Source organism: Hemitrygon akajei, chromosome 31 (genome assembly GCF_048418815.1).
Source record: "Hemitrygon akajei chromosome 31, sHemAka1.3, whole genome shotgun sequence".
Lineage (NCBI taxonomy): Eukaryota > Metazoa > Chordata > Chondrichthyes > Myliobatiformes > Dasyatidae > Hemitrygon > Hemitrygon akajei.
The window spans coordinates 5,993,194-6,137,372 of record NC_133154.1 but is presented as its reverse complement, the minus strand read 5'-3'; the positions used below and the strand labels follow the sequence as shown (position 1 = coordinate 6,137,372).

At 45.6% G+C, this 144,179-nt stretch overlaps 2 protein-coding genes across 3 annotated transcripts in view; one reads left to right on the top strand and one right to left on the bottom strand.

Moving 5' to 3' along the window:
- LOC140719369 (glutamate receptor ionotropic, NMDA 2B-like) overlaps positions 1–260 on the top strand; it is a 515,361-nt gene extending 515,101 nt beyond the window's left edge. Inside the window, exon 15 of the mRNA XM_073033963.1 lies at positions 1–260. This exon is cut by the window's left edge and continues 8,965 nt beyond it. The gene's annotated coding sequence lies outside the window, so the exon portion shown is untranslated.
- A 56,560-nt stretch (positions 261–56,820) lies between these two features.
- On the bottom strand, positions 56,821–92,705 carry LOC140719308 (peripheral myelin protein 22-like). Of its 2 annotated transcripts, none has more exons than XM_073033848.1 (5): positions 92,559–92,705; positions 71,778–71,903; positions 65,037–65,133; positions 61,635–61,775; positions 56,821–58,830 (listed from the first exon to the last, which is right to left on the bottom strand). In XM_073033848.1, exons 2-5 carry the CDS (start codon positions 71,853–71,855, stop codon positions 58,673–58,675), a joined length of 474 nt encoding a protein of 157 aa, XP_072889949.1. In that variant the 5' UTR covers positions 71,856–71,903; positions 92,559–92,705; the 3' UTR covers positions 56,821–58,672. The 2 variants fall into 2 exon arrangements, with proteins under 2 accessions (XP_072889949.1, XP_072889950.1); XM_073033849.1 differs by lacking the exon at positions 92,559–92,705 and adding an exon at positions 92,125–92,146.
- Between the last annotated feature and the right edge of the window lie 51,474 nt (positions 92,706–144,179).

Below are 144,179 nucleotides of genomic sequence, written 5' to 3'. Positions count from 1 at the left end.
TACTGCTCAGGATTGGGGCACTGATTATTTTTTGATAAGAGATAATTGACCTGAAGATTTAATTCTCTTTCTTTCCACAGATGCTGCCTTACTTGTTGACTTCTCCTTGCATTTTCGGTTTTTATTTCTCTAACTTTGCACTCTTACACTGTCTAGATTTACACTTGCTATTGGCTGGCACCCATTGGCCAAGTCTGGCCCCACTGACTGTGTCACGAATAGTGGGTAGGTTGTATCAACATGTACAAAAGCTGGATGAACTCAGCAGGTCGGGCAGCATCCGCTGAAAGGAGCAGTCAACGTTTTGGGCTGAGACCCTTCGCCCGAAACGTTGACTGCTCCTTTCAACGGATGCTGCCCGCCCTGCTGAGTTCATCCAGCTTTTTTACGTGTTGATTTGACCACAGCATCTGCAGTGTACTTTGTGGGTAGGTTGTAGACAGAATGTGGCCAGCATCGAGCCTACCTTCGAATAGAGCTTCCAATTGTCCAGGTGCCCTCCAATCACAAGAAGGCAGTGATAAGTATTTCTATCTAAGACCTAAAGTGGACTCATACAGCTCAGTCAAAGAATATGCACTCGGTGGCCACCTTATTAAGTGCAGGACTGGAACTCGATGTGGTCTTCAGCTCCTGTAGCTCATCCACTTCAAGGTTCAACGTGTTGTGCATTCAACGATGCTCTTCAGCACACCGCTTTGGTTACTCATGGCTCCTTGAGTTAATGCCACCTTCCTGTCCGCTTCAAACAATCTGGCCGTTCTCCTCTGACCGCTCTCATTAACAAGGCATTTTTCCCCACAGAATTCTTTGGACACACTGGATTTTTTTTGTAGAGACTGTTCTGCATGAAAATCCCAGGAGATCAGCAGTTTCTGAGATACTCAAACCATCCCGTCTGGCACCAGCAATCATTCCATAGTCAAAGTCACTCAGATCACATTTCTTCCCCATTTTGATGTTTGGCCTGAACAACAACTGAACCTCTTGACCACGTCAGCATGCTTTTATGCATTGAGTTGCTGCTATATGAATGACTGATTAGATATTTGCATTAATGAGTATAGAAGTACCTAATGAAGTGGCCACTGAGCGTAGTTATGTAATGATTAAGGAATTAGACTGATAGTGTAGTAGATGGTGATTGAAAGGTTTCCATAGCAACTAGATTGTTAAAGCAGCTGAAACCATAAATCCAGCTGATTCATTAATTTTCTCCATTGAAGGAGACTTGGCACACTTTGTTGGCCCTGGGAGCTCATGTCCCACACAAGGCAATGACATTTTCTTTTCCTTCTGTCTGGAGGGAAAACAAGTCATGGGTAGGAGATGCACCACTTGTGAGTGGATAATAATTTCACTGAGACTGGGTGCAACAATACTCTATACATTGCATGAAGAAATTGAATGTGTTGCCATAGGCATCTCTGATGTTCAGGGTTGAAAGACTTATCATATGAGGAGTGTTTGGTGGCTCTGGGCCTAAACTCGATGTAACTCGGAAGAATGAGGGTGGAACCTCATTGAAGCCTATTCAATGTTGAAAGGCCTTGTTGGAGTGGATGTGAAGAGGATGTTTCCAATGGTGGGGGAATCTAAGACCAGTGGACACAGCTGCAGAACAGAGAGGCATACTTTTAGAACGGAGTTGAGAAGGAATATCTTTAGCTACAGAGTGGTTAATCTGTGGAATTTGGTGATGCAGGCGGCTGTGGAGGCCAAGTCATTGGGTAGATAAAAGGCAGAGGTTGATAGATTTGTGATTAGTCGGGGAATGAGGAGATATGGGGAGAAGGCAGGAGATTACCTTATTACCCCCTACCCCTTCTCTTTTCCTCACCTGCCTATCACTTCCCTCTGGTGCCTCTCCTCCTTCCCTTTTTACCGTGGTCCACTCTCCTCTCCTATAAGATTCCATTTTCTTCATCCGTTTATCCTTGCCAATTATCACCTCCCGGCTTCGCATGTCATCCTCTTCTCCTCACCCACCTACTTTCTGCTTCATCTGGCTTCACTTATCACCTACCAGCTTTTACACCTTCTCCCCCTCCCCAGCTTCTTATTCTGGTTTCTTCCCCCTTCCTTTCCAGTCGTGACGAAGGGTCTCAACCCAAAACAGCAAGTGTTTGTTTCTCCTCATAGATGCCGCCAGGCCTGCTGAGTTCCTCCAGCATTTTGCGTGCGTTGCTCTCCATTTCCAGCATTGGGCTCTGGGCTGAATGGTTCTCCTTACAAAGTGTGTCTGGTCTCTTTCTCCAGCAACGGTTGCTTACTGAGCAAATATCCTTAAGTGCAAGCATTCTCAAAAAGCCTTGCTGTGGTTTCATGCTGCAGAATTTCGCCAGATCTTCCTCGTCATTACGTTCACCCCATGCGCCCACGTCAGACTCTCCCCTGCGGAAAGGCAAGGAGCCTGCTGTTTGCTTTCTTTCAGTGGCTTCTCCGCACGCGGGATACCGCTGCAAGTAATAATAGCAGTGCATCACCATAGCCTGGTGGTTAGCTCCAACACGACTACAACTTGAAGCTTCGGAGTTCAGAGTTCAATTCTACCGCTGTCTGGATGGCGTTTGTATGCCCTCCCCATAAACGTGCGTGTTTCCTCCGGGTGCTCTGGTTTCCTCCCACATTCCAAAGATGTACCGGTTGGTAGATTAAACTGCCATTGTAAATTGTCCCGTGAAAAAGAATTTCAGGATGTGTATTGTATACATTTCTCTGAAATTAAGTGTACCTAATGAACCCTAGGGTTAAATAACAACACACACAAAATGCTGGTAGAACACAGCGGGCCAGGCAGCATCTATAGGGAGAAGCGATGTCGACGTTTCGGGCCGAGACCCTCCGTCAGGACTCGGCCCGAAACGTCGACATCGCTTCTCCCTATAGATGCTGCCTGGCCTGCTGTGTTCTACCAGCATTTTGTGTGTGTTGTTGTTTGAATTTCCAGCATCTGCAGATTTTCTCGTGTTTGCTAGGGTTAAATAGGTGGGTTGCTGGGGGGGTGTGGTGCAGCTCGTAGAGCCGGAAGGGCCTAGACTGCTCTTTATCTCTGAAACATAAGAAATAAATGTAATATAATAAAATAAATGAAACCCTTGGGTTTTATCAACCTATCTTAGGGATTCTGGAAGGAGATGTGCAAACCACTCTCTACCTGTTGACATCAGCTACCATGCCAACTTCAGTGGTAACCCTGACCTGAGCTCAGGACTTGCTAATGAATTTCTGGGACACTTATCACGTTTGTTTATTGGACTTTCAAGAACTTCACCTTAGTTCTGCTTTTCTTTTCCCCAGCTCAACTTTGGTCGCCAGGAGTGGCTCAGCAAAGAAGGTTGGCCTACTGATGTTAGCACTGTTAGATGTTTTGGCAGTAGCCATCAGATCTTACCCAGATTTCTGTTTTGCTAGTTTAACTTGGCCCTACAAATGACAAGTGACAAATAATTATTGGTATCTTTTAGATTCATAGAAATGTACTGCACAGAATCAGGCCCTTCAGCCCATCTAGTCCATGCTGAGTCATTTAAACTCCCTACTCCCATCAACCTGCACTGGGACCATAGCCCTCCATACCCTTACCATCTATGTGTCTATCCAAACTTCTCTTAAACGTTAAAGAAGTTTTAAGTAATTTTTCACTCGGGTTACTCATGTATATTTGTAATCCTCAGCTGAACAATTTCAAGCCAGAACAGGCCAAGAGTTATATTTAAGAGTAGATGAGATTGACGAGATCAGAAAATTATGAATATCACATACTATGTGAAGCGTACTGCAAACAGTGTAGTCTGTGGGACTGGGACCATATATTGGGGAACTGCTGCCAAAATACAATAGAGTTCTTCAAGATTCAAAGTTTTATTTCTCACAGGTACATCGAAACATACAGTGAAATGCATTGTTTGCATCAATAGCCAACACACCGGAGGGCGGATTGGGGTCGGCCCACAAACGTCGCCAAACATTCTGGCACCAGAATAGCATGCCCACAGTCCTCAGCAGAACTACACAGAACCCAACAAGCAATAAAATAACAACAGCAAAAACAAGCACCTTGATTTTCATTGAAAGATTTTTTAAAAAATGGTCGAAATATCACACATGGTATATGCAGGATGCCTGTCTATGTATCACCATGCTTACAGGGTTTAGACTGAAAAATAATGTACGTTTCCTATTAGAGTGCCATGCTGGTGTAGGGGTTAGCGTGATGCTATTACAGCTCGGGGGTCAGAGATCGGAGTTCAATCACAGCGTCCTCTGTAAAGGAGTCATAATGTTTTCCCCGAGGAATGCGTGGGTTTCCTCCGGGTGCTCCGGTTTCCTCCCACAGTCCAAAGATGTACCGGTTAGTAGGTTAATTGGTCATTGTAAATTGTCCAGTGATTAGGTTAGTGTTAAATCTGGGGGGTGTCAGAGGTTGCGTGGCTCATGGGGTGGGAAGGGGCCTATTCAGCACTGTATTGCTAAATAAAATAATACATGGGTTATATCTAATTGGAGGTTTCTTCAACATGCATGGTTGAAAGTGTGTGTGTGTGTGTGTGTGTGTGTGTGTGTGTGTGTGTGTGTGTGTGTGTGTGTGTGTGTGTGTGTGTGTGTGTGTGTGTGTGTGTGTGTGTGCGTGCGTGCGTGCGTGCGTGCGTGCGTGCGTGTGCTGTAAGTAAGTGTGTGAATAAGGAATACTCTATGTACAAGCTATATGCAGTAGACTAAAATAAAGACTGGAATATATCCCTCAGAATGTAGAGGACACCTTTTGTAACTTCTTCAGGGAGGTGTGGATTACATTGATTAGCCTTCACTGGCTATCCTGCAAAGCTTGTATCTGAACTTCTTTTGGACCATGAGTACTTGTGGTAATGGTTGGCACTTATTAGTATAATGTGGGGATTTCACTTTTACTTTAGAGCGAAGAAGCAAAGGCAATATATTTCCATGCAGAGGTGCTGCCTGATTTGAAGGTAATAGTGGGGTTTTTTTTGCCTTCGTTTTTAGCAGTATAGTCTGGCACTGAAATCACTTGGACTGACAGAGTCAATTGGATAAACATTTGGAAGGTGATGAAAGGAAAACACGTTAAAAGTTGGCTTATGTCATGTAGTTACATATCAAATCTCTAGCCAACTTAGAGTTAAAATGCTGATTAGTGTGAATCCACTATACAATTCCTATAAATGCGGATAGTTTTGTCGGGGTGCCATATTTTTGGAGCCATATTTTTCCAAACACAATGTATTTTCAAGTAAAGTAATTGTGCAGACCTGGGCATTGCTCTGGCAACGCTGGCTTTGATTTGCCCATCCTCGGTTGCTCTGGAGGAGACAGCGTTGAGCACCAGTGTAAACTGCTACAGTCCATTCGACGAAAGATGCTGCCGCAGTGCTGGTTGATAGTGGGTTGACAAATGTGAGTGTTTGACTGGCAGAGGATGAGGCCAATAATTACCTGTGTAAAGCCAATAATTATAGGAGTATCAAGATGCCAGGAATGATATTAGTAGTTGTCATATTATGTACATAGGACTTGTGGTGGGAGCCTTAATGTAACAACAACCTCTTCATCAATAGTTTTCTTTTTGGATTTTGCTCTTTTTGTAAATTATTAAATTTAGGAATAGATTTCAATTAAGACTTTTAATAAAACAATATGGGGTGTACTGAATATATTCTTTAAAGGTTGTGTTATGAGTTGTTTACACTTTTGAACAATGAGCAAAGAGGGACCTCTCTCTCTCTGGTCGTTAACTTTCCAAGTATATGTGAGATTTCAAAAAAAGATGTACAACAGGCAGGCTTCATTACCTGAGCCACTGAAATACATTTGTGAAATTTACTTGAAATTGATAATGTATATTGTGTGATTTTTAAAATTGAGAAAGGTTGGCTGTAAGACACTTAAGAATGTCAAAGTTGACTGAAGGACCCCAATGATCTGCCATATTGGACCGTGCAGTGATTGGCTTCCATCATTGCTTTTACTGATCACTTGATTTCTCATTTTGAAATGCATGGTTCCTTTAAAAGAAATCTTTCCTGATATCCATAAATAGCCTCATTCTAAATGTATTTTAATAGTGTTTGGTCACTATCTTGTGAGTGCTCTTGTGTTGTGCTGTGTCTATCAGCATCACGTACTTGTGCACTTCAATGTGGCAGCTGAGGCGTCCATATTTTTGCCTGAAAATAACTGTCCATAAGAAGGGGTCGAAACTCAGCAGACCTACCAAGAATTAGTCAAGCTCAGAACCTGAGGAGGACATGAATGGGCTGTTGACATATGGTGCAGTATGTGGCTGGATGTTCTTGAAAAGAGAAATGTACTCCTATCTAAAAATAATTCAATAAGCTACATCTGCAATATTCCCTCCTAGCTTTGAACATACTGTATCAGCCATTGTTCTTGAGAACCTTTAATAAAGATGATTTGAGAGTTCTCACTCTGTAGGTACCAGCATCTTACATGCTTCATTCTTGCCTGCTGACAACAATAGTGTTTGTCCCAGATTGTATTTTGTCCAGAGATTGCAAAAATTCTGATACTGTCAATAGACCATAAACTTGTACTGAACAATTATGCACTTTATTTGGTGGGTCTCACTGAAGTTGTGTGCATGCAGGCAAGAAGGAAGGTGATCATTTGGACTCCTCTAACATACAGAAGCATAAATTTCAGAACCTTGGACAGAGTCACCAGTCTGACCTGTGTCCCCAGTTGTAAGACTGACTTCTTTAGTTTGGGCCAGGCAGTTTTAATATCATGCTAGTTTCTTCCTGAACTAGATGACATGCTTCTATTAGACCCACTGGAGGGGGGGTGGGGTTCGTCTAGCCCTATTGGTTGAATGCAGCCTTGTCTGACAGTCTCGACCTCTGACTATGAGAGCGAACCTTGTGTTCTGAAAATTCAGTTCCTGCACTATGTAATGTAAACATTTTCTACAGGATGAACATGGTGTGCTCTCTCCAGCCTTTGAGCAATTTGTGGCAGCATCTTTTCCATTCCAGAGTCCTGTCAGAGTCGGCCATGTTGCATCTTCCTCTCTCTTCCTTTCACTTCTCTGCCTGCTTATCCCTTTTCTGGTCAGTTGTGACCCGGTGAACCCCAACAAGCAGCAAGTGTGTCTTCTCTCACTCAGCCATGTTTCCCACTGCACCGAGACCCACTTCAATGTAAAAAACGCCGTCTCCTTGAGGGTATAGTGTACATTTGCATATATGAATGAGATATGTATGACGGTACGCATGCTGATGAGTACCTATCTGTGTATATGTGTGCATCTACATACAAGTATGGTATACATGTGTAAAGGAGTACCAGTGTGTGTCTACAAATGCATATACACATGCCTGGATTGTAAGTTAATGTCTCATGCTAATAGATACCTCTTGGTATATATGTATGTTGTCTGTGGTCAAGCCAGAGGTGGAGGCCCTCTTCTTCTGATTCTGGGCTTGTCTCTAACTATCCATTTTATGGTTTGCTCTTGACCTGCCCATAACTAAGTGAACAGATTTAGCGGGATTTGAGAAGGTGGGGGGGGGGGGGGTGCGGCTTCTGCCTGTGATGGACAGGGCAGCCAGCCCTTAGTGCTCTGAACCTACCCTGTGCCACCAAGGCACAGTGGGCCTGACTTTCAAACAGTCGCCCTTTGCTTTGTGCATGCCGAGATTGAGCTCTGCAAATTCTCTTGTTTTAACAGAATAAATTTCTCTTGGTCAGCCTGTTGAGCTGATGGTGTGCTTTGCTTCAATGATCCAGTAGAAGTCATCTGGTTGACACAACCATACGTGACCTCTCCCCCTCCTAAGCCCACGGCAGGCTGATCAAGACAGGGGATTAATTTTTGATGTGCAACGTTTAAAGGGCATTTATTTAAATCCCTCCCCAAGTGCCCCGTCTCCACATCCGGCTCGGCCGATCCTGTCGTACAGAGGGGCTGGCCGCACGTTTCGGGCGAGGGTTATATCGAAGGCCGCTCTTTGCTTCTCCTCCCGGCCTGCGGAGGGATTGTCCGTGCCAACCGTTCCCTGTGTGTCTGCTCTGTCCCTCCCTATCACCGCACTACATTGCTCCAAACGAATAGCACAAGGCAGAGAGCTTTAAAAGAAAACAATAAAAAAAAACAGCCATCCAGGCAACACCACAGCAGCATTTTGAAAATGGAGCCCAAAGCCATTTTAGTTTAAGGAAGAAGCATTTTATTAAGTCAAACTTTTTAAACAAGGAATATACAGTTCATGGGGGGGTATCAATATCAGTGTTAGGTAGCTTTATAGTTCGGTGTTTACTTTGTTGCTTGTATATACATATATCAGGAATTTAGATAGCTGAGAACGTTTTTTTTAAATTACAGCTCCAATATGCTTATTGACTGGAGGAGGGTGGGTGGAACTATCAAGGGTTGTGAGGGACACTGCCCCAGGGCAAAAGGGCTTGTGCCCAAAATTTGGCCTTGGTTTTTCGAATAGTCCAGCCCTCCTCCTACAGTTGTTGAGGTTTTAAATCAGGTACAGAGATGAACTATGCTGTGTGTGTTATGTGAGATCACTTTAGAAATAACCTTTTCCTTCGCTGAGTTTGTGATGGCATTTTATTTGCATTTCTGGTGTTTATTTTCTATGCTGAGATGTTTAGGGGCTTTTGAAGTGGAAGCTTTCCTTTCAATCCATTGCAAAGAACAGTAACACACTACCCTCAACAAAATTTGAATTAACTATTGGAAGCTCCGGTCAGTGACAGTCCATCTCTGCTGAAGGTCTTTGGGTTTCCTTCTCATTCCAATCTGCTCCAGCCCCAGGCCTTCACACGTAACTTTCTTTCATCTCAGCAGCTACGATTTGTGAAGTCTAATCCAATGCAATGTCAAGTGCATTGTGCATTAAGGGTTAAGTTATCTTAGACTTCAGGCTTCATAGCTTCAGAGATGCATAGTGCTGGAGTTAGGTCACAGTTTCATTCAGAAGATGGTCTCTGAAATTTACTGTCTAAAATAATTCTGAAGATTATCGGGACCTCCCACGGGTCAGGATGATAATTTTAACTGGGTCCTCTCTTGCCCTTTGGCCTCACACCCAGTGCCATTCTGTAATCCAGTGAGGAAGAGGTGTACTGTCGCTGAAGTCAACGCTAAAACTTATCCCTCTATCTGCCCTCAGCAACGATGCTAACCTAATAGGTAGGACCACAAAGTGGGTGTCCTATCCTGGTCACTCGAGGGCTTTGGGTCAGGAGACACGTTCCACGTGCGGTGCTTTGCAGCCGCTTTGAACCCTATTGTTTTAAATAGGCACGTGACCTGGGAGTGTGTTACGCAAATATCTGTTAATCGGAGTTTACCAGCCATCAGTTAGTTGGGTAAGGGACAAGCAGAAAGCACTTGGAGGAACTATTTGACATAACAATCCCAAAGACGGCTGAAGGCTGAGCAAACTCACATTATGATATCTATTGTTGCATTGCTCTTGAAGTTCCCTTATCTGTTATTTTTAGAGAGACTAGCACCTTTGATTAAATAGACGCTTAATGAGATTGTGTTACTGGTATCATATTGTTTCCTTAAAGGAGTCAATATGGATAGAAGAAAGACTATTCTTAGTTCAGTTGGGAAGGGGACAGAAAAGGGAGCTCGGAGATTGTGGAGAGGATGTTTTTATGGCGTTTTACTGGGCAGCAATTGTTCTGAGAATGCCCTTTGGCTCAAAAAAGCAGATTACGTTTCAATCCTCTCACATTTGAATTTGATGTACGTTAAACTCTAGGTGCCCGGGGAGGGGGGGCAGGTGAGGGTGAGGGGTTCCACGTGTCAACCTGTTCAGAGCAGGCGGGGAAACCCTCTGCTCGACTTCCTCCCGAAAGTCATATATTCCACCTCTGTCACTTTATTTGGAAACAGAAAACGGGGGTAATCCCCCCACCCAAAAATTACAAAGAATGGGAAGCGAGAGACTAATTGTTGGATCTTTTTTCCACGATGTTTTCCTCTGTATATAAATATGGTGCGGATGTTTTAAAAATACACAGGACATTGCTATGTAAAAATCTGTACATAGAGAAAGATTCTTTTTTCTATTGGAAATCATTTCTTGTTACTTTATATTCAAAAAATAAAGTCTACAACACTTCAAAATGCTAACATGTCTTTCTTTGAATATGTGAGTTTGGTCATAAAGCCATCCATCCAAAGCAAATCTTATGCTTCTCCAAGCATCTGAGTATTCCATGGATTCAGGACGTCCCTCCGCCCACCCTTTGTGGAAAATGTTAGATTAACTTTATTTGTCACATGTGCATTGACACATACAGTGAAATGCGTCATTTTCCGCTGGCCAACTATTTTAATTCCTATGCCCATTCCCATTCCGACATGTCAGCCATCTCTTTCACCACAATGAGGCCACTCTCAGGGTGGTGGAGCAATACTTAATATTCTGCCTATGTAGCCACCAACCTGATGGCATGAACGTTGATCTCTCCTTCTTGTAATTTTTCCCCGTCCCCCTTCCCTCTTCTTCTATTCCCCAATCTGGCCTCTTACCTCTTCTCCTCACCTGCCTACCACCTCCCCCGATTCCCTTCCTTCTTCTATTCCCCACTCTGGCTTCTAACATCTTCTCCTCACCTGTCTATCATCTCCCCCTGGTGCCCCTCCTTCTTCCCTTTCTCCAATGGCCCACTCTCTTCTCCTATCAGATTCCTTCCTCTCTAGTGCTTGACCTTTCCCACCCACCTGGCTTCGCCTATCTCCTTATAGCTTGTCCTCCTTCCCCTCCCCCCAACTTTTTATTCTAGCATCCTTTCCAGTCCTGAAGAAGGTTCTCAGCCTGAAAAGTCAACTGTTTATTCACTTCCACAGATGCTGCCTGACCTGCTGAGTTCCTGCAACATTTTATGCGTGTTGCTCTGGGTTTCCGGCATCTGCAGACGCTCGTGTGTTTATTATGCAGTGAAATGCATCATTTGTGTCAAATCAGATCAGCAAGCATCGTGCTGGGGGGCAACCTGCAAATATCGGCACTCTTCCAGCGCCAATATAGCATGCCCACAACTCACTGACCCTAACCATACGTCTTTGGAATGTGGGAGGAACACAGAACGCCTATGGGGTAAACGTACGATCTCCTTACAGACAGTGGCAGGAACTGAACCCTGATCTTTCAGTGGTGCTGTAAAAGTGTTACGCTAACCACTACTGTGCCATACTTACAAGTATTAGTCAATATTCTGTGTTCTTCAACATCCAAGCCTGAATCCAATTTGAATCGGTACTTCCCTTGAATTATTATCATGTTATGTACTTTTATTTAGTTATTTAGAGAGATAGTATGGAACAGGCCCTTCTGGCCCAATGAACTGCACCATCCAGCACCCCACCTACTTAACCCTAGCCTATTCATAGAACAATTTACAGTGACCAAATAGCCTCCATCTTTGGACTGTGAGAGGAAACGGGAGCACCCGGGGGAAACCCAGACATTCCACAGGGAGGACGTACAAACTCCATACAAACAGTGGCGGCATTGACCTCCGAACTCCGACACTGTGAGCTGTAATAGCGTTGCGCTGACTGCTACGCTACCGCGGCGCCCCAACTGGTTCAGACCTGATGTCTGCATCAGTCTCTGTCTGATGTATGATACTACAACAGCGTTTAATTAAAAGTGTGTTAAAGTTAATTAGCATATTAGAGAATCATTGTAAACTGAAATCTTTCCCATGTTAGAGATGGAGACGTGTCAATGAGATCACAGCTGTTCTGTACAGTGCTGAATTACTGGACTAGTAATCCAGAAACTGCAAGATCAAACTGACTGAAAAATCAGTTAATTAATTAAGTTCGGTCATTTAAATAAAAATATTCAACTGCCAGGTTGTGGTTCAAACAGAAACAAAATTGCTGCAAAAACACAGTGTAATCGATTACACTGAAAGGTTAACTGAGTTTCCCTCTCGTCAGATGCTGCCTGACCTATAGAGAACTTGATTCTATCTTGTTTTTCCATCATCTGCAGGATTTTGCTTTTGAGTCCTGTGCTTTGGGGAAGAATTTTCGCCTCCTTGCAGGTGCCCTTGGTCTGGTATAGAGCAAGGTCAATCTGCCTGGCTCTTAACTGCCCCCATTAAGTCCCAGCTCCAAGGCAAATAGGAATAGCTGTTAGTGTTTGGTTTTGATTTTGATGAATTTCTGTGTAACTGAGTCAAAAAAATTACACAATTAATTATTCTCAAACCTCCAAAGATTAAATTATCCCTTTGTTTTCACTGCAACAGCCAGGAAACTTACTTACTTACTTTAGGGCAGCACTGAAGGTCCTCCGCCTCTGTCCTTGGTGATACCGTCACACTCGGATATAGAAGGAGTCTTCATTGTTGTTTCCAAAGCAGTTTTGTTTGACCAGTCAGGGTTGTTAGCCCCGTGCTGAACTCTTGAACCTGGTGGTCTGGTGGACCACTCCGAGTCTGATCTCTAACCTTTGACCTGTTTGACCCTACCAAAAGCCAAAGCATAAAGCTTGTCTCCAGTCAGCATAGCTCTCCGGGCTGTTGAGGCACGCAAGCCTCCAAACCCTACGGCAAGGTGGAGGTCCTCTTGGAGGAATAGAGAAGAAAGTTTTTGGTCAATTATTCTCATCGGAGCGTGACCTTTTAATATTTTATTTGTTTAGAGATACAACACAGAGTAGGCCCCTCCAGTCCTTTGAGCCGTGCTACCCCTGACAATCCCGACTTAACCCTTACCCAATTATGGGACGGTTCACAATGACATCTTTGGATTGTGAGAGGAAACTGGAGAACCGGCACAGACCCATGCATCCCACAGGGATGTCGTACAGACTCCTTACAGAGGACGCCGGGGATGATCCCCAAACTCCGACTCCCTGCTACCATGGCACTCGAATATTATTAGCACTTCAAATTATTACTAGAATTTAAAAGAATTCCAATAATATTCTGATGTATTTTTTCTCTTCTCCACCCAGAGCCCACATAATACAAGGTACAGTACAGTGTCCAGCCTGTTTGCATTCCTCTCGATATGACCTCTTTCGAAACAATAGAAAGTTTCAGGGGTCTTGGTGAAGAGGTGAGGCTATCAAGATCATTAAGGACGAGGGGATCCCTGGAGTGATGGCACGGAGCGTTTGAGCCTTAACTCCTAATTCCCAGGGACAAGGCATGGTTCATTACTCGGGGCAAGTTCGGTACAAGGGCAGACTACCTTTGACAGCTGCTTGGGGAAGGGAAAAAAATATCATTTGCAATATCAGGTGCACGGGAGAAGGAAGTGTATGATCCTGAGGGCAAACTCTGTTCTTTGAGAGAAAGAATAGAAACCATAGTCAGTGCCTTGTTGACACAGACAGGCCATCAGTGTGAAACCAAGACCCTGGTTGCTGTGCGAGTTCCCCAGGGCTGGAAATAGAGCAATGATGCCTGACTTTCCTCATCTTCTCAGTGTCAGCGGAATGACACAGAACCCACATGATAAGCAAATAAAGAACAGGGTAGTACATCTTGGAATTGGGAGCCAGTGCCTATATTTCTCACAGCATAGACCCCTTCCGACCTTTCCATAAAACCATAAGATATAGGAGCAGACAGGCCATCCAGCCCATCAGATCTAATCTAGTCATAGCTGAGTACATTTTTAAATCCCATTCTCTTGCCTTCTCCCCATACCAGTCAAGAACCTATCAACCTCTGCCTTAGATTCCCCCAGGGACCTGGTCTCCGTAGCCCACAAGATTCGTCAACTTCTGGCTGAAGAAATTCCTCCTCGTCTGAGTTTCTCAGTTTTAAAGGGATATCCCTTTACTACAAGGTCGTGTCTTTGGATCATAGAATCTCTTATTTATTAAAGGTATAGAACATAAAATAGTGCAGCACAGTACAAGCTTCAGCTTTCTACTCTGTCCTGTTCCACCTAGAAAACGATGCCTCAGAGGCCAGTGGAAAAACTGTCCTCATTGGGACTGTTTCTTGACTTCTCCAGTGCGTTCAACACCATCCGCCCTGCTCTGCCGGGTGAGAAGCTGACAGTGATGCAGGTGGATGCTTCCCTGGTGTCATGGATTATTGATTACCTGACTGGCAGACCACAGTACGTGCGCTTGCAACACTGTGTGTCAGACAGAGTGGTCAGCAGCACTGGGGCTCCACAGGGGACTGTCCTGTCTCCCTTTCTCTTCACCATCTACACCTCGGACTTCAACTACAACACAGAGTCTTGCCATCTTCAGAAGTTTTCTGATGACTCTGCCATAGTTGGATGCATCAGCAAGGGAGATGAGGCTGAGTACAAGGCTACGGTGGGAAACTTTGTCACATGGTGCGAGCAGAATCATCTGCAGCTTAATGTGAAAAAGACTAAGGAGCTGGTGGTGGACCTGAGGAGGGCTAAGGCACTGGTGACCCCTGTTTCCATCCCAAGGGTCAGTGTGGACATGGTGGAGGATTACAAATACCTGGGGATACAAATAGACAATAAACTGGACTGGTCAAAGAACACTGAGGCTGTCTACAAGGAGGGTCAGAGCCGTCTCTATTTCCTGAGGAGACTGAGGTCTTTTAACATCTGCCGGATGATGCTGAGGATGTTCTACGAGTCTGTGGTGGCCAGTGCTATCATGTTTGTTGTTGTGTGCTGGGGCAGCAGGCTGAGGGTAGCAGACACCAACAGAATCAACAAACTCATTCGTAAGGCCAGTGATATTGTGGGGGTGGAACTGGACTCTCTGATGATAGTGTCTGAAAAGAGGATGCTGTCCAAGTTGCATGCCATCTTGGACAATGACTCCCATCCACTCCATAATGTACTGGTTAGGCACAGGAGTACATTCAGCCAGAAACTCATTCCACCGAACTGTAACACTGAGCGTCATAGGAAGTCATAGCTGTAAGGAAACCCAATTTCCCTCGGGATCAATAAAGTATGTCTGTCTGTCTGTCTGTCAACACCCCTCTCTATAACCGGATCTTGGACTTCTTGACAGAAGGACCCCAGTCAGTCCGAGTTGGTAGCAACATCTCAAGCTCCATCACGCTGAGCACTGGTGCCCCCCAGGGCTGTGTGTTCAACCCACTGCTAACTCATTCATCGGTGATTGTTAGTGGGACTGGCCCACAGTTTTCTGATTTCTGTCTCACTTACTTGAATAGAATATTTGGATCTCCCAGTGCCTCCGTGACATCTCCAGAATCCAAGGAATTTTGGTAAGTTCCAAACAATGGATCCATCACTTCCAGAGCCACTTCCTATAAGATCCTAGATGCAGGTTGTCAAGGCCAACAATGTCACCTTTTAGTCACTTTAGTCTGCCTTGTACTTTTGTCTCATGAAATTCTCTCACCACAGCCATTGATTAAATATTCTAATTACAATGATTTTCATGTCTTCCAGTGTGACGATCGATCCAAAAACAAGTGTTCATAACCTCTGCCATTTCTCCACTTCCCATGATTAATTCCTCTATCTCGGCCTCTTAGGAACCAGCATTTACGTAGGCTACTTTTTTCTTAAAAACCTGTGGAAGCTCTTAAATGGTTCAGCATAGACTAGATGGGCTGAAGGGCCTATTTCACTGCTGTGCTTTTCTATGGCTCAATGACTCAGAGAATGCAGCCCAACTTATCCATGGCAACCAAAATATCCACCTGAGCTAGTTCTATTTTTCCATGTTTGGCCCATATCTTTCTAAGTCTCTCCTTTTCATGCACCTGTCCAGGTGTGCTTTATGTGTTATTATTTCACCTGCACCAATCACATCCTCTGGCAGCTCATTCCATATATGCACCACCTCCCGTCTGAAGATTTTGTCCCTAATGTCTCTCACAGCTTTCCCCTCTCACCTTAAACCTGCATCCTCTAAACATACATCTTTTCCCACTGGAGGTTGTGGGTTTAAGATGAAAGGTGCAAAGTTTAAAGGGAACATGAATGGGAACTTCTTCACTCAGAGGGTGGACTGAACTGCCAGCGGATGCAGTGGATGTGGGTTCGATTCCAACACTTAGGAGAATTTTGGATAGGCAAATGGATGGGACAAGTATAGAGATTTAGGTGCAGGTAGTTGGGACTAGGCAGAATAATAGTTTAGTATGGATTAGATGGACTGAAGGGCCTGTTTTTAGCGCTATAGTGTTCTATGACTCTATAATTGTGGACCTTCTCTTGCTGACCAGACAGTTCTTGCACATCACAAGAGGACACTGCACCAAACCAGAATGTGACGGCTGATGTGAGGATGCTCGCTATGATGGCAGTGGAGAATTGCACCGGTGTGTTTGCGGTGGACATTTTCTTTGTTTTAGTTACTAATCAAAGCTTGAATTAACACTGACATGAGACAACTCTGCAAGGGTGAGGCAGCCACTTTAATGTTTGAAACACAATGAAGAGATGCCGGAAGGAAAGGAACAGCACCTGAGGAGGCAAAGGATGTAAGATGAGGCCTCAAGCCGAGACCCCGCGTCAGGACTTGCTGAGTTGTTTCGGTGTTCTGTCTTTGCAGTCCAGCTTCCTTTGTCTTCACGCTCTGTGGCATTTCAGCCTTCCTGAGGTGACTGAAGCCAGAGTCAGAGACGTGGAATCCCTCACCACAGAAGCAGAACCTTCCACCCAACTGGTCCACGCTGACCAAGTTTTCCCATCTAAGCTCATCCAAATTTCCCACATTTGGATCAAATCCAACTCTGCCATGGACTACGAAAAGAGGAGATTTGGGCATGGGGCTAGCAACCCCATTCCGTAAAAGCCCAGAGCTATGAAAACGGCAACAGAAGCCCTGGAAACATTATCCCTGGAAGAGGAGGGGTTTTCGCGGAGGGGCTACACCTGAGGCAACTTGAGGGACTGGCCAGGACTGAGAAATCTGGCGAGCTGCTGTCGGCGACTTATACTCCAATCGAGGTGATGGGCTTAAGTTAAGTAAGTGGCCCACATGCCTTTCAACCTCACTGTAGCTGCCCAAGTACCTTATAAATGTTGTTAATGTACCTGACCCAACAACTTGCTCTGGCAGAGCATTCCATAAATGAAAAACTTACCCCTCGGGTTCCTGTCCAATCTCTCCTCTCCCACCTTAAACAAATTAGGCCCTTTAGTTCCTCATTCCACAGTCCTAGGAGAAAAAGACTGCATACATTCACCATATTGATGGCCCTTATGATTTTATGGATTCTGTGCTCTTTCATTATTCTGTTATGGTTATTAAAATCCATTATGGATTTATAGAATATGCCCACAAGAAAATGAATCGCTGGATGACATATATGTACTTTGATAATGAATTTACTTTGAACTTTGGATCAAGGATCAATTTTATTCACCATATGCATTTATAGATTTGGCAATGTCATCAAGGACCCCCACCATCCATTGCAAGCTCTCTGCTCACTGCTGCCATTGGGAAGGAGCTACAGGAGCCTTTGGTCCCACACCACCAAGTTCAGGAACAGTTATTGCCCCTCAGCCACCAGGCTCCTGAACCAGAGTGGATAACGTTACTCACCCTGACACTGAACTGATTCCACAACCGATGGACTCACTTTCAAAGATTCTACAACTTATATTCTACATATTATTTATTTATTTATTTATTTATTCATTCATTCATTCATTCATTCATTCATTCATCCACCCATTTTTGATTGATTGATTGATTGTATTTGCACGGTTTGTTTTCCAAGTAAATTTATTATCAGAGTACATATATGTCACCATACACAACCCTGAAATTTATTTTCCTTCTGTAGATTTACTCAGTAAATCTATAGAATAGTAACTCTAAGAGGATCAATGAAAGATCAACCAGAGTGCAGAAGACAACAAACTGTGCAAATGCAAATATAAATAAATACATGTAGCAATAAATAATGAGAACATGAGATAATGAGATAAAGAGTCCTTAAAGTGAGATCACTGGTTGTGGGAACGTCTCAATGGATGGGCAAGTGAGCGTAGTTATCCCCTTTTGTTCAAGCACCTGATGGTTGAGGGGTTGTAACAGTTCCTGAACCTGGTGGTGTGAGTCCTGAGGCCCTTACGCATTGGTTGTTGGTCAGAGCTTGTGTGTAGTTTTTCATTGATTCTATTGTATTTCTTTGTTCTACTGTGAATGCCCACAAGGAATTGAATTCCATGGTAGTATATGGTGACATGTATGTACTCTGATAATAAATTAACTTGGAACTTTGAATTCCATGAACTGGGAAGTCCTTGTGGTACGTTGGCACTACACGCAACAAAAATACACAGAATAAATAGTTATATAAAAATAAAGTTTGATGTACAGATATGGAATAATGTGTATATTAACAATTATTCAACTGTAAAATTACAGTTACCTCTATAAAAGGAAGGATGTATTGTTGAAACTTTATAAAGCACTGGTGAAGTCTCACTTGGAGTATTGGGAGCAGTTTAGCACCCGTTATCTAAGAAAGGATGTGCTGACATTGGAGAGGGTTCAAAGGAGGTTCATGAAAATGATTCCAGGATTGAAAGGCTTGTCATATGAGGAGCGTTTGATGGTTCTGGGCCTCTATTCACTGGAATTCAGAAGAATGAGGGGTGACCTCACTGAATCCTATCGCATGTTGATAGAGTGGATGTGGAGAGGATGTTTCCTGTGGTGGGGGAAGCCTAAGACCAGAGGACACAGCCTCAGAATAGAGGGGCGTCCTTTTAGAACGAAGTTGAGGAGGGATTTCTTTAACCTGTGGAATATGTTGCCACAAGTCACTGTGGAGGCCAAGTCATTTAAGGCAGATTGTTGATTAGTCAGGGTAGGAAGAGATAGGGGGTGAAGGCAGGAGACTGGGGCTGAGAGGGAAAATGAATCAGCCATGATGAAATGCAGAGCAGATTCAATGGGTCAGATGACCTAATTCTGTTCCTATATCTTATGGTCTTATAAGATTGTCTCTCAGTCTCATAAACTCCAAGAAATAAAGTCTCAGCTATGACTCCAGCCCCTCATGCCCTGGCAACAAGTTGAGGACCTTGTTTCAGTGTTTGCCACGAGCTGAAAGACTGGGCCAACATGTTTCCCACTCTGCTCATCACCTCTCAGTGCACAGAAGTCCTATAAAATGCCATGGGATGACTCTGCTAACGCAAGGACAGGGTTCACTGCTCTCCAGAGCCGTGGCTGTCTGTTACTGCTTCTCCCCGTGGCATGTTATCCCTTCTTAGAATCTCTAAACCTCTCACTATTCCCTGCCTGCAAGCTAACGCTGTCAGAGTGAAGAAGGGAAAGCAGGCAAAGGTCTCTGCCCACAGGAGCTGGTTCACATTGAATTTCTCAGTATGATATATTTACTTTCTTTGTGTTTGCACAGTTCGTCTCCTTCTGCACGTTGCTTGTTTGTCAGTCTTTGTTGGTGTGTACTTTTCCATTGATTCTATTGTATTTCATTGTTCTGCTATGAATGATTGCAAGAAAGTGAATCCCAAGGCAGTATATGGTAACATATTATTATTCCTCTCTGCACCTTGTTATTCCTCATTGGGCGAAAACCTTGCCGGGTTTTTTTTTAGCATTTTCTCTGTTATTTTACAAGGCTGAGTCGCTAGCTCGATGCTCGACCCAGCACGGATGGGAAGTGTGCAAGGAGCGGGCCAGATTTGAACCGGGGACCACTCGCCTTGAGGTCCAGTGCTGCTACCACTACACCACCGGCCGGCGTATACGGCAACATATGTGTATGCTGATAATAGATGTACTTTGAATAATCCCCAACACAGCTGCAGCAGAATTAGCAAAGGCCGGGAGATTTACTGGGCATTTTAACACTTTGGACCACAAATACAACAGGAAAAGATATCTCTCTTTAACATAAATGAGGTGTGCGTAAGATGGAACTGTGACCTTTGACGGACTCTTGCACAGAATGCCTGAATGTGTTCACCCTGTGCATTAGCATTCAGCAGAACTGCTCTCTGTTTCAACGTCCAAATTTACTATCAAAGCACGGATTTTTTTTTAGACATCTACAGCACATTACAGGTCCTTCAGCGCACAATGCTGTGCTGATCACGTTGCCTACTCTGTCTAGAATTTTCCTACTCTCTATTTTCCTAAGCTCCATGTACCTTTGACCCTACTGTATCCGCCTCCACCCCGGTTGCTGGCAGTGCATTCCACGCGCACACCACTCTCTGTGTGGAAAAACTTACCCCTGACATCCCCTCAGACCTTCTTCCAAGCACCTTAAAACTATGCCCCCTCGTGTTAGCCATTTCAGGAAAAAAACCTCTGACTATCCACATGATCAATGCCTGTCATCGTCTTATACACCTCTCTCAGGTCACCTCTCATCCTCCGTCGCTCCAAGGAGAAAAGGCCGAGTTCACTCAACCTATTCTCATAAGGTACGCCCTCCAATCCAGGCAAAATCCTTGTAAATCTCTGCACAGCTAACGGATGGTTGCACTGACGGGACGTGTCACCATATACCACCCTGAGATTCATTTTCCTGCAGGCATTCGTGGGCAAACAGGGAATCAATGGAAAACTACACCCAAAGACTGACAAGTAACCAACACACAAAAGAAGACAGATTGTGCACACTAAAGCACAAACAAAAATACAGAGAACATGAGTTTGTAGAGTCCTTGGTCGTGAGTCCACAGTTTGTGGAATCACTTGAGTGTTGAGGTGAGTGAAGTTGTTCACACTGGTTCAGGAGCCTGATGGTCTGCCTTCCTCAGTAGCACGCATCTTTGTTTTTTTTTTAAAGTTTAGGAACAGATTGCTTAGTCCAGGGAAGAAGAGGAAGCCCTTTAACACCTTGACCCTGATGACCGGTTAGCTCACCGTGCCTTCATCAGTAGAGAGTCCAAACCCCAGAAAACTGCCCCCGACCACAATGGTGTTGTCACCGAGATACAGTGAAAGGCTTGTCTTACACACTGTTCATACAGATCAGATTGTTACACCGTGAGGTAGAACAAAGGAAAACGGTATCGATGCAGAACAGAGTGTAACAGCTGTCGGGAAAGGGCAGTGCAGGGAAACAACAAAGTGCAAGATCACAACGAGGTAGATTGTGGGGTCACAAATCCACCTTATCGTACAAGAGATCCATTCAGAGTCTGATAACAGTGGGGTAGAGGCTGTTTTTGAGCCTGGTGGTACCTGCTTTCAGACTTTTGAATCTTCCTTCTGATAGGAGGGGGGAGAAGAGAGAATGTCTGGGGTGGGTGGGGGGGACCGAGGCAGCGAGGAGTGTAGATAGAGTCATGGAGGGAAGGGCTGCACCGACATTCGAGACAGTTGCACAGAACACAAGCAGACCTTCTGGCCAAACACGGCCATTCTGACCAGAATGTCCAAGCTGCCTTTGGCTACTGGAAATCTGGGGTTCCCAACCTGGGGTCCACGAACCCTTTGCTTGATGGTACTTGCCCATGGCATAAAAAGAAAGGTTGAACCTCCTGCACCAAATCTTTCTGATCCATATAGAACACAGAACAGTACAGCAGGCCCTCCAGCCTACAACGTTGTGCTGAAACAGCTAAAAAGTAAATCAAATCCTCCAAAAAAAACAAATCCCTCCTACCTCCACAATGTCCAAATCCATCCATCTTCCTCGCAGTCCTATCTAAACGCCTCTTAAAAGCCTCGAATATATCTGCCTCTACCACCATACCAGTCAGTGCATTCCAGGCATCCACCACTCTGAGTGAAAAACCTACCCCCTCTCACCCTCAGTGCATGCCCTCTAGAACCCTGGGAGAACGATCCTCCCTGTCTTTGCCTCTCATAACCTTATTAACCTCTATCAGATCTCTCCTCAGCCTCTGCCATTCCCAAGAAAACAGCCCAGGTTTGTCCAGACTCTCATGATAGCACATCCCCTCTAAACCAGGCAGCATCCCGGTAAACCTCTTCTGCGCCCTCTCCAAAGCCTCAAATCCTTCCTACAGTGGGGCAACCAGAACTGTGTGCAATACTCCAGACCTGGCCGAACCAGAGTTCTGTAAAGTTGCAACCTAACCTCCTGACTTTTGAACTCAGTAGCTCACAATGTACCTGTCCAATATCTTTTTAAACATTGCAATTGTACCCACATCTCCAGCTTCCTTTGGGAACTGAGAAAGGGTAAATCGGGATGGCCCAGTAGTGTAACGGTAAGCATACGGTTATTAGAGTGAGGGCCTTTAAGATTAGGGCTTAAATTCAGCCGCTGCCTGTGAGGAGTTTGTATGTTCTCCCTGTGACTCCTTGGGTTTCCTCAACATGCTCTGGTTTCATATATTCCATAGATGAACAGTTATGGTTAGTGAGTTGTGGGCATACTATGTTGGTGCTTAAGCCTGGAGTCAATTGCAGGCTACCTAGCATAATCCTTGCTGATTTGATATGACACAAATGACTCATTTTGTTGCATGTTTTGATGTGCATGTGATAAAAAAGGTTAATTTTATCTGAAGCTAACCTTATCCTCTGGCAGCCCTGGGTTCATTTGTTGTAGCCGACCAGGAGAGGAGACACTGAAGTGGTGTGGGAGAACCTCTGTCGGCCATGCTGGGATCCATAGTGGCTTGGGGACTGGCCCTCCCATTGCTGTTGCCCTCTAGTGTTCGCTCAGTGCTGCCCTCTGGTGTTCACTTAGTGCTGCTCTCCAGTGTTCGCTCAGTGCTGCCCTCTGGTGTTCACTTGGTGCTGCTCTCCAGTGTTTGCTCAGTGCTGCCCTCTGGTGTTCTCTTGGTGCTGCTCTCCAGTGTTTGCTCAGTGCTGCCCTCGGGTGTTCACTTGGTGCTGCTCTCCAGTGTTTGCTCAGTGCTGCCCTCTGGTGTTCACTTGGTGCTGCTCTCCAGTGTTTGCTCAGTGCTGCCCTCTGGTGTTCACTTGGTGCTGCTCTCCAGTGTTTGCTCAGTGCTGCCCTCTGGTGTTCTCTTGGTGCTGCTCTCCAGTGTTTGCTCAGTGCTGCCCTCTGGTGTTCACTTGGTGCTGCTCTCCAGTGTTCGCTCAGTGCTGCCCTCTGGTGTTCACTTGGTGCTGCTCTCCAGTGTTCGCTCAGTGCTGCCCTCTGGTGTTCACTTGGTGCTGCTCTCCAGTGTTCGCTCAGTGCTGCCCTCTGGTGTTCACTTGGTGCTGCTCTCCAGTGTTCGTTCAGTGCTGCCCTCTGGTGTTCACTTGGTGCTGCTCTCCAGTGTTGACTTTGGCGGAAGAACAAGCTGGACCAGTCCAACTTACCATAAATCTAGAGTCATGTCACTTAGGGACTTGGGCTACATTATAATTTTCTTTGTGACTATATGCTTTTCTGAAATCGAAACCATATGTGCCATTTGTGCTATGTGCTGTGCTGTTGGTAATGTGTTTTGAATAATTAAACTTGAAAAGAACTTTAAGGCCGGCCTTCAGCCTCCTTGCCTCCAGGCTAAACAGTCCCAGCCATCTTACTTATTCTTCCCTTATATGTATGTTAGAGACCCTGTTCTCTTCAAGCTACCAGGATTTGAATTCTCTGGAATATATACAAGGTTTGCTACTCTGTTCAATGCTCACAAGGTCGTTATTCGTTGAATTATACAGGACTAAGGCTCCAGCACCTTCCCAAGGGTAATCAAGGGTGACAAGGATTAACTGCTAGACTTGCCAGAGATGCCTATCTCCTTGAAATGAATAAAACAAAAATCGATTTTCTTCGACAGAGGAAATGCAGCCTCCTGAATGCCCTGCACCATGGGTTGACCAGCCAGCGAGTGGACTCCCCTGGGACGTTTCCGATCAGCCCAGTCATAAAGCAGCTATAGCCAACTCCAGAGACGTGTTCTCAGAATCAGAATCAGTTTTATTGCCTTATGTCGTTTGTTTGGTGCAGCTCTACTGTGCAATACATGAAAGAGTTACTATAATTTACAATAAGAATATAAAAAATGAACAAGCAATGCAAAAAGAAAGAGAATAAGAGTGAGGTGGTGCTCATGGGTTCATTGTTCAGAAATTTGACAGCAGAGGGGAAGAAGCTGTTCCTAAAAACCCTGAGTGTGTGTCTTCAGGGTCCTACACCTTCTCCACGATGGCACCAATGAGAAGAGGGCATGCCCTGGATGGTTAGGGTCCTTGAATGAAGACTGCAGCCTTTTTGACGCATCGCCTTCTCAAAATGTCCTCGATGATGGGGAGGCTCGTGCCCCTGATGGAGCTGGCTGAGTTTACAACTTTTCCCATCCTGTGCGTACCAGATGGGGGGTACAACTAGTTAGACCACAACACATCTGTAGCAGTTCACTCAAGTCTTTGGTGATCTATCAAATCTCAAGTGCTACCGACATGTACCTGCTGGCACGTCTTCTCAGTAATTGAATCAATATATTGGCCCAAGGATAGATCTTCAGAGATGTTGATGCTCAAAGCTGCTGACCCCTCAATAAGGACTGGTGTCTGTTCTCCTGAATTCCACAGTTAATTCTTTAGTCTCACCGACACTGAGTGCAAGGTTGTTGTGGTGACACCACTCAGCCAGCTGATCTACCTTATTCCTCCTCATCACCATCTGAGATTCTGGCCAACAACAATTGTGTCTGTGGCAGATTTATAGATAGCGTTTGAGCTGTGCCTGGCCACACAGTCATCAATAGAGCAATGGAAGTAAGTTGGCGAAGTGGAAGGAAGGAGCCTGTGGTTTGAAGGAATGTTGATAGTCCGGAAATGATGCCTTTCTCTGTTACACCCTCACCTCCACACAGACACAGAGATGATGTCAATTTCTCAGTTCCCCAATGGGTGCTCTTGTAAGCACTATCTCTGTCCAATATTCCCAGCCACCCGCCGTGACCAGGCTCACGAGCTGTGCTATTATGTCCTTGATCTCCTCTACCTTTCAGCTGCTGCCCCACCCCCTCATCATGGGAAGGATGTGGAAGCTTTAGAGAGGATGAAGAGGAGGTTAACCTGGATGGTGCCTGGATTAGAGAGCGTGGCACACAAGGATAGGATGAGAGAGCTAGCACTTTTCTCTTTGGAGTGAAGGAGGCGGAGAGGAGAATAGATAGGGGTGTGTAAGATGATAACAGGAGTAACTGGAGAGGAAAGCCAGAGAAGTTTTCCCAGAGCAGAAATGGGTAATACAAAGGGAGAAAATTTTAAGGTGATTGGAAGAAAGCATAGGGGTGGGGTGGGATGTTGTCAACCTGAAATTATTAACCTGCTCAGTTGAGGAAAAACACCAGAGACACGAAATTACCTCTGAAACGGTTTTTATTCAGAGAGGAGTTCGGAGCCCCACACACATCAGGCGTAAGGTAGCCAACTCCCAATTTGTTGGTTTACAAAGGTCGTACTTATACCCAAAAGCAGGGTACTACATTCGCAAATATGGTTACCGATTCAAATTCATCAATTGATTGGCTATTGCATAGCTAAGCACGCAAAATACTCGGAATAAGCATAGACACAAGCGTAATACTTGGAATGGGTATGGACGCACGCAAAACACTCGAAATAGGTATATAGCTCAAAATACTTTGCCGAACACATTGTCTTGTGGTCGCAAGGTTCCTTTTCTTTGTGGTTGCCACATGCTGTCTGGAACCTTATTTTAGCAACCTCTTCCCTGTCCTACTACACTTCCCCAATGACGTATCCTCTCCCTGGTCCTGTCTACATATTTTGCTACACTTACCCCTCACCCACCCTTTCTACATGTACCCCTTACCCTCTTCACATTCTCAATGTCAGAAGTAGGTTTTTTTTCACCCAGAATAGTAGGTGATGGAATGTGCTGGTAGAGGCAGATAAATTATGGACATTTAAGAGATTCTTAGACAGACATATGGGTGAAAGAAAAATGGAAAGTTATGTGGGATGGAAGTGTTGGATTGACCTTAGAATAGGCTAAAGGGTTGGCACAACATTGCGGGCTGAATGGCCTGTATACTGCTCTATCGTCTATGTTCTTACACCTTCTTTCATTCAGTTCTTAAATCTGACCTCATTCCTGTTTCAATATCCCCTCCTTCTTTCCAATCTTCAAAGTTTAAAAGTTCAAAGTAAGTTTACTATCAAAGAACATTTATGCCACCATCTACAACCCTGAGATTCATTTTTTGTGGGTATTCAGAATAGAACAAAGAAATACAACAGAATTAATGAAAACTACACACAAAGACTGGCAAAAAAAAACTAAGGTGCAGAAGAAGACCAACTGCGCAAATACAAATAAAAATAATAATAATTCGGTAGCGTATGGTTAGCACAACGCTTTCCAGTACCAGCGACCCAGGTCCATTTCCTGGAACTGCCTGTAAGGAGTTTGTATGTTCTCTCCATGACCATGTGAGTTTCCTCAGGGTGCTCCAGTTTCCTCCCACAGTCCAAAGAAGTACTGATTAATAGGTTAATTCGTCATTGTAAATTGTCTTGTGATTCGGCTAGGGTTAAATCAGGGGGTTGCTGGGTGGGGTATCTTGAAGGGCTGGAAAGACCTAGTTGGCACTGTATCTCGATAATTATAGACAATAGACAATAGACAATAGGTGCAGAAGTAGACCATTCGGCCCTTCGAGCCTGCACCGCCATTTTGAGATCATGGCTGATCAATTCCTATCAATACCCGGTTCCTGCCTTGTCCCCATATCCCTTGATTCCCCTATCCATAAGATACCTATCTAGCTCCTTCTTGAAAGCATCCAGAGAATTGGCCTCCACTACCTTCCGAGGCAGTGCATTCCAGACCCCCACAACTCTCTGGGAGAAGAAGTTTTTCCTTAACTCTGTCCTAAATGACCTACCCCTTATTCTCAAACCATGCCCTCTGGTACTGGACTCTCCCAGCATCTGGAACATATTTCCTGCCTCTATCTTGTCCAATCCCTTAATAATCTTATATGTTTCAATCAGATCCCCTCTCAATCTCCTTAATTCCAGCGTGTACAAGCCCAGTCTCTCTAACTTCTCTGCGTAAGACAGTCCAGACATCCCAGGAATTAACCTCGTGAATCTACGCTGCACTTCCTCTACAGTCCTTCCTTAACCCTGGAGACCAAAACTGTACACAATACTCCAGGTGTGGTCTCACTAGGGCTCTGTACAAATGCAAGAGGATTTCCTTGCTCTTGTACTCAGTTCCCTTTGTAATAAAGGTCAACATTCCATTAGCCTTCTTCACTGCCTGCTGCACTTGCTCATTCACCTTCAGTGACTGATGAACAAGGACTCCTAGATCTCTTTGTATTTCTCCCTTACCTAACTCTACACCGTTCAGATAATAATCTGCCTTCCTGTTCTTACTCCCAAAGTGGATAACCTCACACTTATTCACATTAAATGCCATCTGCCAAGTATCTGCCCACTCATGCAGCCTATCCAAGTCACCCTGAATTCTCCTAACATCCTCATCACATGTCACACTGCCACCCAGCTTAGTTATCATCAGCAAATTTGCTGATGTTATTTTCAATGCCTTCATCCAAATCGTTGACATAAATTGTAAACAGCTGTGGTCCCAATACCGAGCCCTGTGGCACCCCACTAGTCACCACCTGCCATTCCGAGAAACACCCATTCACCGCTACCCTTTGCTTTCTATCTGCCAACCAGTTTTCTATCCATGTCAATGTCTTCCCCCCGATGCCCTGAGCTTTGATTTTACCCACCAATCTCCTATGTGGGACCTTATCAAATGCCTTCTGAAAATCGAGGTACACTACATCCACTGGATCTCCCCCATCTAACTTCCTGGTTACATTCTCGAAAAACTCCAACAGATTAGTCAAGCGTGATTTACCCTTGGTAAATCCATGCTGGCTCGGCCCAATCCTATCACTGCTATCTAGATATGCCACTATTTCATCCTTAATAATGGACTCTAGCATCTTCTCCACCACCGATGTCAGGCTGACAGGTCGATAGTTCTCTGTTTTTTCCCACCCTCCTTTCTTAAAAAGTGGGGTTACTTTAGCCATTCTCCAATCCTCAGGAACTGATCCTGAATCTAAGGAACACTGGAAAATGATTACCAATGCATCTGCAATTTCCAGAGCCACCTCCTTTAGTACCCTAGAATGCAGACCATCTGGACCTGGGGATTTGTCAGCCTTCAGTCCCATCAGTCTTCTCATCACCATTTCCTTCCTAACGTCAATCTGTTTCATTTCCTCTGTTACCCTATGTCCTTGGCCCATCCATACATCTGGGAGATTGCTTGTGTCTTCCTTAGTGAAAACAGATCTAAAGTACTCATTAAATTCTTCTGCCATTTCTCTGTTTCCCATAACAATTTCACCCAATTCATTCTTCAAGGGCCCAACATTGTTCTTAACTATCTTCTTTCTCTTCACATACCTAAAAAAGCTTTTGTTATTTTCCTTTATATTCCTGGCTAGCTTGCGTTCGTACCTCATTTTTTCTCCCCGTATTGTCTTTTTAGTTAAGTTCTGTTGTTCCTTAAAAACTTCCCAATCATCTGTCCTCGCACTCACCTTAGCTCTGTCATACTTCCTTTTTTTTAATGCTATGCAATCTCTGACTTCCTTTGTCAACCACTGTGGCCCCTTTCCCCCCTTTGAATTCTTCCTTCTCCGGGGGATGAACTGATTTTGCACCTTGTGCATTATTCCCAAGAATACCTGCCATTGCTGTTCCACTGTCTTTTCTGCTAGGCTATCCGTCCAGTTAACTTTGGCCAGCTCCTCCCTCATGGCTCCATAGTTTCCCCTGTTCAACTGCAACACTGACACCTCCGAGCTGCCCATATCCTTCTCAAATTGCAGATAAAAACTTATCATATTATGATCACTACCTCCTAATGGCTCCCTTACTGCAAGATCGATTATCAAATCCTGTTCATTACATAACACTAAATCCAGAATAGTCTTGTCCCTGGTCGGCTCTCGTACAAGCTGTTCCAAGAATGCATCCCGTAGGCACTCTACAAACTCCCTATCCTGTGGTCCAGCACCAACCTGATTCTCCCAGTTCACCTGCACGTTGAAATCCCCCATAACTACTGTGACATTACCTTTGCCACATGCCAATGTTAACTCCCTATTCAACTTGCACCCAATATCCATGCTACTGTTTGGTGGCCTGTAGACAACACCCATTTGGGTCCTTTTGCCCTTACTGTTCCTCAATTCTATCCACACAGACTCTACTTCTCCTGACCCTATGTCCCCCTTTGCAAAGGACTGAATCTCATTCCTTACCAACTTACCAACCCCTTGCAGCCATGTCTCCGTTATCCCAACAACTTCATAGTTACCCATTCGCACCTGGGCTTCAAGCTGATCCGCCTTATTTCTGACACCGTGCATTTAGATATAGAATTTTTAGCCCATTTATCTATATACTACTAAAAGTCTCACGCTCTGTCTATCTGTCTGTGACCTCCAATTAGCGCAAACGGTGCATTATAGCGGCACTTTTTTTGGCTAAATCGACTTCAAATTTGGTAACTTCCAGAATGCAGGCAAAGTTCAGGGTTATATATTCGTATAAAATTGCTCATTCGCAAAAATCAACAGGCTGGCTTTCACCCAAGCGCTGATCCGCCATCATGGAAATCGTGACGCGACACCACGACACATATGCACGGCCAGCCTCAGCAGCGCCACCAACTGGAGCAAAAGGGCAGCGCAGCTCTATTTCAAGCGGTCACATATCACCATCAGCATGTGCAGGATTGGGACAGATCTAACTGCCACCGATCAATAAGAGATCATTAAATCTTACTGTAATGACGTACTTCCCTTTCAATATTTTTATTAGTTTCTGCATAAAGGAATACCAGAAGATATATATTATAAGTCCAAAAAAAAGTACCAAATACATGGTATTAAAAATACAGTTACAATCACAAAACCCTGTATTCATAAAAATTAAATGAAATTGTAATATTGAAATATAATAATTTTATTACACAGAAAAAAAAATCTAAACCCACTACCAAAGTCAGAACTGTTAGGAAAAGCAAAAAAGGAAAAAAAAACCCTTATCATATAATAAAATATATTATTAGCCACCATATGTACTTTTACAACAAATCAAAATTTTTAAAAATAACTCAAAAATGGTCCCCACAATGTGTAAAAGTCTTCACTAGATTCAAAAACTGAACATCGGATCTTCTCTAAATTTAAGCATGACATAACATCCCATAACCCGTAATGACGTACTTTGAGACACCCATAAAACCCTTTGCTGCAGTCGAAGGACAGCGCTGACTATATCACGTCCATTTAGGAGAGCGCCAACCACATCATCAAGAATAATCAGCTTCCTTTGGCATTACTGCTTCGTATCTTCCATCCAGCATTAGGGTAAAAATATATGGTCAGCCTAATTATGCCACGTGGAAAGAGAAGGGGGACATTATGGTCAAACGATGACATCAAACGTTGTTGGGAAGCGGCAAGGAGAGGGAGAGAACAAGAATCGGATGAGGCCAGGGCCACACGACTGCAGGATCAAAGTGTCAGGACAAAAAGGATGAGAGAAGAAGAGACAGAGGAGGAGAGGCATGCACGTCTCCAGAATGACAACAACGGGCACAGGAGGAGGAGAGAGGAAGAGACAAAGGAGCTGAGAAATGCACGTCTCCAAGATCAGAGACAAAGAACGAACAGCAGAAGAGATGAAGAGACGGCGCATGAAAGGACTGCACATCTCCAGAATGACAATGAGAGGCACAAGGGTGGCAGATCAACCAGAAATGTTGCCATCAGAAGTGTCCTTCGTTAAACGAGGAGGAGCTGTATTTGCCTTGCTACGCATCTTCTTTCTTTAATAAACTGGTTTTTCTTCAATTTCCAAAACAAAGCAATACCAATAGCATTAAGGAAAATTTAATGTTCATTCTGGTCACATTAGACTTCACTACCTTTCTCTCAAAGGGTGCCCCAACAGGTCACCCCGTTGTCTAGTAAATAAATAATGCTCAGGACATGAGTTGTCAAGTCCTTGAAAGTGAGTCCATAGTTTGTGGAGTCAATTCAGTGTTGGGGTGAGTGAAGTTATCCACGCCGGTTCAGGATCCTGATGGTTGTAATGTAATCTTGTCTGGGCACCAAGGATTTCACCAGGATTTTACTCATCTGTAAACTGCGACGGACGGACAGAACAAGAACGGCAACAAAGTACAGCTTTTATTAGAAGTTTTTATTGAGTGATGTCAGCCGCGGTGCATGCTGGGAAACTTCCAGCGTGGGTTCGATGTACTGGGCCCGCTGAGACATAAGCATGCTCATTTGGAACTTTGCGCAAAATGAGAGAACCTTCTTTCCCTTGGAGGCCCAGTCGATCCACTGTGAGATCCACAAACACACATACCACATTTTTGCAATCAGTCTTATATAATTCATTAACTAGGGATTCCTAACCTGTGGTTCACGGACCCCTCAGTTATTAATAGGGGTCCATGGCACCATAAAGGTTGGGAACCGCTGATCCATATTTATAGAACTGCAAATGTTCAGTTCTCTATCTGTTAGAATCCACAGTTTCTAAGAGGACTGCACAGTATAGGCCCTTCTGCCCACTATGTTCTGTCAACCCTTTAACCCTTTAAGATCAATCTAACCCTTCCCAGTTTTCTTTCATTCATTTCTTTCATTTATCTGAGAGTTAAGGGTTCAGGAATCCAAGCATCTAAATGAACCCAGCATTGTTGAAGATGCTATATTTTTAGAGAGCATATTAAACCAAACTCCACTCTACTCTAAAAAAATGAAACTATTTTGATGATGAAAATCAAGCCTCCTCCATTTTCTTAGTCCTGCATTGCAACTGATCTCTCTCACCGCAGTGTTTGGTGATTGATGGATACTGGTGTCTACACCGAGGATCGAGGCCCAGAGGTCAAATTGGAAATCTGGAATTCCATGCACTGGGCCCCTGGGTCTGTGAATCTCTATGAGTCCACTGGGGGAGTTGAAGAGCCAATACCTGTGTGTACGAGGAAAGCGGACTGTCTTGGGGGTTGGAAGACTGTGTATGTGCGTAGATGGGAGAGAGGAACAAGGCTTGTTTTGCTGCTGTTGCTCTGTGTTGTTCTGCCAAGAATTGTGGGCATGTTTGGTGACACTTACGGGCTGCCCCCCAGCGGACGCTTAGGTTGCGTTGGTTGTTAACGCAAACAGTGCATTTCACTCAAAATCGGAAAGAATTCCTTCAGCCTGCACGTGAGCAAGCTCAGAGGCTACTTTATCACAGATGGCACAAAGAACCAGACGGACTTTTTAACACTATCTTACCCTTGCGTTCTCCAATGCCGTCCTTGAACACTGCTGTGGCATCATCCAGCACCTTCCTTAATGCCCTTTCTATTGCAGAGAATGTGGCATGCAAGTGGTGGATGGATCTCCAATCAGGTTGCAGTTGTCTCTGCCAATCACGACCCACCAGTCCACAAGCCAGTGTGGTTTGTTTACTTCCTTAGGTCAATTACTGTGGGCTTCAGTTCAGTATTTTTGAAATCCCATTCAAACTCATTTTGTGTAATGATGGGAACAGCCAAGCCGGTGTCCAATTCCATGTTAATCAATTTGCTGCTCACTTCTGATGTAAGCCATATTGCTCCTCTATTGTTAGTTTTCACATAACAAATCTCAAGGCTACTCAGACATGTTGTTTGTCACTCTCATCATTATCCGTTTTTTTCAACAGCAGTAAGATTAGATCCCCTTATGAAACTGCAACTTGCCTTTTTATCTTTCTCTCTTCCTTGTGCAGTCCTTTTATTGACTTCTGCTTGACGTGCTCTTTGTATGTGTCCTACTTTTTTGCATTTTCTGCGCCTGTAAACCTGCATTGGTCTGGTGTATCTGAGTCCCTGCCGCAACGGTAACACAATCTGTTCGGCCAGGCTGGTTCCTGTTTAGACATCGTAATTTTGTTCACATTCACTTTCATTCCCGACTGCAACTCAGTTGTGCTTCTGGCTACTATTTCCATTGATACAGCGATTTCAACTGCTCTTTTACATGTGAGTTGTGCTTCAGTTAGGAACCATTTTTGAATACTTTTTTGTAAGATTCCATGAATTAAATGATCTCTCAGTGCATCATTAAGCTCTTAGCTGAACTGGCAATGCTTGGATGGATTCCCCCTTCCTTTTGATTCTGCTTATGAAACCTGAAGTATTCTGCAGTCAGTAATGGTTTGGGTTCTAAATGTTCCTAGATTATGCTCACAATATCAGCAAGGCTCATTTTGGCTCATTTGGTTAGAGCTTCAAAGCAAAGTGTTTTCTTTCCCACCTATTACACTCAACAACTCTGGCATTCGTTCCTCATCAGTTGCTTTAAAATACTGTTCAATTGGTTCGGTATACCTCATCCAGTTATCTGTTGTGCAATTGAATGCGTCTATCTTTCTGATGTAGCCAGCCACTTACACTTTCTTGTTTATTATTGTTATCACCTGGTACTCACTAATTATGAAATGGCTGTACTTATTGTGTGCTAATTTCATTTGTTTTCTGTCTTATTTTAATTTGCATGTCTCTCTCCCCGCCAAAGAAAAATATGCTACGCTTCAATGGGTAGGTAGTCATCTCAAGTTCAGGTTCATTTTAAAACTTCCTCATCACCACTGTTATGTTTTGTAACTTAATAGAAGGAAACCAAGGGGGGGGGGCAAATGGGAACTTATTTACTTAACTTTTACTTTAGTGAGGCACTCTCATATGGTATGGTGGCCTAATAACGTATGCCATTCACATACTTCTTACATATAACACACAATGGATTATGTAAACAAAGAGTGCTCAATCCAAACAATATACTTACAATAATACTCAAATATTAAACATACTACACCTCCTTCTTCTTCAGTTCTTTACTTTCTCCCCATCACCTCCCAGCTTCTGGCTTCATTCCCCCCCTGGTTCTCCGCCCACCTACCTCCTGCCCTCACCTGTTTCACCTAAACCTGCCAGCCTGTACTCCTTCCTCTCCTCCCCACCTTCTCATTCTTGCTTCTTCCCCCTTCCTTCCAGTCCTCTCTCCCCAAGACGTCAACTGTTTATCCCCGACCATAGGTGCAGCCTGACCTGCCGAGCTCCTCCAGCATTTTCTGCCTGCAATTCAAAGCTTCTGCTGCATTACCTGAATGACTAATTGTCCCTAAACTATAGGCTCCACAATGGCAATAGTGAGCAATGTACTCAAAACTCTTCTGCTAACAGATCACTGTAGACCTGTTTCAATCTCTGTTTAGGCCTTGGCTTAATATAATGAGACATAATATTCATTAAAACCATACTCTGCCTAGCCAAATCCAATTAAAATCTACTGCTGATACTTAATGAAAATTAATTTCTCACAGTTAGAGATAGCTCTGCCAGATACTGGTGATTGGAATGTTTATTTATTTATTTGAAGATAAAACGTAGAATAGGTCCTCCCGGCCCATCAAGACGCACTGCCCAGCAGCCCCCGATTTAACCCTAATCTAATCAAGGGACAACTTACAGTGTCCCATTAACCTACTAACTAATACGACTTTGGACTGTGGGAGGAAACTGGAGCACCCGGAGGAAACCCACACGTTCCATGGGGAGGACGTACAGACCCCTTACAGATGACGTTGGACTTGAACTCCAGCTGTAATAGTGTCCCGCTAACCATTATGCTATTACTTTAAGAAAGACCATAAGACCATAAGATATAGGAGCAGAATTGGGCTATTCAGCCCATCAAGTCTACTCCACCTTTCATCACGGCTAATCCGTTTTCCCCCTCAACCCCTTTCTTCTGCCTTCTCCCCGTAACCTTTCATGTCCTGACTGTTCAAGAACCTAGGAACCTCTGCCGTGTGTAAACCCAACGACTTGGCCTACTCACCTGCCTGTGGCAATGAATTCCACAGATTTAATACCCTTGGGCTAAAGAAATACTCCTCAACTCCTTTCTAAATGGATGTCCCTCTATTCTGAGGCTTTGCTCAGATTTACTGAGTATGCTCGCAAGACAATGAACCTCAAGGTTGTATATGGTGACATTATGTACTTTGATAACAAATTTACTTTGAACTTTGAAGAGGGCACCTAATAATGGAAATGCTGGTGGATTGTCTCATTTACTGTTGGAAAAGGAAACACCTGAAAAATTTACAGAAGAGGGCACTCCTCTTGACATATTCTCCATAATACAAATCAAAAGTTTCCCTATTATAGAACATAGAACATAGCACAGCACACTCCAGGCCCTTCGGCCCACAATGCTGTGCTGACCCTCAAACCCTGCCTCACATATAACCCCCCCACCTTAAATTCCTCCATATACCTGTCTAGTAGTCTCTTAAATTTCACTATGGCAGAGATGATCCAGAGGGAGGAACCAGAAATGATCCCACACTATCTCAGATCCACATGGCAACCCATAATGGCTGGAATGTGCAGCAGAAATTCCAGATCCCCATTTCTACCGGTGCAGGGATGGACTTGCCCCTGACTGGGTTTGCCTTGGGTGGGGATTGAGAGTTGTTGCACTGACCAAGCTGAGAGCTGAAGTGTTGGAGCAGCTACATCCCGTTCACCTTGGTGTGGTCAAAATGAAGGCATTGGCTCGAAGCCTCCTCTGGTGGCTGGGATAGATCAGAAGATCGAGCAGCTTTCCTCGCACTATTCGAGCTGCCGTCATGTCCAGAGGGAGCTTAGAGCAGCACCCCTCCTCCAAGTCAATCAAGTCAATTCACTTCTATTGTCATTTCGACCATAACTGCTGGTACAGTACATAGTAAAAATGAGACAACGTTTTTCAGGACCATGGTGTTACATGACACAGTACAAAAAACTAGACTGAACTACGTAAAAAAAAACACAGAGAAAGCTACACTAGACTACAGACCTACACTGGACTGCATAAAGTGCACAAAAACAGTGCAGGCATTACACTAAATAATAAACAGGACAGTAGGGCAGTAAGGTGTCAGTCCAGGCTTCGGGTATTGAGGAGTCTGATAGCTTGGGGGAAGAAACTGTTACATAGTCTGGCCGTGAGAGGCCGAATACTTCCGAGCCTTTTCCCAGACTGCAGGAGGGAGAAGAGTTTATATGAGGAGTGCATGGGATCCTTCATAATGCTGTTTGCTTTGCGGGTGCAGTGTGTAGTGTAAATGTCCGTGATGGCGGGAAGAGAGACCCCGATGATCTTCTCAGCTGACCTCACTATCTGCCGCAGGGTCTTGCGATCCGAGGTGGTGTAATTTCCGAACCAGGCAGTGATGCAGCTGCTCGGGATGCTCTCAATACAACCCCTGTACAATGTGATGAGGATGGGGGGGGTGGGGGGAGATGGACTTTCCTCAGCCTTTGCAGAAAGTAGAGATGCTGCTGGGCTTTCTTTGCTATGAAGCTGGTGTTGAGGGACCAGGTGAGATCCTCCACCAGGTGAACACCAAGAAATTTGGTGCTCTTTACGATCTCTACCGACGAGTCGTCGATGTCCTTGCCCGGGAATGGGCATGTGGATTTTGCCAATCCATCGATGGGCACAAATCTCTTGGTAGTAGTGGATGCAGCTACAAAGAAGCCTGAAATGTTCCCAATAGACTGCGCGACAACCTTGCACACTGGTGATGTCTTTAGAAGGCTTTTCTCAAGGACTGGTGTTCCAGAACACTTCGTCAGCGACAATGGATCACAGTTTGCTGCGGGGCTGTTTCAATCATTCCTGAAAATAAATGGAATATGACATATTACATCTGCACCATAGCACCCAGCTACAAATGGCTTGGCAGAGAGGTCTGGCAAGGCTTAAAGAACACACTGCAAGCAATGCCAGCAGAACCCACTACACGAACACTGAATCGGAAGCTCGCCAACTTCCTCCTTGCTTACCACAATACCACACTCCACAACCAGCAACTCACCGGCTATGCTGCCCCTGGGTTGACCCTCGCACACTTACGCTTGGACCTGCTCAAACACAGTCTCAGGGCTTCTCAAACAAGGAAGTTCAAAGAAAAAGGATTTCGCTCTTTCCTGGCATATGTGATGAGTAAACTCTTCTTGGGCTTCCAGCCGGGTACAGGTAAGTATTTTAACAGACACTTCGATGTCATCTTCATCAGGGAGGACGCTGGGCATGTCTAGCCCAGTGGTATTTATACCCCCTGTCATCCATCCCTCCTGATTGGTTAGTCCTCATCCAATCAGGTTTCCGCTGTCCCACCTTGTTTACAATCAAATTCCAGTTCTTACTAAGAGTGAGATCTTTGCTGTTGTTAAAATTCTTTTTCTCCAGTTTTATTTCAAAGGCTTCCTTTACCAGGCGGTTCCAAAAGCCATTGGCACAGCACAGTAGTTTTGTGCCGTCGAAGTCAATCCTATCGCCATTGCGATCAGTTCTCAACCTGCCTCTCTTCTTGATTGGCCAGATCCTCAGTGACATCAGCAATTTGTGAAGTGAAAGGCTCTTTTCAGCAGTGAAAGTATCGGTCAGGTTTATTATCACCAACATATGTCATAAGGTTTGTTGTTTTGCAGTAGCAGTACATAAAAAGTTATTATTAGTTCCAAAAATGAATAAATCATACAAAAAAACGCAAGAAACAAAGTACTGCTTGCGGGTTCAGGGACTGTGAATGATGGAGGGGAAAGATGCTGTTCCTAATATGTTATGTGTGGGTCTTCAAGCTTACGTTCCTCCCCAATGGTAGTAACGAGAAAAGGACATATCTTAAGACTATAAGACATAGCAGCAGAATTAGGCCATTCAGCCCATTGAGTCTTCTGTCATTCCACCATGGCTGATTTATTATCTCTCAACCCCATTCTCCTGCCTTCTGCCCGTAACTTTTGACACTCTTACTAATCAAGAACCAATATACCCAATGACATGGCTTCCACGGCCGACTGTGGCAAAGAATTTCACAGATTCACCACCCTCTGGCTGAAGAAATTCCTCCTCATCTCTGTTCTAAAGGGGCCTCTTTGTTTCCTGAGGTTGTATAGGAAACATCCCAGAGAGTGAGGGCCTTTAGTGAGGGACTCTACCTTGTAGAGTCACTGCCTCTTAAAGATATTCTCAATGGTGGAGAGGGTTGTACCCATGCTGGACCTAGCTCAGTATACTAACATGCCTTGTCCTATACCAGTAACTCCTTTCCTTTTGCCATAATTGCTGCCTTACCTTCTGAGTAGTTCCAGCAATCTATTTTTGCTTATTGAGCGTAAGGGTTTGCTCTGTTGTAAGCAGCAGGAAATATTTCTACCACGAGTCCTCTTCGGGATGATTTTAATAACAGGCTCTCTTTGGGATGGTGGTGAATGTTGGTAGCTCGTGTCGAGGCGTTTGATGCTGTGGTGTTCGCTGAGCTTGGCAATTATCTTGCAGACGTTTCCTCACCAGTCAACGTGACACCCTCATCCTCATCCTCATCCTCATCCTCATCCTCATCCTCATCCTTGTGTTTTTCTGTATGATTTATTCATATCGAAATTGATGCCTTCTATGAACCCCTAAGGGCCAATAGAATTCAAAGGCCAGCTGAAGGAGTAGCCAATCAGGACCAAGCAAGTGAATGAAGTGTGGGGGGGTGGGGTGGAGGACTATACAAACATGAGCCCTCCCAGAGAGAAACACCAACAACTGCGCACTGAGGATGTCACCTCGACTGGTGACGAAACGTCTGCAAGTTAATTGCCAAGCTCAGGGAACACCACCGCATCATTGGCTCTCTTGTCTCGAACACTGAGGCTGGGTGAGGGCAGGGCTGATGAAAATAATAAACCCATTTGGAACTGAACAAGGGTGATGACCCTGCCACTTCTCACTGGTCAGAGATCAGACTTCTTGCAGGGTTCCCTCTCTCTCTTTTACACCAGCAGCTTATCATTCACACTAACAGTTTACTTGCTTCTGGTCTGTTTGTCCCACGAAGCAGCCACACCAGGACCACCAGACTCCAAAACAGTTCCTTTCCCAAAGCAGTAAGGCTGATCAACACCTCACCCACCCCTCCACCACTACTTTATCATTTCCTGTTAATCATCTTATGTACAGCCTAGCGTCATTTTATAGACATAAAATAAAGCTATGTATAAAAGCTATCTTATATATTAATCGATTTTTAAAAATTATTATTGTGTTCTTCATCTTTTGTGTGTTTTTTTGTGTTGCATCGGATCTGTAGTAACAACTATTTTGTTCCCCTTTACAATTGTGAGACCCGATGTTGATTGGGGGATTGATTCATCGAGCACCTTCACTCCGTCTTCCACAACAGGCACGATTTCAAGATAGCCACCAATTTTAATTCCACTTCCCATTCCCATTCTGACATGTCAGACCATGGCCTCCTCTACTTCCACGACGAGGGAAAGAGAAACTCCTCATATTCCATCCGCCAACCTGACACCATGAATATTGAATCTCCAACTTACCGTAATTTCTAAACCCTCCCATTCTCTTTTTTTCCATTCCCTATACTGTCTCCCCTCTTACCCCTTCTTTTCTCATCACCTCCCTCTGGTGCCCCTTCTCCATCCCTGTCTTTCATGGTCCACTCTCCTCTCCTATCAGATTCCTTCTTCTTCAGCCCTATACTGAATGGCCGTTGAACCCATGAACACTACCCCACTATTTTTTCCTCTCTTTTTTTTTAAAAAACAATACAGTGTTCAAGTCCTAGCTATATATAGAGAGACTTTTGCACAGTACTCTATATGTGAACGATGAGCGGAGAGTGAGGTTGTAAATCTGGCGGGAGCAAAGGATGTTGGGAATGGTGAGGGTGGAGCACCATGGGACGGGATGGGACAGATGGCAGAGGAGTGTCAGGAGTTAGGGGAGCAGTGGGGTGGCACAAGTACAGAAACTACCAGTCCTGAGACACAAGGAGAGGTCATTTGATTCCAAATAGTTGGCTTATCGATTATTACCGAATGTCTCTCTGGTACTTCCCACTCCTCCCCTCTCCCTTCCCCTTTTCCCAACCATGATTCCCCTCTCCTTGCCCCCTTCCCACTCTCAGTCCACAATAGAGACCCAGATCAGAATCAGGTTTATCATCACTCACATAGCTCATGAATTTTTTTTTAATGCAGCAGCATTTCGGTGCGATACATAACGTCAATCCGTTACCGTGCAAAAGTCTTAGGCACCCGAGCTGTATATATGTACTTCTTATTGCAATTTATAGTTTTTATATTATATTTTGCAATGTTCTGCTGTGGCAAGATGACAAATCACGACATACGCCAGTGATATTAAACCTGAGTGACTCTTATTCTCTGGTGAAGGGAGGGTGTGTGTTAGGATTTGAAGGAGTGGTGACACATTTCCCAAGCTAGTTTGATGTGCGTTTCATGAGTAACGTGTTAGTCGAGGAGCCTAAATTTTAACACAAAGGGAGAACTCCAGTTTCATTTTCATTTGGGCAGGCTAAAGAACTTGGAAGCCTCGGTTAGAATGAATGCCTTGTGCAGTGACTTAGCTGGCCACCAGGGGGAGATGGTGAGTTCAGCAAGCAGCCATGGCTGAAAACAGGGCTAGGACAGGTGAGTGAAGTGAAAATCATAAAATGTATTTGGTAAAGACCGTGGATGGGGTAGTATGGAGAATGTACGTTAAAGGTGTAATTAACATACTTTTATTTTCCTTCAAACCAATAAACTGCAAGTAACACGAGTGAATCTGCAGATGCTGGAAATAAATAAAAACACAAAATGCTGGCAGAACTCAGCAGGCCAGACAGCATCTATGGGAGGAGGTAGTAACGACGTTTCGGGCCGAAACCCTTCATCATAACAGTCTGCTGGAAGAAATCAGTGGGTCGAAAAACATTATGTTTCTTTAGCCAGAGGATGGTGAATGTGTGAACTCATTACCGCAGACGGCTGTGTACCATTGGGTATATTTAAAGTGGAGGTTGATAGACTCTGAATTAAACAGGGTGTCAAAGGTTATGAGGAGAAGGCAAGAGAATGGGTTGAGACAGATAATAACTCATCCATGATGGAATGGCGGAGCAGACTCAATGGGCTGAATAGCCTGATTCTGCTCCTATATCTTATGGTCTTAGCAGGATTGAAAGTGGAGCGGTGAAGTGGCCAGCACAGAGAAGAGAAAGAAGTCCGAGGCGATCTGTGGGACTGGGGAGGGGTGGCCCGCTATCGTAGCGGTCAGCGCAACACTTTACAGTCCAGGTGACCGGAGATCAATTCCTGCTGCTGCCTGTAAGGAGTTTGTACGCTCTCCCCGTGACCACGTGGGTTTCCTCCGGCTGCTCCAATCTCCTCCCACAGTCCAAAGGCGTACCGATTGGTAGGTTAATTGGCCACTGTAAGTAGTCCCGTGATTGGGCTAGGATTAAATCAGGGGATTGCTGGGCGGCGTGGCTCGCAGTGTTGGCAAGACCGATTCTGCGCTGTGTCTCAATAAATAAATAAGGGCTAGTAGTTAGTGATAAATTCTTGGTTGGATGGTTTACTATTGTCACATGTACCAAGATACAGTGATAAATCTTGCTTGTATGCTAGCCAGATAGATCATTCATAAATACATGGAGGTAGTGCCAAAGGAAGGTAAAAACATACAGAATGCAGAATATACTCTCAGTGAACGCGTTATTACTACCTCCTGTACCGAATGAAGTGGCTACTGAGGGTATGCTCATAGACTTCTGCTTCTGTAGCCTATCCATTTCAAGGTTCGACACGTTGTATGTTCAGCAACGCTCTTCTGCACTCTATTATTGTAACGTGTGGTTATCTGAGTTACTGTCGTCTTCCCGTCAGCTTAAACCAGTCTGGCCGTTCTCCTCTGATCTCCCGCATTAACGAGGCGTTTTCACCCACAGAGCTGCCGCTCACTGGATGAGTTCATGTTTTTTTTCTCTCTTGGATCTCCTGGCCACGTCGGCATGCTTTTATACATTGAATTGCTGCCTCGTGATTGGCTGATTAGATACTTGCATCAATGAGCAGGTGTACCGCTGTACCTAATAAAGATGGTGCCAGCAACTTTTGCAGATACGGGTGACTGCTTCCAGTTCATCCACGAAACAGCTTGTTCTTCTTCTTTTATGTCATTCTTTTCTTTTCAAGAGTTCTGTCTGAGTCCGTGATCTGCAGAACAAACTATGGTTCTTCACTTGCAGAGTGTCTTCAGACCGGCTGCGTGGCCTGACGTTTCGCTCTCTCTAGAAATAGCCTGGAAGACGTGTGCCTTGGTGAGCATAGACAACACAATTCCTCACTGGTCTCTCCGACCGAAGAGCCGTGGGAGACTGTACCAGCGGGACAGCAGACGGTGTGTGCGGTTGCCAGGAGAAAGCCCTGTCCCTCTGTCTCTCAATAGAGGCTGAAGGACCGTCAGTCCTTGAGTTAGGGGGCTTGGAAAAGCGACGTGGAAGTTTGTAACATTGGAACAGTGAGCTACTGATCTGCACTCTCGTTGTTGAAGGGGTGACCTCTCTCTCCCTCTCTGGCGTGAGAGAGAGAGCCTGTCTGAGATACCAAGGTGCTGAGATGGACTGTAGGTTTTGACGTCTCTTTTCAGGGTCTCTTTAGGGGCTTTTCTACTGCTTGCATGGTGGGGGTTGGAGGGGCCGGCACTTTTGCTGGAGCAAGTCAGGGGAGGGGTGGCTCAATACTTCTGCTGCTGCTTGTGTATGGAAGTGAGAGGGGGTTTTGAGGTTCTGACATTTCTGTCATTCATTCTTTCGGTTTTTTTCTACTGTTTTGCAGATGTCTGTGGAGAATACAAATTTCAGGTAGTATACTTTAAATGTTCTCTGATATTAAATGGAACCACTGAACCATTGACAACTTTCCATAAGACCATAAAATATAGGAGCAGAAGTAGGCCATTCAGCCCATCGAGTCTGCCTTGCCATTCAATCATGGGCTGATCCAATCATGCACCATTATTTTGAAATTGTCTATATTTGTTATTCAAAAACAAAATAATACCCGGTATGCCACAGGCGTTTAGGGCAGCAATGAAGGTCCTCCATTTCTGGCAGCGTTCAGGGCTTCCTTCATCGTGTCAGTAGCTTCCTCTCGGGTTTCACTGCTGTCAGTGATACAAGTCTCGGCTGGCGACTCAGGAATACCATCACACTCAGATGTAGAAAGATTCTCCATTGCTGTTTCCATAACAGTTTTGTTTTACCAGTCAGGGTCGTTAGCCCTGAGCTGAACCCCAAACCTGGAAGACCAGTAGATCATACTTTGTCTGAACTCTACCCTTTGACCTGTTTGGCGTGGGTGACCCGACCAAGAGCCAAAGCGTAAAGAGGAGATACTGAGGGACCAGGTGAGGTCATCCATACTGTGAACTCTCAGGAACTTGTATCCGTTTAAAGGTTCTTGGTTTCCTTCTCTTTCCACAGATACTCACTGCCCTGGTGAATATTCACAGTATTTTATGTTTTTGATCCAGTTAGCTTATCGGGGCAGATTCAATAGGTTGAATGGCCTGTTCCTGATCTAACTCAGTATGTTGTTACGGGAAAATAGAGTTGAGAGATGGTTGAAGGGCAGTAATGCGGAGGGCACCTCCACTTCATCCAGCAAACGTTTTAACTCCAATTCTCTTTCCTATTCTGACATGTCGGTCCCTGGCCTCTTCTTGTGCCAGGATGGGGCCACCCGAGGAGAAACACCTTATATTCCATCTGGGTAGTCTCCAACCTGATGGCATGAACATCAATTTATCCTTCCAGTCGTTTCTTTCACTCCCCATCCCCTCTTCCTCTATTCCCCACTCTGGCCTTTTATCTCTTCTCACCTGCCTATCACTTCCCCCTGGGTCCCCTCCTCCTCCCCTTTCCCCCATCGTCCACTCTCCTCTCCTGTCAGATTTCTTCTTCTCCAGCCCTTGTCCTTCCCCACACACCTGGGTTCACCCATCACCTTCCAGCTAGTCGACTTCCCCTCCCCGTACCTTTTTACATTGCCGTCTTCCTCCTTCATTCGCAGTCCCGAAGCAGGGTCTCGGCTTGAAACGCCGACTGTTTATTCATTTCCACGGACGCTATCTGGCCTGCTGAGTTCTTCCAGCATTTTGCCTGTGTTGCTTCGGATTTCCAGCATCTGCAGAGTTTCTCGTGTTTATGATGTGCCGAAGAATCCTGGTCTCCTTTTGCTATTTGTAAGTTTAGTTTACATACAGGGTTATTGGGTCTGTAGGGTACAGCGTAATTGTTAGAGGTCCACTGGTGACACAGTCGGGCTGTCAGAGTGACAGATTCGGAAATGACTAGGCCCCAAGGGACCTATTTGTGCTTGGGTAATCAGGGAGGAAAAGCTGATTGAAGTAAAAACACAGAGAAATGGAAATTCAGATGAAAGATCTTCAATCTGAAACATTATCTCTGCTTCTTTCCTCAGATGTTATCTGAGCTGCCAAGTATAGACACAGACATAGAAGAGTACGGCACAGGGACAGGCCATTCGGCCCACAATGTCATGCCAGTCCAACTAAAAAGCAAATCCCCTAATTCCTCCTATCGACACCAGGTCACTCCATCTTCCTTACATCCATGAGCCTATTCAAACATCTCTTAAAAGCCAGACCCAGCAACACATTCCAGGCATCCATGACTCTCTGAGTAAAAGATATACCCCTCACATCCCCCTTTGAACCTAACCTGGGAGGGAGGGCACGATGTGAGCCTATAGAGGCAGAGTGCAGAGGTTTTGCTGGCTGCTCGCTGTGCAGAACCTACTCTCACCACGACAAAATGGGGGCTGCAAAGAGAAGAGCCATCAGGACCACCACAGAGGCTGCTGAGCGAGCCTCTGGATGGCTGTGGATCAAGAGGTGTGACCCATGGACCATTGCTGCTGGGACACAAGCCGGGGTCTGATCAACCCCGGCCGTTCACCTGGGTGAGGGTGTCTGATGGCGAAAGACCCGAAACGCCCGAAGACCCCAAGTTACATCACTGGCGATGTGTCCCAGCGCATCCTAGGCTGTGTCTCAACAGCACGTTAAGTACAGTGCTGAATGGGATATCTTCCTACACACTCATAAATATTGGAAAATTGTTAGTGAATAAGTGTGTAATAATAATGAGATTGTTTTCAGCATACAGATGCATCAAATCACGTCCTGTCAAGATTCAAGATTAAAGATTCAAGATTGTTTATTCTCATTCTTCAGCACACAAGTGTACAAGAGGATGAAACGATTGCTACTCCGGATCTGATGCAGCATAAAAAACACAATAAGTATAAATATAAAAGCGATCTTATAACATGCAATGCACAAATAACCGTTGACTGTGGCCATGTATACATCAGATTAGCTTATAGACATGGATTGATTTTATGTAAATAAAGTGACACTACGTCAGGAGTATCTGTATGTAAGGTGACTCTGGTAGGAAATGATCAGGTGACAAAGGTATTTGGCAAGAGGAACTCTCCAAGGTACTGCAGAGGGGATCTGAAACATGGGGTGGTGGGGTAGGTTAATGGGTGGAGGTGTTGATCAGCTTGATGGCTTGGGGGGGCGTAACATTCTGGTGTGGATGTTGCTTAGCCTTTTCCCTGATGGGAGTGGGACAAACAGTCCACGAGCAGGGTGCTTCCAATGCCCATCAGAGGCCAACTCCTGACCTGCTTTCACACAGTTGCGATTTTAGGCTGAGAGTGTTTTTTTTCTTAAATTAGTTCTACTGGCAAGTGAGGGTGGATAAATTCCCAGGACCTCAGACCCTGTGGGAGGCAAGTGTAGAAATGGGGCCGGACCCTAGCAGAGATAATTAAAACACCATTAGCTTCGGGTGGGGTGCGGGAGAGTTGGAGGGTAGCTAATGTTGTCTTGCTGTTTAAGAAAGGCTTTAAGAATAAGGCAGGAAATGATAGGGCGTTGAGCCTGACATCAGTAATGCCAAAGTTATTGGAAGGGACTGGATATACATGTGTTTGGATAGACAGAGACTGATTAGGGATAGTCAACCTGGTTTTGCGCGTGGTAAGTCGCGTCTAACAAACGTCATAGAATCTTTTTAGGAAGTGACGAGGAAGGTGGATGAAGGCAAGGCAGTGGATGTTGTCTACATGGACCTCAGCAGGGTCCTTGACAAGGTCTCGCATGGGAGGTTGGTCAAGAAGCTGCAGTCGCTTGGTATTCAAGATGAGGTCATAAATTGGATTAGACGTTGTCTTTGCAGAGGAAGCCAGAGAGTGGTTGTAGATGGTTGTCTCTCTGACGGGAGGCCAGTGACCAGCTGTGTGCCACAGGAATCAGTGCTGGGTCCGTTGTTGCTTGTCATCTGTACCTTTGATCTGGATGATAATTTGGTTAACTGGATCAGCAAAGGTGACACCAAGACTAAGGGTGTAGTGGACAAAGAGGAAGACTATCAAAGCTTGCAGCAGGATCTGGACCAGCTGGAAAAATGGGCTGAAAAATGGCAGATGGAATTTAATCCAGGTAAGTGCGAGATGATGTACTTTGGTAAACTGACTGGAGTAGGTCTTACATAGTGAACAGTATGGCACCAAGGAGTGTGACAGGACAGAGGGATCTGGGAATACAGGTCCATAATTCATTGAACATGGTGTCACAGGTAGATGTGGTTGTAGAGAAAGCTTTTGGCACATTGACCTTCATAAATCAACATGTTGAGTACAGGAGATGGGATGTTATGTTAAAATTGTGTAAGATGTTAGTAAGGCCTAATTTCGAGTATTGAGTCCAGTTGGGGTCACCTACCTACAGGAAAGGTGTAAGCAGACAGAGAAAATTTACAAGGATGGTGCTGAGTTATAAGAAAAGATTGAATGGGTTAGGACTGTATTCCTTTGAGTTCCATCAAGTCATTTACAGTTTCCACGTTTCAGTTTCAGTTCTGTAATTGGTTCATCTCCATGTTCAACAGGGTCTGGGTGTTGGGGTGTTTTTGCCATTACATAGAGTCTTTGTTAAGAAGACCTAAAGCTTGTTTGAAAACACAGGAGGTTGCAAATACTGGTATCTGGAGCAAAAGGTGAACTGCTGGAAGAAAGTCAGTGGGCCAGGCAGCTTCTAAGGAGGCAAAGGATCAGCTGACACTTCAGATTGAGGTCCTGAAACAAGATCCTGAGACCAGCTGTGACCTTCCAGTTGTCTACACTCTGTGACCTTCATTAGGCACACCCAGGCACCTGCTCGTTAATGCAATTATCTAATCAGCCAATCATGTGGCTGCAACTCAAGGCCTTTGAAAAGCTTGGACAGAGTGGATTTGGAGAGGATGTGTCCTATAGTGGGGGAGTCTTGGACCAGAGGGCACAACCTTAGAACAGAGAGATGTGCATTTAGAACAAAGATAAGGAGGAATTTCTTTAGCCAGAGGGTGGTGAATCTGTGGAATTCATTGCCACAGATGGCTGTAGTGGCCAAGTCATTCAGTATGTTTAAAGCTGAGGTTAATAGGTTCTTCTGATTGTGTTGGCGAGTGGCCTAGTGGATAAGGCGTTGGTCTAGTAATCTGAAGATCACTGGTTTGAACCTCAGCTGAGGCAGCGTGATGTGTCCTTGAGCAAGACACTTAACAACACATTGCTCTGCGACGTCACCGGTGCCAAGCTGCTTGGGTCCTAGTGCCCTTCCCTTGGACAACATCGGTGGCGTGGAGAGGGGAAGGCTTGCAGCTTGGGCAGCTGCTGGTCTCCCATACAACCCTGCCCAGGCCTGCACCCTGGAAACCTTCCAAGGCGCAAATCCATAGTCTCATGAGACTAACGGATGCCTAATAGGTTCTTGGTTAGTCAGGACATCAAAGGTTACAGGGAGTAGGCAGGAAAATGGGATTGACAGGGACAACAAGTCAACCGTGATCTGCTGGCCAAGTAGCCTAATTCTGTTCCTATGTCCTGTGGTCTTGTTCAGACCAAACTCAGAATGGGGGAAGAAATGTGAATTGGGCTACATCAGCAAATGACCATGAACGTACACGCAGTAGCATTTTATTAGGTACAGACGGTATTTTTCAAGGCAAGTGCTATCCAGCCCTGGAAAGATGGATCCCAGGAAAAAGAAATAGCTCTAAATTTGGGACTGGTGTGAACTCGGACAAAAAGGATTCGGAGCACAATTCGCTAAGGGCTGTAGCTATTTTTCGATTGCATAATTTTTTAAAAAGCTGCTTTTTTTTTGGTTTCAGTGAAGTGTTTGTCCACAGGTTGCCTAAATCCTCATCCTGCCATGGCTGTGACAAGTTCCCAACACCCAAAGCTACAGATAGAGCAATGGAAGAACTGAAAAACATTCAGGAAAAACTTCTTCACCCAGAGAGTTGTGGGGGTGTGGAATGCTCTGCCTCAGAAGGCAGTGGAGGCCAATTCTCTGGATGCTTTCAAGAAAGAGTTAGATAGAGCTCTTAAAGATAGCGGAGTCAAGGGATATGGGGAGAGGGCAGGAACGGGGTACTGACTGTGGATGATCAGCCATGATCACAGTGAATGGGGGTGCTGCCTCGAAGGGCCGAATGGCCTACTCCTGCAGCTATTGTCTATTGTCTAAAATGCTGAAGGAACAGCAAGTCTCTTGTCCCAGTATTTGCGATGCCACTGTGTTTCTAGTATGTTCCAATATTACATCAGTGACCAGTCAAGATAAAGCTTTTTATTTCTTCAAATGTCCTCTGAGACATCCCGAGTTGTGGGAGTGATAGCTCAGGGTTGCCAGGCTCCAAATCTCTCTCTGTCTCTATCTCCAATCTCCTTCCTTCTGAGCTGATTCTCTCCTTTGGTTTGTTGGCCGCAAAGCTCGTGATTCGGTTCCGGGAAAAGCTATCCCCCTCCCCCTTGGATCTCGATGAGGTCATGCCGTCAGATATGACACCTGATCTACCAGACGCACTCTATTCCTTATTGCCCCCCACTGTTAGTCTCCGTTAGGAGGCCAGCCAGCGCGTCTGTGTGAGCATTTTGATTGCCCCTCAATCTATCCTTAATCTGTCCCCTTGCCTTTTATTGCTGAGATGAATGTATTAGCATCATTCAGTGGCATGCAGAAGTTTGGGCACCCCTGGTCAAAATTTCTGTTACTGTGAATAGTTAAGTGAGTAGAAGATGAACTGATCTCCAAAAGTCATAAAGTTAAAGATGAAACATTCTTTTCAACATTTTAAGCAAGATTAGTGTATTAGTTTTGTTCTGTACAATTTTAGAGTGTAAAAAAGGAAAGGAGCACCATGCAAAAGTTTGGGCGCCCCAAGAGATTTGAGCTCTCAGATAACTTTTACCAAGGTCTCAGACCTCAATTAGCTTGTTAGGGCTATGGCTTGTTCACAGTCATTGTTAGGAAAGGCCCCTCCCTCTTCAGTCCTGACGAAGGGTCTCGGCCCGAAACGTTGACTGCTCGTTTCCACGGATGCTGCCCGACCTGCTGAGTTCCTCCAGTTTGTTTGTACGTGTTGATTTGACAACAGCATCTGCAGTGTACTTTGTGTTTACCATTTATTTCAGATCTGCCTGGGGACACAACGGGAATTTATCGATATGTTCGCCAGCCGAGAGCGAGTGAGTCTGTGCAGGAGAGGTGGATTACAGGGTCCATACAGAATGGGCCATTTAACATCCCACTCCACACCCCCAGAAAGGAAGTTGCCCACCGTCTCCCTCTGGTGTCCACTTGTCTTCCCTTTCCCCCATGATCCACTCTCTTCTCCTGTCAGAATCCTTTCTCTTCAGCCCTTTAGGTGTACCACCTAGCACCTTCCAGCTTCTCACATCATTCTGCTCTCTCCCCCCCCCCCCACTTGGTCTCACCAATCACCAAATGGCTTGTATGTACTCCTTCCTTTCCCCCTCATCTTCTTATTCTGCAATCTACCCCCTCCCTTTCCAGTCCTGATGTAGATTCTTGGCCTGAAACATCAACTCTTTATTCTCCTCCATAGACACTGCCCGACCTGCTGAGTTCCTCCAGCATTTTGTATGTGTTGTCCCTGAAAGAAAACCCACAGATGTTGTCGGAGTCTATTCTTGTATAATTTCTTATGTGGTCCCCTGAAATCTGTCCCATATTTTGTTCATCCTTATTTGGAGATTGCTCAGAATATCATCAGTTTTATTTTGATGTTGGGACACCATGGTCCTCATTAATCATCCCTATTCTACACTTGTGAGTGTATGTTTGTAGTCTTCTGCTGCTGTAGCCCATCCACTTCAAGGTTCAACATGCTGTGTGCGTTCAGAGATGCTCTTCTGCACACCGCCATTGTAACGTGTGGTTATTTGAGTTACTGTCACCTTCCTGTTATCTGGAACCAGTCTGGCTATTCCCCTCTGACCTGTCAAGGCATTTTCACCCACAGAACTGGCACTCACTGGATTATTTTTTCTGTTTTTCACACCATTGTCTGTAAACTCTAGAGACCGCTATACAAGAAGATCCCAGGAGATCAGCAGTTTCTGAGATACTCAAACCACCCCATCTGGCACTAACAATCATTCCAGGGTCAAAGTCACTCAGATCACATTTCTTCCCCGTTCTGATGTTTGACAGAACAACAGCTGAACCTCTTGACCATGTCTGCATGTTTTTATGCACTGAGTTGCTGCCACGTGATTGGCTGATTAGATATTTGCATTAACGAGCAGGTGTACAGATGTAACTAATAAAGCGGCTCTGGGTGCATATCCCATCGGATTTCACTGCAAGAATAATATTCTCTTGCTTGGATTTGAATCAGGGGCTAAAACCTCATAGAAGGTAAAAGAGTACAGGCCATTCGGCTCACAATGTTGTGCTGACCCAGCTAAAAAGAAAATCCAAAACACCCAAACACTAATCCCTCCTACCTACACCACGTCCATATCCCTCCATCTTCCTCACATCCATGTGCCTATCTGAATGTCTTGTAAAAGCCTCTCGTGTATTTGTCTCCACCACCACACCAGGCAGCACATTCCAGGCACCCAACACTCCTGAGTAAAACACTTACCCCTCACATCCCCCTTGAACCTACCCCTCTCACCTTCAATGCATGCTCTCTGGTACTAGATATTTCTACCCTGGGAAACAGATACTCCCTGTCTACTCTATCTATGCCTCTCATAATCTTTTAAATCTCTACTCGATCTCCCTCAGCCTCCGTCCTCCAGAGAAAATTACCCAGGTTTAGATTTTAAGGCCCCACCACTCTGGCTTTGCTGTGAACCATCCTTCAGATGAAACGGCCGATGAAGACCCAGCCTTCTCGCCCTCTCTCAGCAAAGGACAGCAAAGAAATCATCCAGGCAAAATTTCATCCCTCTGCAAAGGTCCAGGTGAAGGGCCTCGGCCTGAAATGTCGTTCGTTCCTTTGCGTAAATGCTACCTGATCTGCTGGGTCACTCTTGTGACCATTATTGCATTCCTGGGTGCTTTCGAAAGGTGGTGGCGGAGCGGATTATTTTGTAAAGCGTGTGGAGAGAGAGGAAAATCCAGGGAAATCTCTCCCAGTTGGAATGGTGTGTAACCTTTGGTGATCAGCCAGAAGGGCCTTTTTCTGTGCTGTAGTGCTCTCTAACTCGATGACCAAGCCTACAACCGATTTTTTTCCCCTCTCTAAATAAACGGTTTAATTGACAAGGGTATTCGCGGCAAGCCGGCATTTCCTGCGCATCCCTAATCAGCCGCACGGTGGCAGCGGAGAGCCACCTTCATGAACCACTGCAGAAGTGAAGAGAGAGCGTTTTGGGGGGAGTTACCCGACTCCGTGGAGGAGGCGTTTTGTGTCCCCAGAACCTTCCTGCCCTTGTCCTTCAAGGTGTGGGACACGGATTTAGAATGGTTACTTACCTATTCAGATACCGCTCGGTCGCCGCCCAGCAACCCACGATTTAACCCCAACCTAATCATGGGACAATTGACACTGACCGATTAACCTACTAACCGGTGCAAATCCCTGGACTGTGGGAGGGTGTACAAACTCCAAACAGGTGATGCCGGAGTTGAACTCCGACGCCCCGAGCTGTCAGTGACCTCAGTACATTCTGTGGATGGAACATGCTGTGTGCCAATGGAAGTACCACTGCTCAGTACAAGAGGACGTGGCTTTAAGGTAAGGGGAGGGAAGTTCAAGGGGGATATTAGAGGAAGGTTTTACACTCAGAGAGTGGTTGGTACGTGGAATGCACTGCCTGAGTCAGTGGTGGAGGCAGATACACTAGTGAAATTTAAGAGACTACTGGACAGGTATATGGAGGGTTATATGGGAGGCAGGGTTTAAGGGTTGGCACGACATTGTGGGCCGAATGGCCGGCACTGTGCTGTATTGTTCTTTGTTTGTTCTTTGAAAGAATTGAATGGGCAGGAGGATAGATCGGGCTCCAGCGCTGAAGGCAGCTTTGCACTGGATGCCATTGAGAGCCCAGGAATTGCAGTGGTGTTCCCAGCTCCAAGATCAAGAATTTTCCTTTCCAATCTTGAAGTATTTTATGAAGTTAGATTTACCTGGGGCTGGTCATGACTCATTTTTAAACTTCACTACCAAATGACAAGAGGCAGATGGGGTGGAAATGGTTTGGGTTTTTTTTTTGCAGTGCCCCACCTTCAGTTTGCAAACACCTTCTGGCAGTCAGTGGCAAACTATTGGCTGCTTTGTATTCCACGTTCTTCGCTATTGGCTGGGGCACTTGGAGAGTGTGTGAAGGTCCAGAGTTGGTAGGACCATGGGCTCCAAAATCCTAGTATCACACCCTAGCCCCTCCACGCCTGTAAGTCACCCTGACACCATCACCTATGTTACATTCTCACCAAGCCCAGTGCCTTGAAAAGGTAGTCGGCCTCCAACCCTTTGTTCATGTAAATGAGTATTACAGCCAGGAACTTTGATCAGTTCAACTGAGAATTTTTATTCATGAATCGCACACTCCTTCCCCCCCCCCCACTTTAGAGCCCAAAAAACAGGGTAAATTATAAAGCATGAAAAAATCTAAAGCTTCAAAAACTGAAATGTCTGCAGTTCAAAAGTATTCATCCCCCCCTTTGCTCAGCATTTAGTTAAACCACCTCTCGCAGATATTACGACCGGTAGTCTTTTTGGATAAATCTCTATTAGCTTTGCACAACCCCTATTCCTCCTCCTCCTCGCAAAGTTGCAAGATCGCAAGTTGTGCCATCTTGGTTTGGGAAGTGGCAGTGGACAGTAATCTCGAGGTCTCGGCAGAGATGTTCAATCGGGTTAAGGTCAAGACTCTAACTGGGTCACTCCGTGGTTGCTCTGGGCTGTGGTCCTCCTGAGAAATGAACTCCCCCCCCCCCCCCCCCCAGTTGAAGATTTCTGGTGGAGGCCACCAGGTTTCTAATCCAGGATCTCTCTGTATTTAGCAGCGTTCTCCTTCCCCTCAATCCTGACCAGATTTCCAACCCTGCAGCTGAAAAGCATCCCCATAGCACGATGCTACCTCCCCCTTTACAGTAGGGACGGTGTCACCTGGCTGATGTGCAGTGTTAGATTCATGTCACACAGTGTTGAGGCCAGAAAGTTCCACTTGTTTCATCCGGCCACAAGACTCTTCCACGTCTTTACAGTATCTTCCAAGTGGCACCATGCCAAGTCTTTACAGGCAAGGGTATGCTTTTTTTTTTATTAGCCAGGGCTTCTTCCTTGCCACTCTTCCATGAACACCCTTTTAGTGCAAGGCCTTGGAGATTGTGAAGCCGTGAACCTTATCTTGAGTTGCAGCCGCTGAGTGACTGTTGGCATCACAAAAGCCGCTCTTTAAAGTGCCATTCTTCTCCGGCAACTCAGTTTAGAGGGGTGGACTGACCTAGGCAGTGTGGCTGTGGTTTCGTATTTCTTCCACTTTTTCATGATGGGCTGCACTGAGCTCAGAGGTATGGTCAGTGCCTTTGAGATGGCCTTATACCCTTCCCCAGATCTGTGCGTCTCTTGAATGTTCTTTTGCCTTCATTTTGGTTTGTTCTGTTCAAAATCTACCACACTGTTGGACTTTAACAGAAAGGGTATTTATTATGAATACATTGAAAAACAGGTGATCCTCCAATTTTCCACACCAACAGATTGGGTGAGTTGGTAATGTTGTGCACAGTACTGCACCCAAGGAAAGTTAGCATGGTAATTAAAAGTCTGTCCCGAGCCCTATAGGCTCATCAGGCCGATGCTTATTTCCGGTTTCCGTGGCGTGAAGCGACTGAGAGTACGAGACTCCCCCCTGGATAGGACGCCAGTCTATCGCGAGGTTAACCCCCAGCATTTTGCCGGTACCCATTTTCAGCTGGGTGGACTGGAGCAGTGTGTGGTTAAGTGCCTTGCTCAAGGACACACACGCTACCCTGGCTGGGGCTCGAACTCACGACCTTCAGATCGTTAGTCCAACACCTTAACCACTTGGCCACGTGCCACACTAGTAATTAAAAGGGGGATGAGTATTTTTTCAGCCTCAATTTTGATCATTTTTAATTGTTGATAGATTTTGGAATGTTTCTTTTGATTTGACTTCACGCACTTTGTTTTTAGAATAGCTCAAAAATCCCCACTTCAAAATATTTTGAGCTCAGAAAATGAATTGGTAAAGTAGTTGTGCGGGCTGAATACTTTCCCATGGCTCTGTACTTAACCGTGTCCTTGGACAGCACACCCTTCCCCGACCAGATTCACTGGCAATTCTTGCCATCTAGTACGTTACGTGATCTCCCTTATGAGAAGAAACCAACAGCACATTGGGGGATCTAGTGTGTGGAACATCTCCATGCCGTCTGCAGAGGTGACCCCATGGCCTGTCACTTCAATGCTCCATCTCATTCTCACACGGTTCTAATGCAAACTGGAGGCTGGATGCATTGCAGCCTTTTAGGACTTTGTATCAAAATTCACATTTTGGGAGAACTTGCTAATTTGGTTTGTTTCAGAACTGGCCCAATGTTGTAAGGTCATCCATTTGTAATTTTTAACCCAATTTTTTCCCCCTCTATCCCCTGGCCTGCCAGAGAGTATCAGCATAAGACCATCAGACACGGGAGCAGAATTAGGCCATTCAGCCCATTGAGTCTGCTCTGCCATTCCATAATGGCTGATCCAGAACCAAACCCCTACACCCACCTCACCATATTCTTTGATGCCCTGACCAATCAGGAAATGATCAATTTCCACCTTAAATATTCCCATGGACTTGGCTTCCACTGCAGTCTGTGGCAGAGCTTTCCACAGATTCACTACTCTCTGGCTAAAAAGAAATTCCTCCTTACCCCTGCTCTAAAAGGTCAACCCTCCATTTTGAGGCTGTGTCCTCTAATTGTGGTTGCCCCCACCAAAGGAAACATCCTCTCCACATTCACCCATCTAGTCCTTTCAACATTCAATAGATTTCAATGAGATCCCCTCACATTCTTCTAAATTCCAGTGAGTACAGGCCCAAAGCTGCCAAGCGCTCCTCATACGTTAACCCCTTCATTCCCGGAATCGTTCTCCTGAACTCCTCTGGATTCTCTCCAATGACAACACATCTTCTATGGGGCTCACCTCAGAAAGCATCTTTCTTTTAGTTTCAGATCTCAGCAGGGGGCGGATTGGAGTTGTGATCAAGGGTCTTGGCCTGAAACATCGACCAACAGATGCTGCCTGACCTGCTTAGTTCCTCCAGCATTGTGCGTGTCACAATGAACTTGATTTTAGTTTTAACTTCTCTGTTGGAATTCTCTCTCTTTCACTAACTGCCCTCACCCTATTGCCCAGCTACTCTAATCTGAGCAAACCCAGCCACCTTCTATCAAGAATACTCCCTTTATCCTATCAACAAATTCCTGGCTTTTTTCTGTAACTTGCGTCTGCTTTCTTTCTCGGTTCTGAAGAGCATTTTAACTCAAAGGTCAACTGTTTCCCTTTCTGCAGGTGCTGAATGTTTCCACCATTTTTATGATTTTCAGATTTGCATCATCTTCCACTGTACTTTCTGCCCCTGCCCAGGTTCATTTTCTGACCTCTGTATTCTTCCATTTCTTGCCATGGCTGTGCATCAGCTTTGTGCTCGAATCTTCCCTCCCTACTTTGACTTTCCTCCAGAAGGCCATTCAACCTCCCTAACCCAACTCCTCCATTCAGAGCACTGCTGACCCAAATCCTTAGCATAATACATCAGTGGCTACTTTATTAGGTACCTGGTCATTACTGCAAATATCTAATCAGCCAATCATGTGGCAGCAACTCAACGCATAAGAGCATGCAGACATGGTCAAGAGGTTCAGTCGTTGTTCAGACCAAACATCAGAATGGGGAAGAAATGTGATCTAAGTGACTTTGACTGTGGAACAACTTTTGCTGGTTTGGAGTATCTCAGAAACTGCTGATCTCCTGGGATTTTCACACACAAGTCTCTAGAGTTTACAGGGATGGTGCGAGAAACAAACAAAAAAAAATCCAGTGAGTGGCATATCCCTGAGGGAAAATACCTTGTTAATGAGAGAGGTTAGTGGAGAACGGCCAGACTGGTTCAAGTTGACAGGAAGGTGACAGTAACTGAAATAACCACAGTGGTGTGCAGAAGAGCATCTCTGAACACACGTGTTGAACCTTGAAGTGGATAGGCTGCAGCAGCAAAGATCACACCAAGTTCCACTCCTGCCCCTAATAAAGTGCCCACTTAGTGTTCTTCGCTTGGTTTCGTGCCCTCGGCCAATTCTCTCCGTCATCACCCACCTCCCACTCCACCCTGTTTGGACAATCTACTTACCCATCCATTTTGTGGCCACATCCCAAGTCAGAGATATTCTCTTAGGGCTTGCAGGTCAGTATAACACCAAACATTAGTTGCTGACTACTCATTTCCAGAGCTTTGGGTGTAAATAACTTTGGAAGAAGGAGCATCCTCGGCAGAGTTTCAGAGAGCCAAGTGCAAGGACTGACTTAAAACTCATTGGAGGGGACATTCACAACACAACAGACAGCACTGGTCAGCCACTCCACAGGCAATTAATGAAGTATAATTTTTTCAAAATAGTTTATACAGCATCGATATTACAAAATAAAGTCAAAATGCCCCCCCGCCCCAACAACAGTGCAAAGATCACAGCAACTCTTTAATAAATCTACACTGAACACTGATTGGAAGTGTGTTTGTGCGTCTGTGGGGGAGAGAAAGTCTGAAAAGATTAATCCAACTCTAACGAACTTTCACTGAGGAACGCATCAGAACGAGACAACTTCTACAAGAATGGGATCGGCTGGCTGTGTGATTTGCTCTTGTGTGTTTCACTTTGTGACTTTTTAAAATATATAATTAATTAAACTAGATGCTGGGAATATATTAGTTAGCCCGAGAGAGATTTAAGAATTTTCTACAAAAATGATCAAAAAGGGATTTTTAAACACAAGAGATGCTGGAGCCTTCTGGAACACACAACGCGCTGGGGGACCCAATAGGTCAGACGACATCCACGAATAGGAATAAAAGAGTCGGCATTTCGGGCTGAGACCCTTCATTAGACTGAAACCACGGCTACTTATTCCCTTCCATAGATAGAACATAGTACAGCACATTACAGGCCCTTCGGCCCACAATATTGTACTGACTGTCAAACCCTCCCTCCCACATAACCCCCCACCTTAAATTCCTCCATATACCTGTCTAGTAGTCTCTTAATGCTACCTGATTTGCCGAGTTCCTAGAGGAATTTCGAAAGGGCTATTTTATTCTCCCCAGTAATAAAGAGGAATAACAGATAGGTTAATCTCATCTATATTTTCTGAGAACCAGATTAGGATCCACCCTTATTTTAAGGAAGCTGTTTGAAGCACTATGTAACTAAACTCCAAGCAGAATGAAGAGGCCGCAATGCCGTTCTGCAATTTAATACCATTTTGCTTGATTGGATCTTGCGTGTGGTGGGTGGGAGGGCAGGTCTCACACCCAGCCCCAACCATCCTTCAGCAGAGAGCTGCCTGCCCGCCCATTTCATCTTCCCCACCCCCCCAAAAGAGGGAGTGGAACAGAAGCCACAACACTATAATGGTAAAAGAAGTGCTAAGGCAAAATGAAGACAGAACAGGCTTTAGGAACAAATCTACTTTGGGTGCACTGGCATGGCAAATAAAAAGAAACAAGTTGTTTATTGGCCAGAGGTATCTTTTGGATCTGGGCAACTTAGCTTCTGACCAGAATTCAATCAAACAGGAGTTTTCAAATGGAGTGCACATTCTTCATTGGTAGGCGGCAGTGTTTGAGGTATTAGATGCAAGAGCAGAATTAGGCCATTCGGCCCATTGAGCCTACTCTGCTGTTCCATCTGGCTGATTTATTATCCCTCTCAACCCCTTTCTCCTAGTAACTTTTGATGCCCTAACTAATCATGAATCTATCAGGATTTGTATCTGTTCAAATTTCCTCACTCCCCAAGACCATAAGACCCAGATTTTTGTAAGTTGGGGGGGGGGGGGTGGGAAGGCAAGGAAAAACAAAAGCCCCTATTACGTAATTATTTAAAATATGTACTGCCCCAAGTTTGTGTGAGAAACAGGGAGGCAAGATCCTCTCATTTGAGGATGGGCCTCTGTGCTACTCACAGGGCAAACCCTTGGATAGGCTGCACATCTTTCAGCTAACAGATATCAGGCATGGGTTTGTGTGGTGGGGGGGGTGGGGTTGGGAACAGAAGAGCACAAGGGAGTACGAGTAAAGGACAAAGAATTTACAAAAATAGCATTGTCTTTTCAAAATGGAAATCCAGTTTAACATTGCTTTAAAAAAAATTAACTAGGCCCCAAGATCCATTTTCAAGAGCCCCCTCCCTGAGCCTTGTACATCGGCTGTCGGGGGAGGCCTACTCTCTCTTGCGAAGTATCGTGTACATTATTCCGCTGATCAGAGACAACGGGAAACAGAGCCAGGTGAGGACATAGGAGGAGCCGTACCAGCCTTCCTTCTGGTTCTGGTTGAAGTAAATGGTGTAGATGCTAGCCGCGATCACCGTACACAGACCTGGAGGAGGGCACAAAAACATCTGTCATTTCACCGTGGTCTCCACACTGAATATTAGCAAATTCATCAAAAATACTCGGCAAGAGCCTCAGAGGAGAACCTTCCTTTCTTGCACACTTGCTCAGGACATGTTCTGGCCTCTAGAGGCGCAGTTGCTTTCTTATGAACATCACTTCCTGTACACAAGCTATTTCTTTTTTACATAATTTCCTGTGTGAATTAATTTGGACTCAGTTTGAACCACGTGCCAACAGCAATATCTGTGAGTCTTAAATTTTGTTAACATTGGCAAACATTTTAAAGTATTATGTTTATCGCCTATTGCTACTATAGCCCCCCGATAGTGTAGTGGCATCTGCACCGGAGTGGGTTCGAATCCGGCCGGCTCCTTTCACGCTTTCCATCTGTGCTGGGCTGAGTGTCGAGCTAGAAACACGGCCTCGTAAAAAACAAACAAAAACGCTAAAGAAACGGCAAGGTTGCCACCCGATGCACCACAAGGCGTGGAGAGGAACGACGACAAAATACTGCTTGTAAGTATGGTACCATAAATTTACTCTTGTGCACAGGGCATAGTTATGGAGTGATGTGTACGTGTATTATATTAGTAAAAACTGCGAGAATAATCGACAGTTTTAATATAGTCAGGTGCCTGGTGATTCTGTATTGAAATGAATACTATTTTACTTGCTGCAGTTTCACATTCAAGATCTCAGTTTTAGAAGATTGAGGGGGGATCTTATTGAAACGTATAAAATTCTGAAGGGATTGGACAGGCTAGATGCAGGAAGATTGTTTCCGACGTTGGGGAAGTCCAGATCGAGGGGTCACAGTTTAAAGATAAAGGGGAAGCCTTTTAGGACCGAAATGGGGAAAAACTCCTTCACACAGAGAGTGGTGAATCTGTGGAATTCTCTGCCACAGGAAACAGTTGAGGCCAGTTCATTGGCTATATTTTAAAGGAAGTTAGATATGGCCTTTGTGGCTAAAGGGATCAGGGGGTATGGAGAGAAAGCAGGTACAGGGTTCTGAGTTGGATGATCAGCCATGATCATACTGAATGGCAGTGCAGGCTCAAAGGGCCGAATGGCCTACTCCTGCACCTATTTTCTATGTTTCTATGTTTCTAAAAGCCCTGACAGTTGCTTCCACCTCAGGTGATTTCTGTTTTGAGATGGTGTTTAACTCACTGCATAGCTTTGCATAGCCACACTGTGAGGGCAGCAGGGGATAGGCAGATTCTGACCCAAGACCACAATGTGGATGAGTAAACGCAGATACTTGAAACCGGAAACTCGGCTGATTTTCAGATTTAATCAGCTTATAGTCTGGGAAGGTTGAATATGTTAAGACTTTATTCCCGAGATCCATGGAGCCTTTGGTTAATAGTAGGGGTTTATGGCATTAAAAAGGTTAAGAATCCCTGCCCTAGAGCGTAGGAGAATGAGGAGAGATTTGATATATAAAATTATTAGGGTAAATACAAGCAGGTTTTTCCCACGGGGGCTGGGTGAGACTAGAACTAGAGGTCAAGGGCGAACATGAGGGGGAATTTCTTCACTCAGATAGTGATGAGAGTGTGGAACAAGATGGTGGTGGATACAGGCTTGATTTCAACATTTAAGAGAAATTTAGATGGGTACCTGGATGGGAAGGATATGTCCAGGGTGCAGATCGATGGGAATAGGCCGAATAGTTGTTCAGCACAGACTAGATGGGCCGAAGGGCCTCTTTCTATGCTGTACAACTCTGGACTGTATGTCAGGGGTTCCCAACCCGAGCTCCATGGACCACTTGCTTATTGGTATTGGTCCATAACATGAAAAAGGTTGGGAACCCCTGTTCTATGAGAAGTTAGAATACATCCTTTTATTAAATGAATAAGGCTGTCAGAATTTGCATGAGGGCACCTAGCTATTTCCTTCCTGTTTCTTGCATGTCCCAGGACTTCTTGAATGCAATGATTTAACTAACAGCTGCTATTTTGTCTTCTTAAATCCCTCTGACCATCAACCGCGGGTGACTACAAAGAACAAAATGTTATTCTCCCAGCTTGGCAATTCACTTGTAAACGTTTCATCACCACATGAGGAGACATCACCAGCGCGCTGTCCGAATGCTTGGCCCTTATATACTTTTCAATCAGCATTTCGGATACTCAATCATGATGTGGGGAGGCAATCTCCCTCGTCGAGTGCCTGTGCGGTGAACTTTGTGCACTATGGTCGGGAATTTTGCTGGCAACAGCTGATAAATAGGATTGAGGTCTGCGTGTTTGCTTACTGAATTTTCCGTGGAAAGCCACACTTCTAGGAGTTCTCTTGCACGCCGCGTGTCCACTGGCGCCGTGACTTCCACTGACGTCCAGTCGAATTTGTGCCGCTCTCGATCTTCACTGGTTAACTGGGCAAATGAAAACCCGGCACACAAGAGAATTCCAAGAAGCGTGGTTTTCCACCAACAGTTCTGTAAATTAACACACAGTCCTCGGTCCTATTTATGAGCCGATGAGGACAAAGCTCCCAACCACAAAGTTCACCGCACAGGCGATCAGCGACCAGACATCCTCCCCACATCACAATGAGTTTCTGAAATGACGGCTAACCGGCTGATTGAAAAGTGTGTAAAGGCCAAGCATTCGGAGGACCCACCATAGTCCATGGCACACTGATGTCCCCTTGCATGGCGATGGAACGTTTGCAAGTGAACTGCCAAGATCGGAGAACAACTCAACTCAACCATCAACCCCTCGAGTGTTACATCTTCCGGATTATTTCTAAGAGCAAAAATGTATCCAGACTTACAGGCGAGCAGCTGGAAGACACCGGTGAAAATGAATCGATTTCCTTTCTTCAGTGCAAAGAGCTGGCAGATGAAGACGCAGAGCCCACAGCAGCTGAAGATCACCGCCAGCACCATGCATGCCTGGATCGCCTGCAAGGATTCTAAAGGTACAAGGTGAAAGGTCACCGGGTGAAGAGAGAAACCAAGACACTTAGGGGGAGTTTTCCCATTTTTTCTTCTTTTCTACAAACTTGAATACATTAATTCATTAGATTCTGATAGATTTGCAATTGAAAGCTTCTTCAGAAGTCAACAATGAGACAGAACTTATTGCTAACAATTAAGTAATCTGGTTTAAGATAACACTGGTGCATCTCAGCGATTTCTGGCTGATGGCTAACGAGAGGGGGGAAACCAGTAAATACTTTGTTAGTGACTCCTTTTCTGGCAAACGACCATTGTAGACAGTAGTCTGTGACTTCCCTTTGGACTTGGAGGCAATTCGATGTGACGGCACAGGCAAGGTGAGAGTGAGGAAGACCCAGGGTTCGATCAATTTAAGCACCTTGCTGAATCAGAAAGGTCAGGTATAGGCCAAATCCAGGTGGCAGTGCCCAGGTACCAGAGGATACTGAGGTGACTGAACCCGATGTTTGGACGACGACTTAAGCACTGGGCCAGATCGAAAAGGTCAGGGTGTCAGGTCCCCAAGGTGATGGACGGGCTGGTTCAGCTCCGTGCTCCGCGACATTTACTCTGGCTCTGCACTAAACTGTGTGTCTTGGACTCTCTTTGATAACTGCAGTTCAGAAGGCTTTTTTCCTGCAGTTATAGTTTGCATAATTTGTTTTTTTCCCCTCCTCTCTACACATTGGGTGGTTGGTCTTTTTTTTTTAAAATGGGATCTAGTGGGTTTCATGGCTGCCTGTAAGGAGATTAATCTCGAAGTTGCATACACATACTTTGATCGTAAGTGTACTTTGAAGTGTTACAAGAGCAGAAAGTGATCAAGAAAAAGAGCAGAGAGATGAAAGCAAAAGCAGTCACTGTCTCAGACGAGAGATATGAAATTCCAGTGATAATTAACTGAGAAACTTCCCAGATTCAAGTGGCCTGATACCTGCGACTGAAAACCAAAAGGTTTCTAGGAAAAATACAGAAGCATCTATACTGAAACTTCTGGAAAATATTCACTGAACATGTTTATAGAAGCACAAACATAAAAAAAAACTACAAGAAAAACAGAAAGAAAATAAAAATTTGACACCACAATCCAACAAATAGAAAGAACACAAAACTGATACAGACTTTTATTTTCATTCCTTCCATTTTTCCCAGCGTTTTCCAGTCCCTAAACCAGGGGTTCCCAAACCAGTGTCCATGGACCCCTTGCTTAACAGTATTGGTCCATGGCATAAAAAAGGTTGGAACCCCTGCTCTAAACAATCTCTTCCTAGAATGTGGAACAGTACCCTGCTATACAGACCCTCAGCCCATGATGTTGCTTTGAATTTTTAGCATACTCCAAGATTAATTTAACCCTTCCCTCTCTCAGACACATGGATGAAAGCTAAAAGGTTACCCAAGGGTCCTGTAGATGTCGCTAATACACCTGTCTCTGCCACCACCCCTGGCAGCACGTTCCACGTCGTCACCACCCCACCCCCATACTTTCCTCCAAAAACCCTAAAGTTGTGCCCCCTTGTATTAGTCATTTCCACCCTGGGAAAAATCTTTGGCAGTGCACTCTACACCACTTATCACCTTGAAGACTTCTGTCAAGTCACCTCTCATCCTCCTCCTCTCCAAAGAGAAGAGGTCCAGCTCACTCAACTATCCTCATAAGCCATTTTCTCCAATCCAGGCAGCATCCTGGTAAATCTCCTTTGCACCCTCTCTAAAGCTTCCCACCCTTCCCTTAACAAGACAAACAAGAGAAAATCTGCAGATGCTGGAAATCTGAGCAACACACACAAAATGCTGGAGGAACTCAGCAGGCCAGGCAGCATCTAGGAGAAGAGTGCAGTCGACGTTTCGGGCCGAGACCCGAGAAAGAAAGCTGGGGGAGGGGAGGGGAGAGAGAAACACAAGGTGGTAGATGAAACCTGGAGGGGGAGGGTTGAAGTAAAGAGTTGGGAAGTAAACTGGTGAAAGAGACAGAAGGCCATGGAAGAAATGGGCGGGGGGAGCACCAGAGGGAGGCGATGGGCGGGCAAGGGGATAAGATGAGAGAGGGAAAAGGGGATGGGAAATGGTGAAAGAGTGGGGTGTGAGGGGTGTTACCAGAAGTTCAAAAAAAAAAATCAATGTTCATGCCATCAGGTTGGAGGCTACTGAAATGCCATATAAGGTGTTGTCCCTCCAAACCAAGGGTGGCCTCATCACAACAGTGGAGGCGGCCATGGATCGACATATGGGAATGGGAAGTGGAATTAAAATGGGTGGCCACTGGGAGATCCTGCTTTCTCGGGCGGACGGAGTGTAGGTGCTCGGCAAGGTGGTCTCCCAATCTACGTTGGGTCTCACCGACGTACAGGAGGCCACACCGGGAGCACCGGACACAGTATACGACCCCAACAGACTCACAGGTCGCCTCACCTGGAAGGGCTGTTTGGGGCCCTGAATGGTGGTGAGGGGAGGTGGTGTAGGGGGCAGGTGTAGCACTTGTTCCGCTTGCAAGGTTAAGTGCCAGGAGGGAGAGGGAGATCACTGGGGAGGAATAAATAGACATAGGGAGCGATCCCTGCGGAGAGCAGAAAGTGGGTGGGGGGAGGAGAGGATGTGCGATTCCAAGTATGGCCTAACCAGGGTTTATGGAGCTGCAGTAGATTGAGAGGTCAGAAGTCCATCTTCTGACATAGGTTCCTTTTCTCTTCCAGTGCGGCACGGTAACGTAGCGGTTAGCGTAACATTTTACAGTGCCCGTTCAATCCCCACCGCCTGTAAGAAATTTGTACGTCTCCCCGTGACCGCGTACGTTTCCTCCACGCCCTCCCACATTCCCAAGATGTGCGAGCTAGGGTCAGTAACTTGTGGGAATGCCACGTTAGGATGGGAAGTGTGCTGACACCCGTGGGCTGCCCCCAGCACATCCTCAACACAGGCAACACATTTCTCTGTATGTTTCAACGCACACAAGTCCTTTTATATTTTTTTTTTTTTTTTTAAAAAGAAAAGACTGATAAACACCCAAAAGATGAAAAATTGGGTGCATGGATAGTAGGGATATGGAGGGCTGTGATCCCGTTGTAGGCAGTTTCAGCACGGACTAGATGGGCCAAAGGGCCTGTTTCTGTGCTTTACTTCTCTATGACTTTAAGTTTGTATCCGAGAGACTGAATAAACCCGATTAAAGCCAAAACAGAGTGTCCAGGGAGCAACAAACAGCACAGATTTTGGATGCCGGTGGCAAATGGACTTACCATCCAAGCCTGGATAGTTTACAGAGGTACAGGTGCCGTTGTTGTAGAAACATTTCCTCCAAATGTCCTTGCCATAATCATTTGTGGTCCACCACACCTGTGAACAGAAGAAATAGTCACCATACAGGATGGAAAAGAAATGGGATGGTGGTGAGAAATACAGGCCAACGAACAAATTGATAACCATGATTCGAATAGACATAATTTTAATCCGATCCTGAGCTGAGGCACAACCGCTGACCCAGATGGCCGTTGTTCATCAATGTATCCTGTGTATCCTAATATTTCCTTAAGTGTTCGAGGATTGCTGTCACCAAAAGACACTCACACTGTACCGTGGAGAGCATTCTAACTGGCTGCGTCACCGTCTGGTGTGGAGAGGCCGCTGCACAGGATCGGAAAACGCTGCAGAAAGCTGTAAACTCGGCCAGCTCCATCATGGGCACAGCACCCAGAACATCTTTAAAAGCTGGCGTCCACTGTTAAGGTCCCGCATCACCCAGGAGATGCCCTCTTCTCATTGCTACCGTCAGGGAGGAGGTACGGGAGCCTGAAGGCACACACTCAACAATTCAGGAACAACTTCTTCCCCTCTGCCGTCCGATTTCTGAATGGACATCGATCCCATAAATACAACCTCAGTATTTTTCTCCCGTTTTGTACTACACATTTTTTAATATACATTTACTGTAATTTATAGTTTTTATTTAATGTACTGCTGCCACGAAACAAGTTTCAAGACACTGTATACACGAAGTACACCGCAGGTGCTGGGGTCAAATCAACACGTACAAACACGCTGGATGAACTCAGCAGGTCAGGCAGCATCCGTGGAAACGAGCAGTCAACATTTCGGGCCTGACGAAGGGTCTGGGCTCGAAACGTTGACTGCTGGTTTCCACGGATGCTGTCCGACCTGCTGAGTTCCTCCAGCTTGTTAAGACATACTGTATGCGGGTGATACTAACCCTGACTATTCTGATCTGGTGTTTGTCCTTCTCCAGCACAATTCCGCTCACCACCTCACTCCAGGAACATTGCTCCCAGCTACATCCCGGCTGGTTTAGCCTGCCCCTTGTCTGATCAATACAGTCAACCCAAGATCAGTTCCCTTCTCAGCCCCAGAAACCCATTCCATCCATCAATCTTTTCTTCCCCAAAGTCATTTGGTAACTTGGCCTTGTGAACCCTCTGAAAAATACTGCAGACGCTGGAAATCTGTGTAAAAGCAGAAAATGCAAGAAATTCTCAGGAGCACGTACAAACACGCTGGATGAACTCAGCAGGTCGGGCAGCATCCGTTGACTGCGAGTCCTGACAAAGGGTCTCGGCCTGAAACGTTGACTGCTCCTTTCTACGGACGCTGCCCGACCTGCTGAGTTCATCCAGCGTGTTTGTACGTGTTGATTTGACCACAGCATCTGCAGTGTACTTTGTGTTTAAATTCTCAGGAAGCTGGGCAGCAACTGTGGACAGTGATGTTTTGAGTAAGCAGTCTTTCTTCAGAACTGGGAAAGAGTTAGGTCTAAGTTCCTTAGGGTAGTTATAGCTGGGGATGGTAATGGGGACAAGCTCCCACTACCTATTAAATGCTTCCGATGGTGTTTGCCTCAAACTGCGTCCGACAACCAAGTCCAGCTCCTGGCCTTCACGTGTGGTTTAGCTACTAAGCCTGGTGGAACAATTTCTACTGACAGGAGAGGGGGCAAAGGCGGGTTACTGGCACCTTAAAACTCGTCGCTTCGGGCAGATGGGGCTTGTCAGCCGTGGCTGGCAGCTCATCTAGGAGAAGGAAAACTCTGATCTCAAACTTCTGCTGCCTTGTGGTTACACCCACTCACTCTGAGGAAAAATCCCAGAGCTGGAGTCCCCAAGGCAGTCCTACATGGAGTTCAACTCCTGCAATGCTGCTGGTGGCAAATTGTATCTGCCTCTGCCCTTCCTTTGGATTCATCAGCTGATGGAGTGGGGGGGGGGGGGGGAGCCTGCTTTATGGGCAGCAACCTGCTCTCCATGTCGTACTGGCCTGGCTTGCCATATCATGTAGACGGCTAAGACGCTACATCCATGGTCAACCCCAATCAACGGAGGCCTCAAAAGGTCTAAGCTGCAGAGAAGGAGTAAATAGGACAAAGGGAGCATCAGTGAAAGGGCAAGGCAGTGGTTGCCATGGAGATGAGCTGCAGAAGGTGAGTTCTGCTGGTCAGATGGGTTAACAGGGACAGTTAGAAGCTGCTGTGTTGCTAACAGTAGGAAGGTGGGACTGGCTCTGCAAGATAGGCTGTGCTAATGGAAGAAAAAACCCGAGCCGAAGATCACTGAAGACAGGCAGAAATGGGTTGGGTTGAGTTGTTCTCTGATCTTGGCAACTTACTTGCCAAGTTTCAACACCACGTGAGGAAACATTGTCAGGGCACTGTTGATTGTGGTGTTTCCTCTGAATACTTGGCCCTTTATATACTTTTCAGTCAGCAGATTGGACATGATTTCGGAAACTCAACTGTGATGGGGGTCAGGAAATCTCGTTGCTGGTTGCTGTGTGGCGAGCTTTGTGCGCTGTGGTCTGGAATTTTGTTGGCATCGGCTCACAAATAGGCTCACGGTCAATGTGTTTGTTTACGGAAAACCACACTTCTAGAAATCCTCTTGCAGGCCCAATGTTAGCTTGCGCCGTCACCCTGTTTAGGAGCCGATGCAGGTAAAATTCCAGATCGTAACACACAAAATTCACCATCAGTGACGAGTCCCCTGAAAATTGAGATTCCAAAATTATGTCCAATCAGCTGATTGAAAAGTGTACAAAGGCCAAGCATTCAGAGGACTCGCCACAATTAACAGCGCACTGACGATGTCTCCTCGTATGGTGACGAAACGTTTTGAGTAAATTGCCAAGATCGGAGAAGAACTCAACCCAACCATCAGCCACCCGAGCTACACGCTTTCAGAATTATTCCCAGCAGGCAGATCGGGTCAGTTGTGAAACAAGGCAAGTTGCCTGAAGCCTGGAAAGCTGCAATATACTAGAATAAAAAAGGGTGTTGTTCCTCATTGCAGGAGGTCACTTACAAATGGGTCAGAATGGCAGCAGGACGGAGAATTGGGAAGCTCTTCCTCACTCATCTGGACTCTCTACAGCTCTGGGGATTCTAGCAAGCTCTCTAACTTCAGATACCTCCACATTTTGTTTCAGAACTGGCCTCTTCTACTGCAAGTTCTATGAATCTAGATCATTTACTTTTTCTACATTACCACAGGCTGATGCATCCCAACAAGACATTGTTACTCTCTTCGGGATTAGTGCATCCTCTGCTAATTACCCATATGAGCTCGTATGTCCAGAAGACAAACCCTACAATGTACACTGACCGCACCCTACCGCAGATATTCCCTTTGACCTGTCCATTCCTTCCGCTTTTCTGCAACTTGACACTAACTTTCTACTCACTTTCTCAATTCCAATGAAGTATTTCTTTTCCAATTCTGTCAGAATGATTCTTGGCCTAAAATGTTAACACTGTATCTTCCCATGGATGCTGTCTGACCTACCGTTTTCTCCCAAAATTCACTGTTGATAAGACTACAAGATACAAGAGGCAGATTTAGACCATTCTGCCCATTGAGATTGTTCTACCATTCGATCATGAATGATTTCTATTCCCTCTCAACCACATTCTCCTGCCTTCTTCTCATAACTTTTGGCACTCTTACTAATTAAGAACCTATCAACCTCCGCTTTAAATATACCCAATGACTTAGCATCAACAGCATCCATGGCAATGAATTTCACAGATACACCACTCTCTGGCAAGAGAAATTCCTCATCTCCATTCTAAATGGACATCTGCCTATTTTGAGGCTGTGCCTCCTGTCCTAGACTCTTCCACTTCTGATTACAGTTTTATTCAGGATTAAGATTTTAGTTTTATTTGTCATATATACATCAAAACAGAGTGAAATGTGTTGTTATGTGTCAAATCAGTGCTTCCAACGCAAACATAGCCTGCCCAAAACTCACTCACACTAACCTGCATGGTTCTGTGCAAAATTCTGTGCAGACAGTGCCTATAGAAAGTATCCACCCCCTTGAAAGTTTTCATGTTTTATTGTTTTACAACATTGAATCACAGTGGATTTAATTTGGCTTTTTGACACTGAATAACAGAAAAGGACTCTCTTGTGGCCCACAAAGTGATCCGAATTAATTACAAATATAAAACACAAAATAACTGCGTAAGTATTCATCCCTTCAAGTCAGCGTTTAGTAGATGCACATTTGGTTGCAATTACAGCCTTGAGTCTGTGTGGATAGGTCTCCATCGGCTTTGCACATCTGGACACTGTAATTTCCCCCCATTCTTTACAAAAATGCTTAAGCTCTGTTAGACTGCTTGGGGATCGTGAGTGAACAGACCTTTTCAAGTCTCAATTGGATTGATGTCTGGATTTTGACTTGGCCACCTCAGGACATTAACTTTGTTGTTTTTAAGCCATTCCTGTGCAGCTTTGGCTTTATGCTTGGGGTCATTGTCTTGCTTGAAAAGAAATCTCCCAAGTTGCAGTTCTCTTGGAAACTGTATCGGGTTTTCCTCCAGGATTTCCCTGTATTTCGCTGCATTCATTTTACCCTCTACCTTCACAAGCCTTCCAGGGCCTGCTGCAGTGAAGCATCCTCACAGCATGATGCAGCCACCACCACGCTTCACGGTAAGGATGTGCGGTTTGGCCATATGTCAAACATAGCATTCAGTCTGATGGCCAAAAAGCTCAATCTTTGTTTCATCAGACCATAGAACCTTCTTCCAGTTGACTTCAGAGTCTCCCAGATGTCTTCAAGCAAACTCCAGCTAAGATTTCATGTGAGATTTTTTCAACAGTGGCTTTCTGTTTGCCACTTTCCCATAAAGCTGTGACCGGTGAAGCACCCGGGCAACAGTTGTTGTATGTGCTGTCTCTCCCATCTCAGCCACTGAAGCTTCTAACTCCTCCAGCATTGTCATAGGTCTCTTGGTGGCCTCCCTCACTTGTCCCCTTCTTACACAGTCACTCAATTCTTGATGACAGCCTGCTCTGGGCAGATTTACAGCTGTGCCAAATTCTTTCCATTTCTTGATGATTGACTTAACTGTACTCCAAGGGACATTCAGTGACTTAGAAATGTTCTTGTATCCATCTCCTGACTCGTACTTTTCAATAACCTTTTCGCGGAGTTGCTTGGAGTGTTCTTTTGTCTTCATGGTGTAGTTTTTGCCAGGATACTGACTCACCAGCAGTTGGACCTTCCAGATACAGGTGTATTTTTACTACAGTCGATGAAAACACCTTGACTACACACAGGTCTCCAAAAACAGATCTCAATTTAACTAATTATGTGACTTCTAAAACCAACTGACTGCACTAGCGATGATTTGGTGTGCCACATATTATGCAATTATTTTGTGTTTTATATTTGTAATTAATTTAGATCACTTTGTAGAGTTCTGTTTTCACTGACACAAGGAGTTTCCTCTTTTGATCAGTGTCAAAAAAGCCACATTAAATCCACTGTGATTGAATGTTGTAAAACAATAAAATATGAAAACTTATTGGGTGGGGGAGGTGAATAATTTTCTATAGACACTTTATATGTAGCTAGGGTGCCCAAGACATTTGCACAGTACTTTATTTGTCAATGTGGAGCGGAGGGTAAGTTTGTAAATCTGGCAGGAGCAAAAAGATGTTGGGAATGGTGAGGGTGCACACTGGGGAGGGTGTGAGACAGGTGACAGAGAAGGGGGTGCTAGGGACAAGTGTAGACACACCCATCCCCGAGATTATAGGCAAGGTCATTTGATTCAAATAATTGGTTTATTGATCATTACAGAAAGCTGTGCTGCCGCTTTCGGAAGCATCCTTGACTGGAGTATCTAATGAATGGCTACAATGCGTTTTAAGGCCCACCCGCTCCAACCTAACCCCATCCCCCTTGAAGAGTGAGTGTCACCCAGGAGCAGGTGTGAAGGCAAGTTGTGACACGTGTCACTATCCAATTACTTCTGGTCATTAATAAGACTGACCGGCAGCTCAGAGCATGATGGATCACCTCCATGATCTAGGAAGAGATTGGGGTTGTGAATTGTGGGATCTGAGCCTTTGTGACTAGACCTTGCTCGACAAGTTTGAAAACTTCCAGAGGATAGGAAATATGGCAAATATATAAAGGATCACGTTGCTAGTCTACACTGGGTACACAAAATAAAATGTTGGGCCTGTACTCACTGGAGTTTAGAAGAATGATGGAGGGGAGATCTCATTGAAACCTATTGAATATTGAAAGGCCCAGATACAGAGGATGTGGAGAGGATGTTTCTTATAGTGGGTGCATCTAGGGCCAGAGGATACAGCCTCAGAATAGAAGGACGTTCCCTTTAGAACAGAGATGAGGAGGAATTTCTTTAGCCAGAGGGTGCTGAATCTGTGGAATTCATTGGCACAGGTAACTGTGGAGGCCAAGTGATTGGGTATATTTAAAGCAGAGGTTGATAGGTTCTTGATTAGTAAGGTGGGGTCAAAGGTTATAGCTATGGGACATGCCCACCAGACCAGGCTCAAAGAAAATCTGGTTCATTTTCACAGATGGAAGACTGGTACTGGAGATGGATGTGACCCAGCCCCACATCTATACCAAAACACTCCATCACTTTAGGTGCTAGAACCAATCGGAAGTGGGAAAAGCCGACAGCGTGAGCCCCATCCCATACTTACATTGTTAGCTGTAGAGATGATGAGAAAGATGATGATCATCAGGTGCAGGAGGAAGACTGACACTAGTAACAGCAACATATTGAATCCAAAAAGTTATCGTTGGATGATTGCTGCACAATTCTGACCCTGTGGAGAGTGCAAATACAGTTAGTACACTTCATAAGATGTAGGAGCAGAATTAGGCCATTCAATCCACCCAGTCTGTTCTGTCCTTCCACAGTGGCTGATTTATTGTCCTTCACAACTTCATTCACCTGACTTCTTCCTGTAACCTTCTAATAAAGAACCCATCAACCTCTGCTTTAAACTATACCCAATGGCTTGGCCTCCACAGCAGTCTGTTGCAATGAATTCCACAGATTCACTACCCTCTGGTTTACAAAAAAAAATATCCATTCTGATCTCTGTTCTAAAGGGACGGCCTTGTATTCGGAGGCTATGTCCTCTGGCCTTAAACTCTCCCACAATGCGAAACATTTTCTTCATGTCCACTCTACCTAGGCCTTTCAATATTCAGTAGATTTCAATGAGATCCTCCCTCATTCTTCGAAACTCCAGCGAGTACAAGTCCAGAGTCATCAAATGCTCCCTTTCAGACCCAGGATAATTCTTGTGAACCTCCTCTGGACCCTCTCCAACATCAGCACTTCCTCTCTCTGTCAAGGGGCCCAAAACTGCTCACAATACTCTACGTTGTCTGGTTGCTCATTCAACTTCATACATTGCTGGAATCAGCTGAACTCCAGGTAGGTTCCAACATTTAATGAACAATAATTGGATACATTGATGGTAACAGCCAAGATTCCTGCAATTCATGATCTAACTACAGACATGGGAGGCTACTGATGACAGAATCTGGGTGAACCCAGTGGGTCCGACAACATCTGCAGTTAATGTTTTGGACTGAGACCAGATAAATGGTGTCGACCCAAAAAGAACTCTCCAACACAAGTTTCCTGTCGTCGACGGACAACCACCATTACTCAGTACAATCTGTAGAAAGGACAATCCCTTCCTGCTTAGATACAGGAGGCCACTTGGCCCATCAGGTCCATATCAGCCCCAGTCACAGCAAATCCCATCGGTCCCATTTCCTCCCTCAAGTCAAGTTCAATTATCGTCCAACCGTACATGAATATCGCCAAACAAAACAGCATTCCTCCAGGGCAAGGTGCAAAACACATAACCGATACCACACTGTACAAATAGCACTTATGCTTACAATTTCAGAAAATTATAGTCACAAAGGAAAAACCGGCAAGTTGTCCCGGTCCAGCTTGTTCTTCAGTGAATGAACACCAGAGGGCGGCAGTGAGTGAACAGCCCTGACAGCAGCTCCATCTATCTTGTATTTGTCCATCGACTAACTCCCTTTGACATTTACCCCCCCACCATGCATTGACACCAAGTGACAGCTTATAGCAGCCAGTTAACCATCAAATACAGCAGCAGGAGGGTGGAAGGTAACCCGACAGTGACAGGGAGCACGTAGTGACTCCACTAAGAGCCGAGATTGGGACTGAACCAGATTCTGAAGCCACAAGGTAGGTAGATAGATAGATAGATACTTTATTCATCCCCATGGGGAAATTCAACTTTTTTTTCCAATGTCCCATACACTTGTTGTAGCAAAACTAATTACATACAATACTTAACTCAGTAAAAAATATGATATGCATTTAAATCACTATCTCAAAAAGCATTAATAATAGGTTTTTAAAAAAGTTCTTAAGTCCTGGCGGTAGAATTGTAAAGCCTAATGGCATTGGGGAGTATTGACCTCTTCATCCTGTCTGAGGAGCATTGCATCGATAGTAACCTGTCGCTGAAACTGCTTCTCTGTCTCTGGATGGTGCTATGTAGAGGATGTTCAGAGTTATCCATAATTGACCGTAGCCTACTCAGCGCCCTTCGCTCAGCTACCGATGTTAAACTCTCCAGTACTTTGCCCATGACAGAGCCCGCCTTCCTTACCAGCTTATTAAGACGTGAGGCGTCCCTCTTCTTAATGCTTCCTCCCCAACACGCCACCACAAAGAAGAGGGCGCTCTCCACAACTGACCTATAGAACATCTTCAGCATCTCACTACAGACATTGAATGACGCCAACCTTCTTAGGAAGTACAGTCAACTCTGTGCCTTCCTGCACAAGGCATCTGTGTTGGCAGTCCAGTCTAGCTTCTCGTCTAACTGTACTCACATTGCCACACACATTCAGAGGGGATAAAGTTGCTCAGTCTCCCTTAGATACCCGTCTGGTCATCACTGCTCCAGAGGTTGCTGCACGAGCTGAGGAAACTCTGAAGCCTAACAGTTGACTGGCCCTCTGACGGTCACGGTTCGACCACGGGGTATTGCGTCCAAGCAAGCCAGGGCAGTACGACATGGAGAGCAGGCTCCCCTCTCCACGCAGCTGACAAATCCAAAGGAATGGCAGAGATCGATACAGTTCCGCACCTGCAGGAGTTGCCCGTCAGCATTGCACCCAACGTAGAACTGCCTTAGGGACTCCAGCTCTGGATTCTTCTCTCAGGGTTTTACTCCCAAAGCCTTCCCCACGAGCGGGTATAGCCACAAGGCAGCGGGGGTTTGAAATAACACACGCAAGACACTGGAACTCAGCGGGCCAGGCAGCACCTGTGGGGAAAAAGAAAGTTCAGTCGACATTTCGGGCTGGGTCCTGCCGAAGGTTCTCGGCCCGAAACGTCAGCTGTACTTTTCTCCCCATAGATGCTGCCTGGCCTGCTGAGATCCTTCAAAATTTGTGTGTGTGTTGCTCGGATTTCCAGCGTCTGCAGTTTTTCACGTTTGTGCTGTGGGAAGTGTGAGATCAGAGTTCTCCTTCTTATAGGTGAGCTACCAACCACAGCCCGAAGCGACAGGTTTTAAGCACATAATGCTTTATAGTGCCAGCCTCTCGGGTACAATTCCCACCACTGTCATTAGTCCGCTCTCCCCGTGACCACGTGGGTTTCCTCCCACATGCCAAAGGCGGACAGGTAGTAAGCCGTGGGCATGCCATGTTGCCGCTGGAAGTGTGCCAACCCTTGTGGGCAGCTCCCAACCCATTCTCGGACTGTGTTGGGAGCTGACGCAAACAATGCATTTCACTATGTTTCAATGTTTTCGTGTACAGGTGACAAAAAAACTAATCTTCATCTTTGAGGAACCTTCACTTGATCTCAGAATCAGATTTAATATGGCGTAATGTTGCGAAATTTGTTTTGTGGCAGCAGTACAGAGCAATATTAATAATAAAAATTGAATTACAGTAAATATATCTATATTAATGGGTTCAATGCCCATTCAGAAATCGGATGGCGGAGAGGAAGAAGCTGTTCCTGAATCACTGAGTGTGTGTCTTCAGGCTCCTGTACCTCTTCCCTGATGGTAGCGATGAGCAGGGGGCATATCCCGGGTGATGGGGGTCCTTAATAATGGATGCCTTCTTTTGTGGCATTGCTCCTTGAAGATGTCCAGGAGGCTTCTGCCCGTGATGGAGCTGATTCCATTTACAACTTTCTGCAGCTTCTTTCAATCCTGTGCAAAACCACCACCTTCACCCCCCCTCCCCCCCATACCAGACGGTGATGCAGCCAGTTAGAATGCTCGCCAACGGTACACCTGTAGAAGTTGGAGAGTGTCTGGTGATTTACCAAATCTCCTCAAGCTCTAGATTAAATATGGCCGTCATCGTGCATTTGAAACTGCATCGATGGGTTGGGCCCAGTGTATGTGACAAATAAAGTTCATCTTTAATCATCGACGTCCATGAGGCGCTGCCTTTAGAAAATTGCATCCATCATCAACAGCCTGCACCATCTGGGCCAAAGCATCTTCTCACTGCTCACGTTCAGGCAGGAGGTCCAAAAGCCCCATGTCACTCATCCTCAGATACCTGTCTAAGATACCCAAAAGAAACTGATTGACATTTCATATGCATATACATAATGTAATTCAGTTTTTTTCCTCTACATTTATTTATCATGCATTTCTGTTGCTGTAAAGTTAACAAGTTTCACAGCATATGCTGGGGGTATTACATCTTATTCTGTCTAGTCAAATCATTTTTTAAGATCTAGTTTTATTGCCCGGTGATAAAAGATGAGTCAATAATCTCAGCAGTCAAAACAACCCTCTTAGACATGGCCTCTTTACAGATTTCAATATTAACTGTCGAGTCAAATAGAGCTTTAAAGGCTGTTTGCAGATGTACGGTGAGATTGACATGCAAATAAAAAGCTTGCTTACAGAAGCATCGCAGGCACACCGAGTCAGGTTTTATTTAGGAGTCTGAGGAGATTTGGTATGTCATCAAGCACACTTGCAAATTTCTACCGATGTACCGTGGAGAGCATTCTGACTGGCTGCATCACCGTCTGGTATGGGATGGGGTGGGGCTACTGCACGGGATCGTAAGAAGCTGCAGTGTTGTCAAATTAGTCAGCTCCATCATGGGGAATAGCCTTCACAATATTCAGGACATCTTTAAGGAACGATGCCTCAAAAAGGCAGCGCCCGTTATTAAGGCCCCCATTGCCGAGGCCGTGCCTTGTTCTCATTGCTGTCATAGGGTAGGAAATACAGGAGCCTGAAGGCACACACTCAGTGATTCAGGAACAGCTTCTTCCTCTCTGCCATCCGATTCCTGAATGGGCATTGAACCCATAAACACCACCTCACAACTTTATTGTTTCTTTATTCCTTTTTTGCATACACATGTGTGCGTGCACACAGTAATCACATTTTCTCTATTATTATATATTACATTGTACCACTGCCACAAAGGCAACACATTTCTTGACTATGCTGGTGATGCTCAACCTGATTCTGAAAAGAAGACTAGATATACAAAACAGCGGGGGGGGGGGGGGCAAAATCTGAAAGACATTAGCGCAAAGTGACAAAGCACAACCAGGTACAAGTCCATGGCAGTGGTCTGCGGCGTTGTGTCGCTGTGGGAGGGTCACGTAGGGCAGTTCATCAACCTGGTGGTTGTAGGAAAGTCACCGTTCTCAAACCAGGTGGGGGTGGGACTTCTGTGCCTCCTGCTGATAGAAACAATGAGAAGATTCCATAAAGCAGTGAGAACGTGGCGATACAATGTGTACTTTGAACTTTGACCTGGATGGTGGGGGGCCTTGAAGATGGATGCCTCCTTCTTGAGGCAGTCAAGGTGCATAAAGACCTCGATGCAGTCCTGACTGAGTGCGCTCGCTGGCGGGAGGGCGGTGACCGTGATGGGCCAGTTCAAAGTACAAAGTGCATATACATCACCATATACTACCCAGAGAATGATTTTCTTGTGGGCATCCAGAGTAAGTACAAGAAATACGATAGAATCAGTGGAAGACTGTGCCCAACCAATATGCAAAAGACAATGCCATGCAAATACAAAGAGAAATAAATGCAATAAATATATCAAGAACTTCAGATGAAGAGTCCTTGAAAGCGAGTCCATAGATTGTGGGAACAGCTCACTGATGGGGCAAGTGAAGTTATCCCCTCAGGTTCAACAGCCTGATGGTTGAGGGGTGATAACAGTTCCTGAACCTGGCGGTGTGAGTCCTGAGGCTCCTGCACCTTACTGATGGCAAACAGCAACTTCAATGATGAGTCTATAGGTGTTAGGAACAGTTCAGTGAAGGGACGAGTGAAGTTATGCTCTTTGGTTAAACAGCGTGGTAAATGGGGTAATAACTGTTCCTGTACCTTCTACTCCACCCAGAAGCAGATACTGGTAATGACAAAAGAGACCGTTTGCATTTAATGGGCGAGTGGGCAACTTGCTAGCCTGTGCCCTCTCTTTAAATTCCCAGCTTTATTCATGAGGGAGACTGACCACGAGCAGCGAGGCGACTTCCGGCTGGGATTGTGCAGCTGGGAAAATTCCAAACCCATGCTGCTTACTGCTGTGTTGGGAGTTAACTGTTCCAAAGGGAACAGCTGGATTCTAGGCCCGGAAAGGGATGTGCGGCCCTGTGCGTAAGACTGGGCAGGCCCCCACAGAGATAGCTTGCATCAGCAAGGCCAGCTGACTGGGATAAAGGTTCGGGCCGGTTACCGTGACAAGGACACTGTTCCTGAGGCCCTCCCCCTCCAGCCCACGAACAGCCTGCCTCTAACATACAGCTGCTGCTTCTCCCGTCACTCTACGGGCAACGTGTCTCCACGCACGCACAATTGAGCTTGAAAATCACGTCCCAGTCCCTTTCATGTGGATCAGGCCTCGCTGCACACAGTGATGAGGTAAACAGATTCCTGGCACAGATAAAGACAGCCAGATGCAAACCTACTCATTCACATTACCAGGAGTATAATCCCCTGCACCAACACCGTGCAATGACGTTCGGGCAAACTGACCAGACTTGTCAGAATTCATTGATTCGTATCGCTTCTGTCAACGCGACGAGAGTAAACCAGGAGCTCACGTCCCCATACAAGTGATGAATCTGGTCACTTGCAAGTTGTGTCACAACAAACCACGACGAGATATAAATGTCTTGATCTTTCACAAAGTTTAGACTGGTTTTTAAATTTACTTAGAGCAGCCCTCCCCCCCACCCCCCGACAACCCCTAACCTATACCGTCTGGGTAGTCTCCAGCCCCTTGGCATGAACATCGAATTCTCCAACTTCCGGTAATTCCCTTCCCCCATCCCACTTTCACTCTGCCTCCTCTTCCAGCTGCCCATCACCTCTCTCATGATTCTGCCTCCTTCTACTACCCATAGTGCTTTCCCCTTACATTCCTTCCTCACCTTTCCTGCCTATCCCCTCCCTGCTTCCCCTCCCCCACCCCTTGATCTTTCCTCTGATTGGTTTTTCTACCTGGCACCTTCCACCCTCCCCCCACTTTCTTTATAAGGCCCCTGGCCCCTCCTCCTTCAGTCCTGACAAAGGGTCTCGGCCCGAAACGTTGACTGTTCGTTTCCACGGATGCTGCCCGACCTGCTGAGTTCCTCCAGCTTGTTTGTACGTGTTGATTTGACCACAGCATCTGCAGCGTACTTTCTGTGAACCCCTAACCTAATCACAGGACAATTTACAATGACCAAATAACTAACCAACCGGGACGTCTTGGGACTGTGGGAGGAAACCGAAGCACCCGGAGGAAACCCACACACACATACCACGGAGAGGATGGACAGAGACTCCTTACAGGGGACACCAGGATTAAACTCCTTGCTCCAGCGCCACCGCATTGCGCTAACCACCGTGGCACCCAAGGAGGACACCCGCCTAGTGATGTATCTTTAAGGCTGCATTTCCCTATTCCAACACGATTTACATTTGTGTAAAGCAGCAAGAAACAGACGACAACTATTTGCATTTCAAAGTTGGCTGCGGGGCAAGTGCTGAGCAAGACATCAGGAGAAGACTCCAGTCTCAGGAACATCATGGAAACATTTATGCCTACACGAGGCACAAGATAATTCTTCATTAATATTAAATGGTGGCATGGCAGTTAGCGTAATGCTTTACAATGCTGGCTCAATTCTGCCTCTGTAAGGAATTTGTATGTTCACCCTGTGACCGTACGGGTTTCCAGAGATGTACGGGTTAGTAAGTTGTGGGTTTGCTGCATCGGTGCTGGGAGCATGACAATACCTGTGGTCTGTCCCCAACACATCCTCTGCTCTGATGCAAACAAATCATTTTTCAATGTTCCGATGTACATGTGACAAATAAAGCTTTCTCTTTGAGTTACTTTAATCTTACATTTATACATTTTTTGCATAGTAGGGGAATTGAGGGTGATGGGGAAATGGCGGGTAGGTGGAGATGAGTCCGAGGCCAGATCAGCCATGATCTCATTGAATGGCGGAGCTGGCTCGACGGGCCAGGTGGCCGACTCCTGCTCCCATTTCTTATCGAACACGCCAAACAGGCTTGGCAGTAAAAATCAAACCATGCAGATGCTGGGATTCTGAAATAAATGCCGGAAGCACTTGAACAGTCAAAGAATAAAAGTCATTGGTGATGCTACTCTCTTCTCAGAATTTAACCAATTGACCAGCAACTGTGGGCGGGGACACGAGCATTAGAATGTGGCAGCAGCGTAGCCGATGGCTGCGGTCAATATAAGGAGCTGGGTCTGGGCAGGATGGGAACTTTCGATCCATGGTACCCATCAGAGAGGGTTCAAGAGGCATCACCACAGGGACGTCCACACTTCCTTCAAGTGCCACAGTTAAACTGTGGATAACTCACCCTCCAAGGGTAATCAGTTTAATTTTTTTTCTATTTGATTTTTTTTAAAACTTAGAGCCACAGCCCAAACAGCTGCACCACCCAGCAACCCACCTATTTAACCCTTTTATTGGTGGGACCACAAAGAATCCCCCGTGGTTCTCAGTTTTACCGAGTCAGAAGGGTGGCCCATGTACAAGACTTCCTCCATTCATTGCTGCTCCATAAGCTTCAAGTGTGGCAAGAACTTGCTGAATTTGGTCATGTGATCACTCAAATCCAGTACACTTTTCTCCTAAGGGATTGTCTATCGGTGGGTCCTCAGAGGCTGGTGCAGGATCCACATATCTGAGATGTTTGGGTACTTACTTAAGCCCCATCATCACCCCTACTGGGGCATAGGCTGCTGAGGGAGCTCACTAGAGTCCTCTGTCCTGGGCCAGTCCTTCACATTGTCTCCTGGAGTAGCCCATCTTCTTGGTGTGTCCTTCCCCTCCCAGGGATGAAGTTCTTAGAGCTTCTGTTGCCGTTTTTGTAGCACTGAGGTTTTTACAGGAAGGGGTTGCTAGCCCCATGTCCAACTCGCCTCCTTTCACAGCCGGGCTTGGGACCGTCCACAATGGAGCTGAGATGTTAGGGTGGATTCCCTTATTGGAGAATGTCTGTCTGTGTCCTTGTTTAACACAGGCAGTACAACACATCTCCTCCTTGATGGTAGCAATGAGAAGAGGGCATGTCCTGGGTGACGGGGTCCTTAATGATGGGTACTGGATGCTGGGAGGGTCGGGCTAGTGCCCATGATGGAGCTGGCTGAGTTTACAACTTCCTGCAGCCTGGGATCAGAGACCAGTGGCGTGGAATGCAAGATGGCTGGGGTCCCTTCACTGCTGCTCCCTTCCTCCGCCTTCACTGCCTTTTTGATGCGTCATCATCTTCCACCAGCTCCACCAATGGTTGGATGGCTCTTTATTTGGAACCTCCCCTTGACCTTATCAACATGGGTGACCCTCCCAGGAGCTAAGCACCAGAGGGCCGAACTCCAGACAGCATCAATCTCAGGATCTCAGGAACTCTCAGTCCAGTACCCTGTTCAAGCCACGAGTATAAGCCCAGCTAGAGTAACGGATGAGAAGGTCATGAGCCTTGGGGATATCCCAAACATGCGCACCTGAGCGAAGGGCGCTGAGTAGGCTACGGTCAATTATGGAAAACTCTGAACATCCTCTACATAGCACCATCCAGAGACAGAGAAGCAGTTTCAGTGACAGGTTACTATCGATGCAATGCTCCTCAGACAGGATGAAGAGGTCAATACTCCCCAATGCCATTAGGCTTTACAATTCAACCGCCAGGACTTAAGAACTTTTTAAAAGCTATTATTAATGCTTTTTGAGATAGTAAAAAATATGATATGCATCTAAATCAATGAGTTAAGTATTGTATGTAATTAGTTTTGCTACAACAAGTGTATGGGACATTAGAAAAAAAGTTGAATTTCCCCATGGGGATGAATAAAGTATCTATCTATCTATCCCACGACGACAGATCACAGGTACACTGGCTAAGTGTCACCTTGAGTTAAGAACAACAAGCCAAGGAGCAGATTAGAGTCACATTGAGTCTGGGAGCACCACAATGTGCTGAATTTTGCCTAGTCCCTCTGAAGAGTATTGATATTGATACCACTGAGCAACAAAGATTTTGCTTCCCGAATACTGCTGGGCACGAAAATCACTACGAAATTCCCCTATCACATACTTTTTTTTTTTGGAATCGCCTATATTTGATATTTTAGTTCATAATTCAAGTCAGAATAACTGATGCGAAGAATAAGGAAGGCATTTTCATTGGTCCACAAATCAAACAGGTCATCAGTGACAGGCAATTCGAAGACCTTCTAGTGGGACTGATGCACCATCAATAACTCTCGGAGACTGGAAGTGAACAATACGCTTTTATTAGCAGCCAAAAGGGTGCACGACATCTCGGAGACTGAGGGAGGAGCAGTGCCCCAATCACCTTTATACAGGGGTCTGTGGGAGGAGCCACAGGAGCAGTCAGCAGGGGGTCAGTGGGAGGAGCCACAGGAGCAGTCAGCAGGGGGTCAGTGGGAGGAGTCACAGGAGCAGTCAGCAGGGGGTCAGTGGGAGGAGCCACAGGAGCAGTCAGCAGGGGGTCAGTGGGAGGAGCCACAGGAGCAGTGGGTCTGTGGGAGGAGCCACAGGAGCAGTCAGCAGGGGGTCAGTGGGAGGAGCCACAGGAGCAGTCAGCAGGGGGTCAGTGGGAGGAGCCACAGGAGCAGTCAGCAGGGGTCTGTGGGAGGAGCCACAGGAGCAGTCAGCAGGGGGTCTGTGGGAGGAGTCACAGGAGCAGTCAGCAGGGGTCTGTGGGAGGAGCCACAGGAGCAGTCAGCAGGGGGTCAGTGGGAGGAGCCACAGGAGCAGTCAGCAGGGGGTCAGTGGGAGGAGCCACAGGAGCAGTCAGAGGGGGGGGTCAGTGGGAGGAGCCACAGGATCAGTCAGCAGGGGGTCTGTGGGAGGAGTCAGCGGTGGTCTGTGGGAGGAGCCACAGGAGCAGTCAGCAGGGGTCAGTGGGAGGAGTCAGCAGGGGTCAGTGGGAGGAGCCACAGGAGCAGTCAGTGGGGGTCAGTGGGAGGAGCCACAGGAGCAGTCAGCAGGGGTCAGTGGGAGGAGCCACAGGAGCAGTCAGCGGGGGTCAGTGGGAGGGGCCACAGGAGCAGTCAGCAGGGGTCAGTGGGAGGAGCCACAGGAGCAGTCAGCAGGGGGTCTGTGGGAGGGGCCACAGGAGCAGTCAGCAGGGGTCAGTGGGAGGAGCCACAGGAGCAGTCAGCAGGGGGTCTGTGGGAGGGGCCACAGGAGCAGTCAGCAGGGGTCAGTGGGAGGAGCCACAGGAGCAGTCAGCAGGGGGTCTGTGGGAGGAGCCACAGGAGCAGTCAGCAGGGGGTCTGTGGGAGGAGCCACAGGAGCAGTCAGCAGGGGGTCTGTGGGAGGAGCCACAGGAGCAGTCAGCAGGGGGTCTGTGGGAGGAGCCACAGGAGCAGTCAGCAGGGGTCAGTGGGAGGAGCCACAGGAGCAGTCAGTGGGGGTCAGTGGGAGGAGCCACAGGAGCAGTCAGCAGGGGGTCTGTGGGAGGAGCCACAGGAGCAGTCAGCAGAGGGACGTGTCCAGACAGGTATATGTAGTTCACCACAGGGACCAGAGGAAATCGCATGGAATGCAGTCAAGGATGGTGTTGAAATTTTTCTTGACAAACTACGTGCAGCTGGTTGACAACATGCTTCAAACAAACAAAACCATGAAGTGCAACATGTCACTAAAGATTCATTTTCTGCATTCTCATTTAGACTTCTTCCCGGCAAACTTTGGCACTGTCAGTGACGAGCACAGTGAAAGGTTTCACCAGGACATTGCGGTCATGGAGAAACGGAATTCATCAATGCTGGCTGATTATTGTTGGAGACTGAAGCGAGAAGCCTCAGACACTGAGTACGAATGAAAATCATCAACAAAACATTCTGAGCTCACTTGCACTATTGCAATCCATCAGCACCGTTACACAATTAAACATTATAGTCAATAAAAGTTAATGTCTTCTATCTCCAAATTCCTATGTGATACAAGTAGTCTGAAATTATATCTGTGTTCACTTCAAGTGGTCTACCATAAACAAAGAGAAAACTCTGAAGAAGCAACACATTCAATAAAATTTGTTGTCCACCCACCTTGTAAAGACACTGCCCAGAAACTACTTCCTTCCAAAAAAAAATTTGCCAAGGACGATCATGGTCGAAGATCATGATCACTCACGTCATACGACATGGCACATAGTGATGCGAAATCCCATTGACCCACAACTGTCCATACAGGACCATTCCCACTCATAAGACTGCTCCTGGGTTATTTAACTGTCAGCCACAAGGAAGAGTTTGCACAGGCTATAGAGATTTAATTAATTATTTCCCTCAGGTGAGCCTTGTAGATTTTTTTTCCCCTAACCTTCACTGTCAGAAGATGGTGATGTGTAGCGTGGGCAGACCGCCAGAGGAACTTGGTCCTCTGAATTTGTTCATTTACGGTCAATCAACAGAACCCGGCCGATGATGTAGTGGCATCTGCACCAGACTTTGAGACGAGTGGTCCGGGGTTCGAATCCGGCCGGCTCCTTGCACGCTTTCCATCCGTGCTGCACTGAGCAGTGAGTTAGCAACCCAGTCTCATAAAAAACAGACAAAAATGTTTAAGAAATAGCAAGGCCTCAAAAGGAATAACAAAAGTACCCAGTAGCATCAATTCCTCAGTCAATAATTACTAGGAAGTCATAGTTTTATAGTCCTGTAATAATATTAACAATGTTGAAATTTGTTCTGTATTTCATTTAAATATATAATTCATTACTCAGGTAAACAAACAGTTTAGCTTTTTAATTATTTCCATGAAACTTTGGCTCATTGGGTCAGCCACTCAATTGGATCAAAATGTGCTGGTTCCCATGTGTCCTAATAAATTGGAATTCACTGTATTTCGAAAGGACACCGTTTCTGTGACTCAGTTGGTCTAAACACAACCTCCAGTGCTGTATGGTGTTTATACATTTTCCTTTTAATCATCAGAATTTTCTCCCACATCCCAAAAAATATGCTAGTTTACAGGTCAATTGGCCACAATCTCTTGCCTTCAGCATGCAGGTGGGTTTCTTAAGGTTGTTATAGCTAGGGACAGTAATGGGGACAAGCTCCCACTACCAATTAAATGCTCCCAATTGTGTGCTCAAATACAGTAGCTCCTAACAACCACGTCTAGCTCCTGACCTTCACTACTAAGCCTGGCGGAACCGTTTCTACTAATAGGAGAGGGGCAAAGGTGGGTTGCTGGCACCATTAAACCAGTCGCTTTGGGCAGATGGGGCTTGTCAGCCGTGGTTGGCGGCTCATCTGGAAGGAATACTCAGATCTCAAACCTCTGGGTATAGCCACAAGGCAGCAACCATGGGGGAGGCTTTAGGAGTAAACCCCCCGAGGGAAAAATCTGGAGCTGGAGTCCCTAAGGCAGTTTCATGTTGATTTCAATGTTGATGGGCAACTCCAGGGACCAACCGTATCCGTCTCTGCTGCTCCTTTGGGCTCGTCAGATGCGTGGAGAGGGGGAGCTTCCTACATGGGCAGCAGCTTGCTCTCCATGTTGTACTGCTCTGGTTTGCAACATCCACAGCCTCAGATGCAGGTAGGTGGTAGAACTGATGAGATGCTGGGAGAGTGGGTTACAGAGAAAACTACTAGGGAATGGAATTGCATTCTGAGGGAACATTGACTCAATGGGCTATATGAGTATTGTGAATTCTTGCTGGCATTGGGACAGGTCCAGTGGAGGTTCATGAGAATTAATGTAGGAATGAAAGGGTTAACTTATGAGCGTCTCCTTACTCTGTGCTTGTACTCACTGGAGTTTAGAAGAATGAAGGGGATCTCATTGTAACTTACCAAGTAATTGAAAAGCCTAGATGGAGTGGATGTGGAGAGGATGTTTCCAATATTGAGAGAGTCTAAGACCAAAGGATACAGCCTCAGAATACAAGGAGTTTAAACTGTCTGGAGTTTAGAACAGAGATGTGAAGAAATTTCTTTAGCCAGTGGGTGGCGAATCTGTGGAATTCATAGCCATGAATGACTGTGGCAGCCAAGGCATTGAGTTGATGGGTTGATCAGAAGTTGATAGGTTCTTGATTAGTAAGGGTGTCAAAGGTTATGGGGAGAAAGCAGGAGAATGGGGTTGAGAAGACAATAAATCAGCCATGATGGAATCACAGAGAAGACATGAGGGGTCAAAAGGCTGAATTCTACTTCTTGTTTTGTAAGGAAATATGCACCCACCATCCGTGGTTAAACGTTTAACATAGTACCCAGCTTAAAGTACAATCATGCAATTGTCCAAAAGGAGACTTAGATCCAGACATCCCTCCTCTCCCAGAAGTTCCGGGAGTCTCCCACACATTGATAGCAGCTCCATGATGCCCACAAATTATATACAATATCCTGGAAATCGATTTTTTTCAGAGAGAGTGAGAGAGGGATGAGGAGGGAGGGAGGGATGAGGGCGAGGGAGAGGGAATCCTGATTAGTCTCTCTTTGTGCTAAGTAGACCTATCAGTTTTCTCTGTGGGCGGGCTTTACAGTCAACCTCTCTCTCTCTTTCATTGTCCATCAGTTCAGTTTAGTGTCCTGCAGCGCCATGGCAGAGTGTTCCAAAAAAATATATAAAACATACTTCACCTCAGACGACACTAAAGTGTACCCCTGCCTAATAGGGGTCAAAACTAACGACAGTGTTGCTCGCTGCACTGTTTGCAACACTGACTTTTCTATTGCCCACGGTGGGTTAAAATGTAAAAGACATGTTGAGCTGAGTTTAACAGGTGTCATTCATTCATTAGCATAGCGAATGTTATTTAAACTAGCTGGCGAGCTGCTAAGGAGCTACTCTATTGACGTCCTACGTGATGAGGCCAAACTCCCTGTAGACTTGCTTAAAGTTGTAATAGAATTTTAAAAAATGACTCCATGATAATATAATAAGTACATATTTTAATGACACATTTTCTGCATAAGACAATATAATAAGGATACACCTTATGCTTTTATTTCTTTTAGGGATCACAACATATTAGGGAGGATCAGCGCGGGAAGGCTGCTCAAGTATTTCACATATATAGTTTCAATATCTGATCAAATAAATCATTGTGTTCTTTCGTAATCAAATGTCCTACGTACATACACCCTTGGAGGTCGATCGGGGGGCTGGGGGTGGGAGTGGTGGTGCTACCTCCCTGAAATGAGTTTTTGCAGGGTCGGATGTCTGCAGATCAGATAATCAGTATCACGGCTTTGCCAGTATGTGAAACATCCCAGAATCAATTGTGGTTCGGTGCCAAGCGTAAACCACAGGACATCATAACAGACAACACAATAGCATCCAACAATTTACAAAGCAACGGTGCTAACAGCCACGGGCAATCAATAATTAGCAGAACGGCCACATGCACAAGCATCAATAATCAAACTTAAATAAAAATGAACATACGAACAGGGTCATGATTATCAACAGAACGAGAGCAGGAAAGACCATTTAACGAACGGCAAGATGGACAGCATTTAAAAATTGGCAAATGTCTGAACGATTAATAAAGGAAGCAAATTACAAGACTGAAGATGACAAAAATGGAAGGCAAGAATTAATACAAAGCTTGGTCCTGCAGAAAGCGAGTTTGTGGAAATGATAATGGCAAGACAGAAGGATAAATGTTTGCATCAGCTGTCACCGTGGAAGATACAGTTAACATCGCAGAAATAGCTCCAAATCGGAAACTGTAGGCAGGGAGAAAGTCAAAAAAATTTACAGTCGCTGGGGCAGTGGGACAGAGCAAAATGTTGGAGCTGGAGGCTCACAGATCCCTGGATTCTCATGGACCTCACCCTGGGTTCATAGAAATAGTGGTTGGTGAGACAGTTGATACAATATTGTACTTTTCCCAAATTCTCCAGATCTGGAGACTGTTTCAGATGATTGAAAACAACGTGGCAAGCACGTCTCTGAAAAGATTAAAGATTCAAATACTTTTGTTATCAAGGAACGCATAAATTAGACAACCTTGAGACTTGTTTGCTTACAGGCAATCACAAAGCAAGAAAACCCTAAAGATTGCCATTAAAAATAAAGACTAACATCCAAAGCACAAAGAGGAAAAAACACACAAATCATGCAACAGGAGCAAGTGAAAGCATTCCGAAACAAATTGAGTCCTTAGAGAAAAGGGGAGGGAGATAGAAAGTAGAGAAAAAGCCATCCCAACCATTGATCACATCTACATGAAACACTGTCATAGGAAAGCATCTCATCAGAGATCTTCACCATACAGGCATTGCTCTCTTCTTGCTGCTCCCATCAAGTGGAAGGTACAAGAGTCTCAGGCCTCACACCACCAGGTTCAAGAACAGTTACTACCCCTCAACCATCAGGCTCCTGACAAAAGGGGATAAATACACTCACTAGCCCATCCATTGAGATGTTCCAACAACCAACGACCCTTTACCTTGTCATTTTATGTTCTCATTATTTATTGCTGAATTTATTTCTGCACTCTGGTTGATCTTTCATTGATCCTGTTATAGATACTAATCTATAGATTTGCTGAGTATGCCCACAGGAAAATGGATCTCAAGGTTGTATATGGTGACTTATGTACTTTGATAATAAAATTTACTTTGAACTTAATCAAGAACTTATCAACCTCCACTTTAAATGTATCCATTGACTTGACTCCATAGCCAACTGTGGCAATGAATTCCACAGAACCAGTATTCTTGCTTCAACCAGCTCTACAGGTGGGGGGCGGGGGGGTGTGTCTGTGTGTGTACATACACACCACATATTAGGCACACGACTACCACACACAGAAATGGTCGAATACGTAACTGGGAATGAGATGAGAACAGCGAAATAAATCCAGATGCCAGGCAGACACTGCACTAAGGGCAGCGTAAAGGCTGACCACAGTGGAAAGAGTGAGAAGTTTCAGGTTCCTGGGAGTCAGCATCACTTGGGCCCAATACAGTGACCCAATTATAAACAGGGCATGCCAGTGTCTATGCTTCATTAAGAGGTTATGGAGATTTTGGTATGAAATCAAAGGCGAGCAGATTTCTACGGCTGCACCGTGGAGAGCATTCTAACTGGTTGCCTCACCGTCTGGGACGGAGGGGCCACTGCCCAGGATCGGAAAAAGCTGCGGAATGTTGTAAACTCAGCCAGCTCCATCGCCGTAGGGCCATAAGACATAGGAGCAGAATTAGGCCATTCGACCCGAGTCTGCATCGGCATGACATCATGACTGATTTACTATCCCTCTCAACCCCATTCTCTTGTCTTCTCCCCAAAACCTTTGAAGTCCTTACCAATCAAGAACTTATCAACCTCTACTTTAACTACACCCAATGACTTTACCTCCAAAGCCAACTGCAACAATGAATACCAAAGACTCACCGCCCTCTGGCGACAAGAAATTCCTCAACTCTGTTCTAAAGGGACGTCCTTCTAATGAATCCATGGGCATTATTTTTGCACTACTTTATTTATATCTATTATAATTTACTGTGAGTTTTTAATATAGTCTTCTACAGATGTGCAGTGGAGAGTGTATCGACTGGCCTGGTATGGCAACACCAATGCCTTTGAATGGAAAATCCTACAAAAGGTTGTGGATTTGGCCCAGTACATCAGGGGTAAAGTCCTCCCAACCACTGAGCGCAACTACATGAAACGCTATCATAAGAAAGCAGCATCCATCATCGGAGATCCTCACCACTCAGGCCACGCTCTCTTCTCGCTGCTGCCATCAGGTAGAAGGTACAAGAGCCTCAGGACTTTCACCACCAGGTTCAGGAACTCTTACTACCCCTCAACCATCAGGCTCTTGAACATTTGCCCCATCCATTGAGATGTTCCCACAGCCAATCGTCTCATCTCATTAGCTCATCTTCTCGTTATTTACTGCCATTTATTTATATTTGCGTTTTGCACAGTTCATTGTCTTCTGCACTCTGGTTGATCTTCCCTTGATCCTGTTATAGATTTGCAGAATATGCCTGCAGGAAAATGCATCTCAGGGTTGTATAAGGTGACTCACATGTACTTTAAAAACATTTACTTTGAACTTTCATTGACCCTGTTATAGTTATTATTCTATAGATTTGCTGAGTATGCCCACAGGAAAATGAATCTCAGGGTTATATATGGTGACATATGTCCTTTAATAAATTTACTTTGAACTTTATGTATAACACTGTACTGCTGCCGCAAAACAACACATCTTATGACATGTCAGTAACAATAAACTTGATTCTGATTCCATATCCTATATCAGGCAAGTTAAATTTTAATATCGACTATACATGAAACAGTGTACCTCCATGGCCAAGGTGCAAAACACCGTTCCAAGAGTCACATATAGCATATATAAATAGCAAGAAAACCTGGTCGCACAAAAAAATATATAGCCCAAGTCATGTCCTGTAAATTAATGGTGTATAGGTGTCATCAGTAAGAACAGTTCTTTAGCAGATGAACGGACACACACACACACAATCCAGCGTGTCATTTCTCCAATCAAACAATGGATGGCGCCACCACCAATGGTAGGGGCCAGCCTTCAACACAGCACAGACACAGAGCTACACCGTTTCCAGCGTCTCCTCTCCTGGGTCGCTGCAGCAGGCACGCCCACGGCTTGAGACCCAGTCCTTGTTACGACCGAGATCACACAGCTTTCCCCGTCATCTTTCATGCCAATAACCAAGGGAAACAGACCTGCAGCAGTTTACATTATCAATGTCCAACAGGGCCTTTGCGATCACAAGAGAAAGATCCAAGACAATCACTTGCCGATAGACTGCACGCCGCCTTCATGCACTGACTCTGACGCCCGGAGGCAATAACTCAGTCTGTGCCAAGTCCAGCTCCTGCAGCTCCTCTGCCAACAAACAGCTGGCTGAGGGGGCAGACCTGCAGTATCTGAAGTTCTAGATGTCCAGCATTGTCTTGCAAATGTAAAAAGGATGTTTAAAAAAAGTCAGAAATACCCTTGGTTGGCCTCCAAAGGGCGGCAACGTCTGAACACGCCGCCACCTCACCAGATGAGGTACTGTAGCTATGTAACCAGAAAATAAGGCACGAGTTTCAGGAGCCGAAAACTCTTTAAGTTCAAGTGACATCAGCAGGAGGAATTCGGGGCGGAGACTCTCTCCCAACTTCAGCCGATGCCAAAGTATCTGTGATGCATCAGGAAAGCGAGAACTACGAGTTCAAGGCGGATTGCGACCGCGTGTAGGGGCGAATATTGGCCCCACCCTTAGGGGCGACACCAGACCAGCGTCGCTATCCCTCCAGATGTCGGCGGATCCCGGGAACCGCTTCAGATTCTCTGCAGTGTCGAGGCCATCGCGACATGCCCGCCGACCGTATTCCCCCACCCCTCCTTGCAACCGGTAAAAGAGGTGACAGAACTACAAATTCCAACCTCATCGTGAAGAACATAGGACATAGGAGCGATTTAGGCCACTCGGCCCGTCGAGTCTCTTCCCCCATTCCGTTATGGCTGATTTATTATCCCTCTCCACGTAACCTTTCACAAGGACTTTATCAGTATCAATGTACCCAAACCTGCGCACCCTGCAGAGAATCTAAAACTGTTCCGGGACCCGTCGATGTCCGGGGGAGAGAGACAGTAATGCTGGTCTGACACCGCTCCCGGCTTTGGCCAGTGTTCACACCTTCTCCCATTTCGCCCGTACGCCCGGTCGAGGTGCGCCCTGAACCGCAGGCAGAGGTTTCGCCGGGGCGTTGCTGCACACCTGATGCATCACAGGTACCCTGGCATCGGCCGGAGTTGAGGGGCAGCCCGGGGAGGGTCTCCCCACGGCTGTCCGGGCACAGTTTCACTCTCTGGCTAAAGAGACTCCTCATCTCATCCTTGTATTCTCAGACTGTGCCCTATGGTGCTCAACTCACTCGCTAGAGGAAACATCCTCTGCACGCTCACTATCTAGGGCTTTCGATAGTCTGTAGGTTTGAAAGAGATCTCTCCCCCCCCCCCCCCCCCCCCCACCACCACCACCACCACCACCACCACCAAACTAGCAAAGGGACGCTCATCCCCCGCCCCGTCCCTTGGACATCAGCGAGTGAAAGGACCGGAGCGCAGGCGACCCAGCTCCCCGCAGCGACCCCGGAGACGATGAGAGCGACCTGAAACTTGAAACGGCATCCTCTCTCGTACCAACAAAACTATACGCACACCCCTCCCTCCCACTCCCACAAACACACACACACAGAGTCCCAAATTCCTACCACCGCGGGCGCTAAGGGGCTCTTTAAAATACACACAAACTTGATTCAAAACATCTGGTTTACAGACAAGCGAGGAAAAAACACCCGCGTCCAACTCTGCCGAGCGGAAAGAAAAGGCGAGGCGTACCGCGCACGTCTCCAAATAAATAATGCTCCCTTTGAAATTAACAAGGATGCAGAAACATGTCCCGTCTGTTTCATTTATACTCGAAAATTACGATTTAAAAAACGTTACATACCCGCTTCGTTATTACTGAACTCCAGGTCCTGTATAAAACCGTGGAAGCGATCTGAAGATAAACTACAGCGTAACAGGGTCTCGCCCACTTCAGTCAAAATTTACAACTCACTTTGGGGACAAGATGCAAAATCGTAACGCTACTCCACTTAAAAACCAGCTGTTTTCTTCCACTCTGGCCGGGTGCCGATGTCAGCTTCTGTCCCCGACTGGCAGCTGACGGATTTTTGTCCGAAAATGAAGCCCGTCACCACAACCCGGAGTGTCCGCTCAGAGCCTCCAGCCAGGCGGAGGTTTAAAAATTAAACAGCTCTTCTCGAAGATTAAAAAGTTTTAGAGGGCTCGTCCCCCGTTCCCCCCCCCCCCCCCCCCCAGAAAACAATACTTTGGGAGCGGGTGGAAGACAGATAACAGAGCGGGGAAACCGACCCTTACCTGGAATCCCTGGAAGTGAAGCCAGTTGCCGAGTTCGAGCCCCTGCGAGACGCAATGATCACAAACTGTTCTCACCGAAGCCAACGCCCTCCTCGCTCACCAGCGACCGCAGCACTTCCCCACGCCTCACCCACTCCCCGCCAGCCTTTTCCCTCCTTAAAGGGACTCATTACAATTCCTCTCGTAACTTGCTTTTAATTTTACTGGCGGGGACTCTTTCCTTGGGTGGAAAATAATGATTTTAGTCCGCTGTACCCTTCGGGGGCTCTTTCGCTGGAATTATATATACTCTTATTGTAGTTTTTAGTTACTATAATGTATTCCACATGAAATCTTAAAATTACAATAACTAATACAAATAAAAAATAAGTAAGTAGAACAAAAAGAGAGCAAAAAAGAAACTGAGGTAATGTTCATGGGTTTATTCTCCATTCAGAAATCTGATGGCAGAAGGGAAGAAGCTGTTCTTGAAATGTCGATTGTGTGTCTTCAGGCTCCAGCACCTCCTCCCTGATGGTAGTAACGACCTGGGCGGTGGTGGCTAGTGCCCATGACGGAGCTGGCTGAGTTTGCAGATTTCTGAGAGGGGGGGATTGAGAAAACAGGGAACTTTAAATCATCCAGCACAACTTCAGTTAGAGGGGACATTTCTGAATCTCTTTTTAAGGAAGTGGTATGGGAACACATAGGTGGCGGGGTGGCGAGATGTCTCTCCCGAAGGAGGTGTAAGGTGCTCCCTCCCTCTGCTAGCCTGGGGTTACCCTTGGGCAAGGCATAGTGCCTGCTCAGCACCCCCACCTCCCCATCAGGGTCACGCAAAGCATGGGAGCAGGAAGTGGGTGGTCTTTTTGAACAGCAGGTGCATATCGCAAGTCCTGGTTATGGGACCACTGACACCAGGCAAGACAATCTCTGAAGAGTTTCGATAACGGCCGGGGTCACCTGTCTTGTAAAGACACTGCCCAGAAGGAGGCAATGGCAAACCACTTCTGTAGAAAGATCTGCCATGAGCAGTAACGGCCGTGCATAAGACCATAGACAAGGAAGTCTGCAGACGCTGGAAATCCAGAGCAACACACACAAGATGCTGGAGGAACTCAGCAGGCCAGGCAGCATCGATGGAAAAGAGTAAAAACATTTCAGGCGGACAGCCTTCTCCGGGACATCTTGATAAAGGGTCTTGTCCTGAAACATTGACTGTTCACTCTTCCGTGCATAAGACCATGATTGCCAACATGATGGCACATGATGATAGACAATAGACAATAGGTGCAGAAGTAGACCATTCGGCCCTTCGAGCCTGCACCACCATTTTGAGATCATGGCTGATGTACAATACTATCAATAGATACTATCAATACCCGGTTCCTGCCTTGTCCCCATATCCCTTGATTCCCCTATCCATAAGATACCTATCTAGCTCCTTCTTGAAAGCATCCAGAGAATTGGCCTCCACTACCTTCCGAGGCAGTGCATTCCAGACCCCCACAACTCTCTGGGAGAAGAAGTTTTTCCTTAACTCTGTCCTAAATGACCTACCCCTTATTCTCAAACCATGCCCTCTGGTACTGGACTCTCCCAGCATCTGGAACATATTTCCTGCCTCTATCTTGTCCAATCCCTTAATAATCTTATATATTTCAATCAGATCCCCTCTCAATTTCCTTAATTCCAGCGTGTACAATCCCAGTCTCTCTAACCTCTCTGTGTAAGACAGTCCAGACATCCCAGGAATTAACCTCGTGAATCTATGCTGCACTTCCTCTACAGCCAGGATGTCCTTCCTTAACCTTGGAGACCAAAACTGTACACAATACTCCAGATGTGGTCTCACCAGGGCTCTGTACAAATGCAAGAGGATTTCCTTGCTCTTGTACTCAATTCCCTTTGTAATAAAGGCCAACATTCCATTAGCCTTCTTCACTGCCTGCTGCACTTGCTCATTCACCTTCAGTGACTGATGAACAAGGACTCCGAGATCTCTTTGTATTCCTCCCTTACCTAACGCTACACCGTTCAGATAATAATCTGCCTTCCTGTTCTTACTCCCAAAGTGGATAACCTCACACTTATTCACATTAAACGTCATCTGCCAAGTATCTGCCCACTCACCCAGCCTATCCAAGTCACCCTGAATTCTCCTATCATCCTCATCACATGTCACACTGCCACCCAGCTTAGTATCATCAGTAAACTTGCTGATGTTATGATATTGATTAGAACATAGAATAAACAGTACTATACAGACCCTTCCGGTCATGATGTCACGCTGACCTTTCAACCCACTCCATGATCAATCTACCCTTCCCACATAGCCCTCCATTTTTCTTTCATTCATGTGCCTACCTAAGAGTCTCATAAACATCACTAACGTTAATGCCTCACTGTCACTCCTGGCTGCACTTTACATGCATTCTGTGTAAAACACCCAACTGTAACAGCTCCTGAAAACTTCCTTGAATCACTTTAAAACTATGTCCTTTCGTATTAGTAATTTCTCACCCTGAAAAAAAATGCTGACCGTCCATGCTAGTTCCTTCGGCTTTGTGTGCACATTGCTCAAGATATCGAGCATCTGCAGAATCTCTTGAGTATGTGATTTGCCACACTAATAATGTGTTTTACCATCTTGCACACCCTAATCAAATCACCTCTTGTCCTCCTTCGTTCCAAAGAGAAAAGCCCCAGCTCACTCAAACTCTCCTCATAAGACATGCTCTCTAATCCAGTAGCGTCCTGGTAAATCTCGTCCGCACCCTCTCTAAAACTTGGGGCACTTCGTCGGACTTCTATATAATCAATATAGATTTATGACAGGAAAATCGTCTTGGAACAATCAGTGAGACAGTCTTGGGTTGTAACTAACAGAATCATGAGGGTAATGGGTGTATATAGACTTACACCTTTGAGAAGGTGACATACAGAACTGTTAATAAGTGAAATTAAACAGTCTGTCCTTGGGGTGATATACTGGCCTGGACTGAGGATTGCTTAATGGACAGGATGCAGGAATGAAGAGGTCACTTTGGGATAGGGAGGTTGTAACCATGCATGAATGGACGTCGGAATCCCAACTGCTCATGGCTTTCATGAATGACTTGAATGAGGGGCAGCCAGGTGAAATATGTCTGAGTTTACCGATAACATGAAGCTGGGTGGTGGTATGGTTTGTGAAGACAATGAAGAGAGGCTTCAGAGGCAGATACAGTACTGTGCAAAAGTCTTTTACACACACACACACACACACACTGTGGTGAACTACATATACCTGTCTGGACATGCCCCTCCCACCCCCCCCCCCCCTTGACTGCTCCTGTGGTTTCTCCCACAGACCGTGGCTCCTCCCACAGACCCCGGTATAAAGGCGATTGAGGCCTGAGCCCTGCCCTCAGTCTCCAGGATGTAGCGTGGTGGTCAATTGCTGCTTGTTCTTTCTTCCAGTCAATAAAAGCCGATATCTCACCTCACATCTCAGAGAGTTATTGATGGTGCATCACTCACACACACACACACACACACACACACACACACACACACACACACACACACACACACACACACACACACACACACACACACACACACACACACACACACACACACACACACACACAGAGTTAGGATGCCTAAGATTGCTGCACAGTATTGTATTTGTCAACATGGAGCAGAGAGCAAGATGGTAAACCTGGTGAGAGCAAAGGATGTTGGGAGGAGTGTGGGACGTGTGGCAGAGAAGGAGTGCCAGGCAGGGGTGCAGACACACAAAGCCCTCAGACTCCAGGCACGGTCACTAGGTTCCAAATAATTGGTTTATAGATCATTACAGAATTTCTCTCTGGTGCTTCCCACTCCCTCCCCTCTCCCTTCCCCTTTTCCTAACCATGATTCCCCTCTCCCTGTCCCCTTCCCACTCACTTACCGCAATAAAGACCCATATGAGAATCAGGTTTATCTTCACTCATATATGTCATGAAATTTGATTTTTTGTTTGTGGCAGCAGTACAGTGCGATATATATAAAATTACTACAGTACTGTGCAAATGTCGTAGGTACCCTAACTACTTATATATATATGTGTGTCTAAGACTTCTGTGTGGTACTATACATTAGGGACTTTTAAGAAGTGTTTATATAGGCATATGAATAGGAGGGAAATGGAGGGATATAGACCTTGTGTAGGCAAAGGGATTAATTTAATTGGAAATTTTATTACTAATTTAATCGGTTTGGCAAAATATTGTGGGCCAAAGGGCCTGTTCCAGTGTTGTACCATTGACTAACTTTTTTGTTTATTTAGAGATACAACAGGGGATAAGCCTTTCTGGCCCTTCAAACTGTGCCACCCAGTAACCCCGATTTAACCCTCACTTAATCACAGGACAATTTATAATGACCAATTAACCAACTAACCTGTATGTTTTTGGACTGCAGAAGGAAACGGGGGGGGGGGGGGGGGGACGGGACTCGTTTGAAATCGAGCTCGCATGCATCACTTGTGCCTGCAACTCATTCCATACTCTCGTGACTCTTTGAATAAAGAAGTTTTCCCTCATGTTCCCCTTAAACTTTTCACCTTTCCCCCTTCACCCATGATCTCTGGTTATAGTCCCAACCAACCTCAGTGGAAGTAGCCTGCTTGCATTTACTCCCTCATAATTCTGTATACCTCTATCAAATCTCCTCTCAAACTCTTGCATTCCAAGGAATACAGTCCTAACTTATTCAAACTTTCCTCATAATTCCAGACCCGACAAAATCCTTGTAATTTTTGTCTGTAATCTTTCAACCTTATTTACATCTTTCCTGTAAGTAGGTGACCAAAACTGAACATATTACTCTAAATTAGCCCTCATCAATGTCTTGCACAACTTCAAGATAACATCCCAAAATATGTCTGCATGCCTTCAGGTCAGGCCTGCACTGGCAGGCACCTCCCATCTCTACCCAGTTAGCAGGAGCCCCCCGCCACTTGTTTCCAACTCATCACCTGCAACCTATTTAGACCCAGGTCTCATCTACAGTCCTTGTTCACTCCTACGAACCATCCAACCTCAACTGTTAGCCTTCAGTTACCTTGTCGAGCTGAGTACCTGTTCTCTCTTATTCTGTGGTCTCTTTTGCCTTGTTAGTAAGATATAATTTACTGCTAAATAGTACAAAAAGAGATCAAAATAGTGAGGTAGTGTTCATGGACTTTTCAGAAATCTGATGGCAGAGGGGAAGAAGCTGGGTGATGGGGGTCCTTAATGATGGATGCTGCCTTCTTGAGACATTGTCTTTTGAAGATGTCCTTGGTGGAGGTGAGGCTTTTGCCCTTGATGGAGCTGGCTGAGTTTACAACCCTCTGCAGCTTTTTCCAATCCTGTGCGCTGCGGCCGCCATACTAGACGGTGATGTAATGAGTCAGGACGTTCTTCATGGTACATTGGTAGAAATTTGCTAGGGTCTTTTTTGACGTGTCAAAAGTCTTCAAACCCCTAATGCAACATAGCTGCCGGCATGTCTTTGGCGTGATTGCATCAACATACCGGGCCAGGGAGAAATCTTCCGAGACGTTGACAACCCAGGAACTTGAAGCCACTCACCCTTTCCAACTTCTAAATCTCAGAATCAGAATCAGGTTTAACGTCACAGGCGTATGTTGTGAAATTTGTTGCTTTGAGGCAGCAGTACATTGCAATACCTAATAATGAAAACACTATAAATTACATTGTGCAATATATATAAAAATTAAATAATATTGCAAAAATGAGAGCAAAGAAGAAGAAAAAAATTTAAGATAGTGTAGATGGACTTATTGCCCATTCAGAAATCTGATGACGGAGGGGAAGAAGCTGTTCCTGAAATATTGAGTATGTGCCTTCAGGCTCCTGTACCTCCTCCATGGTGATAGCAATGAGAAGAGGGCATGTCCTGGGTGATGGGGGGTCCACAATGACATATGCCATCTTTTTGAGGCATCGCCCTTTGAAGGTGCAACATTGAAGCAGGTTCGCGGGTTTGGTGAATGAGGGAGAAAACACTGAATGTGAGTTAGCATATTAATCATTTAATTACAAACAGTGAAAAATTTGACCAAGCATTCCCCCAAGTTACACAAAGTGCAGAACTAAATATTCAGCAAACGGTTAAAAATGCGCGCGGAGCGTGCCTTCCCACTGGTTCTGGGGATGAAAGGAGAGGTAGAATCTCTCACGTGCTATTCTTTATACTCCCGAGGTGTTTGAAACTGGACACTAGGTGCCGTGGCATGCAAGCCAGCCAATGCAAAGAGCAGCTGCAGATTTTAAACTGACCAATCACGACAGAAAAGGGTTTTGACCAGCAAATATGCCACGCCCCCCCACCCTCGCACAGGACAGAAGGCATCCAGGACGTTGAGGTGGTTAGTGCCCATGTCTGGGCTGGCTGAGCTTACAATTCCCTGCAGCTTTTTTTCTGATCCTGTGCAGTGGCCCCTCCAAACCAGCTGGTGATGCAATCAGTTAAAATACTCTCCACGGTACATCTGTCAAAATATGTGGAGGCGCATTTCTTACATTTTAATGGAGATTGCACCTATCTTATTGGCTGTAAACCATTTCACGGGGGTTCAGAGGTCACGGAAGCTGTAGAAGAACCATTTGAGGTTTCCTCCTTGTACCTGGTCTGCGTGGGAGACAATCTTCCAATACAATTCCAAACCGAAGAGTACTATTCTGTCTGCAATCGTTCTGAATGGGAGTACTTAATGCTTCGCTTGAGAGCTGCATATAAAATGCCATGTTTTGGCAGCTCCGATGAGCAACATCAAAAGAGACAGCGGAGGGTTGAAGACTCATCTAGTTCCTTCACGGGCACAACCTTCCTCTTCTTCAAGGACATCCTCAAGAGGCACTGCCTCAAGAAGGCGTCATTCATCGTTAAGGATCCTCACCACCCAGGACATGCCCTCTTCTCGTTGCTACACTCAGGGAGAAGGTACAGGAGCCTGAAGCCCCTCAACACTTCTGCAACAGAGTCTTCTCCTCCGCCATCAGTCCATGAACCCTCGAGCAATTCTTTGATATTCTTCTTTTGCACTAGTTATTGTAACTTTGGGTAATTTTTATGTCTTATGGGAGGCAATGGAACTGGTGAAAAGGTAGAGAATTCACAGTTGCCAGCATCGGGCTGGGGTTCACTTTAAGAGGCTGGACTGACGTGAGGAGGTAGTTACATAAAGGACTTTCTGTTCCGTTTTTCTGTTGGTGTTCAATAAATGAGTTGCTACATCTTTACGTAAACATAAAGCACCTCTGCCACTTTATTTGCGAAAACCTACACCACAAAACAACAAATTTCACAATACACAAGGAACCCGGCAGGTCAGGCAGCATCTATGGAGAGGAATAAAGAGTCGACACTTCAGGCCAAGACCCTTCATGCTGACTTAGTAATTTACCTACATGTTTCATAACATACAGCTTGTCAGTGATAAAAACCCCTGATTCTGTTTATTCCCTTTACTGGGACTGCATTTTACAGACTGCATTGTTTAACTTTTGACACTTGTGAATTGTCACCTACTCCGCGGTATGTCTTGTACAGATAGTGGGATTACCACCGAGACCCTTCCGTTAGCAGATTGTCATCTCATATCCTCCCGCTTCCTATTGAAAATCCCAGTGCAAGGTTACAGCCTTGAACAGGGTGAATGCCTTTCTGCTTCCTTCTCGATAAGGAGTGTGGTGTAAAGGATCAGTCGAAGTTGTTCACAGTGTGGCTCCACTCATACCGTGATAAAACAGACAGTGTTAGCAGGTTTACTCAGTGATCCCAGTGTGGAAACTGAAGCAAGGCAAGGGTTAAATTAATGTCCAGGCAAGGATAGTTTATAGATCGTGGGTAGACAGGCCAGGCAAGAGAGGTCTTGAAGAGCATTGATACAGCAGGGGACCACAGCCACTTGACATACCAAGACAAGATAAGAATGTAAACAAAGGATTCTAGGATGACACTATTGGCCAGTTATTTTAGTAATTCTGAAGTACTATTAGCCTTTAACGTGCAGGTTCTATTGACTATTAATACCTGGATTATCACAGTGTTCGATTATGCAAATCAGGAATTTGATCATACACGAGGTCAGAATTTATTGATTTATTGAAATACAGTGTGGAATAGGCCCTTCTGGCCCTTCGAACCGTGCCGTACAGCAACCCACCGACTTAACCCTGGCTTAATCGTGGGACAATTTACAATGACCTATTAACCTACTAACCTGCACGACTTCGGACTGAGGGACGAAACCGGAGCAAACCCACGCAGTCACGGGGAGAACGTACGAACTCCTTGCAGGCAGTATTGGGAATTGAACCCGGGTTGACAGCACTGTAAAGCGTCGTGCTAACCACTACACTGCCACGACGCCCTCTGTGTATCTATCAGTCAACTTCGGGAAAAGGATGTCATTTCTTGGCTCACTCTTCAGAACAGTTTGATGACAGGGGTCGTACTGTTCTCCTCGTGCACGGATAAGTGTGTTGAGGAACGAGTGAGTTAATCAGTGATGACACAAGATGTCAGCCTCTGTGTGAGACTAAGTCACGGCTCCCCGTTTATTCTATCTCCCCCAGTGTTGCCTCACACAGTTCATCACTCCCATTCTCCTCCAATCAGCTAAAGAGGAGGCGCAAACTTATATATACAAATAAGAGCAGAAAATCCTCGAAAACTCGGCAGGTAGAATGATCCATATAAACCATATAACAATTACAGCACAGAAAAAGGCCATCTCGGCCCTTCTAGTCCTTGCTGAACGCTTACTCTCACCTAGTCCCACTGGCCCGCACTCAGCCCATAACCCTCCATTCCTTTCCTGTCCATATACCTATCCAATTTTACTTTAAATGACAATACTGAACCTGCCTCTACCACTTCTACTGGAAGCTCGTTCCACACAGCTACCACTCTCTGAGTAAAGAAATTCCCCCTCATGTTACCCCTAAACTTTTGCCCCCTAACTCTCAACTCGTCCTCTTGTTTGAATCTCCCCTACTCTCAATGGAAAAAGCCTATCCACATCGACTCTATCTATCCCCCTCATAATTTTAAATACCTCTATCAAGTCCCCTCTCAACCTTCGACGCTCCAAAGAATAAAGACCTAACTTGTTCAAACTTTCCCTGTAACTTAGGTGCTGAAACCCAGGTAACATTCTAGTAAATCTTCTCTGTACTCTCTCTATTTTGTTGACATCTTTCCTATAATTCGGTGACCAGAACTGTACACAATACTCCAAATTCGGCCTTACCAATGCCTTGTACAGTTTTAACATTACCTCCCAACTCCTATACTCAATGCTCTGATTTATAAAGGCCAGCATACCAAAAGCTTTCTTCACCACCCTATCCACATGGGATAGGGAACTATGCACCATTATTCCTAGATCACTCTGTTCTACTGCATTCTTCAGTGCTCTGCCATTTACCATGTATGTCCTGTTTGGATCCCATCTTCCTCTCAGTGGAAATGTTTCAATTCTGGCAACATTCTCGTACATCTCCAGATCAATCACATCTTTCCTATAACGGCTTGAAAAAGGATCGAAAGTTCATTTATCATCAAACTGCATACGCAGTAAAACAACTCTGAGGTTTGCCTTCTCCAGGTATTTACGAAACAAAGAAATCAATGGTTGTCGTTGAGAAGCACCACCTCCCCCCCCACCACCCCCCGCGGCCGTACATGCAAAAAAATCACGCAAACAGCAAAACGACATCAACCCACCAGGAGAAAAAATCTTACAAATGGCAAAATCAAACCCTCCCCCCCACGCAGAAAAACTAACAAATCACGCCAAATAGTAACAAGAAAGCATGGGAGAAAACACAGAATATATATATAAAACTAAAATTGAAGGAGTCTAATTTGAATGACAGTCAACAGCCCATAAATTGCAGAAGTTTGGTAACATCGTCTGAGTGCATTGAGGGATAGAGAGAGACCGCTCGAACGCAAAGGTCTTCTCTCGGGGGCAGCGAGCGAGAGATCCGTCGCAGCAGCGAGCAAGAGGCAGGTCGCTGGCGCTGAGCGCCTGCCCCGTCTCTCCGCTTCTCCACCTCGAGGCCACTCGCCTCCTGGAATTTTTCTCAGAGACAGCAAAGTACCAGGATCTCTCAATCGATCGGGTGTAGAACGTGACAGAGATCAGATGATGGTGGCTGCAGGTTCAGCATAATCTCCTGTTAGTTGTATTCTGAATTTTGATTAATGATTTAAAACATCCTAACTCTTAAGGATCTGTGACCTCTGTTTCTCCACACTTCTCTGTATCCAATTATTTATTATACATTTCTTTGGTTCCTTATATTTTCCAAAAAAGATTACCTAACACTGGTCTATTTGAAGTATGTAACCCATCATATCAAGCAATCCAACTCTTCCCAGTCAAAAACATACTAGCATAGTCAGAAGATTGGCTGACTGGCTGAAAGCCAAGAGTGGGAAGACTGGTTGGCTGCTGGTGACTAGTGGCTACCAGGGTGGAAATGTCTAATCAAGTTGAAGCTCAACTTTATCGTCATTCAACCGTACACATGTACGCCACCAAACTAAACAATGTTCCTCCGGACCAGGGTGCACCACACGGTACATATCACTCACACACCCACAACACGTAAAGTAACATTACCACGACTAAATTAACAAATAATAAGGAGCATTTATGACACAAGTTGAAAAGTAAACAGTACAACGCTGAGGGCGCTTCATACGCGATGAGACCTGGGTGTGGCAGGGAGTTCAGTCATCTCACTGCCCGAGGGAAGAAGCTGTTTCCCATCCTAACAGTTCTTGGCCTAATGCTGTGGTACTTCCTGGCCAGTGGCAGGGGATCAGAGAGATTGTTGGCCAAATAAGATGAGGGGGGATAATTTTAAGGTGATTAAGGTAAGTATAGGCTATCGAGTCCTTAAAGCTGTCAGTGACAGAGATGGTGGTGGGGATAAGCTCCCACTGCCTATTAAATGTTCCCAATGGCGTGCATCTCAAATAACCACTGACAACCAAGTCCAGCTCCTGGCCTTCATGTGTGGCTTAGCTACTAAGCCTAGCAAAACCATTTGGTAAAGTTGGGTTACTGGCACCGTTAAACCAGTGGCTTCAGGCAGCTGGGGCTCGTCAGCAGTGGTTGGCAGCTCATCTAGGAGAAGGAGAACTCTGATTTCAATCCTCCACTGCCTTGTGGCTGTACCCATTCATGGAGAAGGCTCCGGGACTAAACCCCAAGGGAAAGATCCAGAGCTGGAGTCCCTAAGGCAGTCCTACTTGGCGTTCAACACTGATTGGCAACTCCTGCCATGCTACTGGTGTCAAACTCTGCCATTTCTTTGGATTCATCAGCTGTGTGTGTGGGGGGGGGGGGGGGAACTTGCTACATGGGCAACAGTTCGCTCTCTGTACGTGCTGCCCTGGCTCGCATATCCCGTAGCCAGCTGGGATGCAACATCCCCCCCATGAGGCCCGACCGACGGAGGGCCTCATGGGAGAATGTCAGAGCTAAGTTAGAGAGAGGAGGGTGCGTGGAGTGCAGTGGTGGTAGAGACAGATACATCTGGGACATTTTTGGGGCTCTTAGATAGGTACATAGATGAAAGAAAAATGGAGGGCGATGTGGGAGGGAAGGATTAAATTGATCTCAGGGTAGGTTAAATGGTTGGCACAACATTGTGGGCCGAAAGGCCTGTTCTGGGCTGTAAAATTCTATATCCCATTGTCTGGCAGAGGGTTAAATTTTCTGCTGCTGCTTCTATTTCTTGTATTTATTTATCACATTTAACTTGTCCAGTATTGAAACTAACTTAACTGGCCCCTGCTTACTCCTCCCTGTTCAAACAACAGCACAACTACAGTACTTTGGCACCACTCCTGATACGAGGCTGAGTGGAAAAATAATGGTCAGAGCCTTTGCAATTTCCTCCTTGGGGAGCTGGAGTGGAGGGAGGAACTCAAGGGAAATCACAGGGGAAGTGACACGGAGCAAATTGCAGCCTCTGCCTCGGGTTCTGGCAGACCTCATTGAAGGCCTTAAACGGAACGGGTAGAGAGATGGTTTTTTGCATTTGATTTGAATTTCTTAAAGATCCCCAAGTTTGGAAAAGCTTCAATTCCGTTGCAAAATAGCAAAAGCAATGCCTTTATTCAGGAAGGGAGGGGAATATGAAGCAGGAAACTACAGGTCAGTTTATTACCGTCTGTTGTTGGGAAAATGTTAGAAGCTATTATTAAGTATACTGTATAATAGCAAGGTATAATTGTAAAATTCAGAATACTCTGGCGTAGTCATGGCCTTGGTCCGCGGTGCTGAGCTGAAACCTCTGTTGTTGCAGCTCAGACTTTGTCATTTTTAAATAGTTTTTTTGATTCGTAAGGATGGTTTTGGGGACAAAGAGGTGAGTTAGGGGTCAGGTTGAGGTTTAGGGACGAGGATGTGAGTGTTTAACCAGTGTGCAAAAGACAGCAAACTGTGCAATTACAAAAATAAAGAAATAATAATATATAAGCAATAAATATCGACAACACGAGACGAAGAGTCCTTGAAAGTGAGTCCAATAATGGGGCAAGTGAAGTTGAGCACATCTGCTCCATCTGCTAAAAGCAGAACACCCTGATGGCCAAACATCTTAATACCAATTCCTTTTCCCATTCCAATATTTCAGTCCACGGCCTCCTCTTGTGTATATATGAGGCCACCCTCGAGGTGGAGAAGCAGCATATTCTGTCTGGGTAGCCTCCAACCTAATGGCAAGGATATTGATTTCTCCTTCTTGTACTTTTTGATCTTCACCCTCTCCTCTCCTATTCTCCACTCTGGCCTCTTTCCTCTTCTTCACCTACCACCTTCCAGCTAGACCTCCTTCCCCTCCCTCTACATTTTTATTCTGGCATCTTCCCCCTTTCTCTTCAGTCCTGAAGAAGGTTCTCAGGCTGATTAAATTAAAATAATACAAGGATAATTCTTTATTTGTCACACTTATATCAAAACATACGATGAAAGGCATCGACAATGAGGAAATCTGCAGATGCTGGAAATTCAAGCAACACACACAAAATGCTGGTGGAACGCAGCAGGCCAGGCAGCATCTATAGGAAGAAGCACAGTCAGTGTTTTGGGCCGAGACCCTTCGTCAGGACTAACTGAAAGAAAAGATAGTAAGAGATTCCTCGTGTTTGCATTTAAGTTCTACTGTGAAGCCTCTGCCAGTGATGCCTACACTAAAGAAGTTTAAATCTTCTCTTCGACGGGAGTTCAGTGAAACCCTCTCTCACTGCTCCCCATCTATAATTTCTTCGGCCCTTTTCAATCATATTTTGACCCAGACCCGCTATTACAGCCCTTTTGCCAAGATCCTTTCCAGCTCTTAGCTTCACCCCTCCCCACCCCCCACATCTTTTCCTATCATTTTGGATTTCCCCCTCCCCCTCCTACTTTCAAATCTCTTACTATTTTTCCTTTCAGTTAGTCCTGACTAAGGGTCTCGGCCTGAAACATCGACAGTGCTTCTTCCTATAGATGCTGCCTGGCCTGCTGCGTTCCACCAGCATTTTGTGTGTGTTGATGGAATGCATCGTTTGCATCTACAACCAATACAGTCTGAGGGGGTGATGGGGGCAGCCTGCAAGTGACATCGAGCTGGCATTCCCACAACTTGCTAACACTAACCTGGGCATCCTTTTGGAATGTGGGAGGAAATTAGAGCACCCAGAGGACACCCACTTGGCCACGAGGAGAAAGTACAAACTCCTTACGCACGGCAGTCGGAATTGAACCCTGATCAATGATCGCTGGTTCTCTAGTGCATTGCACTAAGCACTACGCCATGCTACGTAGGAGAGACGAGAATGGGTCTTCTGTTCGATAACTTCAGCATATCAGATCACTGGGGTTTAATTGTTCAGGCATGGAAATCAGGAAGTGTTCCTTCAAAGGGAAGTGGGAATCTGGATAGCTTTCCTACTAAGCCTGTGGATGTTGGAGACCAGCCTTCTTCTCCCTTCCTTTCCAGTCCTGATGAAGGACCATGGCCTGAAACATCAACCGTTTATTCCCCTCCATAGATGCTGCCTGGTCTGCTGAATTCCTCCAGCATTTTGTGTGTGTTGAAGTGAAGGCGACTGAGAAGTTATTCCCGTGGGTTCAGGAACCAGTTTCATAGCTTTAAAGAAATGTTTGAATTTCTTTAAAGCGAAAAAAACCAGTTCTTTGCTGAACTGCTCCTGACCCTGGTGGTGCGAGTCCTGAGGCTCCCGTACCTTCTTCCTGATGGCAACGGAGAGAGGAGAGCACACTCTGGGTGGTGGGGGTCCCCGACGATGGATGCTGCTTTCCTGCGACAGCACTCCGTGTATATTTGCTGAATGGTATTTATTTACTAATTGCACAATTTGTCTTCTTTTGCACATCTGTTGACCGTCAGTCTTTATGTTTAGCTTTTTTCATAAATGTTATTATATTTCTTTATTTTCCTGTAAATGCCTGCAAGAAACTGAATCTCAGGGTTGTATATGGTAACATAAATACTTCGATGATAAATTTACTTTGACTTTGAGCTACGGGGTTGAAGGGTGACTGTGAGTCAACAGGAGTACTGAGCGAGGTGACGTTTGGATCAGACACTACCTCATAATGTACATTTCCATGTACACTCACTGGCCACTTTGTTAGGTACAAGAGTGGGACCCGGTGAGGTCTTCTGTTGCTGTAACCCATCCATTTCAAGGTTTAACATGGTGTGCATTCAGAGATGCTCTTCTGCACACCACTGTTGTAACATGTGGTTATTTGAGTTACTGTCACCTTCCTGTCAACTTGAAGCAGTCTGGCCATTCTCCTCTGACCTCTCTCATTAACGAGGCATTTTCACTCACAGAACTGCCACTCACTGAACGGTTTTTGTTTTTCGCACCATTCTCTGTAAACTCTAGAGACGGCTGTGCATGAAAATCCCAGGAGATCAGCAGTTTCTGAGATACTCAAACCACCCTGTCTGACGCCAACAGAGCCACATTTCTTCCCCGTTCTGACGTTTGGTCCAAACAACAACTGAACCTCGTGACCATGTCAGCGTGCTTTTATGCATGGAGTTGCTGGTTGTATAGCTTTGTCACCTTATCGTGGCGGAGGGGCTTGTGAGTTTCTGAGATTCCGAGAGCGATGTTGTCTGGAGTTTAGCTCCTGGTAGGGTCACCCATAGTGGGAAGGTCAAGGGGAGGTTCAGACAAAGAAGAATCCAACCAAGATCCCAGTGGCGGAGTGGATGAATAATAATGACACATCGCAATGGCAGTGAAGATGGAGGAAGGCTGCAGCAGTGAAGGGTCCCCAGTTGCTTCACATTCTGTGCCACCGGACCCTGAACCCACTCTCTCAAGGGCCAAGTGGTAAATCACAAACATGAAGAAAACCTTCAGACGCTGGAAATCCAAAGCACCACGCACAAAATGCTGGAGAAACTCAGCAGGCCAGGCAGCGTCTGTGGAAAAAAGTAAACATTCAACGTTTTGGGCTGAGACCCTTCATCAGGAATTGAAGGTGGGGGGGGGGGGAAATGCCTGAATTAAACAGTGGGGTGGAAGGGAAGAGACTGTGTGGATTCATTTAGATCACATTTTGTCCCCATTCTGAGATTTGCTGAACAACAATTGAACCTCTTGACCAAAGCTGTGCATTGAGTTGCTGCCTAACAATTGGCTGATTAGATCATTTGCATTAACAAGCAGGTCTGCAGGTGGACTTAATAAAATGGCCACTTGGTGTATGTTTTAAAACCCCAGGATATTATTCATTCAGGCTTGTGGCTTATCCAAAGGTAACAAGCCCTTTATGACAAACAATTGTTTATGACAAACAATGTTTCACGCTCTTCCTCTTTAACCACAATGTTGGCAACGTTCCAGATACGTGAAGGCAGCTCCAATAAACTTATCTACATCCTCTGCCCCCAAGCCAGTAAATAGCTCATAGTCCCTATTACTTCCTTAGATGTTTTCTTGTTCTCTTTATTCTTATGAAACATTTTGTAATGTTCTCCCTTCCTTTCCAGTCCTGATGAAAGGCCTCGGGCTGAAACATCGACTGTTTATTCATTTGCATAGATGCTGCCTGCCCTGTTGAGTTCCTCCGGCATTGTGTGTGTGTTTTCCCTGCCTGTGTTTTCCAGAGGTGTTCTTTGGTTTAATTTCAGTACTTTACACTCTGCTGGGCTCTCTCCAACATTAGAGTCTGAGCATCTACCTACAGGAAAGCTACCAGGATGATTGAAAGGGTACAGTGGATGTTCCCGGACTTGACCTGGGTTATTGGGAAAGTGTTATCTGACTCTGTGGCTGTGGACTCACTTCCAGGGACCCTACGGTTCATGTTTGGTGTATTATTCATTTACACTTTTATTGTTTGCCAGGTTTGTTCTTTTTCGGGTGTTTGACGGTCTTTGCTGTGTGGGTTTTTTCTATTGTGTTTCTTTATTTAGTGACTGCCTGCAAAAAGGTTGTATGAGGTATACATACTTTGATATTAAACGTACCTTGAAACTTTGAACGGGTGAGGACTTTATTCCCCGGAGTGTAGGGAAATGAGAGGACATTTGCTGGAGCTACACAAAATTATCAGGGGCATAGACAGGGTAAAAGCAAGCAGGCTTTTCTCCCCACTGAGTTTCGGTGAAACTAGGACTAGAGGTCATGGGTTAAGGGTGAAGGGTGAAATATTTAAAGGGAACTTCTTCACTCAGAGACTGGTGTGTGTGTGGAACAAGCTGCCAGTGGAAATGGTGGGTGTGGGTTCGATTGCATAGTTTAAGAGAAATTTGCATAGGTACATGGATGGGAGGGATATGGAGGGCTGTGGGTCAATGGGACTATGCCTAACATTTTGACACATAGACTAGATGAGCTGAAGAGCCTGTCAGTGTGCTGTGGTCCTCTATGACTCTACGACCTATCCTTGACCTTTGATGGTGTTATCACCTCCACGTCCCCTGTCGTGAACAACCGAGGGGTCACCATTCATCAAAAGCACAACAGCATCACTTCAGTGACTGGAAGTGCCGGGCAGAGTCTAGGAATACAGAGTGAAAATTATTTACAGGAATATATACAGTTCTTTACTTCTTACATTCATAGTCAATCCTCCAAGAGGTCCACAACCTTGTTGTGATTTGGAGGCCTGTGTGCCTCGACGACCCAGAGGGCTGAGTTGGCTGGAGTCAGGGCTTTATGCTTTGGCTCTTGGTAGGGTCACCCACGCCAAACAGGTCAAAGGGTAGAGCCCAGAGTGAGAGTGGTCCACCGGTCCTCCAGGTGCAGGGGTTCAGCTCGGGGCTAACAACCCTGACTGGTCAAACAAATTTGTTACGGAAACAGCAACGAAGAATTTTTCTACATCTGAGTGCGACGGTATTCCTGAGCCTCCACCCGGGACTTGCATGACTGACGGTAGTGAAAACTGAGAGGAAGCTACTGACACGATGAAGGAAGCCCTGAACACCGCCAGAGATGGAGGACTTTCATTGGTGCCCTAAATGCCAGTGACGCAATGGGCAGGAAAAAAATTGTACTCAATGCTTTCAGTACTGTTGTGTTACATAGCAGACCCTCCCTCTCCTATTTCTTGTTTTTACATTCTCACTATTATAAACCTCATGGGTTGTCTGAAAGTTTTCAACAGTTCTATTCTTTGATCAACACACACAAAATGCTGGAGGAACTCAGCAGGTCAGGCAGCATCTATGCAAATGGATAAACAGTCGATGTTTCAGCCCGAGGCCTTTCATCAGGACTAGAAAGGAAGGGAGAAGATGCCAGAATAAAGGGGGGGGGGGGGTTGTGTGTGTGTGTGTGTGTGTGTGTTTGTGTGTGTGTGTGTGTGTGGGGGGGGGTGGGGAGGGGAGGAGAACAAGCTAGAAGGTGATAGGTGAAGCAGGTGGGTGGGAAAGGCAAAGGGGCTGGAAAGGAAGGAATCTGATAGGAGAGGAGAATGGACCATGGGAGAAAGGGAAGAGTGAGGGGCACTGGGGGGGGGGGGGAGGTGATAGGCAGGTGAGGAGAAGAGGTAAGTGGCCAGAGTAGTGAATCGAAGAAGAGGGAAGGGGGAGGGGAAAATCAGCAAGAGAAAAAAATAATGGAAGGAGAAATGCCATCAGGTTGCCAGTCTACCTAGATGGAATGATAAATAATCCCAAGATTTTCATTGTTGGTGGTTTTATGGTAATCTTTCTTGACATAAGCTCTTTGCTTCAGATTTTCAATCACCTTAATATCAGGAAGAAAGTCAGGAGGCCTAAAGTAATGGTTCTCCTTGCGTTCCCCACCCTTCATGGAAATTCAGTGAGGAAGGCGCTGAGAAATAACCCCAAGATTTTCATTATGGGTGGCTTTGTGGTAATCTTTCCTGATACAAGTGCTTTACTTCAAGCTAATTAATTTACAATTTAAATTCCCGAGCTCAAGTTTTGGTTGGGTCACACTCAAGCCCATCACTTCCGCAGGGGCAGAGGCCACCGACAGAGTCCCCTGTGCTGGGCCAGTCTTTCAAACCATTCCCAGGTGTAACCCATCTTTGAAGATCTTTCCTCTCCCAGGGTGAGGGCCTCTGGAGCTTCCATTGCTCCGGATCTTTATGGGATTAGTTTGTTAACCCTATGACCAACTTTCCTCCTTGTCCCAGGTTTGGGATGTCCATGGTGGAATTTGGGTCACAAGATCTGTGTAAAAGCTATTAATTAAGTCATTTTGCTATGGTACTGCTGTTCCTAGGTCTCCTCTGCTTGCGTCTCTGAAATAGTATCTGAAACATTCAAACTCAGTCTAAGGTTTAAGTACTCCAACAAGAGTTTCATAATTTTGATTCAGTTTAAAAAAGACTTCTTGTCAAAACTGAGTGGAAGCAGTTAGAATCCAACTAATGTCATAGAATTGTAAGGTGTTATAACAATGAAACAATTCCTTCATCTTGTCACGTGGGCCATATCAAAGGTGGTGATGAATCAGCATACAGGAGGGAGGTTGAAAATTTGGCTGAGTGGTGTAATAACAACAGTCTCTCACTCAATGTCAACAAGACCTAGGAACTGATTGTAAACTTCAGGAGCGGGAAACCAGAGGTCCATGAGCTAGTCCTCCTCAGAGGATTATAAGTGGAGAGGGTTAGTAACCCTATATTCTTGTTTGTTACATTTCTGGGCACGTGTGCTGGACCCAACATCTAAATGTTACTGTGAAAAAAGCACAGCAGTGGTTCTACTTCCCCAGGAGATTCGACATGACATCAAAAACTTTGGCTAACTTCTATAGATGTATAGTGGGGAGTACACTGACTGGCTGCATCACGGCCTGGAATGGAAACACCAATGCCTTGGAATGAAAAATCTTACAAAAGATAGTGGATTCGGCCCAGTACATCTTGGGTAAAATCCTCCCAACCATTGAGCACATCTACATGAAACACTGTCACAGGAAAGCAGCATCCATCGTCAGGGATCCTCATCACCCAGACCATGCTCTTTTCTCGCTGCTGCCATCAGGTAGAAGGTACAAGAGCCTCAGCAATAACACCACCAGGTTCAGGAACAGTTACTACCCCTCAGCCAATGGGCTCTTGAACAAAAGGAAAAACTACACTCACTTGAGATGTTCCCACAACCAATGATCTCACTTTAAGGACTCTTTATCTCATTATCTCACGTTCTTGTTATTTATTGTTGTTTATTTATATTTGCATTTGCACAGTTTGTTGTCTTCTGCACTCTGGTTGATCTTTCATTGATCCTTTTAGAGTTACTGTGCTATAAATTTACCCCACAGGAAAAAGAATCTCAGGGTTGGGTATGGTGGCATATATGTACTTCGATAATAAAATTTACTTTGAACTTTGAACAACCGTTAACTGTTCATTTATACTGACCCTGCATTAACCTCAACCCATTCTCATCAGCTTCCCCAGATTCCATTACTTTGGGTTGGGCATCTTGCTCAGCATGGATCAGGTGGGCTGAAGGGCACCATTCACTGGTGCACTAGGGGCAATTCACAGTCTCGAACTAACTTACCAAACTAGTGCACCGACACGGTTGCAGTGAGAACGTGCGAACTCCGTTGGACATCAGGATCAAACCCTTGCCTCTGGCACGACCAGGCTGGGGCTCAGCAAGCTGCACCATTGAGTGCCCACCCCCGAAGATCTTTTGGCAGAAGAACATCTCTTAGATCTTCCGAACTGTGGCTGCCAGTAACGTGCCAGTCAAGCCACTCAGTTGGCAAACCTGCTGCTTCACCGCTCCAGTGACCAGATCCGACCCTGATCTTGTGATTGTGTGGGCACCCCCTTGCTGCTCTGGTTTACACCACACGCTGCATCCGCAAAGCAAACAGCATTATGAAGGACCCCACGCACCCCTCATACAGACTCTTCTCCCTCCTGCTGTCTGGGAAAAGGCTCCGAAGCATTCGGGCTCTCACGACCAAACTACGTAACAGTTTCTTCCCCCAAGCCATCAGATTCCACAATACCCCCCGAGTCTGGACTGACACCAACACACTGCCCTCTACTGTGCCTACTGTCTTGTTTATTATTTATTGTAATGCCTGCACTGTTTTGTGCACTTTATTCAGTCCTGAGTAGGTCTGTGGCCTAGTGTAGTTTTTATGTTGTTTTACATAGTTCAGTGTAGTTTTTTGTACTGTGTCATGTAGCACCATGGCCCTGAAAAAACGTTGTCTCGTTTTTACTGTGTACTGTATCAGCAGTTATGGTCGAAATGACAATAAAAAGTGACTTGACTTGACTTGACTTGACATCCCAAAAACATGCTGGATGATTGGTTAATTCACTGCTTAATATCAACCTGAGTTGAAGCGATGGGGAAATTGGTGGGGTATTGTAGAGGAAAGGAGAGAACTTAAGGGTTAAATGGGATGAATCAGAATCAGGTTTATTATCATTCACACACAGTATCTCATGAAATTTGTTGTTCGGGGCAGTGCAATACTGAAAAAGTGCTATAAGTTACAATAAGAAATACTAAGAAAAATATATAAATAGAGCCAAAAGAGAGAAAGACACTGAGGTAGTGTTCATGGGTTCGCGGACTGTTCAGAAATGTGGTGGCGGAGGGGAAGAAGCTGTTCCTGAAACATTGAGTATGTGTGGTTGGATTGAGTTGTTCTCCGATCTTGGCAATTTATTTGTAAACGTTTTGTCACCATGTGGGGAGACATCGTTAGTGCGCTGTTGATTGTAGTGTGTCCTCCGAATGCTTGGCCTTTATTCTTTTATTCTTGCTATTGAGGGAGTGCAGCGTAGGTTCACGAGGTTGATTCCCAGGGTGGCGGGACCGTCATACGTTGAAAGTTTGGAGTGACTGGGCTTGTACACGCTGGAATTAAGGAGATTGAGAGGGGATCTGATTGAAACATATAAGATTATTAAGGGATTGGACACACTAGAGGCAGGAAACATGTTTCTGATGTTGGGGGAGTCCAAAACCAGAGGCCACAGTTTAAGGATAAGGGGTAGGCCATTTAGAACAGAGTTGAGGAAAAACTTTTTCACCCAGAGAGTTGTGGATCTATGGAATGCTCTGCCTCAGAAGGCAGTGGAGGCCAACTCTCTGGATGCTTTCAAGAAAGAGTTAGATAGAACTCTTAAAGATAGCGGAGTCAAGGGATATGGGGAGAGGGCAGGAACGGGGTACTGATTGTGGATGATCAGCCATGACCACATTGAATGACGGTGCTGGCTCGAAGGGCCGAATGCACCTATTATCTATATACTTTTCAATCGGCTGATTGGTTGTCATTTTAGAAACTCAGTCGTGATGTGGGGAGAAAATCTCGTCACTGATTGGCTGTGTAGCAAACTTTGTGTTGTGTTGTGGAATTTTGCCCGCAGCGGCCTATAAGTTTCAATAGGTTCCAGTAGGTACATTTAATGTCAGAGAAATGTATACAATGCACATCCCGAAATTCTTTTTCTTCGCAAACATCCACAAAAATGGAGTGCCGCAAGGAATGTATGGCAGTTAAATGTCAGAACCCCAAAGCACCCCCAGCTCCCCCACCCATGCATAAGCAGCAGTGAAACAACGACCCCCCCCCCTTTCCACAACCAGCAAAAACAAAGCAGGACTGAGATCTATGTGTTTGTTTACTGAATTGGTCACAGAAAACCACACTTCATGGAATTTTCTTGTGCGCCTTGTGTTCACTTGCGTGATGACTGGAGTGTGTGTCTTCAGGCTTCTGTACCTCCTTATTGATGGTAGTGGAACTGATGGGAGTGCTAGCATGGACTAGATGGGCTGGAAGGCCTCCAACTATGTCCTAAGTAACAATGGTTAGCATGATGCTGTTGGAGCTCGAGGCCGTCAGAGTTCAGAGTTCAGTTCCGGCGTCCTCTGCAAGCAGTTTGTACGCTCTGCCCGTGAACTCATGGGTCTCCTCTGGTGTTCTACTTTCCTCCCACAGTCCAAAGACACGCCGGCTAATAGGGTGCTTGGTCATCGTAAATTGTCCTGTGATTAGGCTAGGGTTAAATGGGTGGGTGGCTGGGTGATTCAACTGGTTGTGCCAGACAGCCTGTTTCTAAGCTCTATGACTTCATGACAAATAGCAGGAATACAGTCCAGCTGATGAAATACAGATTGCTACCATCGAGGAGGAGGTACAGGAGCCTGAAGACACACACTTAATGTTTCAGAAACAACTTCTTCCCCTCCGCCACCAGACTTCTGAATGGACAATGAACCCATGAACCGCTACCTCACTACCTTTTTCCCTCCCTTTTTGTTAACATGGAATAGGCCTTTCCGGCCCTTCGAACTGCGCTGCCCAGCAACGTTCCGATTTCATCCTGGCCTAACCACGGGACAATTTACAATGACCAATTAACCTACCAACCTGTATGTCTTTGGACTGTGGGAGGAAACCCACATAGTCAAGGGGAGAACGTACAAACTCCTTACGGGCAGTGGCGGGAATTGAACCCGGGTCACCTGTACTGTAAAGCATCGTGCTAACCACCATGCTACCGTGACACCCTTCGCACTACTTATTTAATTTATTTTTATATATACGTTTTACTGTAATTTATAGTTTTAAATTATGATGTATTTCACAACATACCGTATGCTAGTGATCTTAACTCTGATTCCAATTCAGATTCAGATTCTGATCTTGTGGCCTCTGTGGTTACGGCCGTCCAGACTCACATTACCCGTGTTGTGGGAGGAAGCTCTGCCACAAGGAACTGGCAGACTGTGGGATGTGAGGTCAGTGAAATATCTGCCCCAGATTAAAAAGACCAAGGTGTCGAGGCCAAGCCTTTACTCACCTCAGCACTGAACCTGGCTCTGTGACTGTGGCCTGCAACCTTTGAACCCCAGGATTGGTTTCACTCACCCCAACGCAGAACCCGGTTCCGTTGGCTTTGGCCTGCAGCCTTCAAACTCCAGGACTGGCTTCACTCACCTCAGCGCTGAAACTAGGTCTGTGGCTGCATCCTACGACTATTGGACTCCTGGACTGGTTTCACTCACCCCAGCACAGAACCCGGTTCTGCTGGCTGTGGCCTGCAACCTTTGAACCCCAGGACTGGTTTCACTCACCTCAACGCTGAACCTGGCTCGGTGGCTGCGGCCCGCAACCATTGGACAACAGGGCTGGGCTTGACTCACCTCAGTGCTGAACCCGGCTCTCGGGGCAGCTGCAATGCTGAAATAACTCGGCGGCTGGGGCCTGCAGCCATTGGGTTCCTGGACCAGCTTCAATGGCTTCTCCTCCGTGCCTATGGATTCACTTTCGGAGACTCTGGGACTCATGTTCTCTGTATTACTTGTTTACTTTTTAATTGTTTGCAGGATTCATTCTTTTTTTTCCACACATAGGGTTTTTGTTGCGAGGGTTTTATTGTGCGTCTTTGTTTTGAGGCTGCCTGCAAGAAGACAAACCTCAAGGCTGCATGTAGCGTACATACTTTGATATTGAATGCACTTTGAACTTTGAACTTGAACAGCCATACCCATGCCAACCCTCAAAATGAACTCCACCACAATATCTCCTCCATCTGCAGTCTGAACAGAAGACCGCGGTTGGGAAATGGTTAACGTACAGCTGAAGGAAGTATTTAACACTAGCATCCATGTAATTAGGGCATGTGACTTCAATTAGGTTGCCTAGTGACTGAGTAGATTGTATTTTGTTCAGACTGTTGAGACCACCCAGTGCCTCGACAAGTGATTCAGAAAATACTAGGAACAGGTCTGGGCTAGGGTTGTTGTCTCCACACTTTTGATACCCTCTCTAGTTATCTAACAAAGGTTGCTCCTCTGGCTCCTGCAACATCCCACTCTCACGGGCTTCATTGTTCCTGAAAAGTGATGAGGCGAATTTTTCTGCTTGGCAGCAGATGGAGACACCATGTCCTTAGGTGTACCCAAGGCCTGAACGTCCCCTTGTGAATGAGCCCTGGTTATTACCCTCCCAAAGCCGGTTACAGTTCTGTGTCTAATCTTCCAACGTACCTACCCTATCCCCCACCTGCTACGGGGATCAATTATTTTCCAGATGTGACTCAGTCGATCACACTTTCTCTGAGACCGGTCGCTTGTACAAAGGTCCTCGAGCTGCACTGGGAGAATGTGCAGCCAGTGGAAGAACTGATAATCAAATGAGATTGTGAACTTGAGAGTTGGTTAGCTCCCACACTTCTGTTCTCTTTCTGTCTCTCTCAATCTCTCTTTTTCTCCTTCCATCTTAATGTCCCCACTCTCTCTGACACAAACACTTTCTTCTGTCTCCTTCTCCTCTCTCTCTCCCTCAATCTCGCATTCTTCCTCTCTCCCCCTCTCTCTCCTCCCCTCCCTCCTTCCCTTTTGCCCCTTTCTCCCTCTCGCCCTCTCTACCTCTCGTCTTCTCTCCCTCTCCTCTCTGTCCTGCTCCCCTCTCCCCCTCTCTTTCTCCCTCTCCCTTTCTCTACACTCTGCTCCCCCTCTCTCTCCCTCTCTCCCTCAATCTCTCCCTCTGTCCGAGGTCGGGTTCTTTTGTGAAATGGCTTTAGTGAGTGATTGTGGGGTAAGACAAGATGATATAGAGGAATATGCTCTTCCTTCATCAGATGTGAGTGACTTGCCTCAGGTCCCATTCCGGACACTTGCTGCTGATCTGAAGCATGTCTGCCCCCTCGTGTGAATGTAAAACAATCCTTGCACCAACTGCAGGGTGTCAGGGCTGTCGTCAACCTACACTGCACTTGCCCCAGTCCAACAGACAGGTGTGACTGGTGGGGGCCTGCCTCGTTCCCCACAGTGACTGTGCTTCACCCGACAGCGTGAGTGCCTGGGATATCCTGCAGTTGCGGGAGCTGCTACAGGATGTCCTGGCCTCCTGTCCTTGCGTTCTGTGTGGCGTCGCATGTGACCCGATTGTTGGGAGAGAGGTATCGTGTGATCACATCCCCACTTGTGAGTGGCTGTTGAGTATTGTGGTTTTACAAAGCAGTTCAAAAAACACAAACACACACACACACACACACACACAAACACATATACACACACACAAACACATATACACACACAAACAAACACACACACACACACACACACACTCACACACACACACACACACACATATACACACACACAAACACATACACACACACAAACACATACACACACACACTCACACACACACACTCACACGCACACACACACACACACTCACACGCACACACACACACACACACTCACACGCACACGCACACGCACACACACACACGCACACGCACACACAGAGCCACGGTAGCGTAGTGGTTAGTGCAACCTATTCCAGGCTTGAGGCATTGGAGTTTGGAGTTCAATTCCAGCACCCTCTGTAGGGAGTCCGTACTCCCTCCCTGTAGAATGCTTGGGTTTCCTCCAGGTGCTCTGGTTTCCTCCCACAGTTCAAAGACGTACTGGTTAGTAGGTTAATTGGTCTTTGTAAATTGTCCCAAGATTAGGTTAGGGTTAAGCCGGGGGTTGCTAGAAAGGGCCTATTCCACGCTGTATCTCAATAAATAAATGTATTCCAGATTACTATCAGAGCCCGCTGTTTCCTGCAAGCTCTTCCTGCCTTTTCCCTTGTGTGTGTTTGTACATGTGTGGCGGAACATTGGCCAAGTAAAGCAAGGAAGCAGCGTAGTTATTCTCGCAGCTCGCTGAATAGCAGTTGGGCGTCCGTTTGGCCAGGCTTGGGGAGAGTGTGAGAACCTGATATCCCTATATTTCCTGAGTACCTAGAGGTCTGTCAGTGTCCATCTTGACCACATACAGTGAGTGAGCTGAAAGGCATCGATAGAGTAAATGTTTTCCATAGGATCAGAGGGCACTGCCTCAGACCACTTCGAACAGAGATGAGGAGGAATTTCTTTAGCCAGGGGGTGGTGAATCTGTGGAATTCATTGCCACAGATGGCTGTAGAGGCCAATTCACTGGGTATATTTAACGTGGAGGTTGATAGGTTCTTGATTAGCCAAGGCCTCAAAGGTTACGGGGAGGAGGCAGGCGAATGGGGTTGAGAGGGAAAACAAACCAGCCATGACTGAATGGTGGAGCAGACTCGATGGGCCAAACAACCTAATTCTGTTCCTATGTTCTATGGTCTTATGCTTAGACAAATAGATCTCTACAGGCCTCACAGCAAAAGTGTAACTAACATGCTGGAAGGGAATATGTCACCACTGCCTGGCTATGCATGGTTTTGACGTGTCAGTCAGCTCCTGGATAGTAGCAGGTTATGGCAGGAAGGCGATGTCCAGAATGTGACGTGGACACATCCAACTGATTAAGCGTCAAGTATTTTCTGAGGAAAAGCGCATGCAAGAATAAAATGCCTGCTACCTTTTTTTTTCTTGCTGCCAATTGAACAAGGTAGGGTAGCCGCGTAATGAGGCCAGAAAACAGGAAATCCTTTGTTTGGACACGGTGGGTGGAACAACTTCTGCCTGTTTAAATCCTGAACAGGAAGCGGAATGTTTCTAAAGAGAACTGTAGTTTGGTGTTTATTTAATGAACACGCCGGATTTCAATTAAATTCAGGCAGAAAGGTATTTTCAACTGCTTCCACTACGAAGCACTCATCAATGAATCCTCCATTTTGGAATTTTTGTTCCCCTCACTGTCAACTGCTCCTGGTTTCTTAGCCTCCTCCCTTCACAGTGACTACATCTACTTACTGCCCATTGCGCCACTGGTGTTTAGGGCAGCAATGAAGGTCCTCCATCTCTGTCTGTCGTCGGCCATCTTCTAGTCTTGGTCTTGATGGTGTTCAGGGCTTCCTTCATTGCGCCAGTAGCTTCCTCTCGGTTTTCACCGCTGTCAGCCGTGCAGGACCCGGGTGGAGACTCAGAAACACACTCAGATGTAGGAGGATTTCTTGCTGTTTCTGTAACAGTTTTGTTTGACCAGTCAGGGTTGTTAACCATGAGCTAAATCTCTGAACGTGGAGGACTGGTAGACCACTCTGGCCTCTACCCATGGACCTGTTTGGCATGGGTGACCCTACCAAGAGCCGAAGCACAAAGCCCTGACTCCAGCCAGCACAGCTCTCCAGGTCATCGCGGCACGCAAGCCTCCAGACCCTACGACATGGTTGCGATCTTCTTGCAGGTCTTCGCAGTGAACTGCCCTAGAACTTGGAGTGGGAGCGACTCTTCAGGCTTGGCTTCTGACTTCACACTCTGCTAACGTGCCTGCATTCTTTATATACTGTAACCTCATTGCACAGGCTCGCAAACCCTTCTCAGCCTGAATGTCGATTCCAGGGGCCCGCCCTCCAGTCTATTTTCAGAGACAACTGACATAAACCACAGGGAAGGTGGTCACATGACCCTGCAATCAACAATGGAACACCCTTAAAATCGCAGTTAAGCTTTTACCAGGCAAAATTATTGCAGGTCGGGGGAAATCAAGGCAAACATAGCGTCGTACAGACATAGAACACCACAGCACCGAAACAGGCCCTTCTGCCCATCCAATGCCAAACTACTATTTTGCCTAGTCCTGTGGACTTGCACCTGTACCGTGTCCAAACTTCTCTTAAATGTTGAAATCAATCCAATATCTGCCACTTCAGCTGGCAGCTCGTTCCACACTCTTTGAGTGAAGACATTCCCCTTAAATATTTCACTGTTCACTCTTAATCCATTTCACAGTCATTCTAGTCTCACCCAGCCTCTGTGGGAAAAGCCTGCTTGCATTTACCCTATCTATACCCCTCGTAATTTTGTATATCTCTACCAAACCTCCCCTCAATCTCCTGGAAGGGCAGAACGACTCTTTTCAAGGAATCAAGCGGACAGGTTCAGTTTTGGGGCAGTACGGTAGTATAGTAGTTAGCGCTTTGCTTTACAGCACCAGCCAACAATCACCAGTCAGGGCTCGAACCCCACTGCTGCCCGTAAGGAGTTTGTACATCCTCCGTGTGACTACGCGAGTTTCCTCCGGGTGTTCTGGTTTCTTCGCAAGTCCAAAGACGTACGGTTAGGGCTAGTGAGTTGTGGGCACACTTGCTCACCCCCCCCCCAACGCAATCACAATTGATTTGACACAAATGACGCATTTCATTGTAAGCTTTGATGTTTCAATGTACAGTACATGTGACAAATAAAGATAATCTTTAGTCTTTATCTTCAAGGATTAGGAGTATTGCATTCATCCCCTCAAGCCTGCCCCGCCATTTAATGTGTTCATGGCTGTTGTATACAGGCCTCAGCATCCTCTTCTCATAATCCTGAGCCTTGCAAATATTTATCTGCCTCCACCCGAAAGACATCTAGTGGTCTGTCCTCCACCATCATTAGGACAAGGGAATTCCCATTTACAACTCGTTAACGTCATTTCCAGTACACAAGTGTAAAGGAGAACAAAGTAATTCCTGCATCCGATGGAGCACAAAAAATAATAAAAACACAATAAATATAAATACATAAGCTAGCTCATGATTGATCGTATGTCCATAAAGTGACTCTAGGCACTGGAGTGCCTGTATATAGAGTGACTCTGACAGGAATTGATAAAGTAGTGGTGGTTGGGGGGTGTGATGGGGTGAGTTAGTGGGTGGAGGTGTTGATCACCCTTACTGCTTGGGGAAAGTAACTGTTTTTGAGTCTGGTGGTCCTGGCGTGGATGCTACGTAGCCTCTTCCCTGATGGGGGTGGGACAAACGGTCCATGAGCAGGGTGGGTGGGATCCTTCATGATGTTACTGACCCTTTACTGGCACCTCTCTGTATACATTGCATGTCCTTGATGCCAGGTAGGTTGGTACCAATGTTGTGCTGGGCAGAGAGACTTCCTGTCCACCACTGTGCAGTTTCAGTACCAAGCAGTAGTGGGCTTGTTAGGATGTTCTCGACAACATATCTGTAAAATAACATGAAATTCACTATTCAATATATTGTGGCTGACTATTATGCAATATTATTTTCCTCAAATGTGCCTTACACTTTCCTGACATTCCGTTGCTTGCTCAAGGTCGTGGACCTGAAACACAAACTCTGTTGCTTTCTCCACAGGTACCGTCCGACCTGCCGAGTATTTTCTAGCATTATCTTTTTTTTATATTTCAGATTTTTCACTTTGATATTTTTTACTAGATTGTCTGTCTGCCTGTCTGGGAGATGGAACACTTCGTCTGCCCTGCTGAAGCAGCGGTAGTGCGCTAAATGACTGACAGGATAATACCCAGGCCGTGCCCTCTTTTCATTGCCACCAGCAGGGAGGAGGTACAGGAGTCTGAAGGCCCACACTCAACATCTCAGGAACAGCTTCTTCCCCTCTGCCATTTCATCATCTTATTTCTGAATGGACAATGAGCCCATGAACATTACCTCACTATTGTTTTGCTCTTTTTACATTACTTATTTTTTTATATATATACACACACTTATTGTAATTTATAGAGTTATAGAGCACTACAGCACAGAAAAAGGCCCTTCTGCCCATCTAGTCCTTGCCAAACTTATTCGGCGTAGTCCCACCTCCAGCATTGTTGTAAGATCAAGGGCAATGTCACCCTCCTAATGCTAATCACCAAAGATTACACACCATTCTAACTCGGAATGATTTCGTTGCTGTTTTCCCTGGATTTTCGTCTCTCTCCACACACTTTACAAAATAATCCGCTCCGCCACCACCTTTTGAAAGCACCCAGGAATGCAATAATGGTCACAAGAGTGACCCAGCAGATCAGGTAGCATTTATGCAAAGGAACGAACAACATTTTGGGCTGAGCCCCTTCATCTGGACCGCATATTGCAGAGCGATGAAATTTTGCCTGGTAGTTTTTATTATGATGTATTCCAATTTTCTGCTGTTGCAAAACAATAAATTTCACAACGCATGCCAATGATATTAAACCTGATTCTGAATCTGGTTCATTTACAGAGGCAGACAGTTTGGTACCAGGCCATAACAAGGTAGATTGTGAGGTCAATAGTCCATCTTCTTGTCCTAGGTAACCGTTCAGTTCTCTTAAAACAGGGAGATCAGGAGTTGTCTTTGAGTTTGGTGGGACGTGCTTTCAGGTTTTTGTATCTTCTTGCTGATGGAAGTGGGGCAGAAGAGAGAATGTCCTGGGTGAATGAAGTCTTTGATATGTTGATGTGATACATGGATTTCTTCTTCTGCTAATTTTCCCCCTCCCCCTTCCCTCTTCTTCTATTCTCCACTCTGACCCCTTACCTCTTCTCCTCACCTGCTATCACCCTCCTTCCTCCTTCTTCCCTTTCTTCCCTGGTCCACTCTCCTCTCTTATCGGATTCCATCTTCTCCAGTCCTTCACCTTTTCCATCCACCTGGCTTCACCTATCACCTTCTACTAGTCCTTCTTCCACTCTCCCCACCTTTTCATCCTGGCATCTTCCCCCTTCCTTTCCAGTCATGGAGAAGGGTCTCGGCCTGAAATATCAACTGCTTGTTCATATCCATGGATGCTACCCGATCTGCTGAGCTCCTCCAGCATTTTGGATGTGTTGCTCTGGATCTCTTATGTCTTTGATATGTTGGCTGTTTTATAACACCCTGAGTGAAGATATTCTCCTCATCTTAGTCCCAAGTGGTCAATATCTTGTCCCAAGTCTGTGTCTTAATTGAGACATGTACTTTCATCTGAGAGATGAGGCTGTTTTTTGGTCAAAGTCTGTTTTCCAGCCCTCTCTCTTTGTGGCTGTGTCCAGGTTTTCAACCACTACCCAGTTCACCCCTGGTGCTGAGCAAAAAGAAAAGAGGCAAATAGTAAGGTAGTGTTCATTGTCCACTCAGAAATTCAATGGTGATGGGGAAGGAGCTCTTCCTGAATCTCTGAGCATGTGTCTTCGGGCTCCTGTACCTCCACCTTGATGGTAGCAATGAGAAGAGGGCATGTCTTGGTGTCCTGGGTGATGGGGGTCCTCAATGATGGATGCCGCCTTTTTGAGGCGTTGCCCTTTAAGGGTGACCTGGATGCTGGGGGAGGCTAGTGCCCTGTGGAACTGGCTGAGTTTGCAACTTGCTGCAGCTTTTTCCGATTCTGTACAGCCACAGCGCCTTGGAAACTGCAGCGCAGAAACAGGCCATTCAGCCCCTCCAGTCCATGCCAAACTGCCTAGCCCCGCCAAGCTGCACCTAGACCACAGCCCTCCATACCACTCCCATCCATGAACTTCTCCTGAGCGTTGAAATCGAGATTGCATCCACCGTATTGAATGGGGGATACAACCAGTTAGAATGCACCTGTAGAGATTTGTAAATGCTCTTCACAGTACAGTACATCCAACTGATGTAACACTTCGTTATGCATTCTGTTGTTGATTTTCTCGGTAAACCACAATGCACTGATGTGATGGAATGATCTATATGCAAATCCAAGTTTTCACAGTACATCAATACATGTGACAATAATTTTTAAAAATTACCATTTACCAATTTAAAGTTTTGGAATTTTCTGTGGATGTACAGTCACTGGATGTAAATAAGCCTGATTCTAATAGATTTTTGTACATCAAGAATCAAGTGATTAATAATTTGCAGACGACACCATGATTGGGGGTGTAGTGGACAGTGAGGAAGGTTATCATGGCTTGCCGAGGGATCTGCATCAAATGGGAAAATGGGCTGAAAAAAGGCAGATGGAATTTAATGCAGAAAAGTGTGAGGTTTTACACAACCAGTGTAAGTCTTATACAGTGAATGATAGGGCACTGAGGAGTGCGGTAGGATAAGGGGATCTGGGAATACAGATCCATAATTCATTGAAAGTGGTGTCACACTCCCTGCTTGTACATAGTTCTTTCCTTTTGCTTGTTTTTTCTTTCCACTCTTTTCTGTAAGTGTGTACCCCAGATAAATACTTTGTGGAGATTTTGTGACATATATGATTATATGATATATAAGTACAATGTCTGAAATACATCTTATGGAAATGTTTGTTTGATGAACTTCAATAAAAAAATAAATTACAAAAAAAAATGTGGTGTCACAGGTAGATAGGGTCATAAAGAGAGCTTTTGGCACATTGGCCTTCATAGATCAAAGTATTGAGTACAGGAGATGGGATGTTACATTGAAGTTATATAAGACATTGATGAGGCCTAATTTGGAGCACTGTGTGCAGTTTTGGTCACCTACCTACAGGAAGGATATGAGTAAGAGCACAGAGAAAGTTTACAAGGATGTTGCCGGGTGTGGAGAAACAGTGTTATCAGGAAAGATTGAATAGGTTAGGAGTTTATTCCTTGAAACGTAGAAGACTGAGTGGAGATTTGATAGAAGTATACAGAATTATAAGGGATATAGATAGGCTTTTTCCACTGAGGTTGGGTGTGAGGTCATGAGTTCAAGGTGAAAGGTGAGAAGTTTAAGGGGAACATGAAAGGAAATTTCTTCACTCAAAGTGTCGTGAGACTGTGGAATGAGCTGCCGGCACAATTGGTGCATGTGAGCCGGATTTCAACTTTTAAGAGAAGTTTGGATAGGGACATGGATAGTAAGGATATAGAGAGCTATGGTCCCAGTGCAGGACTATTTATGAGAGAGAATCTGGAGAGACCATGGCAAACCCACCACTTTCTGCCATTGGACACCACAATCAGATCCAGGTGTAAGATTGTGTTTCCTAGACACCCCGTCTGATAAGAATCCTGGATTCTGTCAGGCTGTCAGTGAGAGATAAGAAATTCAAACAGTGCATGCAAAGTTGGAAAGGCAGAGTAGAAATGAACAAAGAGCTCTGATTTTGAGGTTTTTTTGTGTAGAGTACAATGTTCATGTACTTTATCTCAAATCAGGTATCCCAAAGTACAAAGACCTGATAAATTGGGTCACATCAGGACCAATACATTTTGGTTCACTTAAATGGCTACCCCAATTAAAGTTTCATGGGAATAGTTTTAAAAAGGTATTAAAAAGGACAGACTACTGTTTAACTGAGTAACAAATTATGTACATATATTTCAATTAAAAACAGTTCAATAAAACTGTGTATGGTTTCTAACTGGTTCAGCAAAATGCACTGGTGAAGCATGGCAATGTTTTGAGGGCTGTGGACAATAATTCTCGATATGCCTCTTTCAAATGACTCTCACTGCGATCGGCAGCATGATCTACAGATTTTACAACCTTCTGGAAGACCTGGGGGACCTGGTATGGCACATTTAAGTGGATGAAAGTTCATTGCCATGGCTGGAAGCAAAGCAGGGGGAAGGGGGGTGGATTCTAAGCCAGGCTGAATCACAGAGGGATGAGACATCCTCTACGCAGCAATTGGGCAGTCACTGGAGACCAAAACTGAGGTCCTGAGGGAAAGATTGATGCATTGGAGGGAAATGAGGAATTGTTGTGTTCGATGTCTGAGCGAGACGTGGCTTTCTTGCAGAGTTACAGTGATCAAACTGGAAGGCTTTTCGGTTTACTGGATGGATCGAACTGCTGCTTCAGAAAAGGCAAAAGGTGAAGGTGTGTGTTTCATGATAATCTCTCGGAGGTGCTCTGCTGGTTTTGTCAAACACGTGTTCCCTCAGCTTTGAATATCTAATGATACAAGTGCTGTCTGATGCTGTATGTTCTATTTACCAAGGGTGTCGTTCTCCATAATCCTGATCATAGTTTACATACCACCAGTGGCCAACTACAATCAAGCACTTGAGAGACTACACGATGCCATCTCCAAACCAGAAACAGCCCATCTTGATGCTTTTCAAATCATAATCAGGGACTTTAACCAGGCCTGTTTGAAAAAAACCCTGCCCAATTACCATCAGCATATAACCTGTAGCACCAGATGCCCCAACACTCTAGACCATTGTAACACTAAGGTAAGGAATGCTTACCATTTCATGCCCAGATCACATTTCAGTAAATCGGATCGCTGGGCCGTCCTCCTCCTATCTGCGTTCAAGCAGAGGCTAAAGAGCAAAGCTCCAGAGATTAGCACAACAGACAGGTGGTCGTGGGGAACAGAGGAGCGACTATGGGATTGCTTCGAGTCAGTGGACTGGCATGTTCAAGGGTTCATCCACAGCTCTGAATGAATACACCATGGCTGTCATGGACTCCATTAAAACAGCTGTAGACGTGTGTCTTCCCCAATCAGAAGCCCTTGAGATCGCAATCTGCTGAGGGCCAGGTCCGAGGCATTCAAATCTGGTGACCAAGAAGGTTGCAAGAGGTCCAGGTACGATCTCCAGAAAGCCATCTCACGGGCAAAGTGGCAATTCTGGACTAAACTTGAATCAACAAAGGATGCTGGACAGTTGTGGCTGGCCTTGAGTACGATCACCTCTTATAAGGTTGAATCAAGCAACATGGGTGACCGACAGGGCTTCACTTCCAGATGAGCCCAATGTCTTCTACGCTCACTTTGTCTGTAAAAACATGGGGGAACCATTATGAACCCCCACAGCCCCCACAGGACGATAAACCCACGAAAAGCATCCGGCCCACCCAGACGGGGTACTTCTCCAAGTACTAAAAACCTGTGCCAATCAACCGGCTGGAGTGGTCACTGAGATCTTTAACCTCTCACCTCTGCAGTCTGAGTTACCCACCTGCTTCAAGCAGGATTCAATTAAACCGGTGCCTAAGAAGAACATGATAACCTGCCTCGATGACTATGGTCCGGTAGCACTTACATCCACAGTGGTGAAGTTCTTTTGAGAGGTTGGTGATGAAACATTTATATAATCATATAAACTCTTGCCTGAAAAGTGACTTGGATCCATTCCAGTTTTCCTACCAGAGCAACAGGTTCACAGCAGATGCAATCTCATTGGCTCTTCACTCAACCCCAGAACATCTGGACAGCAAAGATGCACACATCAAGATGCTCTTTATTGACTACAGTTCAGCATTCAATGCCTTCGTCCCCTCAAAGCTAATCAATAAGTCCAAGATCTTGGCTTCAATAACTCCTTATGCAATTGGATCTTCGATCTCCTCACTTGTAGACCCAAGTCAATTTGGATTGGCAACAAAATCTCCTCCAAGATCTCCATCAGCACAGGGGTACCACAGGACTGTGTGCTTAGCCCCCTGCTCTACTCACTTTACACTTATGTCTGTGAGGCCAAGCACAGCTCCAATGCCATATTCGAGTTTGATGACGACACCACTGTCATTGGCCGAATCAAAGGTGGTGGCAAATCAGCATACAGGAGGGAGATTGAAAATCTGGCTGAGTGGTGCCATAACAACAGCCTCTCACTCAATGTCAGTAAGACCAAGGAGCTGATTATTGACTTCAGGAGGAGGAAACCAGAGGTCCATGAGCCAGTCCTCATTGGAGGATCAGAGGTGGAGTACCTGTCCTGGGCCCAACATGCAAGTGCAAGTTGCGAAGAAAGCACAGAGCCACCTCTACTTCCTTAGGAGTTCGTGAGGATTCAGCATGACATCTGAAACTTTGACAAACTTCTATAGATGGGTAATAGAGAGTGTATTGGCTGGCTGCATCACAGCCTGCTATGGAAACACCAATACCTTTGAACAGAAAATCCTACAAAATATAGTGTATATGGCCCAGTCCATTATTAGTAAAGCCTCCCCCACCACAGAGCACGTCTACATGAAACGCTGTCATAGGAAAGCAGAATCCAACATCAGGGACACTACCACCCAGGATGTACTCTTTTCTCATTGCTGTCATCAGGAAGATGGTACAGGAGCCTCAGGACTCACACCATCAGGTTCAGGAAGAGTTATTACCCCTCCACCATAAGGCTCTTGAACCAAAGGTTCACCTTCACTTGCCCCATCACTGAACTGTTCCCAGAACCTATGGACTCATTTGCAAGGATTCCATCTCATTTTCTCAATATTTATTGCTTATTTATTTATGATTATTATTTCTTATTTTTGTATTTGTACAGTTTGTTATCTTTTGCACACGGGTTGAATGCCCAGCTTGGTCTTTCATTGCTTCTGTTATGGATATTATTCCATGAACTTATTGAGTATGACCTCAAGACAATGAATCTCAGGGTTGTTATGATGACATCTATGTCTTCTGATCATAAATTTCATTTGAACTTTGAGCTTTAATAGTTATCAGTAGAGGAATTGATCCATTGAACCTCGACACTGCTGTGTTCTATTGATTATAAATGAACAGAATCAGTGCAGATGACTATCTCCATACTGTTCTTTCGATGACTGCATTCTCCAAATCTTCATTTTCATTGTAACATTCAAAGTACCTTCAAATTCTTTGTAATTCGTAACTTGTTGAAATAGTGAAATGGTTTCATTTTCGCTCCCGGCCGTTGCTGGCATCTCCAAGCCTGAATGCTTGAAACCGCAGTGGGCCAAACAGTTCGAGTTGTTTTCCTGCTCTTTTTGTGACAAAAATCAGTGCTTTTTGAACATAAAGACACACAACTGATGCTATTTAAAAAGCTGTTTGCTCTAAGCACGTTGTAGCGTCTAAGGGCTACACAAGTGCATGGCTCTGACGCTGGTTAGAAACTGTTTCTTAACAGTCTCCTGCCACAATTAAGTGGTATAGTGTCCCAAATAAAGGGCATCTTGGCTATTTTCATGATTAATTATTGTTTTCAAGAGTTGTCCCAAATAAGCAGCTACCCCTATAAATCAATAGCCCAATTAACTGGAATACACTGTAGTTATTATAAAACAGTCATTTTTAGCTGGGACTGAACTAAACTTTTATCCATGGGAAATGTGGCAGCCAGTTCAAGTGAAAGTGCCGTGAGATAGTTTTGACCAGAAGGACTTTTACTTCTTTTTTTATTAAATCCTCAAAATGGATCGCCCCCTTTTGTTTTGTTTTAGGTTAGATAAGTGGGGTTTTTTTTTTCTTTCTTCATATCATAAATTTTTAATCTTTTTTTCTATGAATTGTTAAGAGGAGTTGTGATTCTTTTTGTATATATTAGCTTAATATTATACTATACATGATTCTGACAGTGTATATTTTTTTAGTTTGTACTTTTATTGAAATATGCATTTGAGATAACTTCTCCTCTGATTTGTATTTATCCTTATTCTTTTAAATCAATAAAAAAAAGATTGAAATGAAATAGTTTACTCCTGCACAGTGGCATCGTTGCAGGGAACTGCGTTCAATCTTGACCTTGGCTTTGCTGTCTCTGTGGAGTTTTCATGGTTTCCCTGTAACCACAGTGCTCCCGTTTCCTTCCACGCCCCAAGGATGTACCAGTAGGCACATCTAATTTTGCACTGCTAATTACCCCTACACTTATGCGACATAGTAGCAGGACGCTTTACAGTACAGGCAACTTGTGTTCAATTCCTGTCGCTGCCTGCAAGGAGTTTGTACACCCACCCCCCGTGTCCACGTGGGTTTCCTCCGGGTGCTCCGGTTTCTGCCCGCAGTCGAAAGACATACCAGTTAGTAGGTTAATTGGTCATTGTAAATTGCCCCATGTTTAGGCAAGGATTAAATCAGAGGATTGCCAGGTGGTGTGGCTTGAAGGGCCAGAAGGGCCTATTCCATGTTGTTTCTCAAAAAATAAACTCAGGAGCTGCTGGAAATCCAGAGTAACCCACAGAAAACACTGGAGAAACTCAGCAAGTCAGGCAGCATCTATAGAAAGGATAAACAGTTAGTGCTTTGGGCCGAGACCCATCACCAGTATTACCCCTACTGTAGAATCAAGGGAAAATGGATGGGCCTGTGAGAGAAGTTGTAAGGGATAAATGGGGAAGAAAGGAGATGGGGAATGGGATTAATATGATGGCTCCCTGTGAGCCAGGAAGGTTTTAATAGGATGAAAGGCCTCTTAGTATGTCATTTTAAGTTTCAGAAAAGGAAGATAGGATCTTGTTTTAACGTTTTATCAAAAAGAGGCACTTTTGACAGCATAGGCTTCTTGTTCTACAGGCCCCAGCCATCAGTTGCTTTAAATTCCAGGCCTTGACATGTCCTGGGCCCAGCACGTAGATAAACTCACAAGGAAGGTGTGCCGGCATATTTACTTTCTCGGAGGTTTAAGGAGGCTCAGTATGCCGCCAAGCACACTAACAAAGTTCTACAGATGTTCTGTTGAAAGCTTCCCAACTGGTTGCATCAAGGTCTGGTATGGCAACTCGAATGCACAGGAAGGATGGAAGCCACAGAGTATCGCGGGCTTGTCCCACTGCATCATAGGACCCGTTGTACTTGCAGAAGGGGTAGCCGCGGGTAGACCTGATTTTATCACGAAGAGCTCTGCCATTTGGGCCAGGCCATGTTCTTGCAGCTGCCACTGGGCAGGACGGCCAGAGGCCTGAAGTCCCACACCACCAGGTTCAGAAACTGAAATGTCCCTTCAGTCATCTGGAGATGGAAGCGACCAACACAACCCTAATCACTGCAGTTTAGCATCACAGTGAACACTCTGATCACTTTGCACTAAAATAGACTTGGTTTATTTTTGTTCTATTTATGTTCGTTCTTGTAAAACTGTGCATTATTTATTGTTAGCTTATATTTTGTTTGTGAATGATGCCGTGTGCCTGTGTATATTTGGCAGGGAATGAACGATAAGCACAACTTTGACTTTTTCTTCTGCTCAAGTGGCTCAAGAGGCCTGAGCTCACAGAGCGCTGAGACATGGCAGCCACTCTCAAGGAGACGCTCGAACGGGTTGTGTGCCGCTGGATTCTGCGTTGGGTTGGGGGTAGTGGTGCTGGTCTCTCCTGTCTGTGCAGCCCACCGGTGTCTGGAGTGTGCTGCCTGGGTTGACAGAGGGAGCAAACCCAATAAGACGGTGTTAGACTGGGAGACAAATGTGCGGAGAATGGAAGAATATGGACCTTGCGTAGGGATTAGTTCCTCCAGGAGGACCACAATCACCTCATGGTTTAGAGGCTTGTGTGTTTCAACGACCCAGAGTGCCGTGTTGGCTGGAGTTGGGGCTTTATGATTTGGCTCTTGGTAGGGTCACCCATGCCAAACAGGTCAAAGGTTAGAGGCCAGGCAAAGAGTGGTCTACCAGTCCTCCAGGTTCAGAAGTTCAGCTCTGGGCTAACAACCCTGACTAGTCGATCAAAACTGCTACGGAAACAGCAATGAAGAATCCTTCTACATCTGAGTGCGACGGTATTCCTGAGTCTCCATCCGGGACTTGCATGACTGACAGTAGTGAAAACCGGGAGGAAGCTACAGACACGATGAAGGAAGCCCCGAACATCGCCAGAGATGGAAGACCTTCATTGCTGCCCTAAACACCATTGGCATTATGGGCAGTATGTAGGGATTAGTTAAATTAAGCATTTCCTTTCTAGTTTAATTGGTTCAGTACAACATTGTGGGTTATAAGGATTGTACTGTTCTATGTTCAGAGTTCGCTCTTCCTCCTGTGTCTCACTATCTCTGTGGCAATATGAAGATCCGAACTTTGACTTTGGAAAGGATAAGACAAGGGAACAAACACCAATCCTTATAGAGGGATCAGAAGTGGAAAGAGTGACTAATTTCAAGTTCCTGGGTGTCACTCTCTCTGAGGGTCTAACCTGGACCCAACACCTCGATGCCCCTACAAAGAAGGCTAGACAGAGGCTATATTCCATTAGGAGTTTGAGGAAATTTGGGTTGTCACTAGAAGAGACTCTCAAATTTCCACAGATATACCATGGAGAGCATTCTAACTGGCTGCATCACCGCCTGGTATGGGGCAGGGTCTACTGCACAGGATCAAAACAAGATATAGAGCGTTGTAAACCTAATCAACTCCATCATGGGCACTAGCTTCTGTAGTTTCCAGGACATCTTCAGGGAGCGATGCCTCAGGAAGGTGGCGTGCACATTTCAGGACCCCCATGCCTTGTTCTCTCTGATACCATCAGGAAGGAGGTACAGGAGCCTGAAGGCACACACTCAACAATTCAGCAACAGCTTCTTTCCCTCTGACATCCGATTTCTGAATGGACACTGAACCCATTAACACCACCTCACTAATTTTTATTTCTATTTTTGCACTACTTATTTAATTTAACTATTTAATGTATACATACACTAACTGTTATTCACAGTGTGCATTACAATGTATGCGTTGTACTGCTGCCTCAAAGACACCAAATCCCACAACACCTCGTACACAACACCCTGTACACATCAGACTTCCAATATAACTCGGAGTCCTGCCATGTGCAGAAGTTCGCTGATGACACGGCCATAGTGGGGTGTGCCAGGAATGGACAGGAGGAGGAGTATAGGAAACTGATACAGGACTTTGTGATATGGTGCAACTCAAACTACCTGCGTCTCAATATCACCAAGACCGAGGAGATGGTGGTGGACTTTAGGAGATCTAGGCCTCATATGGAGCCAGTGATCATTAATGGAGAATGTGTGGAGCAGGTTAAGACCTACAAATATCTGGGAGTACAGTTAGACGAGAAGCTAGACTGGACTGCCACCACAGATGCCTTGTGCAGGAAGGCACAGAGTCGACTGTACTTCCTTAGAAGGTTGGCGTCATTCAATGTCTGTAGTGAGATGCTGAAGATGTTCTATAGGTCAGTTGTGGAGAGCGCCCTCTTCTTTGTGGTGGCGTGTTGGGGAGGAAGCATTAAGAAGAGGGACGCCTCACGTCTTAATAAGCTGGTAAGGAAGGCGGGCTCTGTCGTGGGCAAAGTACTGGAGAGTTTAACATCGGTAGCTGAGCGAAGGGCGCTGAGTAGGCTACGGTCAATTATGGAAAACTCTGAACATCCTCTACATAGCACCATCCAGAGACAGAGAAGCAGTTTCAGCGACAGGTTACTATCGATGCAATGCTCCTCAGACAGGATGAAGAGGTCAATACTCCCCAATGCCATTAGGCTTTACAATTCAACCGCCAGGACTTAAGAACCTTTTAAAAGCTATTATTAATGCTTTTTGAGATAGTGATTTAGATGCATATCATATTTTTTACTGAGTTAAGTATTGTATGTAATTAGTTTTGCTACAACAAGTGTATGGGACATTGGAAAAAAAGTTGAATTTCCCCATGGGGATGAATAAAGTATCTATCTATCTATATGCCGGTGATATCAAACCTGATTCTGCTCAGTGCGATGCTACGATACTTTTCCTTCTTACCCATTATATTCCTTCAGAAACGAGATGTCTGTACTCTTTTGCCTGTTTGTGGCTTTTTTTGCATCTTGGATATGCAAATAAAGGGTACAGTGTGTGTGTTTAATGTTCCCTCACCCCAGGCAGGCTTACCTTGAGGCAACCAATGTGCTAGGAACACCGGCACTCCTATTTGAATGCACCAATATCGAGCTGCTTCCTGGTCCCCGCCCAGTCCGATTGGCTCTTCCCATCCATCCTGGGCTGGTGCAGTAGTGCAGCAATTAGCCAGCTGTAAGACGGGGTTCAATTCCTGACGCTGTCTGTAAGGGAATCAGGAGTCCGCACATTTTCTCCGTGACTGCGTGGGTTTCCTCCGGGCACTCTGACTTCCCCCCCCCTAAGTTCAAAGTTCCCAGCAAATTTATTATCACCATACACAACCCTGACGTGTAAAAGACAGCAAAAATATGCAAATACAGAAAAAGAAAAGTGAAGAGTTACACGCACAAGCACCTGCAAGGGTGCCACGGTAACATCGCTGTTAGCGTGACACTATTACATCTGGGGGGGGGTCAGAGTTCAGAGTTCAATCCCAGCATCCTCTGCAAAGAGTGTCCTTACATCGTCCCAGTGGAATACATGGGTGTTCTCCTATTGCTCGGGTTTCCTCCCCCAGTCCAAAGACGTGCTGGTTAGTAGGTTAATTGGTCATTGCAAATTGTCCTGTGATTAAGTTAGGATTAAATCGGGGCTGTCAGGAGTTGCTAGACGGTGTGGCTCAATGGGCTGGAAGGGCCTATTCCGTGTTGTATCTCTGAATAAAGTAAAAATATTTAAACGTCTCCACCTGCCGAGATTGGCAATGATCCACCTTGCCTCCAGCAAAGTCGGCAGGTGTTCTCTGCTGCCTCCGATCTGCATGCCGAGTCTGTCGCTTCCCTGCCCTGTGTTGGGGCCACATCCACATAGCCCCTCAAAGCCACCAACCCAGGGCGCATCAGTCAAAACACCATGTGAGGGTAGTGGGGAATGAAAATTTGACAATTTGACCCCTAATCCTGGCAATAAGACCATAAGATGTAGACGCCGAATTAAGCCAATTGCTCAGCCATTCCATCATGGCTGATTTATTATCCCTCTCATTGTCACAAGGTGGGCGTTGAGAACAGACACAGACACTGAAGTACCAGGGACAGGACTAGGTGTGGCAAGAAAGCAAGGGAAGTGGGGAAGAAACGACGCTGGACAAGACACAGGCCCTGGATGAGACTAGGATACAGGGCCTGGGCTAGGACTAGACTAGGAAAGCGGGACCTAGACGAGGAACTAGGAACTAGGAACCTGGACAAAGACTCAGAGCCAGAGACTGGACAGGGACCCGGAACCTGGGTCTTCACTCGGGCTCGGACTCCGGATCTAGGCGAGGACAAGACATGGCAAGGCAACAGGACTGGACGTGGGGCTCCTGGGCTGGACGAGGACATGAAGCTCAGACTCGGACTTGGGAGACAGGAACGCAGAGCACAGAGCCGGGACCCCTCCTTGGGAACAGGACGTAGGGCCAGGACTCATACACAGAAAGCTGAACACAACGAGACAGTTCCACACACAGGTAGCAGCAAACAGCCAGAAGTACCCAGCAAAGGCATGGACACAAAGAGACAGTTCCTTATCTGGACACAGCAAGGCTCCGGTCTTGCTGCAGCGGTAGAAATTGATGGCAAGAATAGGCGAGGCTCCAGGCAATGGCTACAGAAAGAAGGGGAGGAAAGGGAACAGTCCAACCTCAGGGTAACAGCAAGGCCAGCCTGGCTTATCCAACAGAGGCAAGGACAGGATACTGACCAGACAAACCAGCACCCACACTCCAACCCAGGGCCTCTTATATTCCCAGACCAAAGACAAGCATCAGGTGCCTATGATTAAGCCCAACTGAAACAAGGGACAGTCGGAAGACCAGAGTCCACTGACCGGACTGTGAACCGGAATGCGGACCGGGCCATGACACTCATCCCATTCTCCTGTAACATTTGACACCTTTACTAATCAAGAACCTCTGCTTTAAATATACCCAATGACTTGGTGTCCACAGCCCCCTGTGACAATGAATTCCTTTGATTCACCATCCTCTGGCTAAAGAAATTCCCCCTCATCTCTATTCTAAAGGGACGGCCTTCTACTCTGATGTTACGCCCTCTGGTCCTAGACTCTCCTACTATTGGAAACTTCCTCTCCACGTTCACTCTATCTAGGTCCTGGTCTCTTATGGGAGGGAAAGAATTTATGTGTGATCCTTTCATTGAATCTTTGCTTGGTTATGTCTAAGTAAACACAGGCTTCTGTCTGACTGTGAAGTATTTTGCAAAATTCCCATGGGTTTAGGTCCAGTTTCCTGTTGTCCCCTGCTGTCAGAGAATTCAAGTGTGTCTCCTCTCTACAGACTCCTTTACTTTCCAAATACCACGACCTAGTGCAGTCCTTCTCATCGCTGTTTCTATATTAGTCTCTGACATCTGACTACCAGAGGGAAGGCTTATCAGTTAGGAAAGGTTTCTGATGAAGTATACAGGGTGATCTCTGCTGCCTCAAAAAATGTTCAAAGTTCAAAGTAAATTTATTATCAAAGTACATGTATGAAACCATATAAAATTCTGAGATTCATTTTCTTGTGGGCATTCTCAGTAAATACAATAGAATCAATGAAAGACGCAACAGGATGGACAACAGGCATTGTGCAAAAAACAACGAACTGTGCAAATACAAAATGAAAGAAAAACAAACTAAGCAATAAATACCAAGAACTTGAGATGAAGATTCCTTGAAAGTGAGTCCATAGGTTGTGGGAATAGTTCAGTGATGGGGTAAGTGAAGTTGAGTGAAGTTATTCCCTCTAGTTTATGAGCCTGATGGTTGAAGGGTAGAAACCATTCCTGAACTTGGTGGTGCAGGTCCTGAGGCTCCTGTACCTTCTTCCTGATGGGAACAACGAGGAGAGAGCATGGCCTGGATGGTGGGGGTCCTTGATGATGGATGCCGCTTTCCTGCGATACTGCTCTATGCTCAATGGATGGAAGATGAACCAAGATAGGACTGAAGTAGGGTGCGGGAGGGAGGGAATGAGCACGATAGGATGGAATGGTGCAATACACGAAAACAGTCAGAGGGTCAGACAAGAAAATGAACAGCAAGTATTTCAGGTTGAGACCCTTCCGCTGCACTGGAATGCAAGAGAGAAGATAGCCTGATGACATGGTCTTCAGTGTAATGCTATGACAGCACCACTGACCCAGGTTCAATTCTCGCCGCTGTCTGCAAAGAGTTGGAACATTCCTTCTGTGAGTGCATGGGTATCTTCCAACATTCCAAAGATGCTTCGGTTAATAGCTTAATTGGTCATATGGGTGTAATTGGGCAGTGCTGGCTGGAAGGGCCTGTCAGCATGATGAATCTCCAAATAAACAAACAGATAGATAGATAAAGAGAGAGATGGATAGATAGAAAGAGAAAGAGATAGAGAGAGAGAATGATAGATAGATATAGAGAAAGAGAGATAGAGTGAGAGCTAGAGAGAGAGAAAGATAGAGAGATAGAAGAGAAGGAAAGATAAATATAGGTAGACAGAGGTAGATAGATAGATAGCTAGATTGAGAGAAAGAAAGATGGATAGATAGAGAGAAAGAGAGAGCAAGAGAGAAGAGAGTGGAGAGAGACAGAGAGAGAGAGAGAGAGAGAGAGCTAGTATAAAAAGGTAATGGGAAGAGATGATGCAACAGCTAGCAAGTGATTATGGAATCCAAGGCGATGAGGGTGATTGGTGATGGGCAGATGAGGGAGGGAGAGGATTGGGATGGTATCAGAAGTTGGGGGTGGGGTGATAGGTGGAATGGACAAAGGCTGAAGAAGGTGGACAGCTGGGTCGAGTGGTAATTGGTGATTGGTTGATCCCATGTAATGAGATATGCTGCAGAGCTTTTTGTTTCCGTACGTCAATACTTGAAGTTATACAAAAGAGGAAAGAACCCAGAAGGCAGAATATACAGTGTTGCAATTAAAGTGCCAAGAGCCAAGACAAGGTAGATAGAGATCAAGAGTTCATCTGCATTATAAAAAATAAAATTCAAGAGTCTTATAACAGTGGGATAGAAGCTATTCTCGAGTTGCATGGTGCTTGTTCTGAAGGTTTTGTGTTTGCTACCCAGTGGGAGAGGGAAGCGGAGAACGTGCCCAGGGTGGGAGGGATCCTCCACATCCACATTTACGAGATATTGACAACATTTTTATTTACTTAGAGATGCAGTGTGAAACTGGCCTTTTGAGCCGCGCTGCCCAGCGACTCGCGACAACCCCGATTTACCCCAATTTAATCACAGGACAATTTATGATGACCAATTAACCTATGTCTTTGGACTGTGAGAGGAAACCGGGGCACCTGGGGAAGGACCGCGCATTCCATGGGGAGGACGTACAGAGACTCCTTACAGAGGATGTTGAATTCCAAACTCTGAAGCCCAGAGCTCTACCTGGTATACAGGAATTAAGTCCTGACCTTCTGATTGATGGTGTTCTAAAGCGTTACACAAGCCACTCGGCTACCACAACATCCCTATTGAAGTACTTCAGACAAATCTGCACCTCCACACAGGACACCAATCTCTGAAGACATGCGACCACACCGACAGAATCTGTGGTCAGGCTTGTGTCTGCATTAGAGCCATTCTGTCTGGAATCGTGGCTCAGAACTGTGTGCAGCACACTACACAAAAGACCTGAGATACACAAGGAGGTGGACCAGAGTGTCATCTGAGTTTGAGACTAGATAGGCCTGGCTTGTCTTCTTTGAAGTTGGAGGAGACAGAGGGGTGTGCCGATAGAACTCAGCCAACTCCAACCGGGGCACTAGCCTCGCCAGTATCCAGGACACCTTCAAAAGGAGATGCCTCAAAAAGGCAGCATCCATCCTTAAGGACTTCTATTACCCCGGACATGCCCTCATCTCAATGCTACCATCAAAGAGGAGGTACAGAAGCCTGAAAACACAACGTTCTAATTTTCAGGGACAGCTTCTTCCCCTCCACCATCCAATTTCTGAATGGCCAATGAACCCATAAACACAACTTCAGTCTTTATTTCCTCTCTTTTTGCAGTACTTACTGAATTTAATTTTCTTTTCTTTGTACTTTTCTTGTAATTTACGGTTTTTTATTATGATGTATTGCTGCCACAAAACACAAATCGCACAATATATGCCAGCGATATTAAACCTGAGGTGCACAAAATTGACAGAGACATAGATAGTACTTGGAATCTACTCCTGTAGCAAAGAGACCTGTCGTAAGTTGGGGGACCACTTCGTTAAGCAGCTCTGCTCCATCTGCCTAAAGTGGAACTTCCCGGTGGCCAAACATTTCAATTCTGATTCCCATTCCCATTCCGACATGTTGGTCCATGGCCCCCTCTTGTTGCAAGATAGGCTACCCTCAGGGTGGAGGAGCAACAGATTCTGGATAGCCTCCAACCTGCTGGCATGAACATCGCTTCCCCCTGGGTCCCCTCCTTCTTCCCTTTCTCCTGTGGTCCACTCTCCTCTCCCATCAGACTCCTTCTCCTCCCGCCCTTGACCTTTCCCACCCACCTGGCTTCCACTATCACCTTCCGGCTAGCCTACTTCCTCCCCTATCCTATCTTTCTATTCTGGCATCTTCCCCTTTCCTTTTCAACCTGATGAAGGGTCTTGGCCTGAAACATTGACTGTTTATTCATCTCCATAGATGCTGCCTGGCCCGTTGAGTTCCTCCAGCATTTTGTGTGCATTGCTTTGGATTTCCAGCATCTACAGACTTCCTCACATTTTTAAAACTAGAGGGCATAGGTTTGAGTAAGGGGTAGGAAGTTTAGAGGGAAGAGTTTTTTTTAAATCCAGAGGGTGGTTAGAATCTGTAGCACACTGCCTGAGAGGGGGGTGGAGATGGATACTCTCACAGTATTAAAACATAACTAGAGAAACACTTGGATCACCAAGACACAGAAAGCTATGGTCAATACTGCCCAATGCATCACTGGCACCAGTCTACCGCCATCAAGGACATATACACAGAAAGGTGCTGGGGAAAAGGGCCAGTAACATCATGAAGGATCTCACCCACCCTACTCATGGACTGTTTGTCCCACTCCCATCAGGGAGGAGGCTACGTAGCATTCTCACCAGGACCACCAGACTCCAAAACAGTCCCTTTCACTAATCAGTAAGGGCGATCAACACCTCCACCCACTAACTCCACCTCTACTTTATTATATCCCGTCAGTCACCTTATGTGCAGCCCAGTGTCACTTTATGGACATATAATCAATCTATGAATGTAAGCTGTCTTATGTATTTATATTTATTGTGTTTTTTGTGCTGCATTGGATCTGGAAATACAATTATTTTTTTCTCCTTTACACTTGTGTACTGGAAATGACATTGAACCATCTTGAATCTTGAAGTACTTAAGTGGAGTTGGTATAGAATGATACTTGATGGTTGGCATGGAAACGATGGGCTGAGTGGCCTGTTTCTGTGCTGTACAAACCTATGACTCTATGAGCAATAAAGACCAATGCACTATCTGACTTCTTCATCTCCTGCTGTACCTGACAGCTGACTTTCTATCAGTGATGTCCAAGAAAGCCTAGATCACTCATGCCATCTTCCTCCGTTTAGATAACTGCCCGCTGATTGGTAGTCCCTATTCTCAAATACACCACCTCAGACTTTTCCACATTTAACTCCATTTGTCAAATTTTCATTACTCACTCAACCTATCCAAATCCTACTGCAGAGTCCATTTCCCATTCTGGCTCCCTCCTAACCCTTCTCATCTTCTGACCTGCCCATTGCCTCCCCCGGTGCCCCTCCTCCTTCCCTTTCTCATATGGTTCACTCTCCTGCCCTATCAGATTCCTTCTTCTCCTGCCCTTTACCTTTTCCACCGATCACCTCCCAGCTTTTCAAATCATTCCTCCTTCCCCCACCCATCCACCTTCTCCCTCACATGGCTTCACCTATCACCAGCCAGCTTGTCCTCCTTCCCCTCCCACCCCCACCTTCTTATTCTCCTTCCTTTCCAGTCCTGATGAAGAGCGTCTTGACCCAAAACGTTGACTGTTTATTCCTCTCCGTAGATGCTACCTGACCTGCTGAGTTACCTCCTGCACTTGTGCATTTTACTCCCTTTTGTTATTCAGCCTCATTCATATGGACTCATTTGAGGAAATCAGCCCTTGTTATTGCTTAATCAATAATCCAGCAGCAGCTCCTCTTTAACACCTCCTGAAGATTCCATGCCTTGGAAAGCTGGGTTTCCAGCCTTGCCCTTCTTTCAACCAAGTCTCTGTCGTATCAACATACACAAAATGCTGGTGGAACACAGCAGGCCAGGCAGCATCTATAGGGAGAAGCGCTGTCGACGTTTCGGGCCGAGACCCTTCATCAGGACTAATTGAAAGAAGAGATATTAAGAGATTTGAAAGTAGTGGAGGGAGGGGGAAATGCGAAATGATAGGAGAAGACCGGAGGGGGTGGGATGAAGCTAAGAGCTGGAAAGCTGACTGTCGTATCAACTGGGTGGCAGCTAGCGTGATGCTTTTACAGCTTGGGGTGCGGAGTTCAGCGTGCAATTTCGCTGGAAGTTTGTATGTTCTTCCCATGTGTGCATGGGTTTCGTCCAGGAGCTCTGGTTTCCTCCCACAGCCCAAAGACATACCGGTTATAGGTTAATTGGGCATTGTAAATTGTCTCGAGATTAGGCAAGGGTTAAGTAGGTGGGTTGCTGGGTGGTGTGGCTTGTTGGGCAAGAAGGGCCTGTTCCACACTGTAGCTTAATAATAAATAAATAAATTTCCATGGGTAGATTAATGCCCTGATTTCATCTGCTTTGCATTTAAATAGAACCATGCAATCCTACTCATTGCTTTATCATATTCATGTCTTCCTCTGGCTACTGGGCCGATTTAATTCATCTTCTATATTTGACTGCACCTCTCCCAGTAATCGTGGATGGGCTGTGACCCATTCCACTGCCAAGTGAGTTTAGACCTTCTTCAACAGCTCCAGTGAGCCCCCCCCATTCAGGTTCAGGAAGACCTCAGCCAGCTTGTGGAAGTTGCAGTAAGGCAAGGGTTAAAAACTACATCCGGGCGAGGCGTAGTCAAACCCAGACAAGTTGGATCTTTGAAGCGAGACCACTGGAAATTCCTCTGCTTACTACGGACGAGATAGGCGGGGATGACGATGACAATGAGTCCTCTGTAGTGAGACTTTTCTAGAAAGGTCTTCTTAAAACGTTGTATCCCTTACACAAAAGGAGATTCTGGAGTCAGATAAGAAAGGATAAACAGGAGGATGTGAAACACACCCGACATCTATCTTCAAAGTGTCAGCTCAAAGTTTTGATTGACTTTTAACCTCTCTGTTGGGAATGGCGATTGATCTTGCAAGTAAGGAATTTAAACAAATGCAATTTACCAAATGATCATCATTTGAAACTGATAAGCTGCTATACTGTCCTGACTGGAGAACAGTGCAGGTGACAGGGGCCACGCTGTTCCCCTTGTGCACATGAAAAAATAAAGTGTGGTTGAGTTGTGAGAGTGTTCATGTTCCGAGCCCAGTTATTTTAGTTATTTTATATCAGCGATGACACCACATTCCACAGACACAGTCCCTGAGATCCTGAAATATGAAACCCTCCTTCCTGCACCACAGAATTTAACCTTCAGCTACCTGCTCACCAAGGCTGCGGGGGTCACTCGTGAACTTAAGTGGAGGAATCCCAGAAACTTTGGTAATTCAAACAAAACAAAAGATTTATTACAGAAATTGCCCAGCAAAACTAACAAGAACTCACGCAAACTTTACAGAATCTTTAAAGTTCAAAGGTGCCTCCCCGGTGCACCTGTCCAGCTGCCCCCATGACTCGCTCCATATCTACATGACTACATCAACGACTAGATGTTCGACCAACCAGCCTCATCAATACAACGGCTACAAGCGTAGGTTGCAAATCTTGCAGAAGTGACTCGCGTCCGAATGTTCCAAGGTTGCTTTGCCATCTGAGAGACATATCAAGAGCTTGATTTAATACTTTCTCTGGCTTAGTTCAGCTTCAGTGAGATTCAGGAAAGCTGCAGAGTATTGGACCCAGATGCTTTTCCAATCCAAAGAATTCCTTGAACATCAAGAAGGAGGCATAAAACTTTTTGCTGAGCAATTTTATGAAGTGTTAAAAACAAAGGAAGATAAGGGCAAAAGCAGATGTAGTCGTCTCATTCTCACGCTAGAGATAATAAAGATTCCACTGATAACAATTAAACTATAAAATAACGTATAAAAAATACAGAAAATTCACTGAGCAATTACATCTATATAGGTAATTATTCATTCAGTGGCCACTTTATTAGGTACACCTATACTCCTGCTTGAAAATGTAAATCTCTAATCAGCCAATCTTGTGGCAGCAAGTCGATGGATAAAAGCATACAGGCATGCAAGAGGTTCAGTTCTTGTTCAGATCAAACATCTGAATGAGGAAGAAATGTGATCTAAGTGACTTTGACTGTGGAATGATTGTTGGTGCCAGATGGGGTGGCTCGAGTATCTCAGAAACTGCTGATCTCCTGGATTTTCTTGCACCGCAGTCTCTAGAGTTTACAGAGAATGGTGCATTAAACAAAAAAAAAAATACCTTGAGCAGCAGTTCAACAGTCATCAGAGTTTACAGAGAATGGCATGAAAAACCAAACAAATCCAGTGAGTGGCAGTTCTGTGGGTGAAAATGCTTTGTTAACGAGAGAGGTCAGAGGAGAATGGTCAGTCTGGGTCAAGCTGACAGGAAGGTGACTAACTCAAATAGCCACGTTACAACAGTGGTGTGCAGAAGAGCATCTCTGAACGTACAACGTGTTGAACTTTGAAGTGAATGGGCTACAGCAGCAGAAGACCACGAACATAAACTCAGTGGCCATTGAGTCTGTAAACATACAATAAACATAGCTAAGTCATGAGGACTTCGGTTCGTCAGGATCAGCCATA

Bases quoted from the DNA above. Each gene is read 5' to 3' on its own strand.
- LOC140719308 (XM_073033848.1), bottom strand. From the start codon at position 71,855: ATGTTGCTGTTACTAGTGTCAGTCTTCCTCCTGCACCTGATGATCATC. The intron at 61,776-65,036 runs GTAAGTCCATTT...TTGTACCTTTAG, and splicing joins AAACTATCCAGGCTTGGATG to AATCCTTGCAGGCGATCCAG. The intron at 58,831-61,634 runs GTAAGTCTGGAT...GCCCTCCTCCAG, and splicing joins TGTCTTCCAGCTGCTCGCCT to GTCTGTGTACGGTGATCGCG.